The following is a 144179-nucleotide window of genomic DNA, read 5'->3' on the forward strand; positions in this document are numbered from 1 at the left end:
ACCTCAAACTATTGAAATGTAATAAAATAAAACATAATCTCACAAGACCACAATTGGAGACGATTAAACGTCTAGAGAAGAACAACGACCTGATAATTAAACCGGCCGACAAGGGTGGCGGAATAGTCATCATGGACAAGACGAAGTATGAGGATGAGTGTATGAGGATTTTAGGTGATGATAAAACATACCATAAACTCTGCAGTGACCCAGTAATAAGATTTAAGAGGGAGTTGGATGCCCTACTTGGAGAAGCAAAAACCCAAGGTGTACTAAGTGAGAAGGAATATGATTATATAAAAATAACACATCCAAGAACTCCGGTCTTTTACCAACTACCGAAAGTCCACAAATCCCTAGATAATCCGCCAGGTAGGCCGATTATATCTGGGATAGGGTCTCTAACATGTAATCTATCAGAATATGTTGATAAAATTTTACAGAAACATGTTATTGCACTACCATCATACCTGAGAGACTCGACCCAAATTCTGGCACTACTGAATGACATCACCTGGAAGAAGAACTACATAATGGCCACATGTGACGTGACGTCACTCTACACGAACATTCCACATGACTTGGGATTAAAGGCAGTCAATACATTTCTAATGAAAGATCAGGACATACCAGATGAACAAAGGAAATTTGTTTTGGACAGCATTGATTTTATATTGAACCATAACTACTTCTGCAACAACAACAAGTTTTACAAACAAAAGTGTGGAACAGCCATGGGGACCAGGTTCGCGCCAAGCTACGCGAACCTGTATATGGGACAATGGGAGAACATCTTTTGGGACTCATGCCCAGCTGGCGCGGACCTGGTTCTATACTCCAGATACATAGATGACATCTTTCTGATCTGGAGTGGAACATCGGAAGACTTGCTACACACTTTAAAAGTAATGAACCAAAACGAGATGAACCTGAAGTTTACATATCAATATAGCCAAGAAAGATTAGATTTCCTGGACCTAAGAATAGAAATAAAAGATGGACATCAACCTTCTTCAAGGAGGTTGATTGTAACAATTATGTCCATAATAAGAGCTGTCATCACCCCACCTGGAAGTCCAACATACCTAAAGGGCAATTCCTAAGGGTAAAGAAAAATTGCTCTACCACAGAGCAATGGACCAAGCAGTCACAAATACTGAAACAACGATTCCTCGAGAGAGGATACAACAAAGACACCCTATATGAAAAGATCAAGGAAGTTAGCAAGGTCGACAGGAAGAACCTTTTAGGTTATAAAACAAAACCAGGAATAATGTGGAACGATAATGTAATTGACGTACCGATGATAACCGAGTTTTGCGAGAATAGACATATTCTAGAAAATATCATCAGGAGACATTGGGAGATACTAAAAGAAGACGACATAATTGGGGAGAAGCTAGTTCCCAACCCCAAATTTATCTACAGAAAAACGAAAAATCTAAAATGTATGATAGCACCTAGTATCCCAAGAAAAGGGAACACCAACTCTACCACTGACCATTGTGGCAAAAACATCAGAGGATTCTTCCCATGCCTGAGCTGTAAGGCATGTAAAAATGGGCAAAAAACTGAGACGTTTTCTTCACATCACAGAAATGAGAAATATAAGATCAGAGACCTGATCAGATGCAGCGACAAGAACATCATATATCTAATCTCTTGCTCCTGTGGTCTCCAATACATAGGGCAAACATCAAGAGCCCTTAAGGACAGGATGAGGGAGCATATCCTCTGTATAGAAAAGGGAAAAGTAGATACCCCACTATACAAACATTTTGCGACCATCCACAAGGGGAATATGAAGGATTTTAGTTTCTTTGGAATACAGAAAGTCAGAAGAAATTGGCGGGGAGGGAACCATGAGCAGAGACTTTTATATAATGAATCCAGATGGATATTTATGCTGGATTGCCTTTTTCCCAAAGGTCTCAATCACAAGGAAGACCTTGTTCATCTTCTTACTCTGCACTAGCAAAGATCCTCAGGCAGATCCAAACAACAGAGAGTTCCCTTCTACAAAAGAAGAGAATCATAAAACTAACTGCCATTAATTTAGGCAGTAGGTCCATCTTCTATAATAAGGGTATCCCCTAAATCAGTTACTAAGAACCAAAAGCCAGATAGCCTTTCCATCTAGAGATTTAGTAGCGAAAGCCAGTGGGCCTCTGACTACACGATTGATAACAGATCCATACTTATAGCTCATAACCCGGAAAATAGGATTATGAAATAACAAGAAATAAACTAAAATAAAATAAAATAAAACCAATCATGACGATACATTTAGAGAATATATCCAAATTATTCCCCATAGATGGAAACCTTTTAGAGTTGATATGAACATGAAGACCCATTTGTTTACTTATGTACGTATAGGTCCACATAAGTTTTCACAAACACGTCCCAGTCATACAGTTCAAATATACTTAAAAGAATTATTCCGAACATCAGAATCATCTATCCTGAGCACAGTATCAGCCCTCTGTTAAGAACAAATTATAGAAGCTAACACACACACTTAAGGTTGGGACTATACCCGGATACATATTACGATCGTTAAGTGGGTTCAAGATCGTACTTATCACACACACCACGACTATCAAGTAATGTAACAATCAGGTATGTCATATAAAGAAAAAACCAAGGTACATGTCAATAAAGCCAATAGGGACTGTATCCACCACAAACGTAGCTGCCAATACTACCATTAGACTAATGTTGTATACAGAGACCCAAACTGGGCGTATCCTAGATTCAGACACAACCACATAGATATTTATTCTAAAAACACTATCCTCATAACCCTAAACTAGTGACATTAATGTAACTGAGTTAACAATGAGCTCACACATAGCTGAGGAACCACATGGGTACATCCTAATTATCAGAGAGACTATTTCACTTACGAGTTAACATACAAACATAAGAAGATACCCAATTATAAAATTACTGAATAAAAACGGAGAAACTAAGGGGGGCGGAGCCGGCACTGAATGAGGATGGCCGCACATTAGGTGAGCTCCGGTGTCTAAAGCCCACATTAGTGCCCTAAAGCCATCATAGACCTTGCATATCCCCTGGATTACACTGACCGGAGGTGTTTAATTAAGGTCTCAGCATAAAAATGAATTGATGAGCGGCCGCTGACCATTTTGCCACCATTAACAACCGCTGACTGGAATAGCGTGTGCAAACAGCCCAAAAAGTACTGAGCTAACAGAGGATCTACCCGACACATCACCGCATCGATCCGGTGGAGGATTATGAGGTAACGCTGCTAGGAGGGGAAATTTACCGCTGTCACAAACATTCTCAGAGTGAGTAACGAGCAGAGAGGAATAGAGAAAGATGGCGGTCGCCATTTTAAAAGCACATACGCACTTATAGCAAGCCTCCCTGAACCTGAACTTATGATACAATACACTAGATGGATAACCGGAACAGGGGAGAGACAGGATAAAGCACCCTTTTCTCCATAATTAGAAGTAGATCATCAAAAATAAAAAATACATACAAGTATATATTTGCTAATCAGCGGTCCTAAGCTAAACTTACGGTTCAGCATGTGAAACCCCTAAGACCTTCTAGAGCACGAATACACTGGTAATCAAACAAATTAGGGACAGCAGGCATACTGAAAGCTTCATTATACACAGAACAAGCACATGCGAAAGGAGATGCATGCTTGGTGAACTGTCTGATTATAACGTGCCTGGGCAATCTGAGTATTTTACACTACCACACATTTAGTGGTCATACCATGAAAGCTGATTATGAATAAGAGTGAATCTTGTTTTGGATATAAACACATCATTGTTAACTGTTAATACTCCATGATATCAGTGTCTATACTTCAGCACTAACTTCTTGCACGCCAGATAATTTGCTTTGTTGTGTCTTCCTCTCCTATGAGTTATATGTAAAGGCAGCTAAGACCAAGTGGAGTATATTTTATACATCATCACTCTCCAGAACAGCTCACTGCTCCAGGGTAAACACAGCCAAAATGTCTCCTAGAAAAAGCATATCAAAAGGAAAGCAAAACAAGGGAAGCGGACAAGCAAATCCTTCCATGGATGACTATTTCAAGTCCTCTACACCCCAGATATCAAAAGAAACCCCCTCAGCATCGCAAAAATCACATATTTCATCAGATACTTCAGACTTAGGCTCTGAGGAAGAAGAAAACATGATGTCTGTGCCACAGTCTGTGCTATCTTCTATACCCTCAAAGCAAGATTTCTCTGCATTGATCTCTCAAGTGAAGCAATGCATAAAGGACGAAATTTCAGAACTGAAAAGAGACATAAAAGAGATTGGTATCAGAGTCAATACTTTAGAAGATACTGCTCAAGAACATAATACCTGCCTCACAAATGTCCACAACCAGTTAGAACAACAAGACCAAACCATCAAACAGATGGAAGATAAAATCGAGGACATAGAGAACAGGTCCAGAAGACAAAATATTAGAATACGTGGTATTCCAGAAGAAATAGAGGCCTCAGCATTACGTGACTATTTACAAGCTCTGTTCTCACAACTACGAGACCCAGCAGACAACTCAATAATTGGTATAGACAGAGCGCACCGGGCCCTTAGGCCAAAGCCTCCAGAATCTGCACCTCCCAGAGATGTGATTATAAGAATCACAGAATACCAGCTAAAAGAACAGCTCATGAAAGCAGCGAGAGACAAACGTCCCATCCACAAAGACGGCAGCACCCTTCAGTTTTTTGCAGATCTATCATCCAGAACACTAGCCAGAAGAAAAGAACTTTCTCCATTGACGAAACACCTACAGGCTAGAAATATCCCTTACAGATGGGGTCATCCATTTCAGTTGCTCATCATCTGGAAGAACAGAAGGGCGAGCTGTTCCTCACCTGAGGAAATTGAAGAATGCTGCAGAAAGTTGGAAATACCTCCACCGGTAATTGACTCTGACACAAGACAAAGTATTGCCCCTGCAGGGGGCCCTCTTGCCCCTCCCTTAGCACAACGCAGGGAATGGCAAACAGTCCGCAACAAAAGACTGAAAACACCCATACCACCTTCAGACTCTAGAGCCCGCATGGGCTGAGTATGTATATAGGCATGTATCCTTTGCTAGATGTGGGTTGTATAACCAAATGTTATTAGCCGGAAAGAGATGATGACAGTATGAATATTACTAGCTGTTTCTTTTGTCTGTTCTAGGTTTCTAAAAATGTATAGTTCTGTCCAAACAATAACTAAGTCCTTGTTATAGTAAATGTAGGTCATAAGCAGTAATGAAACTGCACGCACTATGTGGGCTGAATGATTCCAAAAAGGGATCTTTCAGTCATTTCCCTCTTTAGATGTAAGGTTAAAGTTTTTAAAATGTTTGTTGTTTATGTTTTTAGTTTGATTTTAGGAGTTTACCTGCAGAGATGCTTCCTTAAACAGATGGATAAATCCACCAGATGACACAACCTATGTATGATAAAGGTAATAGAGTAACAGACGCCACTGTCCATTTTGCAACACAAAATGTAAAGGGTTTCAACTCTACATCCAAAAGATCAATGGCCTTTAGAGATATAGTACAAAAAGGGGGGGAGATAGTAGGCCTGCAAGAAACTCATTTTAAGAGAGGGTCTATACCCAAATATCTCCATAGCTGTTTCTCCCAACACTTCTATAGCGCACACAAGAACAAAAAAATAAATGGTGTCAGCATTCTAATACGTAATTCCATACCTTTCAAATTAATAGCCCAGAAGAAAGACACAGAGGGCAGATTCTTAGCCATTAATGGCATATTATACAATAAATTGGTAACTATTGTGAACATATACGCTCCAAACCACAAACAAGCATTATTTTTCAAGGCTATAGTCCCTCTACTCCAGGACATCCACAAAGGTCAGCTGATAGTTTTAGGAGATTTTAATTTACCGCTCAACCCCAAATTGGATAGCTCAAACCCGCACATACAAATTGCAAAACGCACACTTAAATCAACAGGGAATTTTTTAAGATCCTTCAGTCTACACGACCCTTGGAGAATTGCAAACCCTGAACGTAGAGATTACACATTCTTTTCTAATCCGAATAAAACATACTCAAGAATAGACTTTATTTTACTAGACCACATAATCCTGGCAAACGCTCAATCAACATCTATCACACACACAGCGTGGTCAGATCACTCTATGGTTAGATGTGTCATAGATTGGCCCTCAGCTCCCATAAAGGATTTTACATGGAGGTTAGATGAAACCTTATTACTAGACCCGATGATATGTCACACCTTAGAAGAGGAAATCAGGGAATATTTCACACAAAATGCTAAGGGGGACGTAGCACCTGCCATGGTGTGGGAGGCTCACAAGAGCTACATTAGGGGCACTCTAATTAAACTACGAGCTAACAAGCTTAAACAACAGAGAGAAGAATATACACATATCACTAAGGAGTTAGAGCATTTAGACTACCTTCATAAAATACACCCACAAGATGAAAAAGTCCTACAACAGCTAAAATTCTATAGATCTAAGCTGCAATCTCATTTACATATCAAAGCTCAGACAGCAGCATTTAAACTCAAGCAGAGATTCTATCATGATGCCAATAAACCGGGGCGTCAACTAGCCAGATCACTAAAATCCAAACAAACAAAAACTTATATTTATTCAATAAACAACCAAAAAGGGGAAAGAGTAGAAGATACCAAACGCATAGCTGAGATCTTTAAAAATTACTACCACACCCTATACAATCTCTATCCAAATAGATTAGTTTTTGATCATGAAACCAAATGTACAAATTACATGGACAAAATCAAGGTTCCAGAAATCTCTGAGTCAGATAGTGAGATGTTAAAGGCCCAGATAACTCACAAAGAGATCTTGGAGGCTATTGGGTCTTTGAGGCCTGAGAAGGCTCCGGGACTGGATGGATTCTCGGGCTCTTATTATAAATTATTCTCGCACCTATTGTCTCCTCATATGTTAGAAACTTTTCATCAGATTGACAATGGGGATACACTTCCAGACACCATGTTACAAGCAGTTATCACTGTACTCCCTAAACCAGGCAAGAAACCTGACACTCCAGCGAATTTCCGCCCCATATCGCTACTGAATATAGACCTAAAGGTCTATGCCAAAGTACTAGCAGCCCGACTAAATAAATTATTACCACATTTGATTTCACCAGATCAGGTGGGGTTTGTACCGCGAAGAGAGGCGAAAGACAATACGGTTAAACTACTAAACTTATTGGATTATATAAATACCAAGACCATACCATCAGTAATGCTTTCCACTGACGCTGAGAAAGCGTTCGATAGGTTAGATTGGACCTTTCTAGAATCTACTCTTCATAAGTTCAAGTTTCCCCCTCCATTTATAAACAGAGTCATGGCCCTTTACTCATTCCCCACAGCCCAAATCAGAATAAATGGTACATTATCGGAACAATTTGAAATACGTAACGGCACTCGCCAAGGTTGCCCACTCTCCCCACTATTGTTCATCCTATCATTAGAAATGATGGCGTGTAAAATAAGATCAAACAACAATATAACAGGAATAAATATCAATCATAAAGAATACAAATTATCTATGTTTGCAGATGATATTTTATTGACCTTGGTAAACCCTCTTGACTCTCTCTCCGCGGTACAATCAGAATTCTTAGATTATGGAGAGGTTTCAAACTTCTCAATAAACGCCAATAAATCAGAACTACTGCCCTTAAATTTACCTACCAATATTAAGAACTTAATTCAGATCCATAGTCCCTTCGCGTTACAACAGAAATCTATAAAATATCTAGGAGTACATTTGCTGAACAATATAGATTCCATTCGAACATTTAATTACTCCAAATTACTAAACACAATCACCAATCAGGCATCGACATGGCTGGCTAAGAATATATCTTGGATCGGGAGAATAAATTCTGTTAAGATGGTACTTTTACCAAAGATCTTATACATCTTGCAGACGCTGCCACTACCTAACACACAGACATACATTTTGAAGCTACAAAAAGTCATTCACAGTTTCATTTGGAAAAAAAGACCCCATCGAGTAAACATGTTATCCATGTATGCAAACAAAGATATGGGGGGCTTGGGTGTACCCAATATAACTCTATATAAACAGGCAATCTCGTTGCAAAGAATTATTGACTGGAGTAGGCACTCAGTAGAAGAACCTAAACACTGGATACATTTAGAACATGACATATCGGGAATATCACAACTAGGGGGGTTATGTTGGCTACCTAAATTGCTGTCCAAACCTCATACTAACTTTACTGCCACTATCTTAAGCACCCTCAGGGATTGGAAGTTTATTCGGGATAGATATAAAAGCATCTCTAGCGCTTACTCCCCGCTGACACCAATTCTAGCAAACCCCGAATTCATAGAGGGTCTAGAACATAGCCCAGGTCACAATATTAGTCTAAAAGGCTACGTTCCAGTATCATTAATGACCAATTTGGGGAAACTAACCCCAAGATCTGATCTTTTGGACATAGGCAATGGGTATTTCACTCAATGGATAAGATACCATCAGGCGAGCCATTACATTTACACGCATAGAGAAAGGGCCAATTTTCTGAGAAAATTGACAACGTTTGAACAGATGTGCTTTAATAACACTGCACAAAAAAAGATTATTTCAACCACATACAAACTACTGCTTGAGTCCACAGCCCCCAAGCCCCATAGATATATAAAAGGGTGGGAAAGAGACCTTACAGGGCCACAGGATTCTAAAACATGGAATAAGATCTTTTACAACATAGCTCATTCAGCTCACACGACTCATGCAATGGAAACTAACTATAAAATATTGTTTCGTTGGTATCTCACACCAAATAGACTGAAGTATTTATTCCCCTCGGCCACTGAGAAATGCTGGAGATGCAGACAGGCAGTAGGTAACATGGGTCACATTTGGTGGTCCTGTGAGTTAATCAAACCATTTTGGAAGAAAATAATAAAAGAAATAAATACAGTTTTATCTTGCAATATCCCACAGGATCCACTAATATGCATGTTTAATATGTTGAATGATGTTAAGTGCACCATTAAAAGAAACCTGGGACATACCATGCTGAATGTAGCCAAACAGCTCATAGCCTCCTCATGGAGATCTGATAAAATCCCAACAATAAGTAGATGGAGGGAGAAAGTAAAAGAAACACTGATGCTAGAGAGATATTCATATTTTAAGACAAACAGGTTAACAATGTACACCGACATGTTATTCTTCTGGGAATCATATGCTGGTCTTTAACTTAACTCAGTTTGAGATGTTTTACGCTTCTATGAGCATGTAAGGGGGCAATGAGTGGAGTCTGGAAATTACAACATTCTATGTAATTAGTGCATACAAACATATGAACTTGCCGCAAACTCGATAAGACCTGGGTAGTCATTCTCTGCAGGATGCAATTGTTGAAAATGTTTATGTTTAGTTAGTTTTATTCGCTATGTGTTAATTTTAGCGATTGGTTATAGAGGTCTTAGGAAGAATCTTGCATTATTTGTAGTCTTTGGATTATGATATTAAATGTATTCTCACTATGTATCATCTGTTGTACCTCTTCAAAGAAAAAATTCAATAAAGAAATAATATATAAAAAAAAAAAAAAAAACGGAGAAACTAAATATATAAATAAACAAATATTTTTAAATATTTTAAATGTTTTAAATATTTTAAATATTTTTGAGGTTTACATAGGAGAGAAAGCTCACACAGGAGAGTAGATTCACTCATTATTTACAACATTTGTGAGCTGCACACAGCAGTAACATCAATGGAGCAATGGGTAAAACCGGAAATCCACATTAGACTGCATATACCAGATAGCAACATGGGAGCCGTCACATCCGGTTCTGAAACCCCCCTTTTTTACAATAATGAACTATGTTATCGAAATCCAAGTAGCAGCCACTATATCCCCTCACACAAGAAAGTAGATTTAGTCAGAATTTATAACATCCGTAAGCTACACATAGTAGTAGCAGTAATAAAACAACAAACCGGAAGCCCATGATAGAATTACATACACCAGACAGCAACACGGGAGCCGTCACATCCGGTTCTGAAATATCAATTTTCTCCCAATAAAAACAAACTAAGCGATCAAAATCCAAATACTAGCACCCACACTCCTTATTCCGAAGAAAGGAATACACTGTAAGATGTAACATACTAGAGAAAGATTTATACTTTATAATACGGTAGAAGGTTAACTTAGAGCCCTAACGGCATTACGTATGTTATAGATCCGGGACACATTTTTAAAATAAAAAAATTTCTGTTAATTTGCACTATATCATATAACCAATACTGATATAAGAAGATAGAAAACTATGATGAAAATTAGACTAAGATAATATGTGTACATTCCCCAGAGATGCTTTGAGGCAAACAGGAAGGGGATTACCCTCTCAAAACTTTTTTTTCACAGAGAGTATACAACACAAAAAAATGGCTTTCATAATTCCACTTGTTTATAGATTTGGATTAGGCAAGTTTCCTTCCAATTTGTTTTGTTTTTTAAAATAGAAATAATAATAATAATAATAAAGCACTTAGTCAACAGATCAGCTTAGTCAACAGTTAATAATATACCATGATGCTATTACTATTCATAGATACCAATAAACCTGTTCTAGATCCCTAGGGGTAGATATATCAATGTGCGGGCAGACATGATCCGCTGCAATATATGCTGTCGGCATTTATAATTGCACAATCATTTTTAGTGAAATGTTTGTTCAATGCCACCCCCCCTGCACATTTGCGGCCAATCGGCTGCTAGCAGGGGGTGTCAATCAACCTGATCGTATCCAATCAAGCTGAGTGTTGTCCGCAGTTGTTTCCGGTGAACCTGAACTTACATGAGTTATCTTTGCTATGTGTGATTCATATTTCACATGGTTTTTGCTATGCATGTGCATTCGTAGGCTTCATATGCTTACGAAGGAGGAAGAAGGCGGCCACTCACGGCGTGTTCGGCTCTTTTGGGATACATATTTCTACTTGTCAAAGTGAGACACACCAAGATATGTGCAAATCCAGATCTTAGCGTGCTGCACTTCCTCAAGAAGAAATCCGTCTCTGAAAAGATCAATCGCCGCAGTATGCCGCCTTCTTCTGCATTGGCCAGTGAAACAATCTTGCACACACCTAGTTTTTGCTTTGTAGTTTTAGTTTTTTTTATAGATGTATTAGTGTCTAATTTCTCTGAAACATAAAAGAAGTTTGTCTAAAATATAAAGATTGTTTTTCTTTACTCTATGGAGTGAAAAACAAGGTACACAAATTTGTTCGGCTAAGGGATGTAATTACTGACACAATTGACTTTTCCAGCTTTTTTATTAAGTCCCTATGGATTTTTGGAAGTATGTATATTTCATGCACTATAGGGAAATCTACACTTAAGAAGTTAGCTAGTGTTTCATCAAACCCCTGTTGGTCAATACACTTTTGAATTTTGAATTTCCCAGAGATGCTTTGAGGCAAACAGGAAGGGGATTACCCTCTCAAAATTTGGCGCCAAAACCGCCCACAAACAATCCCACATCTAGGCTTTATAAGCTCCCAGTCCACACAAATTCAGTATAGTCTTGAGAAAGGCCAAATCGTGGCCGAAACGCGTTGACAGACATACTGGTGAGCTTGATTCTTATACCACTATTGTCCCTTATATACAGTGTTGCACTATTGTTTTTCTTTTTCTCTTTCAGGCTTTTTCATCTTTTTATATTTTTATATTTTTGTGATATTGACTTTATGAACAATATTTCTATATATACTATATTGACTTCCACCATAGACACTAACAATATCACTTACCAGTTGGTAACTACCACCTCCGGATCTGGCACCTAGGGTGCTGAAGCGGCTCTGTGTTTTGGAGCACCTATATAGAATTTCTGCCAATTAAGACTTTTGCCCATCAAGATTTATATCTGTTTTACGTAATTTTACACTTTTGGATTGCGGATATTTTTGTTTTATTTTTCAAAGGGATTATTCATTTATTTTCGAAGATACACATTATTTTCATCTGTCTCACATTTTTTCAGCTGTCCAAGTTTGATCTACATTGAACTATATATATATATTTCTATATTTTCTTTATTTTTTATATATATTTTTTATATATTTTTTTCTTTTTGAATTTTTTCACTAGCGCTAGTGTGGATTCACATTTCTCTGGGGTTAAACACCTACTTTTTGCATCAACGTCACGTTCTTTCACAGCCCCTCCTCCATTTGGTCCGGTAACGGATCTCACACGCCTTTAATTATTGTATTATTTTTTGAATTTTGTATTGAAGTTTGAACGAATGCTTTTATACCATCATGTGCTGAGATTTTAATGTTTATTTGAAAGTTGATATATTGTTTATTGTTACACATCACATTGATCTGATCTGAACTACAGTCCACACATTTTTCATCCACTGACAATAGAACCATATCCAGAACGCCTAAGTCAGGTAACCGACTTATTAATCTATCCCAAACACACATAAGAACTTTGGAGATAGCTACATTCAAGGTTTTGTATAACTAAAGTAGCCAGGTACAAAACTCCTGGAATATTTCATGGATCCATGAATAGAATTTTACTGTATTTCTATATGAACATTGTGTTTTAACATTTTATCTGTGATTTTAATTTGAATGTATATGGAATAAATTATTCGCCAGAATTTAGTTTCCAGCCTTTTAAGCTATTCAGCGCTTACTATCGCCCCCTATTCTGTTACCTACTATTTAGCCTGCTAGGAGGCTAATCTGTTAGTAAGCTTAAGGCCTTTTTATAAACTTTAGCGCTCAGTACACATACCTAAGTATTCACTTCTAATATTAAGTTGCACGCTAATGTTAGTGAGGTCCAGTGATTCTGCTTATCGCTACCTGAGCTATCATTAGCGCACCACTTGTAATTATCAGTGGAAAAGGGTGTGTGGTCACTATGAATGTACAATATTTGTGAATGTATAATTAGAAAGTTTGAAAATTGCTGGTGGTTGGTGGAACAGTGGAAAGGCAGCCTGTTTTATGCTTTTTCACATTTAAAGGGACATTGCAGTGCAGGAAAAAAAACATATTTTAGGGCATGTAACTTTAGCTCTAAAGAGCTTGCAGGTCTATGTGTTTAACCACTGCAAAAGGGGTTAAATAATTACATAGTTAAGGTACTGCTTGGAAGCTGCAGAGAACTGCTCATTCAGAGCAAACGTTGTTGTGCCAATTAGAAGTGGCAGTCCCATTGCTGCGTCATATCCCTTTAAATTGCTGGTTAACATTTATGCAACTAAGTGTACTGCAATTCTGCAAACAGATTATACGCTCTACAGACGTTTGCTCTTCGCATGTAATAACATATCCCTTTCTGATTTTATATATCACATACTAGCTACCAGTTAATGTGTCCTTTTCAGAATTATGACATCAAAATAATGTTTATCGCTTTCTCTCCAATTTGCAGTAAACCTGTCTATGAATTCATTCAAACAATCTACAGGAGAGATTTTGTGTTGCTTTGATCTAACCAAATAAAAAATAATCAATAAAACAAATAACTTTTTTTTCACAGAGAGTATACAACACAAAAAAATGGCTTTCATAATTCCACTTGTTTATAGATTTGGATTAGGCAAGTTTCCTTTCAATTTTTTTTTTTTTTTTAAAATAGAAATAATAATAATAATAATAAAGCACTTATTAGAAATATTTAATATTGTGATCAGCTTAGTCAACAGTTAATAATATACCATGATGCTATTACTATTCATAGATACCAATAAACCTGTTCTAGATCCCTAGGGGTAGATATATCAATGTGCGGGCAGACATGATCCGCTGCAATATATGCTGTCGGCATTTATAATTGCACAATCATTTTTAGTGAAATGTTTGTTCAATGCCACCCCCCCTGCACATTTGCGGCCAATCGGCTGCTAGCAGGGGGTGTCAATCAACCTGATCGTATCCGATCAAGCTGAGTGTTGTCCGCAGTTGCTTCTTAACTCCAGTTTCCGGTGAACCTGAACTTACATGAGTTATCTTTGCTATGTGTGATTCATATTTCACATGGTTTTTGCTATGCATGTGCATTCGTAGGCTTCATATGCTTACGAAGGAGGAAGAAGGCGGCCACTCACGGCGTGTTCGGCTCTTTTGGGATACATATTTCTACTTGTCAAAGTGAGACACACCAAGATATGTGAAAATCCAGATCTTAGCGTGCTGCACTTCCTCAAGAAGAAATCCGTCTCTGAAAAGATCAATCGCCGCAGTATGCCGCCTTCTTCTGCATTGGCCAGTGAAACAATCTTGCACACACCTAGTTTTTGCTTTGTAGTTTTAGTTTTTTTTATAGATGTATTAGTGTCTAATTTCTCTGAAACATAAAAGAAGTTTGTCTAAAATATAAAGATTGTTTTTCTTTACTCTATGGAGTGAAAAACAAGGTACACAAATTTGTTCGGCTAAGGGATGTAATTACTGACACAATTGACTTTTCCAGCTTTTTTATTAAGTCCCTATGGATTTTTGGAAGTATGTATATTTCATGCACTATAGGGAAATCTACACTTAAGAAGTTAGCTAGTGTTTCATCAAACCCCTGTTGGTCAATACACTTTTGAATTAGAATATGGAACCTTTGCTTGAGTGCCTTTGTATGGGGGTTAAAGGTTAACAAACAATTACAATTAGATTCTAATTGCCTATTGAACTCTGCTCTAGGATTTAAACAGTTTAGCAATATTATGCCTCTTTGACTCTCAGTTTAGAGAGCACAACTTTACCCTGATGTTCCAGTGTGACATAAACGTCTATATTGATATAATGATAACATTAAAGGGAAGCAAAAGTCATTCAAAATGTATAACAGTTATTGTCTTTTTTGTAAAACAGATCTTGCTGTACTAAAATAAAAATATAAAAAAAATGTTGTGCTTGTGAGGTTTGTCACTGTCCACCAATGAAATTGTATGCGTTTTGCTTACCAGCCAATGAGAAATTAGGCCTTAATGGGGCAGTAAACTTCTTGAGATCTTAATTATGATTAGTTATGAATAGAAAACCACCTTTTAATATAATTTAATTATTTATTTTGCTCCCTTTTCATGTACACAAACAATTATTGGATTTTCTACTTTCCAGAACTGGAAATACACTCTTCTGACTTCTCAAAGCTAACTCTGAAAATTGTCTGTCTATAATTGGATTTATCAGATAAAAACTGCACTCTATACTAACATAATGACCGTGGTTAGAGCAGACTTGGGGGCCGATTTATCAAATGTCGGGCGGACTTGAACTGCTGAGCGGATCATGTCCGACCGACATCGCTGAATACTGATAGCATACGCTGTCGGCATTTAGCATTGCACAAGCAGTTCTGGTGAACTGCTTGTGCAATGCTGCCCCCTGATTTGCGGCCAATCCGCCACTAGCAGGGGGTGGCAATCAACCCAATTGTATGAGATCGGGCTCATTGCTGTTCGCCGCCTCAGAGGCGGACCAGTTAAGGAGCAGCAGTCCTAAGACCGCTTCCTCTTAACTGCTGTTTCCGGCGAACCTGAAGGCTCGCGCAGAAACAGTTGCATGGGGGGGGGGGGGCGATTGACTGCTTTGTAAATCTGCCCCTTGGCGCTTCCTGAGGAAAGATTTTAGCTGGAGTTTGAATTTTGAAAAAAAAATTGCAGCAAACAAGTTGTTAATTAGTTTGCTATGCTATTCTATAGCAAAACAACAGAAATTGCTTGTAATTGCAAGGCGTTTAGTGTCTTTTATGTCCCCGTCCCTTTTTCTGGTACCTGCAAAACCAAAATAAGTGGCTTTAAAGGGACAGTAAACGCTTTAAGATGGTAATATAGAATATTTAATCATGTATAGTAAAACAACTTTGTAATATACTTTCATTAAGTATTTGTTCCGTTTCATGTAATTTAACTTTGAAATTGTCCAATTCTGGGGACTGTAGACTTTTCATAGCATAACATATAGAAAAACATGCAAGATTTTGTTAATAAAAAAAAATATGGTGGCAAACTTTGTTTACTCCAGTAACAATTCCTGATTGGCTCCTCTAAATAAGGCAAATAGTGGGTGGAGTTTGCCTACTGGAAAAAACAATTGCAGCAAGGTCTTAATTAGGTACTCACTTAGACCAACCAGGGCCCTGGGCAAAAATTAAGAAAGTGCCCCCAACTATTATACACCCACCCAAAGTTATTCAAATGTATGTTAATGAGCATGGCCACCTCCCTGCCCTAGAATGGCCCTAATTCTGGAGTATGGGCCTTGTTCCTGGTTGGGGAGTCCGTTGCTCTGGGGGATGTAGAGTGTGGGGGCCCTGGAGGTTGGATTATCTTGCTGTGGGGTTCATATAGTGTGGAGTCTGGCTGTGAAGGTCAACTCAGGACCCTGGGCAAAAATTAAGGAAGTGCCCCCAACTATCTTACATCCACCCAACATTATGCAAATGTATGTTAATGAGCATGGCCACTGCCCTGCCCTGTCCCTACTAGGCCCCTGACCTTCACAGCCAGACCCCACACTCTATGACTCCCATAGCAAGAGAACCCACCCTCCAGGGCCATACCTCAGAGTCTAGGTTCGCCAATGCAACAGACTCCACATCCAGGAACAGCACCCATACTCAGGAACATGGTTCATTCTAGGGCTAGGGCCTCCCTTACACTCACACTTAACTGTTTAGTTAGTGATAGCATAGCCATCAGCCCCAGCTAACAACCACTGTGCAAGCTTAGTTAACCTGCTGTGACTGTCAGCTTAGGCAGCACTCTAGGAGCCATTGATATACCACTAGTGGGCCCCCATACATGCCGGGGCCCTCTGTCCAGGTCTTATTTGACCGACTGCTCATTCCTCCCCTGGTGTTAATGCATTCACAATCACATAGTACGCATACCATCTTAATTTTCAAAACATTAGATCAGATATTGGAAAAATAACCCGTGCAATGAATGGACAGCATCTATTTTGACAATCACAATCCATCTGACCACAAGTTTTTCACCTAAACATCATCAACAATATAGACTCATCAAATTGAACAGCCATATTTATTACAAGAGTACAGGGGGTAATAATAACAAGGTGTTTACTACCCCTTTAACATTATTTTTCATGCAAATAATTAAAGGGAGATAAACCCAATTTTTTTCTTTCATGAGTCTGATAGAACATAGAATTTTTCCAATGAACTTTTATTATATAACTAGGCTGTAAGCTTGCCCAGAGGGAAGTCTATTTAAAAATACTTAAAATAATAAACACACCTTGACCTACAATAAACTACCAATAAGCCTTAAAGGGGCTTTTGTAGGGTATTGCCCTAAGTTAAACAGCTCTTTTACATTGAAAAATTACCAATAACCCCCTAACAGTAAAACCCCCACCCAACCAACCCCCCAAAATAAAAAACCTATGTTTAAAAAAATCTAAGCTACCCATTGACCCTAAAGGGGCATTTGTATAGGCATTGCCCTTAAAAGGGAGCAAACAGCTCATTTGCGCACATAAAAAAAAACCACCCCAAAACATTTAAAAAAACTAAGTCTAACCCCAAAATAAGTACTTATAGTTCCTAAAGTCCGGTGGTGAAGGTCTTCTTTTAGGCCAATAGGATTTCAGTAGCTCTCATCCTATTGGCTGATTTAGAAATTTCAGCCAATAGGAATGCAAGGCACCCCAATATAAATGGGGTACCTTGCATTAAATCTTCAGTGTGCAGCAGCGACCACATAAAGAGGTACCTCCACGCCAGTCCCGCTCCGCGCCGCCTTCACTCGGGATGAAGATATAAGATGTCCCTGCACCTTCACTGCCTGGAAGAAGACCTTCACCACTTGACTTCAGGAACTGTGAGTATCTATTTCGGGGTTAGACTTAGTTTTTTGTTTTTTTTGGGGGTGTTTTATTTATGGGTGCAAAAGCTGTTTGTAAAATAGATGATTGCCCTTTTAAGGGCAATGCCCATACAAATGCCCCTTTAGGGGCAATGGGTAGCTAAGGTTTTTTTAAACTTAGGTTTTTCCTTATGATGGACTGGTTGATTGGGTGGGGGGTTTTACTGTTGAAGGGTAAGTGGTAATTTTTTAAGGTAAAAGAGCTGTTCAACTTAGGGAAATGCCCTACAAAAGGCCCTTTTAAGGGATATTGCTAGTTTAGTTTGGATTAGGGCTTGTTTTTATTTGGGGGGTGTTTAATTTTTATAGGGGTATTAGATTAGGTTTAATTTTTATTTTTGATCATTTTGGTTTTTTTTCTGTAATTTTAGTATTTTTTTATTTTATGTTATTGAGGTTAATTTAGTTAGGGGGCTTAGTAATTAAATTATTGAGTTAATAGGTTAATTAGGTTTATTGCGATGTGGGGGGTTGGTTGTTTAGGGGTTAATAGGTTAATTAGGTTTATTACAATGTGGCGGTTTGGCAGTTTAGGAGTTAATTGGGTTTATTGCGATGTGGGGGGGTTGGCGGTTTAGGGGTTAATATTTTAATTTTGTTATTTGCGTTGTTTAATTTGCGGATTAGGGGTTAATTACTTTATTATTTTGCGATGTGGGGGTTGGCGCTTTAGGTGTTTGTTAATATTTCTTGCGGTCACTTAGATGTTTTTTGTTAATACTTTGTACGAGCGGTTATGTTTTTTTTTTGTTAATACTTTGTGCGGGTGGTTAGGCTTTTTTTGTTAATACTTTGTGCTGGCGGTTAGTTTTTTTTTGTCAATACTTCATGTGGGCGGTTTGTTTTTTTATTATTTTGTGCAGGCGGTTAGTTTTTTTGTTATTTAGTGTGGGTGGTTACATGTTTTTTTGTTAATATTTTGTGCGGGCGCTTAGGTGTTTATTTCTTCGTTTGGCTATGCTGCATCCAGGTGGATTCTTTTGACTGTGCGTGCAGCCAACATTCTCTTGGATGCGTGTGCAACTGATGACGGCGACAGACGAATTACAAGTGCGATTATAGTATAGATATACTTCCTTTTCTTAGTATACTCTGTTGAAATTTTTACCTAGATAGCCTCAGGAGCAGAAATACACTTCTGGGAGCTAGCTGCTGATTTGTTGCTGCTAAAATATGCCTAATGTCATTGGCTAACCGGATATGTTAAACTAGCTCCCAGTACCGCATTACTGCTCCATCAACAAAGGATACAAAGAGAATAAGGAAAATTGGATAATAGAGGTAAATTGGAAAGTTGTTTAAAAATGTATGCTCATTTGTACCATGAAAGAAAAAAATTGGGTTTCATGTCCCTTTAACAAATTAGCAAATTTACCCGTTTGCAGGCGCGCGATAAATAATCAGCCATTACAAGTGGCTGGTTATTGCTACCGCGATCTTGCGGTAGCAATTAGTGCACAGAAAATTAACCAGAGATTAGATCTCTGGTTAATTTTCTAAAAGTGCCCTAAATGCCCTCAACATAGAGGGCATTATAGTTTTTTATAAAAAAATAAATGTAGATTTTTTTTTAAGATTAAACAATAACTGCACATAGCAGTTTTGCGGCTTTAAAGTTGGCGGGTGTGGGGTGTAAGAAAAAAAAGGCACTGAAAAGTGCCTTTACATTGCGATCTATGGAAACTGTGTGTTCCCAGTAATATATATATGTATATGCTCACATACATATATATTTATGTGTTAATAGGTGTATATAAATGCTGCAATCGCTGCGCAACTTGCCCCCTTTGCTGTACTTAGGTTCTGTGCTGTCTATTACGGCATTAGAATGGGGCTCCCATGGGAGCCTATGGAAGGGCGCTCTCGTAAGCGTTCGCTGGTGTTAAAAATTAGAGCGCTAATATCGTTTTTGCGCAAGCAATATTTAGCGCCCCACTTGTAATCATGCCCTTAGTGTTTTCTCTCCCTTTAAATGTTGTATGCTAGGCTCAAAAAGAAAAAAGAAAAAAACTCAAAAGTTGAATTATTTGATGGTAGTTTCAATTTATTTTTTGTGTTAAACATCTCAGTGGGAGCTTTGAACAGCTGTGAACTGTCTTTGAAGAAACTTTTCCATTTTAACCACCTCAAAAAAATCCAAATCATTATCAGAAGCTGAAGGTTTCTGTAAATGGACAAAACAAACCAAAAGACCATGTCCACATTTTCACATTACAAAGGTTATAATTTCATAGGATAAAACTCTTTTTTTCACAGTGTTCAGCAGCAATGTTTTTTCTCTATTATCTCTGGGGGTTTTCTGAGGTTATGTGTAGTAATTCATGTAGCTCCGTGGTGACCCTAAAATCTCCTCCATATTGTACAATTTGCACTTCAGACAACGGAAATATAAAGAACGTTAATATTCTGCTTCCACTATAAGGTTAAATATAGAAATATTACTTTTACTCATTGCTTTTTTTGTTCCCTGACATTGGGCAAAATTCACTAACAGGTTTTAAAAACGTCTTCAACTTTTTTTTAGACCTCACCAGCCTATGAAGCCAATTCACTAAAGTTAACTTATCTCTCCATATTTCATACCTCCCCCAACATTTGTGGCTTGGTATGTGAGACACAGGAGGTTGAAGACAGCTGTCAGCATTTTGTGGGTGTGACCATGCCAGAAAAGATTGGGGTAACAATTGGATAGTGAGTGGAATTATGGGCATGAATAGTCAGTCAGTGGGTGTGTCTGGATGGTCTATAGGTGGGGATAAGGGACATTCTGCAAATTAGGAGATATGGCTGTCTCAAAGAGGAACAGGGGGACAGTGCTCAAAATTAGGGACAGTCCCTCTCAAATCGGGACAGTTAGGAAGTCTGGGGCACGATCCGATATACAGCGCAGGTTTGGGCGCAAGCGTGGAAACCTGTGCCGCCCGTAGTTTCAGCTCGCAACTCGAGCTATCACATATACGGCGCCGTCAGATGCTAAAGTGCACTTTAGAAACTGCCGCCGCATAAAAAACTGACTAAGTTATAAAATCACCCGTTACTGTCTAACACGCCTCCCAAACATAGCCCGACACGTATACCCCTCTATCCGCAATCCCCCCTCTCACTCCTAATAATAAATATATTAACCCCTAAACTGCCGCTCCCGGACCCCGCCGCCAGCTACATATGTCTTACCCCCTAATCTGACCCCCCTACACCGCCGCCAGCTACATAAAATTTTTTACCCCCTAATGTGAGCCCCCTACCCCACCGCCACCTACATTAACTATATTACCCCCTAATATGATCCCCCTACACCGCCGCCACCTATTTAAACTATATTACCCCCTAATTTAATCCCCCTACACCGCCGCCACCTATATTAAAATGATTAACCCCTAATCTAATCCCCTACACCGCCGCCACCTATATTAAAATGATTAACCCCTAATCTAATCCCCCTACACCGCCGCCACCTATATTAAAATGATTAACCCCTAATCTAATCCCCCTACACTGCGCGCACATATATTAAAATGATTAACCCCTAATCTAATCCCCCTACACCGCCGCCACCTATATTAAATGTCTTACCCCCTAAAATATTAAAGTGTCCCTACCCTAAACTAAATTACAAATAGCCCTGAAAAGGGCTTTTTGCGTGGCATTGCCCCAAAGTAACCAGCTCTATTACCAGCCCTTAAAAGGGCCTTTTGCGGGGCATTGTCACAAAGTAATAAGCTAACTCGATTGCCTGTAATCTAATCCCCCTACACCGCCGCCACCTATTTAAAATATGTTACCCCCTAATATGATCCCCTACACCGCCGCCACCTATTTAAACTATATTACCCCCTAATATGATCCCCCTACACTGCCGCCACCTATTTAAACTATATTACCCCCTAATATGATCCCCCTACACCTCTGCCACCTATTTAAACTATATTACCACCTAATATGATCCCCCTACACCGCCGCCACCTATTTAAACTAATTACCCCCTAATATGATCCCCCTACACCGACACCACCTATTTAAACTATATTAACCCCTAATGTGAGCCCCCTACACCGCCGCCACCTATATTATATGTACTACCCCCTAATCTGACCCCCTTACACCGCCGCCACCTATATTAAAATTATTAACCCCTAATCTAATCCCCCTATACCACCGCCACCTATATTAAATTTGTTAACCCCTAAAATACTAAAATTTCCCTACCACTAAACCTAAGTCTAACCCTATAAATAGCCCTGAAAAGGGCCTTTTGCGTGGCATTGCCCCAAAGTAACCAGCTCTTTTACCAGCCCTTAAAAGGGCCTTTTGCGGGGCATTGTCACAAAGTAATCAGCTCTTATACATATAATCTAATTCCCCTACACTGCCTCCACCTATAATAAATGTATTAACCCCTAATCTAATCCCCCTACACCGCCGCCACCTATATTAAATATATTAACCCCTAATCTGAACCCCCTACACCGCCGTCACCTATATTACCTATATTAACCCTAATTATATTAGGGTTAATATAGTTAATATAGTTATTATATTATATATATTAACTATATTAACCCTATCTATCTCTAACACCCCTAACTTAATTATTATTAAAATAAATCTAAATAATATTGACTAAATTATTCCTATTTAAAACTAAATGCTTACCTATAAAATAAACCCAAAGATAGCTACAATATAATTAATAATTACATTGTAGCTATTTTAGGGTTTATATTTATTTTACAGGTAACTAAGGCCTAGATTTAGAGTTCGGCGTTAGCCGTGAAAACCAGCGTTAGAGGCTCCTAACGCTGGTTTTAGGCTACCGCCGGTATTTGGAGTCACTCAAAATAGGGTCTAACGCTCACTTTTCAGCCGCGACTTTTCCATACCGCAGATCCCCTTACGTCAATTGCGTATCCTATCTTTTCAATGGGATCTTCCTAACGCCGGTATTTAGAGTCGTTTCTGAAGTGAGCGTTAGAGCTCTAACGACAAAACTCCAGCCGCAGAAAAAAAGCAGGAGTTAAGAGCTTTCTGGGCTAACGCCGGTTCATAAAGCTCTTAACTACTGTACACTAAAGTACACTAACACCCATAAACTACCTATGTACCCCTAAACTGAGGTCCCCCCACATCGCCGCAACTCAATTAAATTGTTTTAACCCCTAATCTGACGACCGCCACCTACGTTATACTTATGTACCCCTAATCTGCTGCCCCTAACCCCGCCGACCCCTGTATTATATTTATTAACCCCTAACCTGCCCCCCACAACGTCGCCGCCAGCTACTTACAATAATTAACCCCTAATCTGCCGACCGCAAAGCGCCGCCACCTACGTTATCCTTATGTACCCCTAATCTGCTGCCCCTAACACCGCCGACCCCTGTATTATATTTATTAACCCCTAATCTGCCCCCCTCAACGTCGCCGACACCTGCCTACACTTATTAACCCCTAATCTGCCGAGCGGACCTGAGCACTACTATAATAAAGTTATTAACCCCTAATCCGCCTCACTAACCCTATCATAAATAGTATTAACCCCTAATCTGCCCTCCCTAACATCGCCGACACCTAACTTCAATTATTAACCCCTAATCTGACGACCGGAGCTCACCGCTACTATAATAAATGGATTAACCCCTAAAGCTAAGTCTAACCCTAACACTAACACCCCCCTAACTTAAATAATTAAATAAATTATTCCTATTTAAAGCTAAATACTTACCTGTAAAATACATCCTAATATAGCTACAATATAAATTATAATTACATTGTAGCTATTTTAGGATTAATATTTATTTTACAGGCAACTTTGTAATTATTTTAACCAGGTACAATAGCTATTAAATAGTTAAGAACTATTTAATAGTTACCTAGTTAAAATAATAACAAAATTACCTGTAAAATAAGTCCTAACCTAAGTTATAATTAAACCTAACACTATACTATCATTAAATTAATTAAATAAAATACCTACAATTACCTACAATAAAACCTAACACTACACTATCAATAAATAAATTAAATACAATTTCTACAAATAACTACAATTACATAAACTAACTAAAGTACAAAAAATAAAAAAGAACTAAGTTACAAAAAATAAAAAAATATTTACAAACATAAGAAAAATATTACAACAATTTTAAACTAATTACACCTACTCTAAGCCCCCTAATAAAATAACAAAGACCCCCAAAATAAAAAAATGCCCTACCCTATTCTAAATTAATAAAGTTAAAAGCTCTTTTACCTTACCAGCCCTGAACAGGGCCCTTTGCGGGGCATGCCCCAAGAAAATCAGCTCTTTTGCCTGTAAAAAAAAACATACAATACCCCCCCCAACATTACAACCCACCACCCACATACCCCTAATCTAACCCAAACCCCCCTTAAATAAACCTAACACTAAGCCCCTGAAGATCTTCCTACCTTGTCTTCACCATCCAGGTTCACCGATCCGTCCTGGCATCCGGTGCTGAAGAGGTCCAGAAGAGGCTCCAAAGTCTTCCTCCTATCCGGCAAGAAGAGGACATCCGGACCGGCAAACATCTTCATCCAAGCGGCATCTTCGATCTTCTTCCATCCGGTGCGGAGCGGGTCCATGTTGAAGCAGCCGACGCGGATCCATCCTCTTCTTCCGGCGTCTCCCGACGAATGACGGTTCCTTTAAGGGACGTCATCCAAGATGGCGTCCCTCGAATTCCGATTGGCTGATAGGATTCTATCAGCCAATCGGAATTAAGGTAGGAATATTCTGATTGGCTGATGGAATCAGCCAATCAGAATCAAGTTCAATCCGATTGGCTGATCCAATGTTCCGATCAGCCAATAGAATGCGAGCTCAATCTGATTGGCTGATTGGATCAGAAAATCGGATTGAACTTGATTCTGATTGGCTGATTCCATCAGCCAATCAGAATATTCCTACCATAATTCCGATTGGCTGATAGAATCCTATCAGCCAATCGGAATTCGAGGGACGCCATCTTGGATGACGTCCCTTAAAGGAACCGTCATTCGTCGGGAGACGCCGGAAGAAGAGGATGGATCCGCATCGGCTGCTTCCACATGGACCCGCTCCGCACCGGATGGAAGAAGATCGAAGATGCCGCTTGGATGAAGATGTTTGCCGGTCCGGATGTCCTCTTCTTGCCGGATAGGAGGAAGACTTTGGAGCCTCTTCTGGACCTCTTCAGCACCGGATGCCAGGACGGATCGGTGAACCTGGATGGTGAAGACAAGGTAGGAAGATCTTCAGGGGCTTAGTGTTAGGTTTATTTAAGGGGGGTTTGGGTTAGATTAGGGGTATGTGGGTGGTGGGTTGTAATGTTGGGGGGGTATTGTATGTTTTTTTTTACAGGCAAAAGAGCTGATTTTTTTGGGGCATGCCCCGCAAAGGGCCCTGTTCAGGGCTGGTAAGGTAAAAGAGCTTTTAACTTTATTAATTTAGAATAGGGTAGGGCATTTTTTTATTTTGGGGGTCTTTGTTATTTTATTAGGGGGCTTAGAGTAGGTGTAATTAGTTTAAAATTGTTGTAATATTTTTCTTATGTTTGTAAATATTTTTTTATTTTTTGTAACTTAGTTCTTTTTTATTTTTTGTACTTTAGTTAGTTTATGTAATTGTAGTTATTTGTAGAAATTGTATTTAATTTATTTATTGATAGTGTAGTGTTAGGTTTTATTGTAGGTAATTGTAGGTATTTTATTTAATTAATTTAATGATAGTATAGTGTTAGGTTTAATTATAACTTAGGTTAGGACTTATTTTACAGGTAATTTTGTTATTATTTTAACTAGGTAACTATTAAATAGTTCTTAACTATTTAATAGCTATTGTACCTGGTTAAAATAATTACAAAGTTGCCTGTAAAATAAATATTAATCCTAAAATAGCTACAATGTAATTATAATTTATATTGTAGCTATATTAGGATGTATTTTACAGGTAAGTATTTAGCTTTAAATAGGAATAATTTATTTAATAAGAGTTAATTAATTTCGTTAGATGTAAATTATATTTAAGCTAGGGGGGTGTTAGTGTTAGGGTTAGACTTAGCTTTAGGGGTTAATCCATTTATTATAGTAGCGGTGAGCTCCGGTCGTCAGATTAGGGGTTAATAATTGAAGTTAGGTGTCGGCGATGTTAGGGAGGGCAGATTAGGGGTTAATACTATTTATGATAGGGTTAGTGAGGCGGATTAGGGGTTAATAACTTTATTATAGTAGCGCTCAGGTCCGCTCGGCAGATTAGGGGTTAATAAGTGTAGGCAGGTGTCGGCGACGTTGAGGGGGGCAGATTAGGGGTTAATAAATATAATATAGGGGTCGGCGGTGTTAAGGGCAGCAGATTAGGGGTACATAAGGATAACGTAGGTGGCGGCGCTTTGCGGTCGGCAGATTAGGGGTTAATTATTGTAAGTAGCTGGCGGCGACGTTGTGGGGGGCAGGTTAGGGGTTAATAAATATAATATAGGGGTCGGCGGTGTTAGGGGCAGCAGATTAGGGGTACATAGGGATAATGTAAGTTGCGGCGGTTTACGGAGCGGCAGATTAGGGGTTAATAATAATATGCAGGGGTCAGCGATAGCGGTTGCGGCAGATTAGGGGTTAATAAGTGTAAGGTTAGGGGTGTTTAGACTCGGGGTACATGTTAGGGTGTTAGGTGCAGACGTAGGAAGTGTTTCCCCATAGGAAACAATGGGGCTGCGTTAGGAGCTGAACGCTGCTTTTTTGCAGGTGTTAGGTTTTTTTTCAGCTCAAACAGCCCCATTGTTTCCTATGGGAGAATCGTGCACGAGCACGTTTTTGAGGCTGGCCGCGTCCATAAGCAACTCTGGTATCGAGAGTTGCATTTGCGGTAAAAATGCTCTACGCTCCTTTTTTGGAGCCTAACGCAGCATTTTTTTGGACTCTCGATACCAGAGTTAATTTTATGGTGCGGCCAGAAAAAAGCCCGCGTAGCGTTAACAGCCCATCTACCGCCAAACTCCAAATCTAGGCCTTAGTATTTATTTTAACTAGGTACAATAGCTATTAAATAGTTAATAACTATTTAATAGCTACCTAGTTAAAATAATTACCAAATTACCTGTAAAATAAATCCTAACCTAAGTTACAAATACACCTACACTATCAATAAATTACATAAACTACAAATATCTAAAATAAAATACAATTAAATACACTAAACTAAATTACAAACCCCCCCCCCCCCACTAAATTAAAAAAAAAAAAAAAAAAAAAAGATTACAAGAATTTTAAGCTAATTACACCTAATCTAAGCCCCCTAATAAAATAACAAAGCCCCCCAAAATAAAAAAAATTCCCTGCTCTAATCTAAATTACAAAAAGTAATTAGCTCTATTACCAACCCTATTACATTTATTAACTCCTAAAATACTAAAATTTCCCTACCACTAAACCTAAATCTAACCCTACAAATAGCCCTGAAAAGGGCCTTTTGCTTGGCATTGCCCCAAAGTAACCAGCTCTATTACCAGCCCTTAAAAGGTCCTTTTGTGGGGCATTGCCCCAAAGTAATCAGCTCTTTTACCTGTAAAAAAAAAGAACAACCCCCCATTACAACCCACCACCCACATACCCTTACTCTAACCCACCCAATCCCCCCTTAAAAAAACCTAAGTCTAACCCCCAAGTGCTCCTTACCTGTCCTGAAGACCGGCGGAGAAGGTCCTGTTCCAGGCGGAGAAGACTTCTTCCAGGCGGCGACCTCTTCTTCTTCCAGGATCCAGCCGGAACGGAGCGGAGGAGTTGAAGACTGATGACCGCGGAGCTGAAGACTGGCGATGCTGGAACTGAAGATCGGCGACGCTGGAACTGAAGACCGGAGCCGGAGCGTGGAGGATCCTCTTCATACGATCAATAGAATAAGAGCTACTGTAATTCTATTGGCTATTCTAATCAGCCAATAGAATTACAGTAGCTCTTATTCTATAGGCTATTCAAATCAGCCAATTGAATTAAAGTAGCTCGCATCCGATTGACTGATTTGAATTTGAAGGCTCAAATCAGCCAATAGGAATTCAAGGGACGCCATTTTTAATCGCGTACCTTGAATTCCTATTCAGAGTACGGCGGAGATCGTATGAACAGGATCCTCCACGCTCCGGCTCCGGTCTTCAGTTCCAGCATCGCCGGTCTTCAGTTCCAGCATCGCCGGTCTTCAGTTCCAGCATCGCCGATCTTCAGTTCCAGATGGACGGTCTTCAGCTCTGCGGTCATCGGTCTTCAACTCCTTCGCTCCGCACCGGCTGGATCCTGGAAGAAGAAGAGGTCGCAGCCTGGAAGAAGACTTCTCCGCCTGGAACAGGACCTTCTCCGCCGGTCTTCAGGACAGGTAAGGAGCACTTGGGGGTTAGACTCAGGTTTTTTTAAGGGGGGATAGGGTGGGTTAGAGTAGGGGTATGTGGGTGGTGGGTTGTAATGGGGGGGTTGTTCTTATTTTTTTTTTTTTAAATATTTTTATTTTTTGATCACCACCACAGGTTAAGAAACAAAAACAGTAAGGACAAATCAATCATGGTACATATGGAATTCTTTGTGAACAATGTATTGATAATGACAACCCTTAAAAAAAAAAAAAAAAAAAAGACTCATCTTATGTTCCTAGGCATTGACTCATACCTAAGGAAGCCCATGTTAGGACCTGTGGTAGACATCTCAATTTTAAATTTTAATACATATAAAATAAACAGACAAACTTACAATGAGCCGCTCTCCGCTCCGTGCCTCTCCTGCTGCCTCTCCCCGAGGTGTTGACCCTAAACATACAATTCCTTGCCTCTTAGCCTTGCATTAAAGACATAGTCAGTGTTTCTAAAGGGAGCAATGATGATACGTCTTGTGTCTCTGGGTATATGATGTAAGTAAGGCTCCCACTTAGCCAGAAAGGATTTGGCTCTATTTAAAGTGTCTCCTAATCCATCAGATTGTTCAATGAATAACTGCTTTAATAAAGCGTTTTTTAGCTGTGGAACAGTAGGTGGGTTTCGTTTCAACCAGTTCTGAAATATCAGATTTCGGGCTATGAGTATAATATTGTGAGCACAGGCTTTCTGAGATCTTGGAATATTTTTAATATCAAGCAGCACTATGTCCTGTAAGGTTAATGTCAAACCTGGGAAAGACATCTTGGTGCGCAGCCAATGCTCCAGCATTTTCCAAAACCTAACTACATGAGGGCAACTCCAGATCATGTGGACTATGTCTGCTTCTTGTGACCCACATTTAGGGCATTTATTTTCCCTTTCTTTCCTACAATGTTGGAATTTGTTTGGGGTTATGTAGATATTCTGTAAGAGTTTAAAGTGAGACTCTCTCAAAGCTGAGGATAGGGTAGCTGTTTTGATCCTGCCAATACTTTTAGTGAATATGTCCTCTGGTAACTCCCCACCTAGCATAGGCCCCCATATTGCCATTATTTTTTCTATGCATTTTACATTTTTTGGTGCCAGTAGTCTTTTATATATGGGTGAGATGGAGGTGATACCTTTTGCGGCCAGATCTATAATTTGCTGGATTTGTGTCTGTTCTGATTGCTCAGTGGTCTCTAAAAGGGAGTGCAGATAAAATCTAGCCTGTAGGTATGCATAATGGTGTGTTCTGGGCAGATCAAATATGTCTTGTAAAGCTTCAAATGTTAACATAGTTCTTCCATCTTCCATTAGTGTCTGACCTACCATGTGTAAGCCTTTTCCTCTACAAAGTCTGAATGTCTTGGAGGTAATTCCGGCAGGGAATTCCGGGTTTCCATGCCATGGTAGGAGGTGTATGATTCTATGTTTAGTACCTAACCACTTGCTCATGAGCCTCCAGGCCCTAGCAAGTTGACTCAGTATGTCCAGACCTCCCACCCATTTGCTCGCCTGTGTTTGTGTCTTATGGGGTATCATTTTAATTGACCAAAGCTGAATCAGAGTGCTTTCTAGTGTTGGGTCAGTGAACTTCTCCTGTCCTGTGAACCAGTCCACTACAAACTTCCCCTGAGCTGCCCAGCTATATAATTCAAAGTTTGGAAGTGCCAATCCACCCCTCTCCCTAGAGGCTGTGAGTTTTAAATAGCTAACTCTATGTTTTTTATTATTCCAGACAAACTCCAAAACCATCTGCGTTATGGCCTTTAAGTCTGATTTCTTAAGAATTCCGGGTACTGTCTGAAAAAGATATAAAAGCTTAGGAAAATAGACCATTTTTATGAGTCCTATTCTACCCGAAAGAGAGATCGGTAGCTGCCTCCAAGTGTTAACCATATTTTTTAGTTTCCTTCTATTATTCTAAAATCAAAACCCAGGATGTGTTTGTCTCCCCTAATGAGTAGCCAGATTAATTCTGTCTTATCTGTATTAATTGTATATCCGGATATGGTGCTAAATTCCTCTATTACCTCTATTAGGTGGAGTGTAGAGTCTCCTATTCTGAGGCCTTCTAATTGTTGCCTAATCCTCCATGCTAGGGGCTCTATGGCAATGTCAAATAAAAGTGGGGATATGGGGCACCCCTGATGCGTCCCTCTAAATAGTCTGAAAGGTCATGTTATTGTTCCATTAATTATTAAAGAAGCTTGTGGGGTTCGATATAAATTCGATATAAATTCTGGACTGCTCTGATGAATGCTCCCTGTATTCCCATCTTCCCAAGTGTGGTGAATAGATGTTCGCAGAGTACCTTATCAAAGGCCTTTTCCGCATCTATCATTAATAAGGCCGCCTCTCTGTGCTCCTTCCTTTTGGTGCTGTCTTGTGTAATTGTCCAATAATGTTGGATTACTGTCTGCACTTTTCTAATGTTAAGGACCGATGATCTGCCCTTGATGAAGCCTGTTTGATCTTTATGTATTATATTAGGGAGAATTACAGCTAACCTATTGGCTAAAAATTTTGTCAGTATTTTATAGTCCTGGTTTAGCAGAGAAATAGGACGATAAGAGTGTGGTAGTAGAGAGTCTCTCTCCTCCTTGTGGATAATACTTATGTTTGCCTCCGCTAGTCTCACCGAGGGATCAATTGTGTTTTCTAGGATGCCATTGTATAGTTTTTCTAGGGGCGGGCAAATCTCCAGTCCTAATATCTTGTAAAATTCCGCTGGGAGCCCGTCCGGTCCTGGGGTCTTATCAAGAGTTAATGTTTTGGTGGTGTCTAGGATTTCTCCTTGTTTTATTTTACTATTTAGAGTATCTAGTTGTTGTTGTTCTACCTTCGGTAGATCTATAGATTGCCAAAAATGTGATTGATTACCTGGGTCAATCTGCTGTGGGGCATAGAGATCTTTATAAAAGTCTATAAATGTTTCCTGAATCTCTCTCTCCTCAGTGTGGACTGCGCCATTCTTCTTAACTGCTAAGATTGTGGTCATTTTTTTTGTAAGCTTGGTGATATTGGCTAAGAGTTTGTCTGTTTTATTTCCAAATCTATAGAACTTAGCTTGTGTTTTGGAGTGTAGATTGTTTGCCAGTTGGAAGAGGAAGTTATTCCTAGTCGTTTTAATTTCTTTGTATCTCAACCTATTTTGGGTTGTTGGTTGTCTTAAGTACCTATTACTTGCATTAATTATTTGTCTCAGGAGAAGATCAGATTTCGCTTTAGATTTCATCTTTACACCTGCTGCTTATGCAGAAATGGCCCCTCTTAAAACTGCTTTCGCAGCTTCCCAAAACAGGAGGGGTTTGTCTATGTATGTTTCATTGTGAGTTTTATACTTCTGCCACTCTCCCAGAAGGTGTCTAAAAAAATTGGGATCTTTATATAGATACCTGGGGAACACCCATTTGTTAGCTTTTCTATGTGGCAATCCACATTGAATTTTCAAGACTATAGGTGCATGGTCAGAGACTGTTATGGGGTCTATTACAGCATCTAATACTCTAGGGCATATTCCAGTGGAGAGTCAGAAATAATCAAGTCTCAAAAGTGTATCGTTTGTCGTTGACATGCAGGTGTAATCTCTGTGTTCGGGGTGCCTGGCTCTCCAAATGTCTTGAATATTTAAACCTCTCATGAGAGTGCTGAGTATATTTGATTCTTTTTTAGAATTATGGGTAGTTTTGGGTCTCACTTTTGGTTTCTCAGGGTTGTGGAATCTATCCGCCGGGGTCTGGGGTGCTATATTGAAATCTCCCCCTATTACTAAAGGTTGTGAAGAGAACTGAATGACTTTTACTTGTAGGTCTCTCCAAAAGGTCTGTTTCTGCGTTTGAGGACCATATACACCTATCAGTGTGAATGAGAAGCCCATTACCTCTAACTGTATCATGAGATATCTTCCATTGGGGTCTATGAGTGTTTTGGAAATGGAGTATGTTAAATCCTTTCTGAAAAGTATTGCTATTCCTCTAGCTCTACTATGCTCGTATGTTGTGTAGATCACCTCTCCAACCCAACCCTGTTGTAGTTTTTGATGTTCTACTCTAGTGAGGTGTGTCTCTTCTAGAATGGCAATGTCTGCTTTTTTCAGCTTTAAATATCTAAGGATGGCCCTTCATTTCTGCGGTGATGTTATACCCCCTACGTTCCAACTTACTATATGTAAATCGGTAGTCATTGTCCTTTTTTTGTAAGGAGTGTGCGATTCTGTGGCTTACCGTCACCTGGGTTAGCAAGAGCTAAATTGGCTAGGGGTTGTTCTTTTTTTACAGGTAAAAGAGCTGATTACTTTGGGGCAATGCCCAACAAAAGGCCCTTTTAAGGGCTGGTAATAGAGCTGATTACTTTTTGTAATTTAGATTAGGGTAGGGAATTTTTTTTTATTTTGGGGGCTTTGTTATTTTATTAGGGGGCTTAGATTAGGTGTAATTAGCTTAAAATTCTTGTAATCTTTTTTTTTATTTTTTGTAATTTAGTGTTTGTTTGTTTTTGTAATTTAGTTTAGTGTATTTAATTGTATTTTAGTTTAGATATTTGTAGTTTATTTAATTTATTGATAGTGTAGGTGTATTTGTAACTTAGGTTAGGATTTATTTTACAGGTCATTTGGTAATTATTTTAACTAGGTAGCTATTAAATAGTAATGAACTATTTAATAGCTATTGTACCTAGTTAAAATAAATACCAAGTTACCTGTAAAATAAATATAAACCCTAAAATAGCTACAATGTAATTATCAATTATATTGTAGCTATCTTAGGCCTAGATTTAGAGTTGGGCGGTAGCCGTGAAAACCAGCGTTAGAGGCTCCTAACGCTGGTTTTTACCGCCCGCTGGTATTTGGAGTCAGTCAGGAAAGGGTCTAACGCAGATCCCCCTACGCCATTTGCGTATCCTATCTTTTCAATGGGATCTTCCTAACGCTGGTATTTAGAGTCGTGGCTGAAGTGAGTGTTAGAAATCTAACGACAAAACTCCAGCCGCAGAAAAAAGTCAGTAGTTAAGAGCTTTCTGGGCTAACGCCGGTTTATAAAGCTCTTAACTACTGTGCTCTAAAGTACACTAACACCCATAAACTTCCTATGTACCCCTAAAACGAGGCTCCCCCACACCGCCGCCACTCTATTAAATTTTTTTAACCCCTAATCTGCCGCTCCGTACACCGCCGCCACCTACATTATCCCTATGTACCCCTAATCTGCTGCCCCTAATACCGCCGACACCTACATAATATTTATTAACCCCTAATCTGCCCCCCCAACGTCGCCGCCACCTACCTACACTTATTAACCCCTAATCTGCAGACCGAACAGCACTGCTACTATAATAAATGTATTAACCCCTAATCCGCCTCACTCCCGCCTCAATAACCCTATAATAAATAGAATTAACCCCTAATCTGCCCTCCCTAACATCACCGACACCTAACTTCAAACATTAACCCCTAATCTGCCGACCGGAGCTCACCGCTATTCTAAGAAATTTTTTAACCCCTAAAGCTAAGTCTAACCCTAACACTAACACCCCCCTAAGTTAAATATAATTTTTATCTAACAAAATAAATTAACTCTTATTAAATGAATTAATCCTATTTAAAAATAAATACTTACCTGTAAAATAAACCCTAATATAGCTACAATATAAATTATAATTATATTGTAGCTATTTTAGGATTAATATTTATTTTACAGGCAACTTTGTATTTATGTTAACCAGGTACAATAGCTATTAAATAGTTAATAACTATTTAATAGTTACCTAGTTAAAATAATTACAAAATTACCTGTAAAATAAATCCTAACCTAAGTTACAATTAAACCTAACACTACACTATCAATAAATTAATTAAATAAAATACCTAAAATTATCTACAATTAAACCTAACACTACACTATCAATAAATTAATTAAATACAATACCTACAAATAACTACAATTAAATAAACTAACTAAAGTACAAAAAATAAAAAAGAACTAAGTTACAAAAAATAAAAAAATATTTACAAACATTAGAAAAATATTACAACAATTTTAAACTAATTACACCTACTCTAAGCCCCCTAATAAAATAACAAAGACCCCCAAAATAAAAAAATGCCCTACCCTATTCTAAATTTAAAAAGTTCAAAGCTCTTTTACCTTACTAGCCCTGAAAAGGGCCATTTGCGGGGCATGCCCCAAATAATTCAGCTCTTTTGCCTGTAAAAAAAAACATACAATACCCCCCCCCAACATTACAACCCACCACCCACATACCCCTAATCTAACCCAAACCCCCCTTAAATAAACCTAACACTAAGCCCCTGAAGATCTTCCTACCTTATCTTCACCATGCCAGGTTCACCGATCGCTCCAGGCTCCGAAATCTTCATCCAAGCCCAAGCGGGGGCTGGCGATCCATAATCCGGCTGAAATCTTCTATCAAGCGGCGGCTGAAGAGATCCAGAAGAGGCTCCAAAGTCTTCATCCTATCCGGGAAGAAGAGGAGATCCGGACCGGCAACCATCTTTATCCAAGCGGCATCTTCTATCTTCATCCGATGACGAACGGCTCCATCTTGAAGACCTCCAGCGCGGATCAATCTTTTTCTTCCGACATCCAACTGAAGAATGAAGGTTCCTTTAAGGGACGTCATCCAAGATGGCGTCCCTCGAATTCCGATTGGCTGATAGGATTCTATCAGCCAATCGGAATTAAGGTAGGAAAATTCTGATCAGAATCAAGTTCAATCCGATTGGCTGATCCAATCAGCTAATCAGATTGAGCTTGCATTCTATTGGCTGATCGGAACAGAAGATTGATAGAAGATTTCAGCCGGATTATAGATCGCCAGCACCCGCTTGGGCTTGGATGAAGATTTCGGAGCCTGGAGCGATCGGTGAACCTGGCATGGTGAAGATAAGGTAGGAAGATCTTCAGGGGCTTAGTGTTAGGTTTATTTAAGGGGGGTTTGGGTTAGATTAGGGGTATGTGGGTGGTGGGTTGTAATGTTGGGGGGGGTATTGTATGTTTTTTTTTACAGGCAAAAGAGCTGAATTATTTGGGGCATGCCCCGCAAATGGCCCTTTTCAGGGCTGGTAAAGTAAAAGAGCTTTGAACTTTTTTAATTTAGAATAGGGTAGGGCATTTTTTTATTTTGGGGGTCTTTGTTATTTTATTAGGGGGCTTAGAGTAGGTGTAATTAGTTTAAAATGGTTGTAATATTTTTCTAATGTTTTTAAATATTTTTTTATTTTTTGTAACTTAGTTCTTTTTTATTTTTTGTACTTTAGTTAGTTTATTTAATTGTAGTTATTTGTAGGTATTGTATTTAATTAATTTATTGATAGTGTAGAGTTAGGTTTAATTGTAGATAATTGTAGGTAGTTTATTTAATTAATTTATTGATAGTGTAGTGTTAGGTTTAATTGTAACTTAGGTTAGGATTTATTTTACAGGTAATTTTGTAATTATTTTAACTATTTTAGCTATTGTACCTGGTTAAAATAATTACAAAGTTGCCTGTAAAATAAATATTAATCCTAAAATAGCTACAATATAATTATAATTTATATTGTAGCTATATTAGGATTTATTTTACAGGTAAGTATTTAGCTTTAAATAGGATTAATTTATATAATAAGAGTTAATTTATTTTGTTAGATTTAAATTATATTTAATTTAGGGGGGTGTTAGTGTTAGGGTTAGACTTAGCTTTAGGGGTTAATCCATTTATTAGAGTAGCGGTGAGATCCGGTCGGCAGATTAGGGGTTAATTATTGTAGGTAGGTGGAGGCGATGTTGTGGGGGGCAGATTAGGGGTTAATAAATATAATATAGGGGTCGGCGGTGTTAGGGGCAGCAGATTAGGGGTACATAGGTATAATGTAGGTAGCGGCGGTGTACGGAGCGGCAGATTAGGGGTTAATAATAATATGCAGGGGTCAGCGATAGCAGGGGTGGCAGATTAGGGGTTAATACATATAATATAGGGGTCGGCGGTGTTAGGGGCAGCAGATTAGGGGTACATAGGTATAATGTAGGTAGCGGCGGTGTACGGAGCGGCAGATTAGGGGTTAAAAAAATATGCAGGTGTCAGCGATAGCGGGGGCGGCAGAATAGGGGTTAATAAGTGTAAGGTTAGGGGTGTTTAGACTCGGAGTACATGTTAGAGTGTTAGGTGCAGACGTAGGAAGTGTTTCCCCATAGAAAACAATGGGCTGCGTTAGGAGCAGATTAGGGGTTAATAATAATATGCAGGGGTCAGCTATAGCAGGGGTGGCAGATTAGGGGTTAATACATATAATATAGGGGTCGGCGGTGTTAGGGGCAGCAGATTAGGGGTACATAGGTATAATGTAGGTAGCGGCGGTGTACGGAGCGGCAGATTAGGGGTTAAAAAAATATGCAGGTGTCAGCGATAGCGGGGGGCGGCAGAATAGGGGTTAATAAGTGTAAGGTTAGGGGTGTTTAGACTCGGGGTACATGTTAGAGTGTTAGGTGCAGACGTAGGAAGTGTTTCCCCATAGAAAACAATGGGCTGCGTTAGGAGCTGAACGCTGCTTTTTTGCAAGTGTTAGGGTTTTTTTCAGTTCAAATGGCCCCATTGTTTTCTATGGGGGAATCGTGCACCGTAAGCATCGCTGGAATTTAGAGTTGCAGTGGCGGTAAATATGCTCTACGCTCCTTTTTTGGAGCCTAACGCAGCCATTCTATGAACTCTAAATACCAGCGGTATTTAAAAAGTGCGGGAGAAAAAAAGCCAGCGTAGCTAACGCACCCCTTTGGCCGCAGAACTCTAAATCTAGCCGTTAGGGTTTATTTTATAGGTAAGTATTTAGTTTTAAATAGGAATAATTTAGTTAATATTATTAATATTATTTAGATTTATTTTAATAATAATTAAGTTAGGGGTGTTAGAGTTAGATAGGGTTAATATAGTTATTATATATAATATAATAACTATATTAACTATATTAACCCTAATATAATTAGGGTTAATATAGTTAATATATATAATATAATAACTATATTAACTATATTAACCCTAATATAATTAGGGTTAATATAGTTAATATAGGTGGCGGCGGTGTAAGGGGCTCAGATTAAGGGTTAATATATTTAATATAGGTGGCGGCGGTATAGGGGGATTAGATTAGGGGGTAATACATTTATTATAGGTGGCGGCGGTGTAGGGGGATTAGATTACATGTAAAAAAGCTTATTACTTTGTGACAATGCCCCGCAAAAGGCCCTTTTAAGGGCTGGTAAAAGAGCTGATTACTTTGGGGCAATGCCCCGCAAAAGGCCCTTTTAAGGGCTGGTAATAGAGCTGGTTACTTTGGGGCAATGCCCTTTTCAGGGCTATTTTTAATTTAGTATAGGGTAGGGAAACTTTAGTATTTTAGGGGTTAATACATTTAATATAGGTGGCGGCGGTGTAGGGGGATTAGATTAGGGGTAATATAGTTAAAATAGGTGGCGGCGGTGTAGGGGGCTCACATTAGGCGGCAATAATTTTAATATAGATGGCAGCGGTGTAGGGGGATTACATTAGGGGTTAATAATTTTAATGTAGGTGGCGGTGGTGTAGGGGGATCACATTAGGGGGTTAGACATTTAATGTAGGTGGCGGCGGGGTCCGGGAGCGGCAGTTTAGGGGTTAAACACTTTATTAGGGATGCGGCAGGGGATCGCAGTTGACAGGTAGATAGACACTGAGCATGCGTTAGGTGTTAGGTTTTATTTTGCAGGTGGTTTAGGGAGTTATGGGGCTCCAATACTCAGCGTAAGGCTTACTACGCCTGCATTTTGTGGCAAGGTGAAAAATGGAGTAAGATTTCTCCATTTTCGCCACGTAATTCCTTACGCTGTATATTGGATACCAAACTGCGCTGGTTTGGTATACCTGTCTATGGGCCAAAAAACTATGACCGAAGGCAGAAATATACGAGCGTAACTTCTAGGTTATGCCGTATATAGGATACCAAACCAGTGCAATATTTGGCGTCGCCGGCTTTTGTGGGCGACAATTTATATCGGATCGAGGCCCAGATATCTTAGTGATTAGCTGGTAAAGCTGGAAAGGCTGGCGAGATTGGGGAAAATGTTGCAGCTGAAGACACCTCATAGTAAATTTTACACAATGAAAAACATGCTTGTTATTTATATATTATAAAAAACATGCCTTCATTATATATTTACTTTAATACCATTGTCTATGTTCCTAATCAAATGTTAAAAAGCATCAAAATTCTGTAATCAAATTCCCTGATCAAAAAATATATTGTATAAATATTACATTATTAGATTCTATGGGGTGAGGGAGATAGGTTTGTGAATGTCTATCGCCTAGATTTAGAGTTCTGCTTTAGCCGTCAAAACCAGCGTTAGGGGGTCCTAACGCTGGTTTTGTCCTACCGCTGGTATTTAGAGTCTTGTAGGTAAGGGTCTAACGCTCACTTTCCAGCCGCGACTTTTCCATACCGCAGATCCCCTTACGTCAATTGCGTATCCTATCTTTTCAATGGGATCTTTCTAACGCCGGTATTTAGAGTCTTGGCTGAAGTGAGCGTTAGAAAGCTAACGACAAGACTCCAGCCGCAGAGAAAAGCCAGGAGTTAAGAGCTTTCTGGGCTAACGCCGGTTCATAAAGCTCTTAACTACTGTGCTCTAAAGTACTCTAACACCCATAAACTACCTATGTACCCCTAAACTGAGGTCCCCCCATATCGCCGCCACTCTATTAAATTTTTTTAACCCCTAATCTGCCGACCACACACCGCCGCCACCTACATTATCCCTATGTACCCCTAATCTGCGGCCCCTAACACCGCCGACACCTACATAATATTTATTAACCCCTAATCTGCCCCCCCAACGTCGCCGCTACCTACCTACAATTATTAACCTACAATTATTAACCCCTAATCTGCCGCCTGGACCTCACTGCTACTATAATAAATGTATTAACCCCTAATTCTTATTAAATAAATTATTCCTATTTAAAGCTAAATACTTACCTGTAAAATAAACCCTAATATAGCTACAATATAAATAATAATTATATCGTAGCTATTTTAGGATTTATATTTATTTTACAGGCAACTTTGTATTTATTTTAACTAGGTACAATAGCTATTAAATAGTTAATAACTATTTAATAGCTACCTAGTTAAAATAAGTACAAAATTACCTGTAAAATAAATCCTAACCTAAGTTACAATTAAACCTAACACTACACTATCAATAAATTAATTAAATAAACTACCTACAATTATCTACAATTAAATCAACTAAACTAAATTATTAAAAAACAACACTAAATTACAAAAAAACAAATACTAAATTACAAAAAATAAAAAAAATTACAAGAATTTTAAACTAATACACCTACTCTAAGCCCCTAAAAAAATAACAAAGCCCCCCAAAATAAAAAAATGCCCTACCCTATTCTAAAATAAATATTTTACAGCTCTTTTACCTTACCAGCCCTTAAAAGGGCCTTTTGCGGGGCATGCCCCAAAGAATTCTGCTCTTTTGCCTGTAAAAAAAAACATACAATACCCCCCCAACATTACAACCCACCACACACATACCCCTAATCTAACCCAACCCCCCTAAAAATAAACCTAACACTAAGCCCCTGAAGATCTCCCTACCTTGTCTTCACCCCGCCGGGTATCACCGATCCATCCAGAAGAGGGTCCGAAGTCTTCATCCAATCCGGGCAATGTCTTCATCCAAGCGGGGGCTGAAGAGGTCCATCATCCGGCTGAAGTCTTCATCCAATCGGGGGCTGAAGAGGTCCATCATCCGGCTGAAGTCTTCTTTCAAGCAGCATCTTCAATCTTCTTTCTTCCGGATCCATCTTCATCCCGCCGACGCGGAACATCCTTCTTCCCCGACGGACTAACGACGAATGAAGGTTCCTTTAAGGGACGTCATCCAAGATGGCGACCCTTCAATTCTGATTGGCTGATAGGATTCTATCAGCCAATCGGAATTAAGGTAGGAATAATCTGATTGGCTGATGGAATCAGCCAATCAGATTGACGTTCAATCCGATTGGCTGATCCAATCAGCCAATCAGATTGAGCTCGCATTCTATTGGCTGTTCCGATCAGCAATTGGCTGTTGCGCGTGAATGTATTCCCCCATAGAGATCAATAGAGAAAAAAAGTGAAAAAAACCTGTTGAACAACATAGCATATTCGCATTAGCAAAAGTGAAATATTTACAGTAAATTCATAGTAAAAATCTTTATTAAATATGAATATTGCATAAATATGTTTTATCATGTTTTTATCTGCTTAATGGCAAAGGGATATAATGTATATATACATGTTTATTAATGTGTACATATATATTAATTTTTATATATGTGTATATATGACTAAATAAATACTGTATATACATATATAAATACATTAATATATGTACACATTAATAAACATATCAATATACATGCAAATACATCTTTAGACATGTATATGTATGTATCTCTATTAAAACACTTTTGGGACATATTTATCAAGCTCCGAATGGAGCTTGATGCCCCGTGTTTCATAACAGCAGTTTTGAAGCAGCGGTCACAAAGACCGCTGCTCCATAACCTGTCCTCCTGCCCTGAGCAGGCGGACAGACATCGCCGGAAATCAACCCGATCGAGTACGATCGAGTTGATTGACACCCCCTGCTGGCGGCCGATTGGCCGTGAGTCTGCAAGGGGCGGCGTTGCACTAGCAGCTCTTGTGAGCTGCTGGTGCAATGCTGAATACAGCGAGCATATTGCTCGCCGTATTCAGCGAGGTCTGGCAGACCTGATCCGCACTGTCGGATCAGGTCCCACAGACCTTGATAAATAGGGGCCTTTGTCTTTTTTTTCTAACACCCGAGATCTCATATCTTTAAGCCCTTATAACTTTTTTGTGCAATATTATTTTGAAGTAATTTTATTAGACAGCGTTATATGAGTGCACGTGTACATTGTGATGTATTTTTGAAGTGTTTTGTGCAACTTTTTTGTTTTGGAAACCAGTTCACCACAGCTCTGAGGATGCGGTAAGGATTGAACCATAAAAGGTGATTGCACTAGAGAAACGTGATTTCGCTACACTTGTAAAATCAGCTAAATGAAAATGGCTCGCAAAAACACGATTGCGCTAGTGCAAACTGTTTATGCCTCATTTGTGTAATGCTTGTGGGATATTTCTCTATCAGACCAAACTTGTCCAGTAGTCTTCTTATCCCGGCGTCAAGTGGAAAGATAGAAAATATCCCAAAGCAGGGTAAGTTAGTGAAATGAGGTAAGCAGTACTCACGGTAGACAGGGTAGTCCTTCAGAGCAATAAGAAGAAGGCAGAGAATGGTCAAGACAGGCTGAGTCTTGCAGCAGGAAAGCAATTCAGGGGTAAACCAATAGAATGGTCAGACAAGCAGAGTCCAATAATAGTATGGCAATCCAGCAGTTCAGGGGCTAAGCAAGCAGAGTGGTCAGACAGGCAGAGTTCAATAACAGTATGACAATCCAGCAGTTCAGGGGTTAAGCAAGCAGAGTGGCAAGACAGGCAGAGTTCAATAACAGTATTGCAATCCAGAAGTTCAGGGGTTAAGCAAGCAGAGTGGTCAGACAGGCAGAGTTCAATAACAGTATGGCAATCCAGCAGTTCAGGGGTAAGCAAGCAGAGTGGTCAGACAGGCAGAGTTCAATAACAGTATGACAATCCAGCATAAAGTAACACAACACCCAGGAGTACACGAAGCAGCACCTATACTTAGGCACAGGTGAATGTGATGTACTTACAAAGGTGCAGGAATCCGGACCCGCATCAGTAAGAGAGGCGTGCGGTGATGATGTCATTGACGCAACCCAAAGCTCACCGCAGCGTCCATCGCAATGGCCATGGCAACGGACAAAGCAGCGGCTGGGCGTGAGAGCATTAATTGTGTAGTGTTTGCGCATGCGTGTGTAGTGTGTGTGAGAGCATTATTTGTGTAGTGTTTGCGCATGCATGTGTAGAGTATGTGAGAGCATTATTTGTGCAGTGTTTGTGCATGCGTGTGCAGAGTGTGTGAGAGCATTATTTGTGTAGTGTTTGCACATGCGTGTGTAGTGTGTGTGAGAGCATTATTTGTATAGTGTTTGCGCATGCGTGTGTAGTGTATGTGAGAGCATTATTTATGTAGTGTTTGCGCATGCGTGTGTAGTGTGTGTGAGAGCATTAATTGTGTAGTGTTTGCGCATGCATGTGTAGTGTGTGTGAGAGCATTATTTGTGTATTGTTTGCATGTGCGTGTGTAGTGTGTGCGAGAGCATTATTTGTGTAATGTTTGCGCATGCGTGTGTAGTGTGTGTGAGAGCATTATTTGTGTAGTGTTTGCGCATGCGTGTGCAGTGTGTGTGAGAGCATTATTTATGTAGTGTTTGCATGTGCGTATGTAGTGTGTGTGAGAGCATTATTTGTGTAGTGTTTGCACATGCGTGTGCAGTGTGTGTGAGAGCATTATTTGTGTAGTGTTTGTGCATGCGTGTGTAGTGTGTGTGAGAGCATTATTTGTGTAGTGTTTGCGCATGCGTGTGTAGTGTGTGTGAGAGCATTATTTGTGTAGTGTTTGCGCATGCGTGTGCAGTGTGTGTGAGAGCATTATTTATGTAGTGTTTGCATGTGCGTATGTAGTGTGTGTGAGAGCATTATTTGTGTAGTGTTTGCACATGCGTGTGCAGTGTGTGTGAGAGCATTATTTGTGTAGTGTTTGTGCATGCGTGTGTAGTGTGTGTGAGAGCATTATTTGTGTAGTGTTTGCGCATGCGTGTGTAGTGTGTGTGAGAGCATTATTTGTGTAGTGTGCTTATTGTGCAGAATGTGTGGTCTGAAATCAACTATTAGAAAAATTTATCAGGATTGTAGGCGAGTGCATTCTCACCTAGAGAACCTTTCAGCCTGCAATCGGCACTCGAGTGGTAACATTTTGAGCAATGCCATCAATTACACAACAGCAATGCAGGTAAATCACCCTGAACAAGTGTGTGTCAGGGTAATTTATTTTACCTCTGCGCACCACAAAGCGTCAAAAGCTATGAATGCAGCTGAATAAATCGATGTGGCAGCTCTATAGTCCAAAAAGTAAAAAACTATTTAATGTTACAAATGCCCAGATAACTTTTATAGTATAGATGACCGTAAGGCTGTTAAATTTTAGAGCCATACACTCCCTCAAAAATAAAGAAAAGAATAATGCAAATATATATATATCTATACTTATTAATTAAAACATATAAAAACTAGGTCACAAAGGTACGATCTTGTTTGAAGGTCTCCTGGGAAGATAAAATGCTACAAGGCAGCAGGTTCTTGCTTTACAGTTTCAGTAATGTTAAAATCCAGAATAATTATACAAAGTGCAAAGTAGGAGCGCTGTCTTCATAAGAAGAGTGGCTAAAGTGCGGCGTAGAAATGTATTATATATGCAAGTGTAACTTTATATAGAACATGCATACACTACAGTACCTGGTAATATGTCTGACCATGTGCAGTTACAGGATGCACATATTATATAATAGAATATGAATATAATATAATTGAATATAACTGATATAATTTGAGCATCCTGTAACTGCACATGGTCAGATACCATGACCATGCCAGGTACTGTATGCATGTTCTATATAAAATTACACTTGCATATATAATACATTTCTACGCGGCACTTTAGCCACTCTTCTTATGAAGACAGCGCTCCTACTTTGCACTTTGTATAATTATATTAGGAACGATTGTGTTGGGCTATCGTTCACCTCCAGTAAGCCTGTGCGGTCTTGTCACGAAACGCAGAACACTATTGTGTTCTGTCTTTCGTGACTTTGTCTTGCTTTAAATCCAGAATAAGAAGATATTAGAAGACCTTTTAATAAAAATCTATAGTCGCCATCTTGTTTTAAGAACATACCATACCAAAATGGAAACAATCTTTTGTCAAACAATAGAAAGAAATATTGTAAAAAAAATATTTGTCAAAGTTTAAAAGGAACAATATATCGATAGAAAAACTATGCCCAGTCTGCTTAACATAGATGATATGCATTCAGATGGCCCATCAGGCCAATATATATATATATATATATATATATATATATATATATATATATATGGCATTCACATGGTTAATCAGTGTTGATGATGGATTTGGATTAGAACAAGGCAATGTCATACACGTAAATAATTATATCCCTTGCAGAGTGAACAAAGGGTTTACACGAGTAGACCTTCACTGTAACCTTAAGAGGTGTGAATGGGCTATTGTATCAGTCAGTTTCATGTGACTGCCCAGTTTCTATTTCGGAAAAAAAAAAAATTTGCGTTGTGATCATTGTGACCAACTCCGGTGGAAAGTCAAAAGCCGTTTCTGGAGCAAATCACCAATAGATTGTGATATTGCTATCAACCCATATGTGTTTAACCCCTACAACGGTTAAAAAGTTATGTTCCTGTGCCACTCCACTAAGTGATATAGCTAGTGAGTGAGCCAATTAGGAATAGGCCTACAAATATATGCTCCAATCACTAGTCTTATCATTTTAAGACCTTTCACTTAGGAAACACAACTATATTGCAAATCAATATACTTTTGTAACACATATTCCAGAAATTCATTTAATCACCAAATTCTCTACAGGCTTGTCAACTTTTTACTATATAAGAATGATAAGTATAAAAGTGTGAAGACAAATCAGTGGCTTCTGGTCCAACAAAACATTCTGAAGAGCAACATGTGACCCCTAAACTACCAGCTGAGTCATTTCATCTGTGTACTTCAAGGTTATACTTTGGGTTATAACTTTTGACATCATCCTTACATGCTGCCATTTTGTTATTCCGTGTGTTGCAGTCCTGTCTTTTTTTTTACATAATTTTTCTTCACATCACGGTTGTGCTTTTCCATGAAATTTGTGTGATTCGGGTGCAAATTTTGATGCCTATTTATTACAAGAATTTTCTTTCTTTAGTGTCTGCTCAGTCCCTGTAACCAGGTTGGTACAATATTCTATATTTGGATATTCTGGTTCTAAATATATTCTTGCTCTAAATCGTCAGCTATGTTTTTACTGTGCCCATGTGTTCCAACTGACTCCTGTTTTACCTCTGGCTAGATTAATGTAGCGTCTGTCCTTCTGTTCCAGTCTGAATACTGTTGGGAGAGTGACCCCATCTAAGGTTGCCACCTCAGCCATTTTTTACTGGACAATTATGAGTTATGCATGATGGAGGTTGTAAAGAGAGGAACATACCTTTTGAAGACCAGTGCTCTAGCCCAATCCTATTATGCCTGGTCCCTGTTCAAGCAATACTTTGAGGGCTTCCCAGTTTGTGACACTCCTATAAATTGTTGGTCAAAATGGGACATTGTAAAACTGTCCCACTGTTTTGGATTACAGACCTATTCTTTAATTTTATTGGTGATCCGCTAATAAAAGGAAGTAGATGTCCACAGTAGGGATGGGCAAATGTGTTTATATTCGAATTTGAATGTTAGAAAAAATGTTATTGTACAAATTCAATTTACATAATTGAATGTTGATAAGAACGAATATTCTTAAAAATTCTATAATCGAATGCTATTTACAGTTTTTGAATGTCGCTTTTGAATTTGAATCTTCATAATTAGATTGAATGTCCACATTCGAAATTTGAATGTAACATTCAATTAAACAAATACTATTCAGAAGTTTAGTAGTTAATGTGGTAGGGAATTTAGTAAATTGATGCATAATAGATACAAAAATATCAATTTGAATGTTTCTATTTCGAATATTGTATAATCTGAGTATTACATTTAAAGAGAGCATTAGAAATACTATTACAAATATATCAATTCTAATTTTTCGAATTCAAATATTGCTTTATTTAAATAAAATTATTAGAAAAATTCAAATTAAATATTACATGAAAGCATTAGAAATACTATTATATAAAACGAATGTTAGAATGTTGTACAAACATTATAAATTCGAAACAAACAAACTAATATGTTCAAATTTGTTTCATTATTTGAATCTTGCAAAACATTTGCCCATCCCTAGTCTACATTAACTCTACTTGGCCTAAAACTAATTCCGAACAGTGAGGCCTATTTATCATATGTCTGTCGGACGCTCTCCGTATTCAGCATTGCACGAGCAGCTCTTGTGAGCTGCTGGTGCAACGCCACCCCCTGCAGACTCGCGGCCGCCAGCAGGGGGTGTCAATCAACCCAATCGTATTCGATCGGGTTGAATTCCAGCGATGTCTGTCCGCCTCATCAGAGCAGACGGACAGGGTTGTGGAGCAGCGGTCTTTAGACTGCCGCTTCATAACTGGTGTTTCTGGCGAGCCTGCAGGCTCGCCAGAAACTCTGGGCATCGAGCTCCATTCGGAGCTTGATAGACAGGCCCCATTGAATAAGATTTATAGATACTTGTGAGGTTGATGAGGAGTCTTGTTGCAAAGGTGAGAACATTTTAGAAATTATGCATCACTTCTCCTTTATTTTCCAGTGGTTCATTAGTGCGCATTACTTTCATTAGAGGGACATTAAACCCAAAAATGTCATTATTCAGATAGAATGTAACATTTTACAATTTACTTCAATTATGATATTTACTTTGTTCTCCTGGTATCCTTTGTTGAAAGGTAGACAGGAAGGCGTAGGAGCAAGCATGTGACGGGAGCAATATATGGCAGCATTTTTGTAACTGTTATACATTTGCAAGAAAAGTAGGTGGCTGTAGTGTTTACTGTCATGTACTGTTCCAGAAATGTGCATGTTTACTATCCAGATATCTCTTCCACAAAGAATACAATGAATTAAATTTAAAGAGACAGCCAACTCCATTTTTTTTTTTTTTTTTTTTAAAAAGACAGATAGTCCCTTTATTACCCATTCCCCAGTTTTCCTATTCAACACTGTTATGTTAATATACTTTTTAACTCTACTGACAGTTCCCTTATCTCAGTGCTGTTTACAGGCTTGTATTTTAACTAATTAGTGCTGACTTATAAATAACTCCATGGGAGGGAGCACAATGTTATCTCTATGGCACACATAAACTAGCAGTGTCTTGCTGTGAAAAACTAAAAAAATGCACTTAGATAAGAGGTCGCCTGCAGGGGCTTGGAAACAGGCAGAAATGTAGAGGTTTAAAGGTTATAATGTATATTAATATAACAATGTTGGTTGTGCAATGATGGGCAACAGTTAGTAAAGGCGTTATCTATCTTTTAAAACAATAACAATTTTGCAGTAGATTGTCCCTTTAATAATATGAGTAGATTGATAACTTTTTAAAAATGTATGCTGTTTCTGAATCCCTAAAGAAACAAATTGGGTCTCTTAAACATCTAAAGTTGCATTAAAGGACCAGTCAATACTGTAGATTTGCATAATCAACAAATGCAAGATAACAAGACAATGCAATAGCACTTAGGGGTCAATTTATCAAAGCTGAGACGGACAGGGGCGCATATATCCGCCTCAGCTCACGTCTGGCGGGGCGAATTTCCCCAGAGGAAATTACCATTGCACACGAGCACTATTTTGCGCTCACGTGCAATCCCTCCCGCGCATACCCAATCACGCGCGGGCAGGAGCTGTCAATCTCCTCTGTCGGAGATTTTTTTTAAAAGCATTATAATCTCCTATTCCAAACAACTATACAGACAGAATTTTACTAAGTGATATAATTCCCAATAAGATTGGTGCCTACGCACAACCTTAAAGGGACATAATACTCATATGCTAAATCACTTGAAACTGACGCAGTATAACTGTAAAAAGCTGACAGGAAAATATCACCTGAGCATCTCTATGTAAAAAAGGAAGATATTTTACCTCACAATCTCCTCAGCTCAGCAGAGTAAGTTCTGTGTAAAAAGTTATACTTCACCTGCTCCCAGCTGCAGGTAAAAATAAAAAAAAAAATGAAGAAATGAACAACAGCCAATCAGCATCAGCAGTGTTTAGGTCATTAACTCTTACTGTGATCTCATGAGATTTGACTTAACTCTCATGAGATTTCATAGTAAGCTTCCTTTACCTGATTGGTGAAATAATATGAGAGTTTACGAGGCTCATCCTTTCAGCTGTCCCAGGACAGACACACTAAAATGTTGCTTAGAAATCCTTTACAATGGGAGGTGGCTACTGGGGAACTTTCGAGGTAAAATATCTTTTATTTTTACATAGAGATGTTCAGGTGATATTTTCTAGTCAGATTTTTACAGCTATGCTGCATTACTTTCAAGTGTTTAAACATTTGGGTATTATGGCCCTTTAAATATCTACAGGTATATGAATGATTAGATTATAATAGTGATGAATCATATTGTTATTAGTGATGAGATTATTAACCTGAAAATATATATATATAAAAAATGAAAGTATATAAATAATTTGATAATGAGAATATACTCATTTGACATATGTGTGATAAATGCATGAATCCACATATGTGTGCAAATAAGTGACTATATGTACTGATACCCTCTTACCTAGTGGTGGTTGTGTATATCATCAAATGATGTGAACAGGTAAAAACCTGTATATACTGTACTAGTGTAATATTACAAATCAATAATAAATAATCTTATGTGACAAGACTATCAAACTCTAACTAGTACATTTTAATGTGTAAATACAATCTATTAATTTAATATTGAATAAATTCATAACATAAATACAAATTAAATAATAAAAAGTCTCCAGTTTAAAATGCTGCAAGATCTATATTAAGATTAAGGCCTTTTGGAAACAGTGTGTCCAATTTATATATCCAAAAAGTTTCTCTTTGGCATAATCTTAGGAATCTATTGTATTTATAAGATTTTGGAATTGTTTCTATAGGGGTAGTCCTAAAACACTTTAGTTCTCCCTTATGTTTAAAATTACAGTGTCTAGAGACGCTATGATATTAATAATTGCTTTTCATGTTTCTGAAGTGTTCAGACCACCTATGGCTCAATCGTCTAATCGTGCGACCTACATAAAGGGCCCCACATGTACAAGTTAACAAATAGATAACATAAGTGGAGGCACATGATAAAGAGTCATTGATCATATATGACTGTTTGGATGTGTTTGACTCAAATGAGCCTCTGCCATGAGTGATGTGTTTACATATTTTACAATTCTATTTCCCACATTTAAATGACCCCCTTTTGTTGGCTCCTGTATATTTCAATTGTGCTGATTAAGTTATTTTATCAAATGGTTTTATTGCATGTTTAACAACTTTACTTGGCGCTAGATGATTTTTTAGAATAGGTGTTTTTTTGAACACCACTTTGGGTTGCTCACATAGATTCTCTTTTAAGATAGGATCTTTTTTAAGGATATTCCAATATTTTCCCAATGCTTTTTTAATTTCCTTGTAATGACTGTTATATTGTGTTATAAACATTATGTCACAGTCCTGTATTTTTTCATCTTTGGATTTTTTTAAAACTGATTTTAGAATTCTCTCATCAGATCTTGCTCTCAAGTAACTCTTTTCAATCAGACTAGGTGGGTATCCTTTTTCTATAAACCGTTCTTTTAAAGATAGGCTCTTTTAATCATACATTTGAATATTGCTAAAATTTCTCCTAATACGTTTAAACTGACTGTATGGTACATTAGTTTTCCATGGAATGTACAGATTGCTATCAAACCATAAGAAAGCTGTTGCAGTCTACAGTTTAAAAATGTGTTTTGGATTCTATTTTTCCCTGCTCATTGAAGGACAAACTTAGATCCAAAAACACTATAGACTCAGATTGTATACAACTAGTAAAGGTTAAACCCAAATTATTGGAATTTAGATGTGTAACGAAATCAGTAGCCTCTACAAGGCTTCCCTTCCAAATAAAAATAAGATCATCTATGAAACGACCATAGAAGACCAGACTCGCCACAAATCTGGAGTTATAGATGTAATTCTCCTCAAAGTATCCCATATAGAGATTTGCAAAACTGGGGGCGAATCTGGTCCCCATGGCCGTTCCCTTAGACTGTAGGTAAAACTCATCTTGGAACATAAAATAATTGTGCTCCAATATGAATGCTAATAATTGCAAAATAAATTCTCTTTGTAGAAATGGCAGATACCAATCTCTTTCCAAAAATTTGGAAATGGCCTTGATTCCTAAAGAATGTGGGATATTGGAATATAACGCCTGGACGTCACAAGTGATCCACATATGTGGTCCATCCAGATGAAAATTTTGTAATTTCTCCAATAGATCTACTGAGTCCCTAATATAAGAATCTAATCCTTGAACATATTTTTTTAAAAAGAAATCCACATGAGATGAAGCATTATCTGTAAGGCTACCTATTCCTGCTATGACCGGTCTTCCCGGAGTGGATGTTATGCTTTTATGGATCTTAGGAAGATGGTAATAAAAAGCCACATTTGGTGATTTTGGTATTAAATAATCTTTTTCAGATTTTAAAATTATCCCTTCAGCATAGGCAAAATTTACAATTCCAGACAATATACCCAAATATTTTTCAGTAGGATCTTCAGCCAGTTTTTTATAGTATATTTTATCGTGAAGTATATTTTTAGCCTCAAGCAAATAGTCATTAGAATTTTGAACCACAATTCCACCACCCTTATCCGCCTGGCGGATAACAATATCTTGATTACTTGATTACTTTTTTGTAATTTAAGGGCTCTTCTCTCCTCATAATTCCAATTTTCAGTTCCTTTTAGGAATTTTTTTCAAATTCTTCCAACACCAAATCTTTAAAGATATCAATATATTGGGAATTGGTACATTTCAGTGCAAAGTTTGATTTGTTCCTAAAACTAGTGTGAACAAAACCATTATTTAAGTGGTCCACTAGTTCATCTGGTTCACTAAAAATAATGTTATTCGATATACGACCCTCCATCTTATCAGTCAAAATAGGAATGCAGTTTTTTTTCTTTTAATTTTTTCTCTGCAAAATATTTCTGTAGTGTTAATTTCCTTGTAAATCTATTAAGATCTACATATTGATCGAATATATTTTGGGGATTCGTAGAGCTAAAGGATAAACCTTTGCCAAGTACTCTAATTTCATTATCAGTAAGTGTATGGGAGGATAGATTATACATACCCTTTTTTAATTTTTGTAATCTTTCTTCCTTGGCGGTTGTGCCACTTCCTCTGGATCCACGTTTGTATATTTTCTTTTTCCTGTTTTGTGTGGAGTATATGTTGATAGGGGTTCTAGATAACCTGCTATCTTTTTCTGTGACCAAGACTGGAGTCTTGGTCTGTGTTCTAAAAAAAACCCATTTTGGTGATTATTTGATCTACGTTCAGTATGTACTCCCCCACCACTATATTGTGAAGTTGTAGGTGTGTGAGTAGAGGTGGAAGGAGTAGATGGAAAGTGAATCTAATTTTCCTCATTTGCTAAACTCTCAAAACGATTGTGTGATTCATAATTATAGTTATGATGTGTTCTTGACCCATAGTTATTTCCCCTTTCCCTTTTCCTATCATCTTGTTTCCACTGTGAGTGGGATGGGCCAAAGTGAGTAGTGATGGATGTCTGGTAAGAATTTTTGGAGGTACTGTTTTTATTCTTATTGTAATTTTTTATTTTTGTTTTCTACCACAGTCCACTCATCATGGTTCTGCGGGGTATGATCATAATCTTGGGGTTTCACACTTTCTTTTTTTCTTTGCTTTATGTTGTTTATTATATGTGAAGATTTCTCCTTTTAAATAATATTCATCATCTCTTTTAATTTTTTGATTTTTAATCTGTATTCATTCTTTTTGAAAAGTGTCTGTTTTTTCAAGTACCATTTTATTTAGATTCTCGTATTCAGTAGAAGTTTTACATTTTTCCATAGTATTCTGTACTAGATTAATTTCTTAACTAGTTTTGTTAAACTGTGATGTGATATCAATATATTCATTAATTTGAAAGAACAGTCTTTTAAAGCATCCTCCCATTTTATCAATAACTCTGAATTATTTTTAAAGGAGCAATTTTTAAATACTCTTAAACCTCTTGGTATTTGATTTTTTTCCACATATTTTTTCAACATTTCCATATATAACCAGTGTCTACATTCAATGTTTATTTACTCCACTAATTTAGCAAAAAGGGAGTGTATGGATAGTTTATCTAAATAACTTTCCATGTCGACACTGGTGTGATCTGGATAGTTTATAGGGTTTGTGTTAGATACCATTAACAATCTCTTGTTTACCCTTTCATTGATAGATAACATGATGGCTACTCCCCTTGAAAAAACATATAACAATAAAAATAGCGTAAAGAGTAATGAGCTGATAACTCCAATACTAACTAAGGGGGCGCTCCTCTAAATAACAATATTTCTGTATTATGAAAATCTGTCAAAGATATGTCAATAGGTATATCAGATAAGTAAACCTAGCAAAGAATAGTAGACAGCTAGATACAAACAAATCCAAGTATGTAGAATTTGTAATATATACGGTAAAAACCAATCCCAAAAAATAGGTCCTAAAAGTTCATAGTATATACAGTAAATACCAATCCCAAACGATATAGGTGGTGATGTTCCGTCTCTTCAGATATCCCCAAAGAATCAAGGATAGTTTCCCAGAAAGTACTTAATGACTGCTCTCTGAAATAGCTCGTCAAAAGACATGGAAAATCCCCTGGAAGTGGGAACACAAAGCAGAGGCGCCTCTAAGTGCAGCAACAAACAACACAAATTGAAATCATCAGTAGAAATCTTATGTCGATGTACTCACATTTAGCAAAGCACACTATAGTGCAAATGAAGCGGACCGAGGCTTCTGAGCCGCTCGGCTGACTCTGTGACAATGGTTACACAGCAGGCTGTAGTCACAGGTGCTCTCCGTGATGTTCCACTCACTGAGCCGTCCCAACGATTGTGTATGTGCAAATTCCACAGCAACTCCTACTCACAGGAAATGAAAAGTCCTTGTATAGGTAAAAACATTTTCTTTATTGGTGGTGAATGCAGGATAAAACCATAGGGGAGCAAAGCTGCTCACATCAGCAGGAAAGAGTATCCGGTAGTGCAGGAAACAGCAGACATGTTTCGTGTGGGATCTCCACACTTGTTCACTGCTATGATCTGCACTTGCCCAGATGCCCTAATTTAAGGGATACACTTAAACAATTAAATTGAACACACATGTGATAATTAACACTTTCCTGCCTGTATAGTAAAGTTGATACACAATTCATTAGTAAGTAGTGGCTATACATTTACATTTGATTACATATGAATAATATATACTAAATATTCAAAAATTCTATAGTGATATGCAAGGGATATGTAGTGGGGGATTAAAACAGGACATTACAAATTCAGTTAAACAAAATGTTTATACTAAAGGTAATTAAATAAATAGATTGACATCTGACTCCATGTTTATTCCTAGAGGATGTCTGGTATTTAGTGTAAATATCCACTGTGCCTCTTTGTAACTAAGTTTGTACTCTCTATCTCCACCTCTCTTGTGTTTGGGGACATAATCAATTGCCTGAAAGGATGCCAATGATGAATCTGCATCGTGCATGTTTTTAAAATGTTTTGACACTGGTGTAAACACCTCGGGGTCATCAATGTCCCTAATATGCTCGAGTGCTCTATCCCTGAGCATCCTTTTGGTTTTTCCTACATATTGGATTTGGCACCCCCTACAGGTCAGAAGATATATTACGTGAGTAGAGTTACAATTTAAATTATATCTGATTTGATAGGTACTGTTAGAGACAGAGGATTTGAACAGTTCTCCTTCTGTGACATAGTTACAAGTCTTGCAAATTCTAGACTTGCATCTGTAAAAGCCTAGCCTTTTGGGTATCCATGTACGCACATTGCGTTCAGGTAATTGAGAAGGGGCCACCATATTTCCTATGGTCTTAGCTTTTCTAGCCACGAATTTACATCCATTATTTGCCACTTTGTCCAAACTGGGGTCAGTGGCAAGGATGGGTAAACATTCTTTTACGACATTGCAGATTTTGTGAAATTCCTGACTATATGGAGTGCTAAAAATTAGCTTATTCCCACTAGTCTTTGTTTTGGAATGACCCAAATCAACACGTTTGTACTCCAAAAGAGTATCACGTGGTATTAGAGTGACTTCTTCTCTAGTAGTTTTTAGTAAATGAGTTGGATAGCCACGCTCAGACAGTCTCTTGTCCAAAATATCAATTTGTTCCTTATATGTTGCATCACTGGAACAGAGTCTTTTAGTCCGTATGTATTGGCCTTTTGGTATGGCTTTCAGGACGTGTCCTGGGTGGCACGATTTGTAATTTAAAATTGTATTTCCACCCGTTGGTTTCCTATAAAGACAGGTGTCAATAGTGCATGTCAATATATTTGCCCTAAGTTCAATGTCTAAAAATATAATTTGTGATTTTTGTTGTTCAAAAGTGAATTTGAGATTTGCTTCATTGTCATGCAAATATTTGACAAAATTGACAACACTGTCTTCATCTCCATTCCAAACCAGCAGCAGATCATCTATATACCGGCCAAAGTAAACAATGTGATTCTTGAAGGGGTTGTCACCTCCATAGACATGGAACAGCTCCCACCATCCCATATAGAGATTGGCGTAAGAGGGGGCAAACTTGGCCCCCATAGCTGTTCCACGTCTCTGGAGGTAACAACACCCCTCAAACAAAAAGAAATTGTGCAAGGTAGATTGACTCTAGTAAGTCAACAGGACAACGGTAGTATATAAAGCAAGTGCTTTAATTAAAAATCTTAAAACATGTCAGACAGTGACGCGTTTCTCGGCGTGTAACGCCGTTTCCTCAGACTGTATTAGTTAAAAACTACCGCTAACCTTTTAAACCTATCTCAGCCAATCAGTGAGTTTCTCAGTGTTTACCACACCTCCTCCCTGACGTCACACGATTGTATCGAATACTCTATGTTGACATTAAACAGATACACAAAGTGTGTATATAAATTAATGAGATACACCAATGTTAGTATGTTTAAAGGCCGCAATTAGAGGCATCGTTTGTTCTAAAATATACTGACAAATGCATTCACGAACAGTTTTAGTATATTAACCCCCATTGCGCTACTGCAATCAATTTATCCTAAGCAATGTGCACAGCACGTCATATCCTGGACAAGACCTGATTTAAAGTTTATAATGAAATATATATAGAATGTGATAAATGAATGATAATGGATTATAGAAAAAGGATACCCACCTAGTCTGATTGAAAAGAGTTACTTTAGAGCAAGATCTGATGAGAGAATTCTAAAATCAGTTTTAAAAGAATCCAAAGATGAAAAAATACAGGACTGTGACATAATGTTTATAACACAATATAACAGTCATTATAAGGAAATTAAAAAAGCATTGGGAAAATATTGGAATATCCTTAAAAAAGATCCTATCTTAAAAGAGAATCTAGGTGAGCAACCAAAAGTGGTGTTCAAAAGAGCACCTACTCTAAAAAATCATCTAGCGCCAAGTAAAGTTGTTAAGCATGCAATAAAACCATTTGATAAAATAACTAAATCAGCACAATTGAAATATACAGGAGCCAACAAAAGGGGGTCATTTAAATGTGGGAAATAGAATTGTAAAATGTGTAAACACATCACTCATGGCAGAGCCTCATTTGAGTCAAACACATCCAAACAGTCATATATGATCAATGACTCTTTATCATGTGCCTCCAGTTATGTTATCTATTTGTTAACTTGTACATGTGGGGCCCTTTATGTAGGTCGCACGATTAGACGATTGAGCCATAGGTGGTCTGAACACTTCAGAAACATGAAAAGCAATTATCAATATCATAGCGTCTCTAGACACTGTAATTTTAAACATAAAGGAGAACTAAATTGTTTTAGGACTACCCCTATAGAAACAATTCCAAAATCTTATAAATACAATAGATTCCTAAGATTATGCCAAAGAGAAACTTTTTGGATATATAAATTGGACACAGTTTCCAAAAGGCCTTAATCTTAATATAGATCTTGCAGCATTTTAAACTGGAGACTTTTTATTATTTAATTTGTATTTATGTTATGAATTTATTTGATATTAAATTAATAGATTGTAATTACACATTAAAATGTACTAGTTAGAGTTTGATAGTCTTGTCACATAGGATTATGTATTATTGATTTGTAATATTACACTAGTACAGTGTATACAGGTTATTACCTGTTCACATCATTTGATGATATACACAACCACCACTAGGTAAGAGGGTATCAGCACATATTGGCCCCAATTTATCAAGGTCTGTCGGACCTGATCCGACAGTGCAGATCAGGTCCGACAGACCTTGCTGAATACGGTGAGCAATACGCTCGTCGTATTCAGCATTGCACCAGCAGCTCACAAGTGCTGCTGGTGCAACGCTGCCCCCTGCAGACTCGCGGCCAATAGACCACCAGCAGGGGGGTGTCAATCAACCCGATCGTACTCAATTGGGTTGATTTCTGGCGATGTCTGTCCGCCTGCTCAGAGCAGGCAGACAGGTTATGGAGCAGCGGTCTTTGTGACTGCTGCTTCATAACTGCTGTTTCTGGCGAGCCTGCAGGCTCGCCAGAAACACAGGGCATCAAGCCCCATTCGGGGCTTGATAAATATGCCCCATAGTCACTTATTTGCACACATATGTGGATTGATGCATTTATCACACATATGTCAAATGAGTATATTCTCATTATCATATTATTTATATACTTTCACTTTTTATATATATATATATATTTTTGAGGTTAATAATCTCATCACTAATAACAATTTGATTTATCACTATTATAATCTAATCATTCATATACCTGTAGATATTTAAGGTAGTGCATGTCACCGATCTTATTGGGAATTATATCACTTAGTAAAATTCTGTCTTAGCACAATGGGGGTTAATATATTAAAACTGTTCGTGAATGCATTTGTCAGTATATTTTAGAACAAACGATGCCTCTAATTGCAGCCTTTAAACATACTAACATTGGTGTATCACATTAATTTATATATACACTTTGTGTATCTGTTTAATGGCAACATAGAGTATTCAATACAATCGTGTGACGTCAGGGAGGAGGTGTGGTAAACACTGAGAAACTCACTGATTGGCTGATTTAAAAGTAACAAGGGGTGGAGGCGGCGCCAAAAGAGGCGATCTAGCACTTTGAAATAAATTTCTAAAAACCTGGGTAGGTATCGAATCTAAATAGTCTAATAACAACTATATATGTTATACATATCCCCAATAGATCAGAATGAAATACAATTGGACCTTATGATTTAAATAATTTAATATGTATTTCTCTAGACTAACCCAAACCAATTTTTTATCAGGTTTTGGACTTCTTAGGAAATTCTTAAAAAATTCTTAAAAAATGCAAGGTGCTGCAGGTTTCAATATCAAATAACAAATTTTTATTACACAAATTCCAGATAATTCTAGAAGAATTCAGAATGTTCAAATAAGTATAAAATCACTTAAATACTGTGACACCGGTGTCCATTAATCTAAAAAATAAAAAATAAATGAGAATTAAAATTACTAATGTCCTTAAAAGACTTACAAGCAAACTTTAAACAAATAATTGTAACGCTCTAATCAGACAAAGGTTCTAGAACAGTTTCCAACCACTATATATAGCTGTTAGCAAAAAAACAGTTTTTTGGAACTCTGTGCATTAATATTCAATGTTGACTGTGAATAAAAAAGCCTTAAATAAAGCTATTGTGTTGTTATAAAAACAACCAGACTGGTTAACAATTGCAGTAACTTCTTATGGCAGTAACACAGTTCTTTGTATATAAAAGCGCTATTGGGAGTCTGAAGCCTCAGTCCGCTTCATTTGCACTATAGTGTGCTTCGCTAAATGTGAGTACATCGACATAAGATTTCTACTGCTGATTTCAACTTGTGTTGTTTGTTGCTGCACTTAGAGACACCTCTGCTTTGTGTTCCCACTTCCAGGGGATTTTCCATGTCTTTTGACGAGCTATTTCAGACGGAACATCACCACCTATATCATTTGGGATTGGTATTTACCGTATATACTATGAACTTTTAGGACTTATTTTTTGGGATTGGTATTTACCGTATATATTACGAATTCTACATACTTATCAATTGTATTGCATCATATGTGGATTTGTTTGTATCTAGCTGTCTACTATTCTTTGCTAGGTTTACTTATCTGGTATACCTATTGACATATCTTTAACAAATTTTCATAATACAGAAATATTGTAATTTAGAGGAGCGCCCCCTTAGTTAGTATTGGAGTTATCAGCTCATTACTCTTTACTCTATTTTTATTGTCCTTTGATAATAATGGAGCTTATCTCATAGCTTGCTGTTGTGATGAGGAATGGGTACAAATCCTTATGAATTTCATAATTTGAGAGTTGCGATATTGCAAGTTTTTTCTGCAAGATTTTAGTTTCACTAATCTAGGCCACCGGCTGATTTAGGTCAGTATGTACTTCCTTGATCTTTTGTAGTTTCAGCTCAGTAATTATGCCCTCTTTTGTTTGCAAACACCAGCCATCCAATAACGCCTTATCCATTTCTGAGCAATCCTGCCAAGTTTAATTAAATCCTTCCTAATTGAATCTGTGTGAGAGGAGGAGAAATTAATGGCCTCATTATCTGCTGTTTGTTTTTTTCATTCTGAAGTGTCCTGGAAATAATCATTATAGAAATCTCCCAAAATCTTTCAGAGTTTGATATCTCTTCTCAAGAATAACTTCCTATAAAACCACCTAATTTTTTAATGGTAAATTAGCATATTCAGTTTAATTTAAGTTATACAGCATCACAACTTAGCTCAGGTGGGTTAGGGTAAAGGTTATCACACACGAAATCCTGCTGACCATAAAGAAAACAATTATTCTGAGAATCGGACTTCAAATTCATGGAGGCTCAAGCTAACCAAAACAACTGTACAAAAATCAAGGGCTTTTCTGGTGTAGCTTAATCTGGTACTAATGTTTTTTGTTTATTTTTTTGGTAACTCTAGTCTCTAGTTTTCCCAGGACAGTCCTTTTTTGGTCTCCTGTCCAGTGGTATAATTGTTCTAGGATTCTGTCCCATATTGTACAAATGTATGAGACAAGAGGTCCAGTGTCAGACTGGGAATAAAAAGCAGCCCTAGAAAAATTTGAAGGCCAATGCCAATTTTCTTAAGCAAATTGCTGGGATACTCCCCCTTGCAATATTTTTTAGTTGAATTAAATTATATTCGTTTGTAATAAAAAATACAAGAAGTTTGTTATATCTGCACCCTACAACCCATTATAATTTGACTTTCACGGTGTGAAAATTATTATTCATAATGTGGTCTGGAAAAGACTCTCAAAACAGCGCATTACAGTGACTTGACTAGACACTAGAAACCATTCAAGGGAGGTCACTAGATTTTCTCACAAAGATTCCCTTAGTCACCGATAGTGGCTGTTGATTAACACACAACATGGAAAAAATACAACAGACTCTCCTCTCTCTCTGCATCTTCTCAACTTCTCTCAAGTACCAGTGAGTGATTCCTTTTATAGAGGATTAATGGGGTTAATTTAGTACGTGTGTATGTTTTTTGCAAATGGATAGAATGGTGTTTATTTTTTAATAACATAAGTTTTTAATGAAATTTACTGATAGTACATAGGTATTTATATCTGTATCTACTTCACATCTATTGATATCTTTTGATCTATTGATGTTCATGTGTTCAGTACAGATTTTTATTTGTCACAATTCACTTGTAATAAAAAAATGTCTGTTGCGATTTTGCCACATGTAGAATCATCTTGTTTTTGTGTCTGACCATGAGCAGATTGGTGGCTGATTTGGTTATAGTTTATCAGATGTGTGTTATCAGCTTATATGAGAGTCTTGAGCATTTATCAAGTACCTTTGGCTGGTGAATTCAATGTGTCTATTTTGTGTTGTCAATATGTAATCAATAACTTTTGGTTGAATGGATTGTGATTACTGAAGTCTATGCTGTTCATGCATGGTATCTGTGAATTTTCCAATATGTGCTCGGCTCTCATATGTTTCCAATATAAAGATAGTTTTATTGTCTGTATTGTGATAGTTATAATGACAACAAATGCTAGTCTTGTACTGTAAAACAGCCCACAAACAAAATCAACAAGATTGGATTTGCTCTCTATGGCCTAGATTTGGAGTTTGGCGGTAGCCGTGAAAACCAGCGTTAGAGGCTCCTAACGCTGGTTTTAGGCTACCGCCGGTATTTGGAGTCACTCAAAAAAGGGTCTAACGCTCACTTTTCAGCTGCGACTTTTCCATACCGCAGATCCCCTTACGTAAATTGGGTATCCTATCTTTTCAATGGGATCTTTCTAACTCCGGTATTTAGAGTCGTGTCTGAAGTGAGCGTTAGAATTCTAACGACAAAACTCCAGCCGCAGAAAAAAGTCAGGAGTTAAGAGCTTTTTGGGCTAACGCCGGTTCATAAAGTTCTTAACTACTGTACTCTAAAGTACACTAACACCCATAAACTACCTATGTACCCCTAAACCGAGGTCCCCACACATCGCCGCCACTCGATTAAATTTTTTTAACCCCTAATCTGCCGACCGCCACCTACGTTATACTTATGCACCCCTAATCTGCTGCCCCTAACACTGCCGACCCCTATATTATATTTATTAACCCCTAATCTGTCGCCCACAACGTCGCCCCCACCTGCCTACACTTATTAACCCCTAATCTGCCGAGCGGACCGCACCGCTACTATAATAAAGTTATTAACCCCTAATCCGCCTCACTAACCCTATAATAAATAGTATTAACCCCTAATCTGCCCTCCCTAACATCGCCGACACCTAACTTCAATTATTAACCCCTAATCTGCCGACCGGAGCTCACCGCTATTCTAATAAATGTATTAACCCCTAAAGCTAAGTCTAACCCTAACACTAACACCCCCCTAAGTTAAATATAATTTTAATCTAACAAAATTAATTAACTCTTATTAAATAAATTATTCCTATTTAAAGCTAAATACTTACCTGTAAAATAAATCCTAATATAGCTACAATATAAATTATAATTACATTGTAGCTATTTTAGGATTAATATTTATTTTACAGGCAACATTGTAATTATTTTAACCAGGTACAATAGCTATTAAATAGATAAGAACTATTTAATAGTTACCTAGTTAAAATAATTACAAAATTACCTGTAAAATAAATCCTAACCTAAGTTACAATTAAACCTAACACTATACTATCATTAAATTAATTAAATAAAATACCTACAATTACCTACAATTAAACCTAACACTACACTATCAATACATTAATTAAATACAATATCTACAAATAACTACAATTAAATAAACTAACTAAAGTACAAAAAATAAAAAAGAACTGTTACAAAAAATAAAAAAATATTTACAAACATAAGAAAAATATTACAACAATTTTAAACTAATTACACCTACTCTAAGCCCCCTAATAAAATAACAAAGACCCCCAAAATAAAAAATGCCCTACCCTATTCTAAATTACTAAAGTTAAAAGCTCTTTTACCTTACCAGCCCTGAACAGGGCCCTTTGCAGGGCATGCCCCAAGAAGTTCAGCTCTTTTGCCTGTAAAAAAAAAAACATACAATACCCCCCCCAACATTACAACCCACCACCCACATACCCCTAATCTAACCCAAACCCCCCTTAAATAAACCTAACACTAAGCCCCTGAAGATCATCCTACCTTGTCTTCACCTCACCAGGTATCACCGATCCGTCCTGGCTCCAAAATCTTCATCCAACCCAAGCGGGGGCTGGCGATCCATCATCCGGTGGCTGAAGAGGTCCAGAAGAGGCTCCAAAGTCTTCATCCTATCCGGGAAGAAGAGGCGATCCGGACCGGCAACCATCTTGATCCAAGCGGCATCTTCTATCTTCATCCGATGACGACCGGCTCCATCCTGAAGACCTCCACCGCGGACCCATCTTCATCCGGCGACGTCCAACTGAAGAATGACGGTTCCTTTAAGGGACGTCATCCAAGATGGCGTCCCTCGAATTCCGATTGGCTGATAGGATTCTATCAGCCAATCGGAATTAAGGTAGGAATATTCTGATTGGCTGATGGAATCAGCCAATCAGAATCAAGTTCAATCCGATTGGCTGATTCGATCAGCCAATCAGATTGAGCTCGCATTCTATTGGCTGTTCCGATCAGCCAATAGAATGCGAGCTCAATCTGATTGGCTGATTGGATCAGCCAATCAGATTGATCTTAATTCTGATTGGCTGATTCCATCAGCCAATCAGAATATTCCTACCTTAATTCCGATTGGCTGATAGAATCCTATCAGCCAATCGGAATTCGAGGGACGCCATCTTGGATGACGTCCCTTAACCCTTTAAGGACACAGCTTTCAGTTTGCTCAATTGTTTTATGACGGAAAAATTCCGTCATATGTCCTTAAGAGGTTAAAGGAACCGTCATTCTTCAGTTGGACGTCGCCGGATGAAGATGGGTCCACGGTGGAGGTCTTCAGGATGGAGCCGGTCATCATCGGATGAAGATAGAAGATGCCGCTTGGATCAAGATGGTTGCCGGTCCGAATCGCCTCTTCTTCCCGGATAGGATGAAGACTTTGGAGCCTCTTCTGGACCTCTTCAGCCACCGGATGATGGATCGCCAGCCCCCGCTTCGGTTGGATGAAGATTTTGGAGCCAGGACGGATCGGTGATACCTGGTGAGGTGAAGACAAGGTAGGATGATCTTCAGGGGCATAGTGTTAGGTTTATTTAAGGGGGGTTTGGGCTAGATTAGGGGTATGTGGGTGGTGGGTTGTAAATGTTGGGGGGGGTATTGTATGTTTTTGTTTACAGGCAAAAGAGCTGAACTTCTTGGGGCATGCCCCGCAAAGGGCCCTGTTCAGGGCTGGTAAGGTAAAAGAGCTTTTAACTTTAGTAATTTAGAATAGGGTAGGGCATTTTTTATTTTGGGGGTCTTTGTTATTTTATTAGGGGGCTTAGAGTAGGTGTAATTAGTTTAAAATTGTTGTAATATTTTTCTTATGTTTGTAAATATTTTTTTATTTTTTGTAACTTAGTTCTTTTTTATTTTTTGTACTTTAGTTAGTTTATTTCATTGTAGTTATTTGTAGATATTGCATTTAATTAATGTATTGATAGTGTAGTGTTAGGTTTAATTGTAGGTAATTGTAGGTATTTTATTTAATTAATTTAATGATAGTATAGTGTTAGGTTTAATTGTAACTTAGGTTAGGATTTATTTTACAGGTAATTTTGTAATTATTTTAACTAGGTAACTATTAAATAGTTCTTATCTATTTAATAGCTATTGTACCTGGTTAAAATAATTACAAAGTTGCCTGTAAAATAAATATTAATCCTAAAATAGCTACAATGTAATTATAATTTATATTGTAGCTATATTAGGATTTATTTTACAGGTAAGTATTTAGCTTTAAATAGGAATAATTTATTTAATAAGAGTTAATTAATTTCGTTAGATTAAAATTATATTTAATTTAGGGGGGTGTTAGTGTTAGGGTTAGACTTAGCTTTAGGGGTTAATACATTTATTAGAATAGCGGTGAGCTCCGGTCGGCAGATTAGGGGTTAATAATTGAAGTTAGGTGTCGGCGATGTTAGGGAGGGCAGATTAGGGGTTAATACTATTTATTATAGGGTTAGTGAGGCAGATTAGGGGTTAATAACTTTATTATAGTAGCGGTGCGGTCCGCTCAGCAGATTAGGGGTTAATAAGTGTAGGCAGGTGGGGGCGACGTTGTGGGCTGCAGATTAGGGGTTAATAAATATAATTTAGGGGTCGGCGGTGTTAGGGGCAGCAGATTAGGGGTACATAAGGATAATGTAAGTAGCGGCGGTTTACGGAGCGGCAGATTAGGGGTTAAAAATAATATGCAGGGGTCAGCGATAGCGAGGGCGGCAGATTAGGGGTTAATATGTGTAAGATTAGGGGTGTTTAGACTCGGGGTACATGTTAGGGTGTTAGGTGCAGACGTAGGAAGTGTTTCCCCATAGCAAACAATGGGGCTGTGTTAGGAGCTGAACGCGGCTTTTTTGCAGGTGTTAGGTTTTTTTTCAGCTCAAACAGCCCTATTGTTTTCTATGGGGGAATCGTGCACGAGCACGTTTTTGAGGCTGGCCGCGTCCTTAAGCAATTCTGGTATCGAGAATTGCAGTTGCGTTAAAAATGCTCTACGCTCCTTTTTTGGAGCCTAACGCAGACATTCTGTGGACTCTCAATACCAGAGTTATTTTAAAGGTGCGGCCAGAAAAAAGCCAGCGTTAGATACGCGGGTCGTTACCGACAAAACTCTAAATCTAGCCGATAGAGAGGCTACTGTGTTTACTTGCTGCCCTCCCTAGTCTATGAGCCACGACTCATATGTGTTTAACCTTTTTTTAATTTCCCCGCCAAAAAATAATTCCAATCATTTTTCTAGTGTAATCTAATAGTATTTTTTATCAGGCGTGTGTGTATCCGACTTACAGAGATTACTGTTTTAAAAGCTGCCCTTCCAAGGCTATCAGCCACGACTCATATGTATGTGCTTAACCTTTTTCTTAAAATTTACAACAAAGTCTTTAAATCATTATGCTAGTGTAATCTAATTGTATTTTCTGTCAGGCCTGTGTCTAACTGTCTATCTGACTTACACAGCATACTGTTGTTATAATTGCTGCCCTACGTAGCAGCCAGCCAGTGCGACCACTCATAGAGTCATATGTGCATTGCACTTCTTAAAATAATTTTAATATTAAAATCTAAAATTTTAAAATATTTTGCTAGTGTATTCTAACTTAATTTTCTATCAGTCCTGTGTTTTTGTCACTTACACAGCATACTGTGTTAAATTGCTGCCCTACCTACCATCCACGACTCATATCTGCCAGCCTGTCTGCCAGGCCCAAGTAGCCAATTAGTGGCACCAATCACAATTCTTGTAACAGTAATTAAAAAAAATAAATCATATTTTTTTGGACTGCAAATATTCAGTCTCCTAGTGCCATTGAATTTCATTTACCTCCTGCCTGCCACTGCCAGCCTTTTGTGCCAGGCCGTCTAGCCAACTATTTACACCAATCATAATTGTTGTCACAGACAGTATAGTTAGTAATTTAAATAAAAAAATTTTTTAGTGTTGATCTTAATCCTCAGTTTGCTCGTGCCCTAGAATTGCACTTTTCTACTGCCTTCCAAGCCTGTTTGCCAGGCCTACTTGAAAAATATTTACATCAATCATAGTTGTTGTGACAGTATTCTTAATAATTAAAAATTAAAATTGTTGGTAATAGTTGTTGTGAATCCTCAGTTTGCTGGTGCCAGTGAATAGCACTTTCCTCCTGCCTTGCAGCCTGCTGTGTGCCCGGCCCACCTAGCCAATTATTGCCAGCAATCATATTTCTTTTAACAGTATTGCAAAAATTGTCAATCATCACTGTTTTGACTGTCAGTAATCAGTCTCCTAGTGTCCTTGAATTGCATTTACCTCCTGCCTGCTAGCCTTTTGTGCCAGGACGTCTTTCCAACTATTTACACCAATCATAATTGTTGTCACAGTATAGTTACTAATTAAAATTAAAAAATTCTTGATTGTTGATGATCTTAATCCTCAGTTTGCTCGTGCCCTAGAATTGCACTTTTTTACTTCCTTGCAAGACTGTGTGCCAGGCCTACTTGAAAAATATTTACACCAATCATATTTGTTGTGACAGTATTCTAATAATTAAAAATTAAAATTTTTGGTAATAGTTGGTGTGAATCCTCAGTTTGCTGGTGCCATTGAATAGCACTTTCCTCTTGCCTTGCAGCCTGCTGTGAGCCAGGCCCACCTAGCCAATTGTTGTCAGCAATCATATTTCTGTTAACAGTATTGCAAAAATAGTCAATCATCACTGTTTAGACTGTCAGTAATCAGTCTCCTAGTGTCCTTGAATTGCATCTGCCTCCTGCCTGCCATCCTTTTGTGTCAGGCCGTCTTGCCAACTATTTACAACAATCATAATTTTTGGTCACAGTATAGTTACTAATTTCAATTTAAAAATTCTTGATTGTTGATGATCTTAATCCTCAGTTTGCTCGTGCCCTAGTATTGCACTTTTCTACTGCCTTCCAAGCCTGTGTGCCAGGCCTACTTGAAAAATATTTACACCAATCATAGTTGTTGTGACAGTATTCTTAATAATTAAAAATCAAAATTGTTGGTAATAGTTGTTGAGAATCCTCTGTTTGCTGGTGCCATTGAATAGCACTTTCCTGCTGCCTTGCAGCCTGTTGTGAGCCAGGCCCACCTAGCCAATTGTTGCCAGCAATCATATTTCTTTTAACAGTATTGCAAAAATTGTCAATCATCAAAATTTTTGGTAATAGTTGTTGAGAATCCTCAGTTTGCTGGTGCCATTGAATAGCACTTTCCTGCTGCCTTGCAGCCTGTTGTGAGCCAGGCCCACCTAGCCAATTGTTGCCAGCAATCATATTTCTTTTAACAGTATTGCAAAAATTGTCAATCATCACTGTTTTGACTGTCAGTAATCAGTCTCCTAGTGTCCTTGAATTGCATCTACCTCCTGCCTGCCAGCCTTTTGTGCCAGGCCGTCTTGCCAACTATTTACACCAATCATAATTGTTGTCACAGTATAGTTACTAATTAAAATTAAAAAAATTTTGATTGTTGATCTTAATCCTCAGTTTGCTTGTGCCCTAGAATTGCACTTTTTTACTTCCTTGCCAGACTGTGTGCCAGGCCTACTTGAAAAATATTTACACCAATCATATTTGTTGTGACAGTATTCTAATAATTAAAAATTAAAATTTTTGGTAATAGTTGGTGTGAATCCTCAGTTTGCTGGTGCCATTGAATAGCACTTTCCTCCTGCCTTGCAGCCTGCTGTGAGCCAGGCCCACCTAGCCAATTGTTGTCAGCAATCATATTTCTGTTAACAGTATTGCAAAAATTGTCAATCATCACTGTTTAGACTGTCAGTAATCAGTCTCCTAGTGTCCTTGAATTGCATCTGCCTCCTGCCTGTCATCCTTTTGTGTCAGGCCGTCTTGCCAACTATTTACAACAATCATAATTTTTGGTCACAGTATAGTTACTAATTTCAATTTAAAAATTCTTGATTGTTGATGATCTTAATCCTCAGTTTGCTCGTGCCCTAGTATTGCACTTTTCTACTGCCTTCCAAGCCTGTGTGCCAGGCCTACTTGAAAAATATTTACACCAATCATAGTTGTTGTGACAGTATTCTTAATAATTAAAAATCAAAATTGTTGGTAATAGTTGTTGATAATCCTCTGTTTGCTGGTGCCATTGAATAGCACTTTCCTGCTGCCTTGCAGCCTGTTGTGAGCCAGGCCCACCTAGCCAATTGTTGCCAGCAATCATATTTCTTTTAACAGTATTGCAAAAATTGTCAATCATCAAAATTTTTGGTAATAGTTGTTGAGAATCCTCAGTTTGCTGGTGCCATTGAATAGCACTTTCCTGCTGCCTTGCAGCCTGTTGTGAGCCAGGCCCACCTAGCCAATTGTTGCCAGCAATCATATTTCTTTTAACAGTATTGCAAAAATTGTCAATCATCACTGTTTTGACTGTCAGTAATCAGTCTCCTAGTGTCCTTGAATTGCATCTACCTCCTGCCTGCCAGCCTTTTGTGCCAGGCCGTCTTGCCAACTATTTACACCAATCATAATTGTTGTCACAGTATAGTTACTAATTAAAATTAAAAAAATTTTGATTGTTGATCTTAATCCTCAGTTTGCTTGTGCCCTAGAATTGCACTTTTTTACTTCCTTGCCAGACTGTGTGCCAGGCCTACTTGAAAAATATTTACACCAATCATATTTGTTGTGACAGTATTCTAATAATTAAAAATTAAAATTTTTGGTAATAGTTGGTGTGAATCCTCAGTTTGCTGGTGCCATTGAATAGCACTTTCCTCCTGCCTTGCAGCCTGCTGTGAGCCAGGCCCACCTAGCCAATTGTTGTCAGCAATCATATTTCTGTTAACAGTATTGCAAAAATTGTCAATCATCACTGTTTAGACTGTCAGTAATCAGTCTCCTAGTGTCCTTGAATTGCATCTGCCTCCTGCCTGTCATCCTTTTGTGTCAGGCCGTCTTGCCAACTATTTACAACAATCATAATTTTTGGTCACAGTATAGTTACTAATTTCAATTTAAAAATTCTTGATTGTTGATAATCTTAATCCTCAGTTTGCTCGTGCCCTAGAATTGCACTTTTCTACTGCCTTCCAAGCCTGTGTGCCAGGCCTACTTGAAAAATATTTACACCAATCATAGTTGTTGTGACAGTATTCTTAATAATTAAAAATCAAAATTTTTGGTAATAGTTGTTGAGAATCCTCAGTTTGCTGGTGCCATTGAATAGCACTTTCCTGCTGCCTTGCAGGCTGTTGTGAGCCAGGCCCACCTAGCCAATTGTTGCCAGCAATCATATTTCTTTTAACAGTATTGCAAAAATTGTCAATCATCACTGTTTTGACTGTCAGTAATCAGTCTCCTAGTGTCCTTGAATTGCATCTACCTCCTGCCTGCCAGCCTTTTGTGCCAGGCCGTCTTGCCAACTATTTACACCAATCATAATTGTTGTCACAGTATAGTTACTAATTAAAATTTAAAAAAATTTGATTGTTGATCTTAATCCTCAGTTTGCTTGTGCCATTGAATTGCACTTTTCTACTGCCTGCCAGCCTGTGTGCCAGGCCCAACTATCCAATTAGTGCCAGCAATTATATTTCTTTTAACAGCAGTATTTTGACTGTCAATCTGCAGTCTACTAGTGCCCTTGAATTGCATTTTCCTCCTGCCTGTGTGCCAGTCCCAACTAGCCAATTAGTGCCACCACTCATATTTATTGTAACAGGATTGGAATTTTTGTTAATCATAACTGTTTTGACTGTGATTCTGCAGTCTCCTAGTGCCATTGAATTGCAGTTTCCTTTCTCCCAGTGTGTGTGCCAGACAGGCCCATTTGCCAAATAGTGCCAAACAATCATATTTGTTGCCACCGTACTTGTAAGTTGTAATATTTTAAAAAATTAACAATTTGTGATTTTTAAGACATCTGTCTTTTTTGTTGTTGTCAGTCTCACAGCGTATACTGTGCCCACTTTCACAGTGCCACCACTCAATTGGTGTAATAGTATTGTTAGTGTCCATTTAAAAAAAATGACAGGCAGAGGCAGGCCACCCCGCAGGTTCCGTGGTCGTGGTGCTGTGATTCCTTTAGACCCTACAAATATGCACATTGTTCAGACGCCGGGTGCCAGGGGGGACGCAAAAACTTCTGAGGAGGACCTAGTTGGATGGCTAACACAGGACACCCAATCTTCTTCAGCTTCCGCTGCTAGTCCTCCTAACCTTGACGCACCATCTAAGTCCAGCTGTGCTTTGGGCAGGTCTCAAGTGACCAGTGCCACTCCTCCACCTGTCGCCACCACCAACACTAGCACCACAGCCGCTTCACTTGATCTGTCACAGGAGTTATTGACACATCATTTGGAAGAAATGAGTGATGCGCAACCATCATTGACAGAGGATGTAGATAATAGTGATCAGTCTCAGTCAGGCAGCATTACCGACATGGAGGTACGGTGTGATGATGATGATGATGATGTTGTACCCGCTGCTGCTTCCTTTCTTGATGTTTCAGATACAAGTGAAGCGGTTGATGATGATGTGTCGGTGGATGTCACGTGGGTGCCTGCTAGAAGAGAAGAAGAAGATGGGGAAAGTTCAGATGGGGAGACAGAGAGGAGGAGGAGGAGGAGACTATTTGGAAGCACGGGAGGTCGTCTCAAGGAGCTAGTAGCACAGGTGGCTGTTGGACTTCCCATGAATCAGTTTCTTTTGGCACAGGTTGCAAATGGCATCGCTGTTGTCAGAGGCAGACACACACAAAAAATGCCACACTGCTGAGCTCTGCGATGACGGCATTCTGGTGGTGGCAACAGCATGCGTTGATGGGCGTCGGCGTGCTGTCTGGCTGACCCCTGGTGACGACGCATCTATGGCACCCCCCCAGCTCCCCAGGTACTATGCTACATCCCGGGTACGGCAGTGTCACGCCGTCTTGGGGTTGACTTGCCTGAAAGTGGAGAGTCACACCGCACCAGCACTCCTGACCGCCCTGAACGCACAGGTGGATCAGTGGCTGACTCCGCACCAACTGGAGATTGGCAAGGTTGTTTCTGACAATGGAAGTAATTTGGTGGCGGCATTGAAATTGGGCAAGTTGACACATGTGCCGTGCATGGCACATGTGTGTAATTTAATTGTACAACGATTTGTCCATAAGTACCCAGGCCAGGAAGGTGTGTGGCCATTTCAGGCGTTCCTACACGGCCATGGCGCACTTGTCCGATATCCAGCGTCGAAACAACCTGCCAGTGAGGCGCTTGATTTGCGACAGCCCGACACGGTGGATTTCAACACTCCTAATGTTTGACCGCCTGCTCCAACAAGAAAAAGCTGTTAATGAGTATTTGTATGACCGGGGTGCTAGGCCAGCCTCTGGGGAGCTGGGGATATTTTTTCCAAATTACTGGACGCTCATGCGCAATGCCTGTAGGCTCAGGCGTCCTTTTGAGGAGGTGACAAACCTTGTCAGTCGCACCGAAGGCACCATCAGCGACATCATACCATTTGTTTTCTTCCTGGAGTGTGCCCTACGAAGAGTGCTGGATCAGGCAGTAGATGAGCGTGAAGAGGAAGCGGGAGAGTTGTGGTGTCCATCACCCCCGCAAACAGCCGAATCAGCATTGCTTGCTGGACCTGCGGCAACGCAGGAAGAGGATTGTGAGGAAGAGGAGTCAGAGGAGGAATGTGGCTTTGAGGAGGATGAGGAGGAGGAAGACCGAGCACAACAGTCATCCCAGGGTGCTTGTTGTTGTCACCTCTCTGGTACCCGTGGTGTTGTACGTGGCTGGGGGGAAGAAGATACCATCAGTGAGATCAGTGAGGAGGAGGAACGCGACATGATTAGCTCAGCATCCAACCTTGTTCAAATGGGTTCTTTCATGCTGTCGTGCCTGTTGAGGGACCCTCGTATAAAAAAGCTGAAGGAGAACGACCTGTACTGGGTGTCCACGCTCCTCGACCCCCGGTATAAGCATAAAGTGCCTGAAATGTTACCAAATTCCCGCAAGTCGGAAAGGATGGAGCATTTTAAGAATAAATTAAAAACTATGTTTTACACAGCGTATAAGGGTGATGTCACAGCACCACGGGAATGTAACAGGGGAAGAGATGAAATTAATCCTCCTCCTCCTCCTCCCACGACCACGGAGGCAAGGACCGGGCACTTTCCTGACGTCTTGTTGATGGAGGACATGCGTACCTTTTAAACTCCCATGCACCATCAGAGCCTTTCGGGATCCAGCCTTAGAGAAAAACTCAACCGACAGGTAGCAGACTACCTAGCTTTAACTGCAGATCTCGACACTCTCAGGAGCGATGGACCCCTTGACTACTGGGTGTGCAGGCTGGACTTGTGGCCTGAGCTATCCCAATTTGCAATGGAACTTCTGGCCTGCCCCGCTTCAAGTGTCCTGTCCGAAAGGACTTTTAGTGCAGCAGGAGGTTTTATCACTGAGAAGAGAAGTCGCCTAGGTCAAAAAAGCCTTGACTATCTCACTTTTATAAAAATTAATGAGGGCTGGATCCCGAAGGGACTGACATTGGGCGATACATTTGAATAAAAAAGTCCTGATGATGAGATGAGCTGGCTTGGGCTACAACTGGTACACAGGCTGGCCTTTTTTTTTTTGTTATAAAGCCGGAGGACTTGCTTGACTTATCCGCCAACAACTAGTGTTCAAGCCACAAGCTTTTAGGGCACTTTATAAATGTTTTACAAACATCGATTTTTCTGGCCGCTGCTACAGCAGTTGCTACAACAATACCCCAATTTTTCAGTCATTTGTACATTCCGAATTTTTCTGGCCTCTGCTGCAGCTCTGTGGGTACAAAACTCAAATAAAAAAAATAAGGCACATAACACTAGTGATTAAACTGTTACGAATTGTACAACTTAACACACCACTCATATCTGGTGGACCATTAAATTGAACGCAAAATGCCACAAATTTGAAAGTGTAGGACCGACCAAGCATCTTTATCCGTCTCTTGGTTGCTCTAAATTATCTCTGTGTTCCATCTATGCCATACCTGTACTCTATTGTGCAAAAGGGTGGCATATGTAGTGTTTCATGCTGTGGGTGCCCCATCCAGTTTTTAGAAAAATGTTCCTGGTTCCTCTCAATTATCTCTGGGTTTCTAAAATGGATTCCATACCTGTACTCGCTTGTGCAAAAAGATGGCAAATGTGGTGGTGTTTCCTGCAGTTGTTTCTGTTGAGGGTGCTGGACCCTCTTATAAAAAAGCTGAAGGAGAACGACCTGGAGTGGGAGTCCAAGCATGGTTTTTGGGGCTATTTCACTTTTACAAACAATAATCTGTGGGTTTCACAAATCAATGCCGTACCAGTACTCTATTGTTCCAAAGTATGCCATATGTTCTCTTTCCTGCTGGTATTTTGTTTGAGGGTCCTGGACCCTCTTATAAAAATGCCTAAGGAGAAAGAGGTGTACTGGGTGTCCACTCATTTTTTTTTTCTATTTAACAATTGACCAAAATGATCTCTGGTTTTGTAAAATCAATGCTGTACCTGTACTCTATTGTTCAAAAGGATGCCATACGTCCTCTTTCCTGCTGGTGTTTTTTTTTTGAGTATCCAGGACCCTCTTATAAAAAGGCCTAAGGAGAAAGAGGTGTACTGGGTGTCCACTCATTTTTTTTTTTTTCTATTTAACAATTGACCAAAATGATCTCTGGTTTTGTAAAATCAATGCTGTACCTGTACTCTATTGTTCAAAAGGATGCCTTACGTCCTCTTTCCTGCTGGTGTTTTTTTTTGAGGGTCCAGGACCCTCTTATAAAAAGGCCTAAGGAGAAAGAGGTGTACTGGGTGTCCACTCATTTTTTTTTTCTATTTAATAATTGACCAAAATGATCTCTGGTTTTGTAAAATCAATGCTGTACCTGTACTCTATTGTTCAAAAGGATGCCATATGTCCTCTTTCCTGCTGGTATTTTTTTTTTGAGGGTCAAGGACCCTCTTATAAAAAGGCCTAAGTAAGGAGAAAGAAGTGCACTGGGTGTCAATCGAATCATTTTTTTGATTCAAATTTCCATTTGCAAAAAATTATCTCTGGGATTCTAAAATCAATGCCTTTCCTGTACTCTATTGTTCAAAAGGGTGCCATATGTCCTCTTTCCTGCTGGTGTTTTGTTTGAGGGTCCTGGACCCTCTTATAAAAAGGCCTAAGGAGAAAGAATTGTACTGGGTGTCCATCCAATCATTTTTTTTATTCAAATTCACGGTTGCAACAAATTGTCCCCGGGTTTCTAAAATCAATGCCTTTCCTATAATCTTTTTTTCACAAAGGATGCCATATGTCCTCTTTCCTACTGCTGGTTTTGTTGAGTGTCCTGGAGCCTCTGCTAAAAAGGCCTAAGGATAAATAAGTGTACTGGGTGTCTATTTAATGTTTTTTTTTAGATTTTCCGGTTGTAACAAATTTTCTCTGTGTTTCTAAAATCAATGCCTTTCCTGTAATCTATTTTTCAAAAGGATGCCATATGTCCTCTTTCATGCTGTGGTTTCTGTTGAGGCTCCGGGACCCTCTTATAAAAAAGCCTAAGGATAAAGAAGTGTACTGGGTGTCCAATCAATGTTTTTTTCTATTTCCCGGGTCATATAACTGATCTCTGTGTTTCTAAAATCAATACGTTTCCTGTAATCTAATTTACAAAAGTATGCCATATGTCCTCTTTCCTGCTGCTGGTTTTGTTGAGGGTCCTGGAGCCTCTGCTAAAAAGGCCTAAGGATAAAGAAGTGTACTGGGTGTCTATCTAATCAATTTTTTTACATTTCACGGTTGCAAAAAATTATCCACGGGTTTCTAAAATCAATGCCTTTCCTGTAATCTATTATTCACAAGGATGCCATATGTACTTTTTGATGCTGTTGTTTCTGTTGAGGCTCCGGGAGCCTCTTATTAAAAAGGCCTAAGGAAAAATAAGTGTACTGGGTGTCTAATCAATGTTTTTTTCTATTTACCGGTTGCAACTAATGATCTCTGTGTTTCTGAAATCAATGCCTTTCCTATAATCATTTTTTCAAAAGGATGCCATATGTCCTCTTTCCTGCTGCTGGTTTTGTCGAGGGTCCTGGAGCCTCTGCTGAGCATAAAAACATAAAAAATAAAATAATTTAACTTGACTTAATAACTGAAGCAAGACTTCAGGAGTCAGGTGTGGTCGTAGGTAGTGGTTGTTGTTATCAGATTATTTTTATTGCAAATTGCAATTGCCACAGCATGCATAAAATGTGCATCACTAGTCAAAATCTGACCTTTTTTTTTTCATTCAGGGGTGTCCGGCGCCATATTGGAAAGGCAAAAAACAGGTCTCCGTACCCGTTGATATAAGGGGTGACTATAGTGCTTTTACCAGGCTCCTCTTGGATAGCCCAAGAAAGTGTGACTATGAATCCCAAAAAGAAAATTAAATTAAGGTTGAAAAATAACTCCAAAGTAACTTGTAAGACCTGGAGCTCCTCAAACACACGTCCTACCGCAACAGCTATAGGCTCCGCCACACACAAATCTTAACTTTTTAATGCCAATTGATATTGCCACAGCTGGAACAACAGTAAATAACATGTGCGTCACCACAGTCTCCGAAGCTGTTGTCGGATGTATACAAAAACACTGATAAAGTATTCCTTTAGGAGCGCAAAGAGATGGCTACCGGAACACTCCAGGAACTTCACAAGAGTGGCTGTATTGTGTTTCTGGTGATGTTTGAGACATCTGGGTAGTGTACAGGGAGGGCAAAAATCCTCTCCATCTCTGTGCACCACAGGACAGGACGTCCTTGTCATCCATAAGCACATGAAATTGCTGGCATTTTCGTTGCTTCAAGAAGTTCATTTTTTGTGGTGATAGTACAGAATTAAATAAACTTTGGTTTCCTACCATACTCAAGACAATCTTGTATTTCAAGCTTCGTACTTGCTGTGGGAAACAGTGGCCTGTCCATACCAGGAAGATGATTTAGACAGAAGTAACGAGCTCTGCTTGCAGGTGACACATGTTTATCGTCAATCATCAAAGGGGTTGCATGCAGAATATGGCTGATGGCCTCTTATTCACATGTTTGTCCAGAGCCACAACATTTGCAAACAGCCAGAAGAAAGGTCGGTTCTCACCAGCCTTAAGTTGAGCTTCATTTACCAAATGATGTCAAATATGTGTGATGTACAATCACTAGAGGGCGCTAAAGTGCAATTAGAAGGAATATCTCTAGTCAAAGAAACCCATATGAATATGGGCTTCACACGAAAAAAATATATAAAAAACCCTTTACAGACAAATGATAATTAACAGTCTGATATATATAATAAAACTACAGCTGCACCTCTCAACACATATACTATGAAAGTAAAGTGAATCAGACTCCTATAACAAGTGCATGTAACACCAGAGGGCGCTAATATGATTAAAAATTGTGTATACCCAATTTAAAAAGATTTTTTAAAAACAAATGAACAATGGTATATAGTAATGGATAATGGTACCTCATTAAATAAAATGTCCCAGTTTAAAAGTCCACTAGAAAATGTATAGTCTTATAATTGGACACATAAGTTCAAAATTTTTTCTTGACTGTCGGCAGTGGACTCTCCCTGATTCAGAATCAGGATCCTTCTTTTTCCAAAACGAAGCCAATCTGTGTAGGATTTAGATATTCAAAAAAATAGACAAACAGTGGCTTAAATAACACATTTGCGATATGGATTCACCAGAGCAAGGTCATTGCAAGTACTAAGTTCCCACGATAACAAAATTAAAATGCCACAACTACGCAATCTTCACCTTCAGATTATTATTGTCACACTCCATTGTACTCCTATGCCCAGCTCCCTGCTCTTGTTTTTGTTGAGGGTCCTGGAGCCTCTGCTGAAAAGGCCTATGGATAATGAAGTGTACTGGGTGTCTGTTCAATGTTTTTTTTGATTTCCCGGTTGCAACTAATTACCTCAGTGTTTCTAAAATCAATGCCTTTCCTGTAATCTATTATTCAAAAGGATGACATATGTCCTCTTTCATGCTGTTGTTTCGGTTGAGGCCCCGGGACCCTCGTATTAAAAAGGCCTGAGGATAAATAAGTGTAACGGGTGTCTAATCAATGTTTTTTTTCTATTTCCCGGGTCATATAAATGATCTCTGGGATTCTAAAATTAATGCCTTTCCTGTAATCTATTATTCAAAAGGATGACATATCTCCTCTTTCATGCTGTTGTTTCGGTTGAGGCTCCGGGACCCTCTTATTAAAAAGGCCTGAGGATAAATAAGTGTAACGGGTGTCTAATCAATGTTTTTTTCTATTTCCCGGGTCATATAAATGATCTCTGGGATTGTAAAATCAATCCAAAAATGATAGAACAGGTCCGGGGTCAGATTTAAAAAATCAAAAACTTTATTGTAACAATTTAAAATCCAAACATGGGGACAGAACACAGAAAGTCCAAAACACCTAGAACTGTGGCTTACGCGTTTCGGCCGTAGCCTTACTCATAGCCAATATCACATTGCTAATCAATTCAGTTTAAAAAAGGCCCCCCTGGGCTGTGATTGGTTCAAAAACAATAGGCGTGTTTGAACTTTGATTAGTTTCCTGTGAAACTTAACAAGTGTCAACTACAAGTCAAACCAGCATAATAAAGCAATGATTATAAGGCATTTCACAGACAAATATATATAAAAGAATAGAACTGCAAACACTGTATATCGGCTTTCTCTAATGTAAAACCTAACCTTTAGAGTTAGGTTTTACATTAGAGAAAGCCGATATACAGTGTTTGCAGTTCTATTCTTTTATATATATTTGTCTGTGAAATGCCTTATAATCATTGCTTTATTATGCTGGTTTGACTTGTAGTTGACACTTGTTAAGTTTCACAGGAAACTAATCAAAGTTCAAACACGACTATTGTTTTTGAACCAATCACAGCCCAGGGGGGCCTTTTTTAAACTGAATTGATTAGCAATGTGATATTGGCTATGAGTAAGGCTACGGCCGAAACGCGTAAGCCACAGTTCTAGGTGTTTTGGACTTTCTGTGTTCTGTCCCCATGTTTGGATTTTAAATTGTTACAATAAAGTTTTTGATTTTTTAAATCTGACCCCGGACCTGTTCTATCATTTTTGGATTCATTTTGCCGTTTCACCGAGGATCGGATTAAAGGAGTGAGTGCTGGTACTTATTGTCCTATGGGAGGAAGGAAGGTGTGCAACGGTTAACCAATCAGGATTGTTAACGTCAGCAGTGAGTCACGCCAAGGCCTGTGTGTGTTTGGATCTACCTGTTGGAGAGGAGTTTGTTTGGCGAGCGGTGTTAGGCATATCCGCAAGTAAACCCAGAGGAAGGAACCGCGAGACAGCCCAGGATCACCGGAGTCGCCAGTCTCCCTCAGAATTGACTGTGAGTACACGGATAACACTGTGGCAGGGCGGTGATTGCTATATATTGCTGTATAATTGGCTAAGTAATTCACTACACAATATTAAGCTCTGTTACCCAGTGTCTTACACGGATTGTACCGTATGAAGCGGTGTATGCATCAACTCACTATTCAACAACTATATTGCTCTAAACACACAGGCTGAACTGTATCAAGGAATTAATTGACAACAACTTTGTTGTGTATCACATACGTGTTTTATCACATGTGCCATTACACTCCCTAAGTACCAGCACCTTTTCCCAACATAGTATACATAATTTTGGGGACTGTATGAATAGGTGATCTTGTCAGCCAAATTGTTTTTTCTTGGATATTGTAAAATCAATGCCTTTCCTGTAATCTATTATTCAAAAGGATGACATATGTCCTCTTTCATACTGTTGTTTCGGTTGATGCTCCTGGACCCTCGTATTAAAAAGGCCTGAGGATAAATAAGTGTAACGGGTGTCTAATCAATGTTTTTTACTATTTCACGGTTGCAAATAATTATCTGTGGGTTTCTAAAATCAATACCTTTCCTGTAATCTATTATTCAAAAGGATGACATATCTCCTCTTTCATGCTGTTGTTTCGGTTGAGGCTCCGGGACCCTCGTATTAAAAAGGCCTGAGGATAAATAAGTGTAACGGGTGTCTAATCAATGTTTTTTTCTATTTCCCGGGTCATATAAATGATCTCTGGGATTCTAAAATCAATGCCTTTCCTGTAATCTATTATTCAAAAGGATGACACATCTCCTCTTTCATGCTGTTGTTTTGGTTGAGGCTCCAGGACCCTCTTATTAAAAAGGCCTGAGGATAAATAAGTGTAACGGGTGTCTAATCAATGTTTTTTTCTATTTCCCGGGTCATATAAATGATCTCTGGGATTGTAAAATCAATGCCTTTCCTGTAATCTATTATTCAAAAGGATGACATATGTCCTCTTTCATACTGTTGTTTCGGTTGAGGCTCCGGGACCCTCGTATTAAAAAGGCCTGAGCATAAATAAGTGTCACGGCTGTCTAATCAATGTTTTTTTCTATTGCACGGTTGCAAATAATGATCTGTGGGTTTCTAAAATCAATGCCTTTCTTGTAATCTATTATTCAAAAGGATGACATATGTCCTCTTCCATGCTGTTGTTTCGGTTGAGGCTCCGGGACCCTCGTATTAAAAAGGCCTGAGGATAAATAAGTGTAACGGGTGTCTAATCAATGTTTTTTACTATTTCACGGTTGCAAATAATGATCTGTGGGTTTCGAAAATCAATGCCTTTACTGTAATCTTTTATTCAAAAGGATGACATATCTCCTCTTTCATGCTGTTGTTTCGGTTGAGGCTCCAGGACCCTCGTATTAAAAAGGCCTGAGCATAAATAAGTGTAACGGGTGTCTAATCAATGTTTTTTTCTATTTCACGTTTGCAAATAATGATCTGTGGGTTTCTAAAATCAATTCCTTTCCTGTAATCTATTATTCAAAAGGATGACATATCTCCTCTTTCATGCTGTTGTTTCGGTTGAGGCTCCGGGACCCTCGTATTAAAAAGGCCTGAGGATAATTAAGTGTAACGGGTGTCTAATCAATGTTTTTTTCTATTTCCTGGGTCATATAAATGATCTCTGGGATTCTAAAATCAATGCCTTTCCTGTAATCTATTATTCAAAAGGATGACATATGTCCTCTTTCATGCTGTTGTTTTGGTTGAGGATCCGGGACCCTCTTATTAAAAAGGCCTGAGGAAAAATAAGTGTAACGGGTGTCTAATCAATGTTTTTTTCTATTTCCCGGGTCATATAAATGATCTCTGGGATTCTAAAATCAATGCCTTTCCTGTAATCTATTATTCAAAAGGATGACATATGTCCTCTTTCATGCTGTTTTTTTGGTTGAGGATCCGGGACCCTCTTATTAAAAAGGCCTGAGGATAAATAAGTGTAACGGGTGTCTAATCAATGTTTTTTTCTATTTCCCCGGTCATATAAATGATCTCTGGGATTGTAAAATCAATGCCTTTCCTGTAATCTATTATTCAAAAGGATGACATATTTCCTCTTTCATGCTGTTGTTTCGGTTGAGGCTCCGGGACCCTTGTATTAAAAAGGCCTGAGCATAAATAAGTGTAACAGGTGTCTAATCAATGTTTTTTTCTATTTCACGGTTGCAAATAATGATCTGTGGGTTTCTAAAATCAATGCCTTTCCTGTAATCTATTATTCAAAAGGATGACATATCTCCTCTTTCATGCTGTTGTTTCGGTTGAGGCTCCGGGACCCTGGTATTAAAAAGGCCTGAGGATAAATAAGTGTAACGGGTGTCTAATCAATGTTTTTTTCTATTTCACGGGTCATATAAATGATCTCTGGGATTCTAAAATCAATGCCTTTCCTGTAATCTATTATTCAAAAGGATGACATATCTCCTCTTTCATGCTGTTGTTTTGGTTGAGGATCCGGGACCCTCTTATTAAAAAGGCCTGAGGATAAATAAGTGTAACGGGTGTCTAATCAATGTTTTTTTCTATTTCCCGGGTCATATAAATGATCTCTGGGATTGTAAAATCAATGCCTTTCCTGTAATCTATTATTCAAAAGGATGACATATGTCCTCTTTCATACTGTTGTTTCGGTTGCGGCTCCGGGACCCTCTTATTAAAAAGGCCTGAGGATAAATAAGTGTAACAGGTGTCTAATCAATGTTTTTTTCTATTGCACGGTTGCAAATAATGATCTGTGGGTTTCTAAAATCAATGCCTTTCTTGTAATCTATTATTCAAAAGGATGACATATGTCCTCTTTCATGCTGTTGTTTCGGTTGAGGCTCCGGGACCCTCGTATTAAAAAGGCCTGAGGATAAATAAGTGTAATGGGTGTCTAATCAATGTTTTTTACTATTTCACGGTTGCAAATAATGATCTGTGGGTTTCTAAAATCAATGCCTTTACTGTAATCTTTTATTCAAAAGGATGACATATCTCCTCTTTCATGCTGTTGTTTCGGTTGAGGCTCCGGGACCCTCGTATTAAAAAGGCCTGAGGATAAATAAGTGTAACGGGTATCTAATCAATGTTTTTTTCTATTTCACGGGTCATATAAATGATCTCTGGGATTGTGAAATCAATGCCTTTCCTGTAATCTATTATTCAAAAGGATGACATATGTCCTCTTTCATACTGTTGTTTCGGTTGATGCTCCTGGACCCTCGTATTAAAAAGGCCTGAGGATAAATAAGTGTAACGGGTGTCTAATCAATGTTTTTTACTATTTCACGGTTGCAAATAATGATCTGTGGGTTTCTAAAATCAATGCCTTTCCTGTAATCTATTATTCAAAAGGATGACATATCTCCTCTTTCATGCTGTTGTTTTGGTTGAGGATCCGGGACCCTCTTATTAAAAATGCCTGAGGATAAATAAGTGTAACGGGTGTCTAATCAATGTTTTTTTCTATTTCCCGGGTCATATAAATGATCTCTGGGATTGTAAAATCAATGCCTTTCCTGTAATCTATTATTCAAAAGGATGACATATGTCCTCTTTCATACTGTTGTTTCGGTTGCGGCTCCGGGACCCTCTTATTAAAAAGGCCTGAGGATAAATAAATGTAACGGGTGTCTAATCAATGTTTTTTTCTATTGCACGGTTGCAAATAATGATCTGTGGGTTTCTAAAATCAATGCCTTTCTTGTAATCTATTATTCAAAAGGATGACATATGTCCTCTTTCATGCTGTTGTTTCGGTTGAGGCTCCGGGACCCTCGTATTAAAAAGGCCTGAGGATAAATAAGTGTAACGGGTGTCTAATCAATGTTTTTTACTATTTCACGGTTGCAAATAATGATCTGTGGGTTTCTAAAATCAATGCCTTTACTGTAATCTTTTATTCAAAAGGATGACATATCTCCTCTTTCATGCTGTTGTTTCGGTTGAGGCTCCGGGACCCTCGTATTAAAAAGGCCTGAGCATAAATAAGTGTAACGGGTGTCTAATCAATGTTTTTTTCTATTTCACGGTTGCAAATAATGATCTGTGGGTTTCTAAAATCAATGCCTTTACTGTAATCTATTATTCAAAAGGATGACATATCTCCTCTTTCATGCTGTTGTTTCGGTTGAGGCTCTGGGACCCTCGTATTAAAAAGGCCTGAGGTCAAATAAGTGTAACGGGTGTCTAATCAATGTTTTTTTCTATTTCCCGGGTCATATAAATGATCTCTGGGATTGTAAAATCAATGCCTTTCCTGTAATCTATTATTCAAAAGGATGACATATGTCCTCTTTCATGCTGTTGTTTTGGTTGAGGATCCGGGACCCTCTTATTAAAAAGGCCTGAGGATAAATAAGTGTAACGGGTGTCTAATCAATGTTTTTTTCTATTTCCCGGGTCATATAAATGATCTCTGGGATTGTAAAATCAATGCCTTTCCTGTAATCTATTATTCAAAAGGATGACATATTTCCTCTTTCATGCAGTTGTTTCGGTTGAGGCTCCGGGACCCTCGTATTAAAAAGGCCTGAGCATAAATAAGTGTAACAGGTGTCTAATCAATGTTTTTTTCTATTTCACGGTTGCAAATAATGATCTGTGGGTTTCTAAAATCAATGCCTTTCCTGTAATCTATTATTCAAAAGGATGACATATCTCCTCTTTCATGCTGTTGTTTCGGTTGAGGCTCCGGGACCCTGGTATTAAAAAGGCCTGAGGATAAATAAGTGTAACGGGTGTCTAATCAATGTTTTTTTCTATTTCACGGGTCATATAAATGATCTCTGGGATTCTAAAATCAATGCCTTTCCTGTAATCTATTATTCAAAAGTATGACATATCTCCTCTTTCATGCTGTTGTTTTGGTTGAGGATCCGGGACCCTCTTATTAAAAAGGCCTGAGGATAAATAAGTGTAACGGGTGTCTAATCAATGTTTTTTTCTATTTCCCGGGTCATATAAATGATCTCTGGGATTGTAAAATCAATGCCTTTCCTGTAATCTATTATTCAAAAGGATGACATATGTCCTCTTTCATACTGTTGTTTCGGTTGCGGCTCCGGGACCCTCTTATTAAAAAGGCCTGAGGATAAATAAGTGTAACGGGTGTCTAATCAATGTTTTTTTCTATTGCACGGTTGCAAATAATGATCTGTGGGTTTCTAAAATCAATGCCTTTCTTGTAATCTATTATTCAAAAGGATGACATATGTCCTCTTTCATGCTGTTGTTTCGGTTGAGGCTCCGGGACCCTCGTATTAAAAAGGCCTGAGGATAAATAAGTGTAATGGGTGTCTAATCAATGTTTTTTTACTATTTCACGGTTGCAAATAATGATCTGTGGGTTTCTAAAATCAATGCCTTTACTGTAATCTTTTATTCAAAAGGATGACATATCTCCTCTTTCATGCTGTTGTTTCGTTTGAGGCTCCGGGACCCTCGTATTAAAAAGGCCTGAGGATAAATAAGTGTAACGGGTATCTAATCAATGTTTTTTTCTATTTCACGGGTCATATAAATGATCTCTGGGATTGTGAAATCAATGCCTTTCCTGTAATCTATTATTCAAAAGGATGACATATGTCCTCTTTCATACTGTTGTTTCGGTTGATGCTCCTGGACCCTCGTATTAAAAAGGCCTGAGGATAAATAAGTGTAACGGGTGTCTAATCAATGTTTTTTCTATTTCACGGTTGCAAATAATGATCTGTGGGTTTCTAAAATCAATGCCTTTCCTGTAATCTATTATTCAAAAGGATGACATATCTCCTCTTTCATGCTGTTGTTTTGGTTGAGGATCCGGGACCCTCTTATTAAAAATGCCTGAGGATAAATAAGTGTAACGGGTGTCTAATCAATGTTTTTTTCTATTTCCCGGGTCATATAAATGATCTCTGGGATTGTAAAATCAATGCCTTTCCTGTAATCTATTATTCAAAAGGATGACATATGTCCTCTTTCATACTGTTGTTTCGGTTGCGGCTCCGGGACCCTCTTATTAAAAAGGCCTGAGGATAAATAAGTGTAACGGGTGTCTAATCAATGTTTTTTTCTATTGCACGGTTGCAAATAATGATCTGTGGGTTTCTAAAATCAATGCCTTTCTTGTAATCTATTATTCAAAAGGATGACATATGTCCTCTTTCATGCTGTTGTTTCGGTTGAGGCTCCGGGACCCTCGTATTAAAAAGGCCTGAGGATAAATAAGTGTAACGGGTGTCTAATCAATGTTTTTTACTATTTCACGGTTGCAAATAATGATCTGTGGGTTTCTAAAATCAATGCCTTTACTGTAATCTTTTATTCAAAAGGATGACATATCTCCTCTTTCATGCTGTTGTTTCGGTTGAGGCTCCGGGACCCTCGTATTAAAAAGGCCTGAGCATAAATAAGTGTAACGGGTGTCTAATCAATGTTTTTTTCTATTTCACGGTTGCAAATAATGATCTGTGGGTTTCTAAAATCAATGCCTTTACTGTAATCTATTATTCAAAAGGATGACATATCTCCTCTTTCATGCTGTTGTTTCGGTTGAGGCTCCGGGACCCTCGTATTAAAAAGGCCTGAGGTCAAATAAGTGTAACGGGTGTCTAATCAATGTTTTTTTCTATTTCCCGGGTCATATAAATGATCTCTGGGATTGTAAAATCAATGCCTTTCCTGTAATCTATTATTCAAAAGGATGACATATGTCCTCTTTCATGCTGTTGTTTCGGTTGAGGCTCCGGGACCCTCTTATTAAAAATGCCTGAGGATAAATAAGTGTAACGGGTGTCTAATGAATGTTTTTTTCTATTTCAAGGGTCATATAAATGATCTCTGGGATTCTAAAATCAATGCCTTTCCTGTAATCTATTATTCAAAAGGATGACATATCTCCTCTTTCATGCTGTTGTTTTTGTTGGGGGTCCTGAACACTATTCTAAAAAGGCAGAAGGAGAATGACCTGTACTGTACTGGGTGTCCAATTATGTTTTTGTTTTCTATTTCACGGTTCATAATAAATATCGCCGTGTAACTAAAATCAATGCCATACCTGTACTCGGTTGTTCAAAAGGATGGCATATGTGGTGTTTCATTCTGTTGTGGTTGTTGAGGGTCGTGGCCGTGGGACAGCGTATAATACGGCTGAAGGAGAACAACCTGTACAGCCTTGCTCCTCTTTTTAGGCAGGCCAGCTCTATGCATACATGCCCACAGACTCTGTAACGCATGCCTCTTTTAGGGAGAGGTGCAGCCATAATGCAGGGTCAGAACCTCTGCCTGCAACTGTTATACTCGATTTTGCGAAAGGAAGTAAGCTTACCATGGTTCCCTGCACGCACGTATTGTTGTTATATTTTGGTGAGGCTAATCATGATGGCCATGTAGACCACCACCGAGAGTCCTTGAAGTAACAGGGATGAGATGAAAGAGCTAAGAATAGTAGAACTTGAAACAACAGAGTTATCCATGGGTGTTAGTGCAAAACCGCTTGGCTTTTTTTTGGCTTTGGGTGCGGCTATTCATGCAGGCCATATAGAGCTGCCACCATTCAGTGTCGTATCAGTTATTAAACTAATAAGAACAGTACTACCAAAATACACCCAATGAAGGGCCTTAGGAAGACTGAGCCAAGGTTGGATTGTAGTATTTGGTTAGGCTAATCATGATGGCCATGTAGACCACCACCGAGAGTCCTGGAAGTAACAGGGATGAGATGAAAGAGCTAAGAATAGTACTACTTGAAACAACAGAGTTAGCCATGGGTGGTAATCCAAGACCGCTTGGATTTATTTTTGTATTGGGTGCGGCTAATCACGCAGGCCATATAGAGCTGACAACATTCGGTGTTGTATCAGCTATAAAAATAATAAGAACTGTACTATCAAAATACAGACAATGAAGGGCCTATGAAGACTGAGCAAAGGTTGGATTGTAGTATTTTGTTCGGCTAATCATGATGGCCATGTAGACCACCCGTAACAGGGATGAAAGTGCTAAGAATAGTACTAATTGAAACAACCGAGTTAGCCATGGGTGTTAGTTTAAGACCACTCAGCTTTTTTTTGGGTTTGGGTGCAGCTAATCATGAAGGCCAGATAGACCTGCCACCATTTGGTGTTGCAACAGGTATTAAACTGCAAAGAACAGTACTACTTAACACAACCTACTTACCATGGGTCCCAGAGCATATGTTTGGTTATTATATTGTGTAAGGGTAATCATGCAGGCCATATAAACCTCCACCGATAGGGTGAGTATGAGTAACAGCTATTAAAATGCGAAGGACATTACTAATTAACACAACATAGTTACCATGGGTCGCAGACCAAGAGCAGATGTCTTATTATTATATTTTGTATGGGTAATCATCCAGGCCGTATAGACCTCACCAAAGTTACAGAGATTAAAGTGCTAAGAATGGTAGTACTTAAAACACAACCTAGTTAAAATTGGTACCAGACCGCATGTCTTATTATTATATTTTTTCAGGGTAAACAGGCAGGCCATATAGAACACCCCCGATAGGGGGGGGGGGGACAGGGATTAAAGTGCTAAGAAAATTACTAATTAACACAAGCTAGTTGGGTCCAAGAACGCATGTTTAATTATTAGATTTTATTAGGGTAATTATATATCTAACAAATCTATCTATTTCTATTCTATCGATTCTATCTAACTATCAATCTATGTATATCTATCTATCCTATCTATCAATCTATCTTCTGTCCGGGATGTTTTGAGACAGCCACTTTGGGAATGTTAGTTGATTTAGACCCATTATGGCTTAAAAGCAGACTCTGCATAAACTATGTAATTTTCCATGGGAGTTTTGCCAGGGATCCCCCTACAGCATGCGACAGTCCAGGTGTTAGTACCCTTGAAACAACTTTTCCATCACTATTGTGGCCAGAAAGAGTCCTTGTAGGTTTTAAAGTTCGCCTGCCTATTGAATTCAATGGCGGTTCGCGGGTTTGCGAACAGTACCAGAAGCCCGAGTCCGCTGTTCGCGAACCGAAAATTTTAGGTTTGCGACATCACTATTCATCACCTGTGGGAAACTATCAATCAAACCTTGTCTTTCTGGAATATCCAAACACACACAAACGCTGTCTGTTGGAATTGCAGCACTCAATCTCTGTTGTAGCTGTTGCCTTTAGTAACCCACCAATCCCAAGATTTGGATTGTGAGCTGACTCAGCTGTCATTCTTTCCTCCTACGACCCACTCGGGAGTGAATTACATGATCTACGTTCTCCACCTAACCCACCAAAATCAACACTTTTTTAGCCTTGTTCTTTCATTAGTGATTGTTGAAAGATATAACTGCTCATCCTAACCTGCAAAATCATCAAAACAAACACTTGTTTAGCCTTGTTCTTTCATAAGCGATTGTTGAAAGATATAACTGCTCATCCTAACCTGCAAAATCATCAACATCAACACTTTTTTAGCCTTGTTCTTTCATTAGCGATTTTTGAAAGATACAACTGCTCATCCTTACCTGCAAAATCATCAAAATCAACACTTTTGTAGCCTTGTTCTTTCATTAGCGGTTGTTGAAAGATACAACTGCTCATCCTTGCAAAAAGATTGTTTGGGCTCCTGGTTTATTAAGGTACTGTTTACAGGTTATTTAACCACCGTTCTAAGAGACATTGGCATCTATTTATCAAGCCGTCAACCGCAAATACGCTGGAATTCCGCAGCGTAATTGTGGCAAGCTTGATTCCCCTTAGTTATCAAAGCCTACAGACCGGCAAATGTAGAATTTTGTGACGTAACATACGATCCGCCGGTCAAAGTCCGACACAGATCGATGCTTACGTCATTACAGATGTTCCGAATGCAAATTCTGCACTATCTGACTACTTTTGAAAGTTAACAAATTTCTACCAGGTACGCTCGGCACTATTCCGGCACAGCGTACCTGGTTTTCAATCCGCCGCCTCCAGGGAATCAATGGGAGTCTGAAAGCAGCGAAAGCTTATGTTTGCTGCTGCCCGATATCCCATTGATTCCTATGGGAGAATAAAGTTACGTTTACACCTAACACCCTAACATATACCCCGAGTCTAAACACCCCTAATCTGCTGCCCCAGACACCGCCGCCACCTACATTATACTTATTAACCCCTAATCTTTCCCCCCTACACCGCTGCCACCTACATTATGTTATTAACCCCTAATCTGTCCCCCTACACCGCCGCCACCTACATAACACTTATTAACCCCTAATCTGCCGTCCCCAATGTCGCCGCCACTATATTAAATTTATTAACCCCTAAGTCTAACCCTAACACCCCCTAACTTAAATCTAATTTAAATAAATATAAATAAAATTACTATCATTAACTACATTATTCCTATTTAAAACTAAATACTTACCTATAAAATAAACCCTAAGATAGCTACAATATAACTAATAGTTACATTGTAGCTAGCTTAGGGTTTATTTTTATTTTACAGGCAAGTTTGCATTTATTTTAACTAGGTAGAATAGTTACTAAATAGTTATTAACTTTTTAATAACTACCTAGCTAAAATAAATACAAAAGTACCTGTAAAATAAAACCTAACCTAAGTTACAATAACACCTAACACTACACTACAATTAAATACCATTAACTAAATTACATACAATTAACTAAATTATATACAATAACATAGATTAAATTAAATTATCTAAAGTACAAAAAACCCCCATTAAATTACAGAAAATAAACAAATTACAGAAATTTAAACTAATTACACCTAATCTAATAGCCCTATCAAAATAAAAAAGCCCCCCAAAATAAAAAAAACCCTAGCCTAAACTATCAATAGCCCTTAAAAGGGCCTTTTGTGGGGCATTGCCCCAAAGTAATCAGCTCTTTTACCTGTAAAAAAAATAGAAACAACCCCCCCAACAGTAAAACCCACCACCCACACAACCAACCCCCCAAAAAAATACTAGCTAAAAAAAACTAAGCTCCCCATTGCCCTGAAAAGGGCATTTGGATGGGCATTGCCCTTAAAAGGGCAGTTAGCTCTTTTGCAGCCCAAAGCCCTAACCTAAAAATAAAACCCACCCAATACACCCTTAAAAAATCCTAACACTAACCCCCTGAAGATCGACTTACCGGGAGACGTCTTCATCCAAGCCAGGAAGAAGTGGTCCTCCAGACGGGCAGAAGTCTTCATCCAAGCCGGGCAGAAGTGGTCCTCCAGACAGCAGAAGTCTTCATCCAGAGGGCATCTTCTATCTTCATCCATCCGACACGGAGTGGGTCCATCTTCAAGACATCCGATGCGGAGCATCCTCTTTGGATGACGACTACCCGACGAATGAAGGTTCCTTTAAGTGACGTCATCCAAGATGGCGTCCCTTAGATTCCGATTGACTGATAGAATTCTATCAGCCAATCGGAATTAAGGTAGAAAAAATCCTATTGAACTTCAATCCTATTGGCTGATTGGAACAGCCAATAGGATTGAAGTTCAACAACCCGCTAACTTTACATTAAATATAAACTCATCCCTATCTTATAATAAATTTAAATTTACCTTTAGAATTAAAATAAACTATATTAAACTATTAATTAACCTACCCTAACTATTATCCTACAATAACATTAAACTATATTAAACTACTAATTAACCTACCCTAAAATTACATTAAACTAACAATTAAATTAACTATATTACATATTTAAAAACCTAACCCTACTCAAATTATTTAAATCTACAATAAGTATTACTAAGTTAAAAAAAAAAAAACAACTGTTACCCAAAATAAAAAAAAACACTAATATACAAAAAATAAAAAACACTAAGTTACACAAAATAAAAAATAAATTATCAAATATTTAAACTAATTACACCTAATCTAATAACCCCATAAAATAACCCCCCCCCCCAAAATAACCCCCCCTAGCCTACAATAAACTACCAATGGCCCTTAAAAGGTCTTTTGAGGGGCATTGCCCCAAAGAAATCAGCTCTTTTACCTGTAAAATAAAATACAAACACCCCCCCAATAGTAAAACTCACCACCCACACAAACAAACCCCTCAAATAAAAACCTATCTAAAAAAACCAAAGCTCCCCATTGCCCTGGAAAGGGCATTTGGATGGGCATTGCCCTTAAAAGGGCATTTAGCTCTTTTTCCGGCCAAAGTCCCTAACCTAAAATTAAAACCCACCCAATAAACCCTTAAAAGAAAACTAACACTAACCCCCGAAGATCCACTTATAGTTTTCGAAGACCCGACATCCATCTTCATCCAAGCGGCAGAAGTCCTCAGCGAAGCCGGCAGAAGTCTTCGTCCAAGCTGGCCGAAGTCCTCATCCAACCGGGCAGAAGTCTACATCCAGACGGGATCTTCTATCTTCATCCATCTGGCGCGGAGCAGCTCCATCTTCAAGACATCCGGCGCGGAGCATCCTCTCCTTACGATCGCCACTAAAGAATGAAGTTTCCTATAATTATTATTATTATTATTGGTTATTTGTAGAGCGCCAACAGATTCCGCAGCGCTATAAACAAAGGGGGAGTACAACAAAACAATTATAGGGTAGAGGGCCCTGCCAAGAGTTGCACTGTTGTAGTCAGCTCTTAAGAAGGTGAACTACAAACAGCTGGACTTTTAGGCTTACATGCTAAGAGGGTTCAGGGGATTGCAGGGGAGGAGAGGAACTGGTATTAGGAAAGGTTAGCGTAGGTTGTATGCGTCCCTGAACAGTAGAGTCTTTAGGGAGCACTTGAAGCTTTTAAAACTAGAGGAGAGTCTTGTGGAGCGAGGCAGAGAGTTCCATAAGATGGGAGCCAGTCTGGAGAAGTCCTGTAAACGGGAGTGTGATGAGGTGACAAGAGAGGAGGAGAGTAGGAGGTCATGAGCAGAGCGAAGGGGACGGGAGGGAGAGTATCTTGAGCAGTGGGGGGAGCAGTGCAGTTGAGGGCTTTGTATGTCAGAGTGAGAGTTTTGTGTTTGATCCTAGAGGCAAGAGGAAGCCAGTGAAGGGATTGGCAGAGAGGTGCAGCAGATGAAGAGCGACGTGTAAGGAAGATGAGTCTGGCAGAGGCATTTATTATGGATTGTAAAGGAGCTAGGCGGCAGGTGGGGAGACCAGAGAGGACAGAGTTGCAGTAATCAAGGCGGGAAAGAATGAGAGTGGATTAAAATCTTAGTTGTGTCTTGTGTAAGGAAGTGTCTAATTTTAGAGATGTTTTTAAGGTGGAAGCGGCAGGCTGTAGCCAAGGACTGAATGTGAGGAGTGAAGGAAAGATCTGAGTCAAGTGTGACCCCGAGACATCGGGCATGCGGGGTAGGGGTAATGATGGAGTTGTCGACAGTTATAGAGATATTGGGGGTGGAGATTTTGGAAGAAGGGGGGAAAATGAGGAGCTCAGTTTTGGAGAGATTTAGCTTGAGGTAGTGAGAGGACATCCAGGAAGAGATGTGAGAAAGACAGTTAGTGACACGGGTTAGCAAGGAAGGAGATAGTTCTGGTGCAGAGAAGTAGATTTGGGTGTCATCAGCATACAAATGATATTGGAAACCTTGGGACTTAATAAGGGAACCTAGTGATGACGTATAGATTGAGAAGAGAAGGGGACCGAGGACAGGGCCTTGCGGTACTCCGACAGAAAGGGGTGACGGGGCAGAGGAGGCCCCAGAGAAGGCTACACTGAAAGTACGGTTTGACAGGTAGGAAGAGAGCCATGAAAGGGCTGTGTCACAGATGCCGAAGGATTGGAGGGTTTTGAGCAAAAGAGGGTGGTCGACAGTGTCAAAGGCTGCGGACAGATCAAGGAGGATAAGCAGAGAGAAGTGGCCTTTTGATTTAGCTGTAAGTAGGTCGTTGGTGACCTTAACAATAGCTGTCTCTGTGGAGTGATAGGGACGAAATCCAGATTGCAGCAGGTCAAGAAGGGAGTTTAACGTAAGGAAATGGGATAGGCGTGCATATACTAGTTTTTCGAGAAGCTTTGAAGCAAGAGGGAGGAGGGAAATTGGGCGGTAGTTGGATGGGGAGGTAGGATCAAGGGAAGGTTTTTTGAGGATAGGTGTGACCAGTGCATGTTTCAATGATGAGGGAAATGTACCAGTGCTGAGGGAGAGGTTGAAAATGTGTGTTAGTATAGGGGTAAGGGTAGCAGAGAGAGAGGGGAGCAGCTGTGAGGGGATAGGGTCAAGGGGACAGGTAGTGAGGTGAGAGCGCAGTGTAAGTGCTGAAACTTCTTCTTCAGTAACAGGGGAGAATGAACTAAGTTTCAGGTTATGAGGGTTGTGGTTGAGTGAGAGTATTTGAGGGGGGGAGAGAATGGAATTGTGCTGAGAGCTGATTTCATGTCTGATGGAATCAATTTTGTTAATGAAGTGACTGGCAAAGTCTTGAGCTGACAGAGAAGTTGTATTTGGAAGTGGGGGAGGGCGGAGGAGAGTAATGAAAGTGGAGAACAGACGTTTTGGGTTTGAAGAAAGATTAGAGATAAGAGTAGAGAAGTAATGTTGCTTGTGGAGATTAAGGGCAGAGTAGTAGGAGTTCAAGATGAATTTGTAATGAAGAAAATCAGCTGAACTCCGTGATTTTCTCCAATGCCGTTCAGCAGTACGGGAACATCTGCGTAGGTACCGTGTCAGAGGAGTATGCCAGGGCTGGGGATGAGTGTGTGATTTCCTAGCAGTGGTAAGAGGGGCGAGATTGTCAAGGACGGATATAAGGGTGGAATTATAGTGGCAGATAGATTGTTCAGGGCAGGAAAAGGAGGAGAAGGATGAGAGGAGCGGTTGAAGAGAATTAGCAAGTTGTTGCTGATCTAGAGACCTAATGCTTCTGTGAAGTTTGGTGTGAGGAGTAGAAGGTGGGAGAGTTGTAGGAAGGGATGATATGTTGCAGGTAAGGAGATGGTGGTCAGAAAGAGGAAAAGGGGAGTTTGAGATGTTTGAGAGAGTGCATCGATAGCTAAAGATCAGGTCAAGGGAGTGACCGTCTTTGTGAGTGGGAGAATCAGTCCATTGTGACAGACCGAAAGAGGAAGTGAGTTGCAGAAGTTGTTTAGCAGATGAGGCAGTGGGATTGTTAAGGGGGATGTTGAAGTCGCCAAGAATGAGGGCAGGGGTGTCTGAGGAAAGGAAATAAGGAAGCCAGGCAGCAAAGTGATCTAAAAATTGAGTTGGGGAGCCAGGGGGGCGGTATATGACTGCAACACGTATAGAGAGGGGAGAGAATAACCGAACCATGTGTGCTTCAAATGAAGAAAATGTGAGTGAAGAGAAGGGCTGTATTTGTTGGAAGGTGCAACGAGAGGAAAGTAAAATACCGACACCACCTCCTTGTCTATTGCCAGACCTAGGAGTGTGGCTGAAATGGAGACCCCCATGTGACAGTGCAGCAGTGGATGCTGTGTCTGAAGTAGAGAGCCAGGTTTCTGTAAGAGCCAGAAGGTTAAGAGAGTGGGAGATAAAGAGATCATGGATAGAAGTTAACTTGTTGCAGACAGAGCGAGAGTTCCAGAGTGCACAAGTGAAGGGGGAGGGGTTGTTAGATGTAAGAGGAATGAGATTAAGGTTACCAGAGTTTAGTTTATGAAGTCTATTGAAAGGCACACAAGCATTTAAATGACGTCATCCAAGATGGCATCTTTTAGATTCCGATTGGCTGATAGAATTCTATCAGCAAATAGGAATTAAGGTGGAAAAAATCATATTGGCTGTTGCAATCAGCCAATAGGATTGAGCTTTCATCCTATTGGCTGATCCAATCAGCCAATAGGATTGAGCTCACATTCTATTGCTATATTAGTATAATAGTTAGGGTAGGTTAATTAATAGTTTAATATAGTTTATTTTAATTAATTTTAAACGTAAGTTTAAATTTATTATAAGATAGGGATGAGTTAATATTTAATGTAAAGTTAGCGGGTTGTTAGGTTTAGGGGTTAATAACTGAATTTAGTTTATGGCGATGTGGGGGGCTGGCGGTTTAGGGGTTAATAGGTTTAGTAAGTGGTAGTGATGCGGGAGGCCAGGGGTTTAGGGGTTAATACATTTATTTAGTTTTGGTGGGCTCCGGGAGCGGAGGGATAGGGCTTAATACATTTATTTAGTTGCGGTGGGCTCTGGGAGCAGCGGGATAGGGGTTAATACATTTATTTATTTGCGGCAGGATCCAGGAGCGGCGGGATAGGGGTTAATACATTTATTTAGTTGCGGCAGTATCGGGGAGCGGCGGGATTGGGGTTAATACATTTATTTAGTTGCGGTGGGCTCGGGGAGCGGCGGGATAGGGGTTAATAACTTTATTTCGGTTGCAGCGTGGTTGGGGAGCGGCAGGATAGGGGTTAATAACATTATGTAGGTGGCGGCGATGTCAGAGAGGCAGATTAGGGGTGTTTAGACTCGGGCCTTATGTTAGGGTGTTAGGTGTAAACGTAATTTTTTTTCTACCATAGAAATCAATGGGATATCTGGCAGCATCGAACATAAGCTTTCACTGCTTTCAGACTCCCATTGATTCCTATGGAATCTGCGGCCTCCAGGGTGGCGGATTGAAAACCATATATATACAAAGGTATCATGCTGTATATGATAAGTGCATATAAGGAGCCTCAAGAGATCGATAGGAGTGTAGACAACAGAGATATCAATACATCACCAACTGGTATACTGACTCGGCGGTCACTAATAAACACCAGATATATTGACTCGGCGGTCACGTCTAGGGCTTCACCCGTACTTACACAAATTTTCTCATCCCTTCTCCGGGTTCCCTTGTCAACAGAAGCTGAAGACTTCTGCTTCCTCCCAGGTGGGCAAACCTCAACGTAGACAGAAGGATGGCCACACTGTCAGACGCGACCGTCAGACTCTCGTCTCCCTTGGTTTGATCGTTTTGTGAGTTCGGGAATAATTGCTCCAATATCAATGTTAAATTTGTGAGTTTCGTGTTGAGGGTCACAAAGTTCCTACTAACCCACAATTCAGATTTGAGGGTAGGTTCTATCTCCAGATATGTGGGACAGCTATGGGGGCTAAATTTGCCCCCTCGTATGCTGTTGTATGATCTGTTGTTCATTTGGCAGGGGCCCATGTCTAAACTGGAAGACTTTATTCAGACCCTCAATGACAACAGAATCAATTTGAAATTAGCCTTTGAGACTCATAAGATATCCATCAACTGTTTAGCTATCACTTTGACAGGCAACTATAATGGCCGTACCATTGTAGATCTCTATAGGAAGCCTATCACTAAAAACACCCTCCTACATGCTAAAAGGTGCCATAAACAGCATGTACCCTTTGCAGTTGCAAAGGGACAACTTATTTGAGTTAAGAAAAATTGTACAGAGAGAACAGCGTATGTTAAACAATGTAAAGGAATGAGGGAGAGACTACAGGTAAGAGGCTACTCTAGACATGTGATTAGTAGGGCACAGTCACAGGTGGATAAGATAGAGATAGATAGAACTACACTTCTAGGAAGCTCCAAACCAGTTACAATACAACATGAGCACGCACAGGGTAAGGTTACTCAGTTTAGACACACATGAATTGGTTCACATATGACCAATCAGTTCCTAGTATTGCTTTTAAATATGTTACACACGTGTTCTGGTTTAGTTATGATTACGGCACACTAGGCGAAACATGTCAACCTCCAGTACTCTTGTGTTGTTTTACTGAGACTCACTGATACCCTCCTGGAATGTTTGATCAATTGGAATAAATAAAACCTTTACATTTTTATTTCACTGAACTTCGCCTCTGGGAAACATTTTCAATTCGAAGTTACATACTGTCCAGGTACCCCGATGTAAAGAGAGCTCGCCGACACTTCCTAAGCATTTGGATTTTGTAGCAGCTGAGGACATTGTCTTTCTGGATCAGTGATTGGCTACACAAGAACCATGTGATGGACACACACCCACCCTGGAACACGGAACATCGCAGAGTGCGGCAGAGACAGCCTTTTGGAAGCTGGGGATCTTGCGAATTGAGCAGTCTGATTGAATAGCGGTAAGTGGGCACAGTTTTTATACTGTTAGAGCACAGGCTGCTCGTTTACAGGTCCACTACCGCTAATATTATTATCCATATACAAAGGGATGTGTTTTCCACTAATACAGTGTCCATTTACATCCACTTGCCAAGGAGCTTGAGCTGATACAGCTGATTGGGTGTTTTGTATTACACTGTGGGACTTGTGAATGTTCTATTTAACGTTTGGTCACTCATATCTATGAACATTGACCCTTTTGCAGCTGCTTATGGAAGTGTGATTCTGCATAGCGTTGTACACATATTTTCAATATATATATATATATATATATATATATATATTACATGTTTATATGTGTTTATATGTGTATATATGTAGGAAAATACATATAGAATTACATCAATACATATGTAACCCAACACATGGTAAATTATATTTTGCTCGGACGCAATTACTTTCAACTTAAATTCAACTATATTGCACTGCGCTAACCTTAATGCACCACTTGTAATCTAGCCCAGAATCAGTAATGCATTAGCAGGCCCCTTTAATATATACACATGAATATATAAAGGGAAGCCTCACAAACAGAGCTATTCCTAAAAGACTATTACACAGACAAAGTAAATAACACTTTACAACGTGAACAAGAATTGAAGGTGTAACAAGAGGTGTATTGTGTGTATATTGTGCATTGGGATGTTAGTGGGATCTAATACTAAACAACTTCTTGCTTTATTTTCCCCAAGATGATTTAGTCATTAAAAAAAAAAATCAGTTCACTGCAGAGAAAAAAAATAGACAGCATAATATTAGTGATTCGGCTCAGCACAGCCTGGCATCTAACGTTCAGTCACTGCTTTTGGAATAGTTGATGGATGAGTCCGCAGGAAGCAGAGCCGTGGGACACCCAGAGCGAGAGCGTGTAAGCAGCTCATAACGAGAATGGAGAATTCCCATGTACCTTGTTCATCATCAATTACAGCATAAGTTACCTTCATTTGCAGTAACTGGGTTAGGATTTTCCCTCCCTTCTGCGTACTTGTTCAAGTATGAACCAAGTGCCAGATAATTAAGAAACATCACACAAACATATGTCGTTATCTATTTGCTAATGAAAATATCACACTCATTGGTTTTGTAAATCTATCCATTGTATTTTTGCTGATTCACCTATCCAAGTAACTCTTACAGCCAGGCAGCTGACCGTGTATCTCCCATGATGCTCTCCAAGTCTACCTGTGCACTACACTGTACTTTTATCCTGGCTTGCTGCTCCCTCTGCTGTTTCATTACTGTCCAGTTCCCTGTATCCCTTAACCCCTTGACCTATAGTTCAGCTCCTTAAGCTCCTACTTAAAATGAAATTGCAACATTTCACTGTGCAGTGAAGCTAAGGAATATGATTTTTAGGCCTCTTGTCACACAGAATACTCAATGGTAACTAACAATAATAGTACAAGGTCAAGTATTGATTGATATCTCCATAAATGTTCATTTATTTATTCATTAATATAGTGATATTTGACAACCTTTGCAAGTAATGGAGACCTCAATCATAATTCTAATGATTCTTTTAGGTCCGCTACATATACAAGCACAATCTCAAAATACATTCAGATCCCAAATACCTCTTTATGCCATCAATAAAGCCAAGTGAGACCTTAGATCATACACATGGTCCTACCGCATAATAAAAGCTACATGTCAACATTATACCTCAGATCATATTTAAAGGGACACTGAACCCGAATTTGTTCTTTTGTGATTCAGATAGAGCATGGAATTTTGAGCAACTTTCTAATTTACTCCTATTATCAATTTTTCTTCGTTCTCTTGCTATCTTTATTTGAAAAAGAAAGTCCAAAACCTGGGACAGCACTTTATTATTGGTGGATGTTCACCAAAATGGGTTGGCATTTAAACTTACATTCTTGCTTTTCAAATAAAGATACCAAGAGAATGAATAACATTTGCTAATAGGAGTAAACTAGAAAGTTGCTTAAAATTGCATGTTCTAACTGAATCACAAAAGAAAAAAATTGGGTTCAGTGTCCCTTTAAAGCCCCTGGAACCCCCTCATGACAACTTAAACTTCAGATCATATGCATGACCCCTGCAGGCCCTTACCATCAGGAGAGACACCCATTTACAGTACCTGTAGGGGGTGGTAGGCCCTTCTGTTTCCTGTCTGGATGGCACTGTTGTGTAATTTATCACAGGATGATGAGTAACAGGTGAGGGTATATAAAGGCATTTACCTGTGTATGTCCAATTATACATGACTAAGAGCCTGTTCAGGCTTGAAACGTTGTATGTTTGCTGAGGACCCTATGTGGAAATAAAGGTTCTTTTAAAGAAATTTGGTGGCTGGAATATACTTTGTTCTTGGATTATTTAGGATTTGGCAAATCCTTTATTCCGTGCCCCTTTGAAGAAGAAATAGACAAACAAAGGTGTGCTGTTTTCCCAACTCCCTGGCTGTAGACAGGCTCCTTGTTTTTGAGTTAATCCTATAGGTAGCCTCAGGGACGGAACTACCATTGATGAAGCAGCTGAAGAAGCACCAGGGCTGGGGGGGGGGGGCATAGCAGCGAGTCTTTACATTGGCGTGCGCAGAATGTGTATAATCCTAATGCATGGAACAAGCCTTTTATTAGTGCAGGTTGCAGGTCTGTCAGTGTCAGACCATTCATCCATCTGCCAAATCATTATACAGAACAGCACATATATTATTGCTATAACTTACTAATGAGTTACCTTTGGACTTTGCACTGGGCCCTCTTCTGAGTAGGTCAGCTATTGGGTAGCCGCACCTGTTGTTGTCATGGACCTGTATCATCTACTGTTCTGCCTCCTTGGCACTGCTCACACTTTTATACCTGTACCCAGGCAAATGTCACAATGCAGCAGCACTATTTGACAATCCATGTAATTTACATATCTTTTAATGTATATTGTCCTAGAGGTGCCTAGTTAGAAAGTTCAGTGATCATATGGCACATTATGTTTAAAGAAAAACCCTTTTTCCTATGCTTATACAGTAGGGTGGTTATATAGCATGCTGGTTATGCAGTACTATGTTATACAGCAAGATGGTTATGCAATCCCCTGTTGATGCAGCTCCCATGTTACATACCACCTAGTCATGTACCACTCTAGTTACAACCCCTCCTGGTCATTCATCACCCTAGTTACAACCCCAGTCATGCAACACCCTTGTTACATACCCCCAGGTCATGCAGTGCTCTACTTACAACCCCTCCAGGTCATGCATCACCCTGGTTACAAACCCTCCTGAATATGCATCACCCTGGTTACAAACCCTTCTGGTCATGCATCACCCTGATTACACCCCAAGTCATACAGCACTCTTTTTTACAGACCCTCCAAGGTCATTCAGTGCTTTACTCAATCTTCTGTTTATGTAGAACTCTGGTTACATCCCCCTGTCATTAAGAACTCTGATTATTAGCACCACCCATTTATCAGATACTCTGTTTATACACATCCCCAGTTATGCAGCCCTCTTGTTAGCGCCTGAAAATGCAGCACTCTGGTTACACCCCCAGTCATGTAGCACTCTTGTTAGCCCCCGATAATGCAACACTCTGGTTACACCCCCAGTCATGTAGCACTCTTGTTAGCCCCTGATAATGCAACACTCTGGTTACACCCCCAGTCATGTAGCACTCTTGTTAGATCCTGATAATGCAGCACTCTGGTTACACCTCCAGTTATGCAGCACTCTTGTTAGCCCCTAATAATGCAGTACTCTGGTTACACCCCCAGTAATGCAGCCCTCTTGTTAGCCCCTGATAATGCAGCACTCTGGTTACACCCCCAGTCATGCAGCCCTCTTGTTAGCCCCTGATAATGCAGCACCCTGGTTACACCCCCAGTAATGCAGCACTCTTGTTAGCTCCTGATAATGCACCACTGTGGTTACACCCCCAGTAATGCAGCACTCTTGTTAGCTCCTGATAATGCACCACTGTGGTTACACCCCCAGTAATGCAGCACTCTTGTTAGCCCCTGATAAAGCAGCACTCTGGTTACAACCCCAGTCATGCAGCCTTCTTGTTAGCCCCTGATAATTAAGCACTCTGGTTACACCCCCAGTCATGAAGTCCTCTTGTTAGCCCCTGATAAAGCAGAACTCTGGTAACACCCCCAGTCATGTAGCACTCTTGTTAGCCCCTGATAATGCAGAACTCTGGTTACACCCCCAGTCATGCAGCACTCTTGTTAGCCCCTGATAATGCAGAACTCTGGTTATACCCCCAGTCATGCAGCACTCTTTTTAGCCCCTGATAAAGCAGAACTCTGGTTACATCCCCAGTAATGCAGCCCTGTTGTTAGCCCTTAATAATGTAGCACTCTGGTTACACCCTCAGTTATGCAGCCCTCTAGTTAAACCCTGATGATAAAGCACTCTAGTTACAACCCCAGTCATGAAGTCCTCTTGTTAGCCCCTGATAAAGCAGAACTCTGGTAACACCCCCAGTCATGTAGCACTCTTGTTAGCCCCTGATAATGCAGAACTCTGGTTATAACCCCAGTCATGCAGCACTCTTTTTAGCCCCTGATAAAGCAGAACTCTGGTTACATCCCCAGTAATGCAGCCCTCTTGTTAGCCCTTAATAATGTAGCACTCTGGTTACACCCTCAGTTATGCAGCCCTCTAGTTAAACCCTGATGATAAAGCACTCTGGTTACAACCCCAGTCATGCAGCACTCTTGTTAGCCCCTACTAATGTAGTACTCTGGTTAAACCCCCAATAATGCAGCCCTCTTGTTTGCCCCTGATAATGCAGCACTCTGGTTACACCCCCAGTCATGCAGCCCTCTTGTTAGCCCCTGATAATGCAGCACCCTGGTTACACCCCCAGTAATGCAGCACTCTTGTTAGCTCCTGATAATGCACCACTGTGGTTACACCCCCAGTAATGCAGCACTCTTGTTAGCCCCTGATAAAGCAGCACTCTGGTTACACCCCCAGTAATGCAGTCCTCTTGTTAGCCCCTAATAATGCAGCACTCTGGTTACACCCCCAGTAATGCAGCACTCTTGTTAGACCCTGATAAAGCAGAACTCTGGTTACATCCCCAGTAATGCAGCACTCTTGGTAGCCCCTAATAATGCAGCACTCTGGTTACACCCTCAGTCATGCTGCCCTCTAGTTAGCCCCTGATAATGAAGCACTCTGGTTATTCCCCAGTCATGCAGCACTCTTGTTAGCCCCTAATAATGTAGTACTCTGGTTACAACTCCAGTCATGCAGCCCTCTTGTTACCCCCTGATAATGCAGCACCCTGGTTACAACCCCAGTAATGCAGCACTCTTGTTAGCTCCTGATAATGCACCACTCTGGTTTCACCCCCAGTAATGCAGCACTCTTGTTAGCCTCTGATAAAGCAGCACTCAGGTTACAACCGCAGTCATGCAGCACTCTTGTAAGCTCCTGATAATGCAGCACTCTGGTTTCACCCCCAGTAATGCAGCCCTTTTGTTAGCCCCTGATAAAGCAGCACTCTGGTTACAACCCCAGTCATGTAGCACTCTTGTTAGACCCTGATAATGCAGCACTCTGGTTACACCCGCAGTAATGCAGCCCTCTTGATAGCCCCTGATAATGCAGTACTCTTGTTACACCCTCAGTTATGCAGCCCTCTTGTTAGCCCCTGATAATGCAGCACTCTGATTACACCCCCACTCATGCAGCACTCTTGTTAGCCCCTAATAAAGCAGCACTCTGGTTACACCCCCAGTAATGCAGCACTCTTGCTAGCTCCTGACAATGCCGCACTCTGGTTTCACCTCCAGTCATGTAGCACTCTTGTTAGACCCTGATAATGCAGCACTCTGGTTAAACCCCCAGTCATGCAGCACTCTTGTTAGACCCTGATAATGCAGCACTCTGGTTAAACCCCCAGTCATGCAGCCCTCTTGTTAGACCCTGATAATGCAGCACTCTGGTTACACCCCAGTCATGTAGCACTCTTGTTAGCCTCTGATAAAGCAGCACTCTTGTTACAACCCCAGTCATGCAGCACTCTTGTAAGCTCCTGATAATGCAGCACTCTGGTTACACCCCCAGTAATGCAGCACTCTTGTAAGCCCCTGATAAAGCAGCACTCTGGTTATAACCCCAGTAATGCAGCCCTCTTGTTAGCCCCTGATAATGCAGCACTCTGGTTACACCCCCAGTAATGCAGCCCTCTTGTTAGCCCCTGATAATGAAGCATTCTGGTTACACCCCCAGTTATGCAGCCCTCTTGTTAGCCCCTGATAATGCAGCACTCTGGTTACACCCCCAGTCATGTAGCATTCTTGTTAGACCCTGATAATGCAGCACTCTGGTTACACCCCAATCATGCAGCCTCTTGTTAGCCCCTGATAATGCAGCACTCTGGTTACACCCTCAACCATGTAGCACTCTTGTTAGACCCTGATAATGCAGCACTCTGGTTAAACCCCCAGTCATGCAGCCTTCTTGTTAGACCCAGATAATGCAGCACTCTGGTTACACCCCAATCATGCAGCCTCTTGTTAGCCCCTGATAATGCAGCTCTCTGGTTACACCCTCAATCATGTAGCACTCTTGTTAGAACCTGATAATGCAGCACTCTGGTTAAACCCCCAGTCATGCACCCTTCTTGTTAGACCCAGATAATGCAGCACTCTGGTTACACCCCCAGTCATGCAGCACTCTTGTTAACTCCTGATAATGCAGCACTCTTGTTACTCCCCCAGTAATGCAGCACTCTTGTTAGCTCCTGATAATGCAGCACTCTGGTTACACCCCAGGTATGCAGCACTCTTCACTCTTATTTATGCAGCACTGGATATCTCACAATCATGCAGCACTCTGATTACATCCACCAGTACCACCTGCTAAGCAAGCACAATAGTTATATTTACCCTGGTATTCCAGCATCCTGGTCACTAAAGTAGAATTGCCAGGTATCATAGCAACCAAAGAGTACACCACCAGTAATGCAGCACTCTTGTTAGCCACTGATAATACAGCACTCTGGTTACACCCCCAGTCTTGAAGTCCTCTTGTTAGCCCCTGATAATTCAGCACTCTGGTCACACCCCCAGTCATGTAGCACTCTTGTTAGCCCCTGATAATGCAGCACTCTGGTTACACCCCCAATAATGCAGCACTCTTGCTAGCTCCTGATAATGCAGCACTCTGGTTACACCCCAGTCATGTAGCACTCTTGTTAGCTCCTGATAATGCAGCACTCTGGTTTCACCCCCAGTAATGCAGCACTCTTGTTAACTCCTGATAATGTAGCACTCTTGTTAGCTCCTGATAATGCAGCACTCTGGTTTCACTGCAGTCATGCATCCTCTTGTTAGCCCCTGATAATGCAGCACTCTGGTTACACCCTCAGTCATGTAGCACTCTTGTTAACTCCTGATAATACAGCACTCTTATAACACCCCCAGTAATGCAGCACTCTTGTTAGCTCCTGATAATGCAGCACTCTGGTTACATCCTCAGTCATGTAGCACTCTTATTAACTCCTGATAATGAAGCACTCTTGTTACACCCCCAGTAATGCAGCACTCTTGTTAGCTCCTGATAATACAGCACTCTGGTTACACCCCAAGTCATGAAGCACTCTTCACTCTTGGTTATGCAGCTCTGGATATCTCACGGTCATGCAGCACTCTGATTGCATCCACCAGTACCAACTGCTAAGCAAGCACAATAGTTATATTTACCCTGGTCATCCAGCATCCTGGTCATTAAAGTAGAATTGCCAGGTATCATAGCAACCAAAGAGTACACCCCCAGCAATGCAGAACTCTTGTTAGCCACTGATAATGCAGCAATCTGGTTACACCCCAGTCATGCAGTCCTCTTGTTAGCTTCTGATAAAGCAGCACTCTGGTTACACCCCCAGTCTTGAAGTCCTCTTGTTAGCCCCTGATAATGCAGCACTCTGGTTACAACCCCAGTCATGCAGCCCTCTTGTTAGCCCCTGAGAATTCAGCACTCTTGTTATACCCCCAGTAATGCAGCACTCTTGTTAGACCCTGATAATGCAGCACTCTGGTTACACCCCCATGCATGCAGCATTCTTGTTACATCCCCATGCATGCAGCACTCTTGTTAGCTCCTGATAATGTAGCACTCTTGTTAAACCCCCATGCATGAAGCACTCTTGGTTTTGCAGCTCTGGATATCTCAGGCTCATGCAGCACTCTGATTACATCCACCAGTACCACCTGCTAAGCGAGCACTCTAGTTATATTTAACCTGTTCATCCAGCATCCTGGTCATTAAAGAAGAATTGCCAGTTATCATAGCAACCAAAGAGTACCCTCATCATTAACTATCCTGGCCAGTTAGTATCCTAGATAGATGACAAACTGTAGCCATAAAGCACACTGGTCAGGCAGTGATTAGCTTTTACAAATGCATGACATGCAGTACACTGATCATAAGCACCCAGGCTGTACACCATTCTGCTCATAAAGTACCCTGGTGGTAATACAGTATCAGGACCATGGCATGCAGCATTTGGATCACACAACAACTGGGGTTTATATTACACTAACCATACACCACATGGGTTATACAGCTGCCAGATTATACAGCAGTCCCACAGGACCATTTTTTTTTTTTTTTAAAAACCTTGGTCACCTTTGGCGTTATGTCACTGATTTTTATGTTGCCAACTGCATTGGATGAATCTGCAGCTCTGAGCTAGATTGAATGATTCTCAAAAGCTGTTCTGCCTTTTTATCAGTTCAAGCAGAGCTCACAGAGAGAGTGGTTTTTTTTTTTTTTTTTTATTTGACCCAATTTAAAATCTTGTTAAATGACTTTGGAAGTTCTCTCCAGGTTATTACTTAAGCTCACATACCGTAACATACCGTAACCTTAACTCCTTTTTAATAATCCTTTTCTGCCACTGCTAATCAGTACTTTGGTTAACATTTCATATTCCAAAAAGGCTCCTTCTATTTCTGCTTTTTAAAGTTGTAGGAATAGTAAGAATCTAACTACTAAAAAAGTCTAAAACAATCTTGAACAAATGGGAGAATGAACTCAATATAATATCCACTATATAAAATGATTCAGATAGAATCGAATTTATGTTCACATTTTCTCAGTTCTCTTGGTATCTTTTTTTGAAAAGCAGGGACGCATGCTTAGGAGCTGGCCCATTTCTGGAGCACTATATAGCAGCAGTTTTGCAAGAATGTTATCCATATGCAAGAACCCTAGATGGCAGCACAATTTCCAGCCATATAGTGTTCCAGATGCCTATCTAGGTATCTCTTAAAGAAAACCATGGAAACAAAGCAAATTTGATAAAAGAAACTTTTTTAAAAATGGTATCTTCTGTCTGTATCACAAAAGAAAATTGTTGTATTTCATATCCCTTTAATAAAGCATATTTATTATGGTTGATTTTCCTGTAATTTATCACTAAACTTAAATGTGGTGAAGATGAAGATTACTTGCTGCTGCTGCTGCTGCCCAGATCTCTTGTAGCTGATCTTAGTTAAAGGGGCGTTTGTATCATCTAAAAGAAAGACTTCCGAAATGTATATATATTTATATTTTTAACTCCTGTCCTTGTTGTGAATAAACTAGTTTTTGTTATCACACTTGCAAAGGTGTCCCCCTCTCCCCCAGTAAAACAGAAGCAGTTGTCGCTATTAACCAGTGAGGACTAGAAAGGAGTAGAAAACAATACTGCATTATTAGTTTAGATTTCATTTTAAATATAAATGCACCCATGCATGATAAAGAATTTGTTAGTACAATGTCCCTTTAAGTGTTTTTTGGGTTTATTTCTTTTTTTAAATTTAATTTTGGAGGATTTTAAAAATAACTTAAATCATCCTTAACCGATACGATCGTGATGTTGGAAAACCCCTGCTAGCGGCTGATTGGCCGTGAATGTGCAGGGGGCAGCATTGCTGTCTGCATTTAGCGATGCCGGGCGGACATGATTCGCTACAGTGAATCGTGTCCTCCCGGCCTTTAATAAATTGGCCCCTAAGTCTGGAAGTTACGAGGCAGAGTTGCTGCAAATTTGGGGTAGAATCATGTCACCTCAGGGGAGGAGTTAGGCAGAGAGTAGGCAGAGACTGGCGGAGAGTGGGCAGGTTAGGGGAGTGTCTAAGCAAACTGGGCTCTTCTCAAGGTCCTGGCAAGATGCAGGAGGGACAGCAAGCAGAGCTCTCAAACTGAGACAATCCCACAAAATACTAATTGGTTGTGAGCAGTTCGGATGGTCATGGTTGTGGAAGATTAACTGCTTTGATGTGCCATTCTCCTTATGCACATTTGGGCCTGTGTGTGCATGACAATCATGCATGGGGATTGCTGAGCAGAAGATGTTTTTGGTGATCACCTACATTACAGACTGGAGATCATTGGTGGTTTAATGGGCGGCACTCCGAAGCCTTCAATGGGAGTGCCAGTGACATTGTAAAGGGGAGGGGTTAGTTTAGCTGAAAGGGAACTGGATGGAGAAGGTGGTTCAAACCTCTCAATCTCACCTGACTATTTTCAATCACCTAGATTATGAGTTTTGCGCTAAACAGGGTGCGAAACAAACACAACAAAAGTTGCATTATTTCACCCTCCATAGCGCTGCCATTATGAGTTACTTAAAAGCCTCCTTGTGCGTGTGATATGGTTGAGTTAAGTTCCATACCGCACAAAAGCCAAGGGCTGCTATGACATGCTCCTGCACGCTTTCCCCGTAGACATCAATAGGGGGAAAGTGTTAGAAAAAAAACTAACATCTGCAGGGCGGAATGGCGATCGCCATATCTTAACCCCATTGATGTCTATGAGGAAAAGAAAGTTACATTTAAAACTAACACCCTAACATAAACCCCAAGAGGCATATTTATCAAACTCCGTATGGAGCTTGAAGCCCCATGTTTCTGGCGAGCCTTCAGGCTCGCCAGAAACACAAGTTTCGAAGCAGCAGTCTATAGACCGCTGCTCCATAACCTGTCCGCCTGCTCTGAGGCGGCGGACAGACATCGCCAGCAATCAACCGGATCGAATACGATCGGGTTGATTGACACCCCCTGCTAGGAAGCGGTATAGCACCAGCAGTTCACCGGAGGTGCAATGATAAATGCAGAGAGCGTATTCTGTCAGCATTTATCAATGTGCAGTGGACATGATCCGCAATATCGGATCATGTCCGCTTGCACAATGATATTTCGGCCCTCAAGTCTAAACACCCCTAATCTGCTGCCCCCGACATCGCCGACACCTAAATAAAGTTATCAACCCCTAATCTTCCGCCCTCAACATCGCAGACACTAATAAAAGTTATTAACCTCTATTCCGCTGCTCCCGACATCGTCAACACTAAAATAAAGTTTTTAACCCCTATTTCGCCGCTCCCCGATATCACGGCCACTATAATAAAGTTATTAACCCCTAAACTGCTGTCCCTGACATCGCCGCCACTAATAAAAGCTATTATCCCCTATTCTGCCGCTCCCCGACATCGCCGCCACAAAATAAAGTTATTAACCCCTAAACCTCCTGCCTCTCACATTTCTGCCACTAAATAAGCCTATTAAACCCTAAACCGCCGGCCCCCCACATTGCAAAACACTAAATAAACTATTAACCCCTAAACCTAACACCCCGCTAACTTTAAATTAAAATTACAATATAACTCTTTTTAAATAAATAAAAACTTACCTGTGAAATAAATATAAACCTAACATTAAACTATAAATTAACCTAACATAACTAATCTAATAAAATAAAAAAACTACCAATTAAAATATCTAAATTAAAAAATTAAAAAAACCTAACACTACGAAAAATATTAAATTAAATTACAACTAAAAAAAAAAAAATCCTACGAAAAATTTAAATAATCTAAGTTTTCCAGAAATAATTAACACTAAAATCAATAAAAACTAAAAACACTAAGATTACAAAAAAAATAAAGAATAGGATGAGAGCTACTGAAATCCTATTGGTTGTTCAAATCAGCCAATAGGATTTCAGTAGCTCTCATCCTATTGGCTGTTCTGAACTGCCAATAGGATTTCAGAAACTCTTATCCTATTGGCTGATTTGAATTTGAAGAATCAAATCAGCCAATAGGAATACAAGGTACGCCATTTTGAAACGGCTACCTTGATTTTACTTCAGTGTATGTCGGTGACCTTATGAAGAGGATGCTCCGCGCAGGATGGCATCGGCTTCTAGGATGGCTCCGCTCCACGCCACCCGGAATGAAGATAGAAGACGTCCCCGGGATGGATGAAGACCTCGCCGCCTGGATGGAGATGGATGTCCGGACTTCAGAAACCATGAGTAGATCTTCTGGGGTTAGTGTTAGTTTTGTTTTAATTTTTTTGGGGTGGGTTTTGTTTAAGATTAGGATTTGGGCTTTTAAAAAGATCTGACAGGTAAAAGAGCTGATTTCTTTAGGGCAATGTCCTACAAAAGTCCCTTTTAAGGGCTATTTGTAGTTTATTGTAGGCTAGGGGGTGTTTTTATTTTTATAGGGTTATTAGATTAGGTGTAATTGTTTTTTTTTTGATAATGTCGTTTTTTTTTGTAATCTTAGTGTTTTTTATTTTTTATGATTTTTGTGTTAATCGTAGGTTTTGTTTTTTTTAGTTGTAATTTAGATTTATTTATTTTTTTTGTAGTGTTAATAGTTTAATTTATTGTTTTGTGATGTGGGGGGCCGGCGGTTTAGGGGTTAATAGGTTTATTTAGTTGCAGAGATGTGGGAGGCCAGAGGTTTATGGGTTAATAACTTTATTTAGTGGCGGCGATGTTGGGGAGTGGCGGAATAGGGGTTAATTACTTTATTATAGTGTTAGCGATGTCAGGGTACGGGGGAATAGGGTTTAATATATTTAAATAGTGTTGGTGATGTGGATGGGCGGCAGATTTGGGGTTAAAAACCTCAATTGAATAGTTGCGATGTGGATGGGCGGCAGATTAGGGGTTAATAGGTTTAATTTAGTGTTTGCTATGCGGGAGGGTGGCGGTTTAGGGGTAGTTTATGGGTGTTAGTGTACTTTGTAACACTTTAGTTATGAGTTTTGTGAAACATTTTTGTTACACAAAACCCATAACTACTGCTCTCAGATGGCGGTATGGATTGTGTCGGTATAGGCTGTAATGCAAGCATTTTAGCCTGAGCGCACAACCTGTAATACCAGCGCTATGAAAATCCCAGACAAAAATAAAAAAAATTTGAGTTCGGGATTGACGTTGCGTTAAAAGCGGCAACGGAAAACTCATAATCTAGGTGACTGTTATTTACTAAAATCTTAAAGGGACAGTCTACTCCAAAATTGTTTTTCTTTAAAAAGATAGATAATCCCTTTATTACCCATCCCCTAGTTTTGCATAACCAACACTGTTATATTAACAGACTTGTATCTAAGCCTCTACAGACTGCCCCCTTATTTTAGTGCTATTAACAGACATGCATTTGAGCTAATTAGTGCTGACTCATGAATAACTCCTCGGGAGTGAGCACAATGCTATCTATATGGAACACATGAACTAGCAGTGTCTTGCTGTGAAAAGCTGTAAAAATGTACTGAGACCAAGGCGGCCTGCAGGAGCTTAGAAACATGCTGAAATTGAGGTTTAAAGGTTAAAACATATATAAATATAACAATTTTGTTTGAAGAAAGCTGGGGAATGGGTAGTAAAGTTGTTTTCGATGTTCTTAAACAATAACATTTTTTAGAGTAGACTGTCTCTTTAACAAAAATATTCTTTCTTTTAATTTTGTGTCAGCCATCTCACATGCAATGAGATATAAATATAATAATGGTATAGTCTGAATCTGCTGGGCCTGCTGAAAAAAATTATATAATTTGTGTTGATTCCTAAGTGAAAAAGGTCAAGTGTTAAAATAAAAGCATCAAAAAATGCTTAAAATTGGCTTAGCAAGGAGATGTGTAAAAGGCTTAGCAAAAAAAAAGGTTAAAGGGACACTGAACCCATTTTTTTTTCTTTTGTGATTCAGATAGAGCATACAATTTTAAGCAACTTTCTCATTTACACCTATTATCAATTTTTCTTCGTTCTCTTGCTATCGTTATTTGAAAAAGAAGGCATCTAAGCTTTTTTTTTGGTTTAGACTCTGGGCAGCACTTTTTTTTTATTAGTGGATTAATTTATCCACCAATCAGCAAGAACAACCCAGGTTGTTCACCAAAAATGGGCCGGCATCTAAACTTACATTCTTGCATTTCAAATAAAGATACCAAGACAATTAAAAAAAAATAGATAAAAGGAGTAAATTAGAAAGTTGCTTAAAATTGCATGCTCTATCTGAATCACAAAAGAAAAATTTTGGGTTCAGTGTCCCTTTAAAGGGACAATAAACACTAAATAAATGCTAGATAGAATGATGCATTCAAAGAAAAGATTAGTCCATATTAGTCCATATATTTATTAAAGTTTCATTGGTTGTTTAAAAAGTGACAAAATAAGTGTAAAGTTTTAGTGTCTATAAAACACTGGGAGCTGCCATGTTGTAACTTGTGTTACCTTCTCTGCTGTGGCCAATTAGGGTCAGATATAAATAGCAAAACAGAATGAGAAGCAGTCTGCCAGGAACGAAGAGCAGCATCAATAGCTTGTTCTATGGCCCGGTTGCCACCTGGTAGTAGCTTCTTTCTGCCCAATTGTGCTTTTCACAGAGGAAAACTTTCCTGTAGTATATCAGTCTGATCCCGCCGACATGGTCAGTCCAGCCCTGAAATACCAGGCAATTCTCCTCTGAACAAGGAACATGACAACCCCAGACGATCGTTTCGGCCTCCTTTGGGCCTCGTCAGTGAGGTGCAGCCATATCCCTCTAAGCACATTGGGCAAGGAGTCCACGTCTGGTTTCCCCCATCACCCTTAGGGAGATTATCCCCAGGGTCATATTTACATATGCAAAACAGAATGAGAAGCAGTCTGCCAGGAACGAACAGCAGCATCAATAGCTTGTTCTATGGCCCGGTTGCCACCTGGTAGTAGCTTCTTTCTGCCCAATTGTGCTTTTCACAGAGGAAAACTTTCCTGTAGTATATCAGTCTGATCCTGCCAACATGGTCAGTCCAGCCCCGAAATACCAGGCAATTCTCCTCTGAACAAGGAACATGACAACCCCAGACGATCGTTTCGGCCTCCTTTGGGCCTCGTCAGTGAGGTGCAGCCATATCCCTCTAAGCACATTGGGCAAGGAGTCCACGTCTGGTTTCCCCCATCACCCTTAGGGAGACTATCCCCAGGGTCATATTTACATATGCAAAATAGAATGAGAAGCAGTCTGCCAGGAACGAACAGCAGCATCAATAGCTTGTTCTATGGCCCAGTTGCCACCTGGTAGTAGCTTCTTTCTGCCCAATTTTGCTTTTCACAGAGGAAAACTTTCCTGTAGTATATCAGTCTGATCCCGCCAACATGGTCAGTCCAGCCCCGAAATACCAGGCAATTCTCCTCTGAACAAGGAACATGACAACCCCAGACGATCGTTTCGGCCTCCTTTGGGCCTCGTCAGTGAGGTGCAGCCATATCCCTCTAAGCACATTGGGCAAGGATCCACGTCTGGTTTCCCCCATCACCCTTAGGGAGACTATCCCCAGGGTCATATTTACATATGCAAAACAGAATGAGCAGCAGTCTGCCAGGAACGAACAGCAGCATCAATAGCTTGTTCTATGACCCGGTTGCCAACTGGTAGTAGCTTCTTTCTGCCCAATTGTGCTTTTCACAGAGGAAAACTTTCCTGTAGTATATCAGTCTGATCCCGCCAACATGGTCAGTCCAGCCCCGAAATACCAGGCAATTCTCCTCTGAACAAGGAACATGACAACCCCAGACGATCGTTTCGGCCTCCTTTGGGCCTCGTCAGTGAGGTGCAGCCATATCCCTCTAAGCACATTGGGCAAGGAGTCCACGTCTGGTTTCCCCCATCACCCTTAGGGAGACTGTCCCCAGGGTCATATTTACATATGCAAAACAGAATGAGAAGCAGTCTACCAGGAACGAACAGCAGCATCAATAGCTTGTTCTATGGCCCGGTTGCCACCTGGTAGTAGCTTCTTTCTGCCCAATTGTGCTTTTCAAAGAGGAAAAATTTCCTGTAGTATATCAGTCTGATCCCGCCAACATGGTCAGTCCAGCCCCGAAATACCAGGCAATTCTCCTCTGAACAAGGAACATGACAACCCCAGACGATCGTTTCGGCCTCCTTTGGGCCTCGTCAGTGAGGTGCAGCCATATCCCTCTAAGCACATTGGGCAAGGAGTCCACGTCTGGTTTCCCCCATCACCCTTAGGGAGACAATCCCCAGGGTCATATTTACATATGCAAAACAGAATGAGAAGCAGTCTGCCAGGAATGAACAGCAGCATCAATAGCTTGTTCTATGGCCCAGTTGCCACCTGGTAGTAGCTTCTTTCTGCCCAATTGTGCTTTTCACAGAGGAAAACTTTCCTGTAGTATATCAGTCTGATCCCGCCAACATGGTCAGTCCAGCCCCGAAATACCAGGCAATTCTCCTCTGAACAAGGAACATGACAACCCCAGACGATCGTTTTGGCCTCCTTTGGGCCTCGTCAGTGAGGTGCAGCCATATCCCTCTAAGCACATTGGGCAAGGAGTCCACGTCTGGTTTCCCCCATCACCCTTAGGGAGACTATCCCCAGGGTCATATTTACATATGCAAAACAGAATGATAAGCAGTCTGCCAGGAACGAACAGCAGCATCAATAGCTTGTTCTATGGCCCGGTTGCCACCTGGTAGTAGCTTCTTTCTGCCCAATTGTGCTTTTCACAGAGGAAAACTTTCCTGTAGTATATCAGTCTGATCCTGCCAACATGGTCAGTCCAGCCCCGAAATACCAGGCAATTCTCCTCTGAACAAGGAACATGACAACCCCAGACGATCTTTTCGGCCTCCTTTGGGCCACGTCAGTGAGGGCCGAAACGATTGTCTGGGGTTGTCATGTTCCTTGTTCAGAGGAGAATTGCCTGGTATTTCGGGGCTGGACTGACCATGTCGGCGGGATCAGACTGATATACTACAGGAAAGTTTTCCTCTGTGAAAAGCACAATTGGGCAGAAAGAAGCTACTACCAGGTGGCAACCAGGCCATAGAACTAGCTATTGATGCTGCTGTTCGTTCCTGGCAGACTGTTTCTCATTCTGTTTTGCAGATGTAAATATGACCCTGGGGATTGTCTCCCTAAGGGTGATGGGGGAAACCAGACGTGGACTCCTTGCCCAATGTGCTTAGAGGGATATGGCTGCACCTCACTGACGAGGCTCAAAGGAGGCCGAAACGATCGTCTGGGGTTGTCATGTTCCTTGTTCAGAGGAGAATTGCCTGGTATTTCGGGGCTGGACTGACCATGTCGGCGGGATCAGACTGATATACTACAGGAAAGTTTTCCTCTGTGAAAAGCACAATTGGGCAGAAAGAAGCTACTACCAGGTGGCAACCAGGCCATAGAACAAGCTATTGATGCTGCTGTTCGTTCCTGGCAGACTGTTTCTCATTCTGTTTTGCATATGTAAATATGACCCTGGGGATTGTCTCCCTAAGGGTGATGGGGGAAACCAGACGTGGACTCCTTGCCCAATGTGCTTAGAGGGATATGGCTGCACCTCACTGATGAGGCCCAAAGGAGGCCGAAACGATCGTCTGGGGTTGTCATGTTCCTTGTTCAGAGGAGAATTGCCTGGTATTTCGGGGCTGGACTGACCATGTCGGCGGGATCAGACTGATATACTACAGGAAAGTTTTCCTCTGTGAAAAGCACAATTGGGCAGAAAGAAGCTACTACCAGGTGGCAACCAGGCCATAGAACAAGCTATTGATGCTGCTGTTCGTTCCTGGCAGACTGTTTCTCATTCTGTTTTGCATATGTAAATATGACCCTGGGGATTGTCTCCCTAAGGGTGATGGGGGAAACCAGACGTGGACTCCTTGCCCAATGTGCTTAGAGGGATATGGCTGCACCTCACTGACGAAGCTCAAAGGAGGCCGAAACGATCGTCTGGGGTTGTCATGTTCCTTGTTCAGAGGAGAATTGCCTGGTATTTCAGGGCTGGACTGACCATGTCGGCGGGATCAGACTGATATACTACAGGAAAGTTTTCCTCTGTGAAAAGCACAATTGGGCAGAAAGAAGCTACTACCAGGTGGCAACCAGGCCATAGAACAAGCTATTGATGCTGCTGTTCGTTCCTGGAAGACTGTTTCTCATTCTGTTTTGCTCAGATATAAATAGGTCACTAGAGTGTGCAGCCAATGATTGTGCTGGATTTAACAGTGTTCTGCAGTTCCATTTCTAACAGGAACTGAAAAGCTCACAATTTCATAATGGAATTACAGGCAAAGAGGACAAAATAAATAATGAAAGTATATTGCAGAGTTGTTTTATTATATACAATTTATCATTTTATATTACCATCTCAAAGTGTTTAATGTCCCTTTAAGTCAGTGTGGAGGATTATTTGTTTGATAGTCTGCATTCAATTTTGTGTGTCTGTGTGCTATTGGGTGTCTATACATTATTGTATGCTTGTGTCAAGGTATTTTGGCAATTAAAGGGATACTAAACCCATATGTTTTCTTTCATGATTCAGATAGAGCATGCAATTTCAATCAATTTTTCTTCAATCTCTAAGTATCTTTATTTGAAAAAGCTGGAATGAAAGCATAGGAGCCAGGACGTTTTACGTTCAGCACCTGGGTAGTGCTTGTTGATTGGTGGCTAAATGCAAGTGCTATCCAGGGTCTAAACCAAAAATGGCTGGCATCTAAACTTTCATTCCTGTTTTTTGAAATAAAGATAGCAAGAGAACGAAGAGAAATTGATAATAGGAGTAAAATAGAAAGTTGCTTCAAATTGCATGCTCTGGGGTCAATTTATCAAGCTCCGTACGGAGCTTGATGCCCCGTGTTTCCGGCGAGCCTTCAGGCTGGCCGGAAACAGAAGTTATAAAGCAGCGGTATAGACCGCTGCTCCATAACCTGTCCGTCTACTCAAAAGGCGGCAGACAGAAATCAAACCGATGAAATACAATTGGGTTGATTGATACCCCCTGCTAGCAGTCGATTGGCCGCAAATCTGCAGGGGGCGGCATTACACCAGCAGTTCACAAAAACTGCTCTTGCAGTGATAAATGCCGACAGCGTATGCTGTCAGCATTTATCGATGTGCGGCGGACATGATACGCTACATTATATCATGTCCGTCCGCACAATAATAAATAGACCCCATAATCTGAATCATGAAAGAAACAAAATTGGGTTTGGTATCCCTTTAAGTTTGTGTGTGTTACATTGACTTGGATTAAATATTTTGTGTGCCGCTGTTATTGTTTGCACGTGCATCTGGGTCTGTAGAATGTGTGCTGTTTGCTATACGTGTACTTCTCCATACATTCGTTTTTCTATTATGTTCTTATTTGTGTATGTCTGATGGCAAAATGCTATACATGATAGTTTGTCTCTGTTTTAGTTTGTGTTATAAATGTGTGTCTCTATCCTAGGATTAGATATGTGCATGATCGAAAAATTTGTTTCGGTTCGGTTCGGATTGATTCAGAGTTTTTTTAATTTCGTTTCGGATCGATTCGAATTCGGAAAACGTCGAATGAATTTGTTTCAGATTCGTTTCAGATTCATTCAGATTCGAAAAAATTCGGCTGGATTCAGTTTGGTTCGGTTCGGAAATTTGGAATTTCGGTATGTGTGCTGTGTATTAGACTAGTATTATGTACTGTATATTAGGTGTAACCCATAGCAGAGTGATATAACCTAATATACTGTACAATACTAGTGTAATCCATGGCCATCCGAATTGACCTAATAAATCCGAACTAATTCGATCCGAATCTCCGAATTTGCAGAATTTCCGAATCGATCTGAAATGAATTGCACATATCTACCTAGGATGGGTCATTCTTACTTTGTGTGTGAACATATATCATAGTTATATTTCATATAGGTTTCTGCTTGTGTATTAGTGTGTGTCTATGTTCTATTTAGTGTTTGTATGATTGCATGTTCTTTGGTAAATCTTATGGTTTTGTATGTCTGGTTAAATGTTTTGCAAAACTAAAAATTTGCAAAAAACGCATCAAAAATACATTACAAAGTACACTTACATTTATATTAACACTGTCTAATAAAAATTCTTAAAAATAAATATTGCACAAAAAAAGTGATACAGGCTCAATGTTATGTGTTAGAAAAGAAAAAGGCAGGGAAAGACATTTAACATAGACATACATACATATACATGTCTAAAGATGGATTATATATGTGTGTGTGTGTGTGTGTTAATATAAATATATATATATATATATATATATATACATATATATATATATATATATGTATTTCTATGTGTATAAATGTATTTACAGACATGTGTAAACATATAGACACATATAAACACATAAATACATATACAGTTTATATATATACATTTATATATATATATATGTATATATATATATATATATATATATATATACAGTATATATATATATATATATATATATATATATATATATATATATATATATATATATATATATATATATATATATATATATACCAATCCAATTCCAGATGCACTCTCTAAGACCATGCAAGCAACTGCCAGGGTGCTGCGTAAAATATATAAGCCAAGTTCCTTTATCCTTACAAAATAAAAACACTGCACTCACCGGTCTTGATAATGTTGTAGTTTATTAATATCAAATGATCATAGCACAATTGGGGGTAATTGTGCTATGATGAATTGAGATGAATAAACTACAACATTATCAAGACCGGTGTGTGCAGCGTTTTTATTCTGTAAGGATAAAGGAACTTGGCTTATATATATATATATACACATTGGAGCTATTTACAGTTAAGTAGATGAAAACATGAAAAACATATTTATGCAATATTAATTTTTTTTAATAAAGTGTTATAATAGTGTGTATTTGCTGTAAATATTTCACATTCTAATGTTCTGAATCAGAATATGTTCTAAGTGTTTATAAATAGATATTCATATATATATATACTAGTACTAAAGCCCGTGTACACGGGCCATTTTTTTCAGAACAGCGGTCCCACCCCTTGCTCTCTCCCCCCTTTCTTTTGCTCTCTCTTCCCCCCTCTCTTTTGCTTTCTTTCCCCCCTCTCTTTTGCTTTCTCTCCCCCCTCTCCTTTGTTCTCTCTCTCCCCTCTTTTGCTCTCTCTCTCCCCTCTTTTGCTCTCTCTCTCCCCTCTTTGGCTCTCTCCATCCTTTCTTTTGCTCTCTCTCCCCCCTCTTTGGCTCTCCCCCCTCCTTTGGCTCTCCCCCCCTCTTTGGCTCCCCCCCCTCTTTGGCTCTCCCCCCCCCTCTTTGGCTCTCTCCCCTCTTTTGCTCTCTCTCCTCTTTGGCTCTCTCTCTCCCCTCTTTGGCTCCCCCCCCTTTGGCTCTCTCTCCCCCCTCTTTGGCTCTCTCTCCCCCCTCTTTGGCTCTCTCTCCCCCCTCTTTGGCTCTCTCTCCTCTTTGACTCTCTCTCTCTCCCCCCTCTTTGGCTCTCCCCTCCCCTTTGGCTCCCCCCTCCCCTTTGGCTCCCCCCCTCTTTGGCTCTCCCCCCCTCTTTTGCTCTCCCCTCCCCTCTTTGGCTCTCTCCCCCCCTCTTTTGTTCTCTCCCCCCTCTTTGGCGCTCTCCCCCCCTCTTTGGCTCTCTCCCCCCCTCTTTGGCTCCCCCCCCCTCTTTGGCTCTGCCCCCCCCCCTCTTTGGCTCTCTCTCCCCCCTCTTTGTCTCTCTCCCCTCTTTTGCTCTCCTCTTTGGCTCTCTTTCCTCTTTGGCTCTCTCTCTCCCCCCTCTTTGGCTCTCCCCCCCTTTAGCTCTCTCCCCCCCCTTTGGCTCTCTCTCCCCCCTCTTTGGCTCTCTCTCCCCCCTCTTTGGCTCTCTCTCCTTTTTGGCTCTTTTTCCTCTTTGGCTCTCTCTCTCCCCCCTCTTTGGCTCTCCCCCCCTTCTCTTTGGCTCTCCCCCCCTTCTCTTTGGCTCTCTTCCCCCCCTTCTCTTTGGCTCTCTCTCCCCCCCCCCCTTCTCTTTGGCTCTCTCTCCGCCACCCCTTCTCTTTGGCTCTCTGCCCCCCCCCCTTCTCTTTGGCTCTCTGCCCCCCCTTCTCTTTGGCTCTCTGCCCCCCCTTCTCTTTGGCTCTCTGCCCCCCCCTTCTCTTTGGCTCTCTCCCCCCCCTTCTCTTTGGCTCTCTGCCCCCCCCTTCTCTTTGGCTCTCTGCCCCCCTTCTCTTTGGCTCTCTGCCCCCCCTTCTCTTTGGCTCTCTGCCCCCCCCCCTTCTCTTTGGCTCTCTGCCCCCCCCCTTCTCTTTGGCTCTCTGCCCCCCCCGCCTTCTCTTTGGCTCTCTGCCCCCCCGCCTTCTCTTTGGCTCTCTACCCCCCCTTCTCTTTGGCTCTCTGCCCCCCCCCCTTCTCTTTGGCTCTCTGCCCCCCCCCTTCTCTTTGGCTCTCTGCCCCCCCCCTTCTCTTTGGCTCTCTGCCCCCCCCTTCTCTTTGGCTCTCTGCCCCCCCCTTCTCTTTGGCTCTCTGCCCCCCCCTTCTCTTTGGCTCTCTGCCCCCCCTTCTCTTTGGCTCTCTGCCCCCCCTTCTCTTTGGCTCTCTGCCCCCCCTTCTCTTTGGCTCTCTGCCCCCCCCCTTCTCTTTGGCTCTCTGCCCCCCCTCTCTTTGGCTCTCTGCCCCCCCCCTTCTCTTTGGCTCTCTGCCCCCCCTTCTCTTTGGCTCTCTGCCCCCCCCTTCTCTTTGGCTCTCTGCCCCCCCTTCTCTTTGGCTCTCTGCCCCCCCCTTCTCTTTGGCTCTCTGCCCCCCCCTTCTCTTTGGCTCTCTGCCCCCCCCTTCTCTTTGGCTCTCTGCCCCCCCCCTTCTCTTTGGCTCTCTGCCCCCCCTTCTCTTTGGCTCTCTGCCCCCCCTTCTCTTTGGCCCTCTGCCCCCCCCCTTCTCTTTGGCTCTCTGCCCCCCCCCCTTCTCTTTGGCTCTCTGCCCCCCCCCTTCTCTTTGGCTCTCTGCCCCCCCCCCTTCTCTTTGGCTCTCTGCCCCCCCCCTTCTCTTTTGCTCTCTGCCCCCCCCCTTCTCTTTGGCTCTCTGCCCCCCCCTTCTCTTTGGCTCTCTGCCCCCCCCCCTTCTCTTTGGCTCTCTGCCCCCCCCTTCTCTTTGGCTCTCTGCCCCCCCCCTTCTCTTTGGCTCTCTGCCCCCCCCTTCTCTTTGGCTCTCTGCCCCCCCTTCTGTTTGGCTCTCTGCCCCCCCTTCTCTTTGGCTCTCTGCCCCCCCTTCTCTTTGGCTCTCTGCCCCCCCCCCCCCCTCCTGCTCCCTCTCTGGCTCTGTCTTAGCGGGACCCCGCCCGGCCATGCCCCATTGCGGCAACACCCGCCCGGCCACGCCCCTCGTGACGCCCGGCCACGCCCCTCGTGACGCCCGGCCACGCCCCTCGCGACGCTGCTGTCGGCCACAAACAGCTGTGAGGTCTGGGGAGCGCGTTGCGCTTCTCACGCAGCAGACCTCACAGCTGTTGAGTAGCTCGCGCTCCCTATCTCACAGCTGCTTGTATGCTGTGTACCTCGCGCTCCCAATCTGTCAGCTGTCAGCTATGCCGAGGTGCGCGAGAATAGAATCTAAGGCCAAGTGTTTGTCTGTACTGCGCATGACGGCTTCAGACAAACACTTGTCTTTTATAATATAGGATATATATATATATATATATATATATATATATATATATATATATGTATATATCTGCACCTATATGTAATCATCTATATATACTGTGTATAGGTGCAGATATATAATGTACAAAAAAACACAAATCAGATATATGTAGAAATATTTATTTATGAAAAATAGAACATATTCTGTTATGGGAAGAACATTAAAATGTGAAATATTCACATTTTCATGTTGGATTAGCGCACATGAGAATATGCCATCGGCTTTGTGCGAGAGTGGGGCGTTAGTTTTTTTCCCCCACTTTTATTTTCCTATTGACTTCTACAGGGGAATATGTGAAAATGTACGTGATATTCCACATCCGGATTTTTCTGCTTGTCGGGTTAGCACTTGATCGAAAACAGTTTACTTTCGTAATTCAAATATGAGTGCAAGATGACGAGCACAAAAAGCTTACTTCTAGCACAATTAACGCTCGAGTGGGAGCATTAATTAGCGCTCCACTTGTAATCTGGCCTTAGGGGCTGATTTATCAAGCTCCGTAGGGATCTTGATGCCCCTGATTCCGTGCGAGCCTTCAGGCTCGCCGGAAACAGAAGTTATGAAGCAGCAGTCTAAAGACCGCTGCTCCATAACTTTCCTGTCTGCTCTGAGGCCGCGGACAGAAATCAACCCGATCGAATACGATCGGGTTGATTGACACCCCCTGCTAGCGGCCGACTGCTTGTGTAATAAGAAAATGCCGACAGTGTATGCTGTCGGCATTTATCGATGTGCGGGGGACATGATATGCTACATTGTATCATGTCCGCTCTCACTATGATAAATTGGCCCCTTAATGCGTTACTGTGTAATAATGTTGGAATATTCATATATTCATGTGTCTGAATTTAATTTTGGTCTTTCTGTTAATGTATGCTTATGGATTTGTATGTCAGGATCTATTTCTGTGATTATGCAACTTTTTGTGAATTTACATGTCCGTATGTATTTTTTATATATTATTATTATTATTTTATTATTATTATCAGGTATTTGTGGAGCGCCAACAGATTCCGCAGCGCTGTAAACATAGTCAATATACAGGACAGCTTTTGCAGGGATCAAGTGGGTAGAGGGCCCTGCCGAGGGTTTCACTGTTGTAGTCGGCTCTTATGAAGGTGATCTGCAAACAGCTGGGCTCATAGGCTTACAATCTAAGGGGTTCAAGGGGAAGGCAATGGAGTTAGGAAGGGTTAGTGTTGGTTGTAAGCATCCCTGAATAGTAGAGTTTTTAGGGAGCGCTTGAAGCTGTTAAAACTAGGGGAGAGTCTTGTGGAGCGAGGTAGGGAGTTCCACAAGATGGGGGCCAGTCTGGAGAAGTCCTTTAAACAGGAGTGTGAGGAAGCAACAAGAGAGGAGGAGATCCTGAGCTGATCCTGATATATACTGATCTGCTTCTGAATATCAGTGCTTGAGTGTATTTATATATGATTATTTACATCTGCGAGTTTTATCTGTGTGTTTGTATCTGTCTGCCTAATAGTGTGTGCACGTGCTAGTGTTAGGATCTCTCTGTATTTGTTAGTATGTTATGCATTTCTGTGTTAGCTTGGTGTATGTTAGTTTGTATGTTAGCATGCATTTCTGCGCTAGCTTCTGTGTGTTAGATTGTATGTTAACCTGCATTTCTATGCTAGCTTGTGTGTTAGCTTGTATGTTAGCATGCATTTCGGCGCTAGCTTGTGTGTTAGTTTGCACGATAGCATGCATTTCGGCGCTAGCTTGTGTGTGTTAGTTTGTATGATAGCATGCATTTCTTCTCTAGCTTGTGTGTGTTAGCTTGTATGGTAGCATGCATTTCTGCGCTAGCTTGTGTGTTAGTTTGCACGATAGCATGCATTTCTATGCTAGCTTGTGTGTTAGTTTGTATGTTAGCATGCATTTCTACGCTAACTTGTGTGTTAGTTTGCACGATAGAATGCATTTTTGCGCTAGCTTGTGTGTGTTAGTTTGTATGATAGCATGCATTTCTGCTCTAGCTTGTGTGTGTTAGTTTGCACAATAGCATGCATTTCTGCACTTGTATGTGTTAGCTTGTATGATAGCATGGATTTCTAGGCTAGCTTGTGTGTTTTAGCTTGTATGATAGCATGCATTTCTATGCTAGCTTGTGTGTGTTAGCTTGTATGATAGCATGAATTTCTATGCTAGCTTGTGTGTGTTAGATTGTATGTTAACCTGCATTTCTATGCTAGCTTGTGTGTTAGCTTGTATGTTAGCATGCATTTCTGCGCTAGCTTGTGTGTGTTAGATTGTATGTTAACCTGCATTTCTATGCTAGCTTGTGTGTTAGCTTGTATGTTAGCATGCATTTCTAAGCTAGCTTGTGTGTTAGTTTGCACGATAGCATGCATTTCGGAGCTAGCTTGTGTGTGTTAGTTTGTATGATAGCATGCATTTCTTCTCTAGCTTGTGTGTGTTAGCTTGTATGGTAGCATGCATTTCTGCGCTAGCTTGTGTGTTAGTTTGCACGATAGAATGCATTTCTATGCTAGCTTGTGTGTTAGTTTGTATGTTAGCATGTATTTCTACGCTAACTTGTGTGTTAGTTTGCACGATAGAATGCATTTCTGCGCTAGCTTGTGTGTGTTAGTTTGTATGATAGCATGCATTTCTGCTCTAGCTTGTGTGTGTTAGTTTGCACAATAGCATGCATTTCTGCACTTGCATGTGTTAGCTTGTATGATAGCATGGATTTCTAGGCTAGCTTGTGTGTGTTAGCTTGTATGATAGCATGCATTTATATGCTAGCTTGTGTGTGTTAGCTTGTATGATAGCATGAATTTCTATGCTAGCTTGTGTGTGTTAGCTTGTATGATAGCATGCATTTTCAATGCTAGCTTGCATGTGTGTTAGCTTGTATGATAGCATGCATTTCTGCACTAGCTTGTGTGTGTTAGTTTGTGTGTTAGCATGCATTTCAGCGCTAACTTGTGTGTTTTTAGATTGTGTTAGGATGCATTGTACGCTAGCTTGCGTGGATATTAGTTTGTGTGTTAGCATGCATTTCTTTTGCTAGCTTGTGTGTTTTTAGATTGTGTGTTAACATGCATCTGCACTAGCTTGTATCTGTCTGTTAGATTGTGTGTTAGCATGCATTTATACACTTACTTGTGAGAATGTTAGATTGTATGTTAGCGTGCATTTCTATGCTAGCTTGTGTGTGTTAGCTTGTATGATAGCATGAATTTCTATGCTAGCTTGTGTGTGTTAGATTGTATGTTAACCTGCATTTCTATGCTAGCTTGTGTGTTAGCTTGTATGTTAGCATGCATTTCTGCGCTAGCTTGTGTGTGTTAGATTGTATGTTAACCTGCATTTCTATGCTAGCTTGTGTGTTAGCTTGTATGTTAGCATGCATTTCTAAGCTAGCTTGTGTGTTAGTTTGCACGATAGCATGCATTTCGGCGCTAGCTTGTGTGTGTTAGTTTGTATGATAGCATGCATTTCTTCTCTAGCTTGTGTGTGTTAGCTTGTATGGTAGCATGCATTTCTGCGCTAGCTTGTGTGTTAGTTTGCACGATAGCATGCATTTCTATGCTAGCTTGTGTGTTAGTTTGTATGTTAGCATGTATTTCTACGCTAACTTGTGTGTTAGTTTGCACGATAGAATGCATTTCTGCGCTAGCTTGTGTGTGTTAGTTTGTATGATAGCATGCATTTCTGCTCTAGCTTGTGTGTGTTAGTTTGCACAATAGCATGCATTTCTGCACTTGCATGTGTTAGCTTGTATGATAGCATGGATTTCTAGGCTAGCTTGTGTGTGTTAGCTTGTATGATAGCATGCATTTATATGCTAGCTTGTGTGTGTTAGCTTGTATGATAGCATGAATTTCTATGCTAGCTTGTGTGTGTTAGCTTGTATGATAGCATGCATTTTCAATGCTAGCTTGCATGTGTGTTAGCTTGTATGATAGCATGCATTTCTGCACTAGCTTGTGTGTGTTAGTTTGTGTGTTAGCATGCATTTCAGCGCTAACTTGTGTGTTTTTAGATTGTGTTAGGATGCATTGTACGCTAGCTTGCGTGGATATTAGTTTGTGTGTTAGCATGCATTTCTTTTGCTAGCTTGTGTGTTTTTAGATTGTGTGTTAACATGCATCTGCACTAGCTTGTATCTGTCTGTTAGATTGTGTGTTAGCATGCATTTATACATTTACTTGTGAGAATGTTAGATTGTATGTTAGCGTGCATTTCTATGCTAGCTTGTGTATGTTAGCTTGTATGATAGCATGAATTTCTATGCTAGCTTGTGTGTGTTAGATTGTATGTTAACCTGCATTTCTATGCTAGCTTGTGTGTTAGCTTGTATGTTAGCATGCATTTCTGCGCTAGCTTGTGTGTGTTAGATTGTATGTTAACCTGCATTTCTATGCTAGCTTGTGTGTTAGCTTGTATGTTAGCATGCATTTCTAAGCTAGCTTGTGTGTTAGTTTGCACGATAGCATGCATTTCGGCGCTAGCTTGTGTGTGTTAGTTTGTATGATAGCATGCATTTCTTCTCTAGCTTGTGTGTGTTAGCTTGTATGGTAGCATGCATTTCTGCGCTAGCTTGTGTGTTAGTTTGCACGATAGCATGCATTTCTATGCTAGCTTGTGTGTTAGTTTGTATGTTAGCATGTATTTCTACGCTAACTTGTGTGTTAGTTTGCACGATAGAATGCATTTCTGCGCTAGCTTGTGTGTGTTAGTTTGTATGATAGCATGCATTTCTGCTCTAGCTTGTGTGTGTTAGTTTGCACAATAGCATGCATTTCTGCACTTGCATGTGTTAGCTTGTATGATAGCATGGATTTCTAGGCTAGCTTGTGTGTGTTAGCTTGTATGATAGCATGCATTTATATGCTAGCTTGTGTGTGTTAGCTTGTATGATAGCATGAATTTCTATGCTAGCTTGTGTGTGTTAGCTTGTATGATAGCATGCATTTTCAATGCTAGCTTGCATGTGTGTTAGCTTGTATGATAGCATGCATTTCTGCACTAGCTTGTGTGTGTTAGTTTGTGTGTTAGCATGCATTTCAGCGCTAACTTGTGTGTTTTTAGATTGTGTTAGGATGCATTGTACGCTAGCTTGCGTGGATATTAGTTTGTGTGTTAGCATGCATTTCTTTTGCTAGCTTGTGTGTTTTTAGATTGTGTGTTAACATGCATCTGCACTAGCTTGTATCTGTCTGTTAGATTGTGTGTTAGCATGCATTTATACACTTACTTGTGAGAATGTTAGATTGTATGTTAGCGTGCATTTCTACGCTAGCTTGTGTGAATGTTAGTTTGTATGATAGCATGTATTTTTGTGCTAGCTTGTGTGTGTTAGTTTGCACGATAGCATGCATTTCTGCGCTAGCTTGTGAGTATTAGCTTGTATGATTGCCTGAATTTCTATGCAAGCTTGTGTGTGTTAGCTTGTATGATTGGAACAGCCAATAGAATGCAAGCTCAATCCTATTGCCTGATTGGATCAGCCAATAGGATTGAACTTCAATCCTATTGGCTGATTGCATCAGCCAATAGTATTTTTTCTACCTTAATTCCGATTGGCTGATAGAATTCTAACAGCCAATCAGAATCTAAGGGATGCCACCTTGGATGACGTCACTTAAACGTACCTTCATTCAGTTAGAAGACTCCGGATGAAGAGGATACTCCGCATCGGATGTCTTGAAGATGGACCCGCTCCGCGTCGGATGGATGAAGATAGAAGATGCTGTCTGGATGAAGACTTCTGCCCGTCTGAAGGACCACTTCGCCCGGCTTGGATGAAGACTTCTCCCGGCTTCTTTGAGAACTTCGGCCAGCTTGGATGAAGACTTCTGCCGCTTCCTTGAGGATGGATGTCCGGTCTTCAGAACTGTAAGTCGATCTTCAGGGGGTTAGTGTTAGGTTTTTTAAGGGTGTATTGGGTGGGTTTTATTTTTAGGTTAGGGTTTGGGCCTGCAATAGAGCTAACTGCCCTTTTAAGGGCAATGCCCATCCAAATGCCCTTTTCAGGGCAATGAGGAGCTTAGGTTTCTTTAGATTGTATTTTATTTGGGGGGTTGGTAGTGTGGGTGGTGGGTTTTACTGTTGGGGGGGGGGGTGTTTGTATTTTTTTTTACAGGTAAAAGAGCTGATTTCTTTGGGGCAATGCCCCGCAAAAGGCCCTTTTAAGGGCTATTGATAGTTTAGTTTAGGCTAGGGTTTTTTTTTATTTTGGGGGGGACATTTTTTTATTTTGATAGGGCTATTAGATTAGGTGTAATTAGTTTAAATATCTTGTAATTTGTTTATTATTTTCTGTAATTTAGTGTTTGTTTTTTGTACTTTAGCTAATTTAATTTATTTAATTGTTTTTAATTTAGTTAATTTATTTAATTGTAGTGTAGTGTTAGGTGTTATTGTAACTTAGGTTAGGTTTTATTTTACAGGTACTTTTGTATTTATTTTAGCTAGGTAGTTATTAAATAGTTAATAACTATTTAGTAACTATTCTACCTAGTTAAAATAAATACAAACGTGCCTGTAAAATAAAAATAAACCCTAAGATAGCTACAATGTAACTATTAGTTATATTGTAGCTAGCTTAGGGTTTATTTTATAGGTAAGTATTTAGTTTTAAATAGGAATTATTTAGGTAATAATATACATTTTTATTAAGATTTATTGTAATTATATTTAAGTTAGGGGGTGTTAGGGTTAGACTTAGGTTTAGGGGTTAGTACATTTAGTATAGTGGCAGCAACGTTGGGGGCGGCAGAGTAGGGGTTAATAAATGTAGGTAGGTGGCGGCGATGTTAAGGATGGCAGATTAGGGGTTAATAATATTTAACTAATGTTTGCGAGGTGGGAGTGCGGCGCATTAGGGGTTAATATGTTTATTATAGTGGCAGCGACGATGGGGCGGCAGATTACGGGTTAATAAGTGTAAGATTAGGGGTGTTTAGACTCGGGGTTCATGTTAGAGTGTTAGGTGTAAACATAAAATGTGTTTCCCCATAGGAATCAATGGGGCTGCGTTACTGAGTTTTACGCTGCTTTTTTGCAGGTGTTTGACTTTTTTCAGCCAGCTCTCCCTGTTGATTCCTATGGGGAAAATCGTGCACGAGCATGTACGACCAGCTCACCGCTGCCTTAAGCAGCGCTGGTATTGGAGTGCGGTAAGGAGCTAAATTTTGCTCAACGCTCACTTCTTGCCTGTTAACGCCGGGTTTGTAAAAACCCGTAATACCAGTGCTGCAGGTAAGTGAGCATCTATAGTTTGTGTGTTAGCATCCATTCCTCTAGCTTGCATCTATAGTTTGTGTGTTAGCATGCATTCCTCTAGCTTGCATCTATAGTTTGTGTGTTAGCATGCATTCCTACTGTAGCTTGTATCTATAGTTTGTGTGTTAGTATGTATTCCTACTGTAGCTTGTATCTATAGTTTGTGTGTTAGCATGCATTCCTGCTGTAGCTTGCATCTATAGTTTGTGTGTTAGCATGCATTCCTGCTCTAGCTTGCATCTATAGTTTGTGTGTTAGCATGCATTCCTGCTCTAGCTTGCATCTATAGTTTGTGTGTTAGCATGCATTCCTGCTCTAGCTTGCATCTATAGTTTGTGTGTTAGCATGCATTCCTGCTCTAGCTTGCATCTATAGTTTGTGTGTTAGCATGCATTCCTGCTGTAGCTTGCATCTATAGTTTGTGTGTTAGCATGCATTCCTGCTCTAGCTTGCATTTATAGTTTGTGTGTTAGCATGCATTCCTGCTCTAGCTTGCATCTATAGTTTGTGTGTTAGCATGCATTCCTGCTCTAGCTTGCATCTATAGTTTGTGTGTTAACATGCATTCCTGCTGTAGCTTGCATCTATAGTTTGTGTGTTAGCATGCATTCCTGCTCTAGCTTGCATCTATAGTTTGTGTGTTAGCATGCATTCCTACTCTAGCTTGCATCTATAGTTTGTGTGTTAGCATGCATTCCTGCTCTAGCTTGCAGCTATAGTTTGTGTATTAGCATGCATTCCTGCTCTAGCTTGTATCTATAGTTTGTGTGTTAGCATGCATTCCTGCTCTAGCTTGTATCTATAGTTTGTGTGTTAGCATGCATTCCTACTGTAGCTTGTATCTATAGTTTGTGTGTTAGCATGCATTCCTGCTCTAGCTTGTATCTATAGTTTGTGTGTTAGCATGCATTCCTGCTCTAGCTTGTATCTATAGTTTGTGTGTTAGCATGCATTTCTGCTCTAGCTTGCATCTATAGTTTGTGTGTTAGCATGCATTCCTGCTCTAGCTTGCATCTATAGTTTGTGTGTTAGCATACATTCCTCTAGCTTGCATCTATAGTTTGTGTGTTAGCATGCATTCCTGCTCTAGCTTGCATCTATAGTTTGAGTGTTAGCATGCATTTCTGCTCTAGCTTGCATCTATATTTTGTGTGTTAGCATCCATTCCTCTAGCTTGCAACTATAGTTTGTGTGTTAGCATGCATTCCTGCTCTAGCTTGCATCTATAGTTTGTGTGTTAGCATGCATTCCTCTAGCTTGCATCTATAGTTTGTGTGTTAGCATGCATTCCTGCTCTAGCTTGCATCTATAGTTTGAGTGTTAGCATGCATTTCTGCTCTAGCTTGCATCTATAGTTTGTGTGTTAGCATACATTCCTCTAGCTTGCATCTATAGTTTGTGTGTTAGCATACATTCCTCTAGCTTGCATCTATAGTTTGTGTGTTAGCATGCATTTCTACTCTAGCTTGCATCTATAGTTTGTGTGTTAGTATGCATTCCTGCTCTAGCTTGCATCTATAGTTTGTGTGTTAGCATGCATTCCTGCTCTTGCTTGCATCTATAGTTTGTGTGTTAGCATGCATTCCTGCTCTAGCTTGCATCTATAGTTTGTGTGTTAGCATGCATTCCTGCTCTAGCTTGCATCTATAGTTTGTGTGTTAGCATGCATTCCTGCTCTAGCTTGCATCTATAGTTTGTGTGTTAGTATGCATTCCTGCTCTAGCTTGCATCCATAGTTTGTGTGTTAGCATCCATTCCTCTAGCTTGCATCTATAGTTTGTGTGTTAGCATGCATTCCTCTAGCTTGCATCTATAGTTTGTGTGTTAGCATGCATTCCTCTAGCTTGCATCTATAGTTTGTGTGTTAGCATCCATTCCTCTATCTTGCATCTATAGTTTGTGCGTTAGCATGCATTCCTGCTCTAGCTTGCATCTATAGTTTCAGTGTTAGCATGCATTCCTCTAGCTTGCATCTATAGTTTGTGTGTTAGCATACATTCCTCTAGCTTGCATCTATAGTTTGTGTGTTAGCATGCATTTCTGCTCTAGCTTGCATCTATAGTTTGTGTGTTAGTATGCATTCCTGCTCTAGCTTGCATCTATACAGGGAGTGCAGAATTATTAGGCAAATTAGTATTTTGACCACATCATCCTCTTTATGTATGTTGTCTTACTCCAAGCTGTATAGGCTCGAAAGCCTACTACCAATTAAGCATATTAGGTGATGTGCATCTCTGTAATGAGAAGGGGTGTGGTCTAATGACATCAAAACCCTATATCAGGTGTGCATAATTATTAGGCAACTTCCTTTCCTTTGGCAAAATGGGTCAAAAGAAGGAATTGACAGGCTCAGAAAAGTAAAAAATAGTGAGATATCTTGCAGAGGGATGCAGCACTCTTAAAATTGCAAAGCTTCTGAAGCGTGATCATCGAACAATCAAGCGTTTCATTCAAAATAGTCAACAGGGTCGCAAGAAGCGTGTGGAAAAACCAAGGCGCAAAATAACTGCCCATGAACTGAGAAAAGTCAAGCGTGCAGCTGCCAAGATGCCACTTGCCACCAGTTTGGCCATATTTCACAGCTGCAACATCACTGGAGTGCCCAAAAGCACAAGGTGTGCAATACTCAGAGACATGGCCAAGGTAAGAAAGGCTGAAAGACGACCACCACTGAACAAGACACACAAGCTGAAACGTCAAGACTGGGCCAAGAAATATCTCAAGATTGATTTTTCTAAGGTTTTATGGACTGATGAAATGAGAGTGAGTCTTGATGGGCTAGATGGATGGGCCCGTGGCTGGATTGGTAAAGGGCAGAGAGCTCCAGTCCGACTCAGACGCCAGCAAGGTGGAGGTGGAGTACTGGTTTGGGCTGGTATCATCAAAGATGAGCTTGTGGGGCCTTTTCGGGTTGAGGATGGAGTCAAGCTCAACTCCCAGTCCTACTGCCAGTTTCTGGAAGACACCTTCTTCAAGCAGTGGTACAGGAAGAAGTCTGCATCCTTCAAGAAAAACATGATTTTCATGCAGGACAATGCTCCATCACACGCGTCCAAGTACTCCACAGCGTGGCTGGCAAGAAAGGGTATAAAAGAAGAAAATCTAATGACATGGCCTCCTTGTTCACCTGATCTGAACCCCATTGAGAACCTGTGGTCCATCATCAAATGTGAGATTTACAAGGAGGGAAAACAGTACACCTCTCTGAACAGTGTCTGGGAGGCTGTGGTTGCTGCTGCACGCAATGTTGATGGTGAACAGATCAAAACACTGACAGAATCCATGGATGGCAGGCTTTTGAGTGTCCTTGCAAAGAAAGGTGGCTATATTGGTCACTGATTTGTTTTTGCTTTGTTTTTGAATGTCAGAAATGTATATTTGTGAATGTTGAGATGTTATATTGGTTTCACTGGTAAAAATAAATAATTGAAATGGGTATATATTTGTTTTTTGTTAAGTTGCCTAATAATTATGCACAGTAATAGTCACCTGCACACACAGATATCCCCCTAAAATAGCTATAACTAAAAACAAACTAAAAACTACTTCCAAAACTATTCAGCTTTGATATTAATGAGATTTTTGGGTTCATTGAGAACATGGTTGTTGTTCAATAATAAAATTAATCCTCAAAAATACAACTTGCCTAATAATTCTGCACTCCCTGTAGTTTGTGTGTTAGCATGCATTCCTGCTCTAGCTTGCATCTATAGTTTGTGTGTTAGCATGCATTTCTGCTCTAGCTTGCATCTATAGTTTGTGTGTTAGCATGCATTCCTGCTCTAGCTTGCATCTATAGTTTGTGTGTTAGTATGCATTCCTGCTCTAGCTTGCATCCATAGTTTGTGTGTTAGCATCCATTCCTCTAGCTTGCATCTATAGTTTGTGTGTTAGCATGAATTCCTCTAGCTTGCATCTATAGTTTGTGTGTTAGTATCCATTCCACTAGCTTGCATCTATAGTTTGTGTGTTAGCATGCATTCCTGCTCTAGCTTGCATCTATAGTTTGAGTGTTAGCATGCATTTCTGCTCTAGCTTGCATCTATAGTTTGTGTGTTAGCATTCATTCCTCTAGCTTGCATCTATAGTTTGAGTGTTAGCATTCATTCCTCTAGCTTGCATCTATAGTTTGAGTGTTAGCATGCATTCCTGCTTTAGCTTGCATCTATAGTTTGTGTGTTAGCATGCATTCCTCTAGCTTGCATCTATAGTTTGTGTGTTAGCATGCATTCCTACTGTAGCTTGTATCTATAGTTTGTGTGTTAGCATGCATTCCTGCTCTAGCTTGCATCTATAGTTTGTGTGTTAGCATCAATTCCTCTAGCTTGCATCTATAGTTTGTGTGTTAGTATGCATTCCTGCTCTAGCTTACATCCATAGTTTGTGTGTTAGCATACATTCCTCTAGGTTGCATCTATAGTTTGAGTGTTAGCATGCATTCCTGCTTTAGCTTGCATCTATAGTTTGTGTGTTAGCATGCATTCCTCTAGCTTGCATCTATAGTTTGTGTGTTAGCATTCATTCCTCTAGCTTGCATCTATAGTTTGAGTGTTAGCATGCATTCCTGCTTTAGCTTGCATCTATAGTTTGTGTGTTAGCATGCATTCCTCTAGCTTGCATCTATAGTTTGTGTGTTAGCATGCATTCCTACTGTAGCTTGTATCTATAGTTTGTGTGTTAGCATGCATTCCTGCTCTAGCTTGCATCTATAGTTTGTGTGTTAGCATCAATTCCTCTAGCTTGCATCTATAGTTTGTGTGTTAGTATGCATTCCTGCTCTAGCTTACATCCATAGTTTGTGTGTTAGCATACATTCCTCTAGGTTGCATCTATAGTTTGTGTGTTAGCATGCATTCCTCTAGCTTGTATCTATAGTTTGTGTGTTAGCATGCATTCCTGCTCTAGCTTGCATCTATAGTTTGAGTGTTAGCATGCATTTCTGCTATAGCTTGCATCTATAGTTTGTGTGTTAGCATGCATTCCTGCTCTAGCTTGCATCTATAGTTTGTGTGTTAGCATGCATTCCTCTAGCTTGCATCTATAGTTTGTGTGTTAGCATGCATTCCTCTAGCTTGCATCTATAGTTTGTGTGTTAGCATCCATTCCGCTAGCTTGCATCTATAGTTTGTGTGTTAGCATGCATTCCTGCTCTAGCTTGCATCTATAGTTTGAGTGTTAGCATGCATTCCTGCTCTAGCTTGCATCTATAGTTTGTGCGTTAGCATGCATTTCTGCTCTAGCTTGCATCTATAGTTTGTGTGTTAGCATGCATTCCTCTAGCTTGCATCTATAGTTTGTGTGTTAGCATGCATTTCTGCTCTAGCTTGCATCTATAGTTTGTGTGTTAGCATGCATTACTATAGCTTGCATCTATAGTTTGTGTGTTAGCATGCATTCCTGCTCTAGCTTGCATCTATAGTTTGTGTGTTAGCATGCATTCCTCTAGCTTGCATCTATAGTTTGTGTGTTAGCATGCATTCCACTAGCTTGCATCTATAGTTTGCGTGTTAGCATGCATTTCTGCTCTAGCTTGCATCTATAGTTTGTGTGCTAGCATCCATTCCTCTAGCTTGCATCTATAGTTTGTGTGTTAGCATGCATTACTGCTCTAGCGTGCATCTATAGTTTGAGTGTTAGCATGCATTCCTGCTTTAGCTTGCATCTATAGTTTGTGTGTTAGCATGCATTCCTCTAGCTTGCATCTATAGTTTGTGTGTTAGCATGCATTCCTACTGTAGCTTGTATCTATAGTTTGTGTGTTAGCATGCATTCCTGCTCTAGCTTGCATCTATAGTTTGTGTGTTAGCATCAATTCCTCTAGCTTGCATCTATAGTTTGTGTGTTAGCATGCATTCCTCTAGCTGGCATCTATAGTTTGTGTGTTAGCATGCATTCCTACTGTAGCTTGTATCTATAGTTTGTGTGTTAGCATGCATTCCTGCTCTAGCTTGCATCTATAGTTTGTGTGTTAGCATCAATTCCTCTAGCTTGCATATATAGTTTCTGTGTTAGTATGCATTCCTGCTCTAGCTTACATCTATAGTTTGTGTGTTAGCATACATTCCTCTAGCTTGCATCTATAGTTTGTGTGTTAGCATCCATTCCTCTAGCTTGCATCTATAGTTTGTGTGTTAGCATGCATTCCTGCTCTAGCTTGCATCTATAGTTTGAGTGTTAGAATGCATTTCTGCTATAGCTTGCATCTATAGTTTGTGTGTTAGCATGCATTCCTGCTCTAGCTTGCATCTATAGTTTGTGTGTTAGCATGCATTCCTCTAGCTTGCATCTATAGTTTGTGTGTTAGCATGCATTCCTCTAGCTTGCATCTATAGTTTGTGTGTTAGCATCCATTCCTCTAGCTTGCATCTATAGTTTGTGTGTTAGCATGCATTCCTGCTCTAGCTTGCATCCATAGTTTGAGTGTTAGCATGTATTTCTGCTCTAGCTTGCATCTATAGTTTGTGTGTTAGCATCCATTCCTCTAGCTTGCATCTATAGTTTGAGTGTTAGCATGCATTCCTGCTTTAGCTTGCATCTATAGTTTGTGTGTTAGCATGCATTCCTCTAGCTTGCATCTATAGTTTGTGTGTTAGCATGCATTCCTACTGTAGCTTGTATCTATAGTTTGTGTGTTAGCATGCATTCCTGCTCTAGCTTGCATCTATAGTTTGTGTGTTAGCATCAATTCCTCTAGCTTGCATCTATAGTTTGTGTGTTAGTATAAATTCCTGCTCTAGCTTACATCCATAGTTTGTGTGTTAGCATACATTCCTCTAGCTTGCATCTATAGTTTGTGTGTTAGCATACATTCCTCTAGCTTGCATCTATAGTTTGTGTGTTAGCATGCATTCCTGCTCTAGCTTGCATCTATAGTTTGAGTGTTAGCATGCATTTCTGCTATAGCTTGCATCTATAGTTTGTGTGTTAGCATGCATTCCTGCTCTAGCTTGCATCTATAGTTTGTGCGTTAGCATGCATTCCTCAAGCTTGCATCTATAGTTTGTGTGTTAGCATGCATTCCTGCTCTAGCTTGCATCTATAGTTTGTGTGTTAGCATGCATTCCTGCTCTAGCTTGCATCTATAGTTTGAGTGTTAGCATGCATTTCTGCTCTAGCTTGCATCTATAGTTTGTGTGTTAGCATACATTCCTCTAGCTTGCATCTATAGTTTGTGTGTTAGCATGCATTCCTGCTCTAGCTTGCATCTATAGTTTGTGTGTTAGCATGCATTCCTGCTCTAGCTTGCATCTATAGTTTGTGTGTTAGTATTCATTCCTGCTCTAGCTTGCATCCATAGTTTGTGTGTTAGCATACATTCCTCTAGCTTGCATCTATAGTTTGTGTGTTAGCATACATTCCTCTAGCTTGCATCTATAGTTTGTGTGTTAGCATGCATTCCTGCTCTAGCTTGCTTCTATAGTTTGAGTGTTAGCATGCATTTCTGCTCTAGCTTGCATCTATAGTTTGTGTGTTAGCATCCATTCCTCTAGCTTGCATCTATGGTTTGTGTGTTAGCATGCATTCCTGCTCTAGCTTGCATCTATAGTTTGTGTGTTAGCATGCATTCCTGCTCTAGCTTGTTTCTATAGTTTGTGTGTTAGCATGCATTCCTGCTCTAGCTTGCATCTATAGTTTGTGTGTTAGCATGCATTCCTGCTCTAGCTTGCATCTATAGTTTGTGTGTTAGCATGCATTCCTGCTCTAGCTTGCATCTATAGTTTGTGTGTTATCATGCATTCCTCACCTTGCATCTATCGTTTGTGTGTTAGCATGCATTCCTGCTCTAGCTTGCATCTATAGTTTGTGTGTTAGCATGCATTTCTGCTCTAGCTTGCATCTATAGTTTGTGTGTTAGCATGCATTCCTGCTCTAGCTTGCATCTATAGTTTGTGTTAGCATGCATTCCTGCTCTAGCTTGCATCTATAGTTTGCGTGTTAGCATGCATTTCTCTAGCTTGCATCTATAGTTTGTGTGTTAGCATGCATTCCTCTAGCTTGCATGTATAGTTTGTGTGTTAGCATGCATTTCTCTAGCTTGCATCTATAGTTTGTGTGTTAGCATGCATTCCTCTAGCTTGCATCTATAGTTTGTGTGTTAGTATGCATTCCTACTGTAGCTTTTATCTATAGTTTGTGTGTTAGCATGCATTCATTTAGCTTGCATCTATAGTTTGTGTGTTAGCATGCATTCCTACTGTAGCTTGTATCTATAGTTTGTGTGTTAGCATGCATTCCTACTGTAGCTTGCATCTATAGTTTGTGTGTTAGCATGCATTCCTCTAGCTTGCATCTATAGTTTGTGTGTTAGCATGCATTCCTACTGTAGCTTGCATCTATAGTTTGTGTGTTAGCATGCATTCCTCTAGATTGCATCTATAGTTTGTGTGTTAGCATGCATTTCTCTAGCTTGCATCTATAGTTTGTGTGTTAGCATGCATTCCTACTGTAGCTTGTATCTATAGTTTGTGTGTTAGCATGCATTCATTTAGCTTGCATCTACAGTTTGTGTGTTAGCATGCATTCCTGCTCTAGCTTGCATCTATAGTTTGTGTGTTAGCATGCATTCCTTTAGCTTGCATCTATAGTTTGTGTGTTAGCATGCATTCCTCTAGCTTGCATCTATAGTTTGTGTGTTAGCATGCATTCCTTTAGCTTGCGTCTATAGTTTGTGTATTAGCATGCATTCCTCTAGCTTGCATCTATAGTTTGTGTGTTAGCATGCATTCCTACTGTAGCTTGTATCTATAGTTTGTGTGTTAGCATGCATTCCTTTAGCTTGCATCTATAGTCTGTGTGTTAGCATGCATTCCTTTAGCTTGCGTCTATAGTTTGTGTGTTAGCATGCATTCCTCTAGCTTGCATCTATAGTTTGTGTTAGTATGCATGTGTATGCTAGTAGTGTGTGTCATCATTCATTCCCTTGCTTGCTTTTGTCTGTGTATTAGTGTGTCTGTGTGCCAGGGTCTGTCTTTATCTTAGAGTATCTCAGTTCAAATATAATTAGATTTTTGGAGTGTCTCCTCAACAAATGTATGTTGTGAGACCTAGCACTATTGTTAGATTTTCTCCACAGTGTTTGACATTGGATTAAATGGTTTAAAGATTTTTTTTGCCTGTAAAAGCCTGGCCGAGGGGAGGGGGCCAAGCTAACAACAACTTAGATTCTTATTGGCCATCTGCCACCCACTGAGTGCTCGTCAATAACGATCTGTCATGCAATTAACTGCTAATAAATAGCCATAACACGGCGGGCTGGCTGGCAGGATCAGGTCAGGGAGGGTGAAAGTGTATCGCTGCCTGCCCCACAGCAGACTTGGTAAGCAAAGAAATAACATATCACCCTTTAGGGGACAGGGAAAATCTCTGGTCTTTGAGTGCCACTAAAAGGTCAGGATTTTGTTTTTTATCTGAGAACAGGTGGATTAATCAAAATGACTGTCCTGGTGATTAATTACCTGTGTTCAGAGAGAGATATCATTAAAATTTGTTAAAAGGATATTTTATTTACAGATAGTATTTAGCTATTTAATGGCAATGAAATGTTGCACTACAAAACATCTGTGTAAAGAACATAAGATTACAAGGGGCTGGTTTATAACATGCTGCAGCAGTTTCTGCGCAAGCCATTAGGCTACAGCGGATCATGTCCGCCCGAATCTTAATAAAGTCTCATAATATAGTCTTTAGATGATTATATTGTAAGCAAAGCAGGGTAATTCCAAGGGGGGTAGGAGGTACCATGTGCCCCCCATTGGTGGGTTCCTCTCACCACTCTGCCCAGACACTGCAGCAGCTCTATCTGGTCCAGCCCCACCAGCGGCATGCCCAATTCTGCCCATGGCACACCTGTCTCACCCACACCCCACCTAGTCTTGTCCTCCCACAAGACCCCACCCATATATCACCAGTGGGCCTCCAGAAAGGGCCGCACTTTATAATATGTATATACACATATTAACACATAAATGTATATGTATAAAAGCATATACATATATATTTAATGAGAACACACAGTTCCCATTGACCACAATGTAAAGGCACTTTTCAGTGCCGTTTTTTGTCTAACACCCCACTCCCACCAACTTTAACCCCAAACTTCTGCCTAGTGCAGTACTTTTATTAAAAAAATAAAGATGATGCCATCTTTATTTTTTAATAAACTACACTAGACTGTATTTTGGGGGCATTTAAGTCAGATTTATAAAATTAACCAGAGATCTGATCTCTGGTTAATTTTAGTAGCGCTAATTGCAACCGCTAGCTTGCGGGAGTGCAATAAGTTAGTGCTTTACTTGAATCTAGCCCATTATCTTTCTGCTGTATGAATTGCCTGAAAGCTGACTTTTTTTTTTCAGGAAATTAATTACCAAGGAACTGAGACTGGGGCCTCTATTTAACAAGGTCTGGCGGACCTGATCCGACAGTGCGGATCAGGTCCGCCAGACCTCGCTGAATGCGGACAGCAATATGCTCTCCGTATTCAGCATTGCACCAGCAGCTCACAAGAGCTGCTGGTGCAACACCGCCCCCTGCAGACTCGCGGCTAATGGGCCGCCAGCAGAGGGGTGTCAATCACCCCGCTCGTACTCGATCGGGTTGATTTCCGGCGATGTCTGTCCGCCTGCTCAGAGCAGACGGACAGGGTTATGGTGCAGCGGTCTTTGTGACCGCTGCTTCATAACTGCTGTTTCTGGCGAGTCTGAAGACTCGCCAGAAACATGGGCCGTTAAGCTCCTTTCTGAGCTTGATAGATAGGCCCCTGGATCTTTCACCTAACAAATTAAAGTATCTAATTTTGTTTTGTTTAAATATTTAGGGCTAGATAAATAAACAGCCAATACAAATAGGCACCCGATAAATAACCAACCATTACAAGTGTCTGGTTATTGCTACCGCAAGCTTGCGGTAGCAATTAGTGCTGAGAAAATTAACCAGAGATCAGATCTCTGGTTCATTTTTTAAATGTGTCCCCAAATGCTCCCAAAATACAGTGCTGTGTATTTTATAAAAAAAAATTAAAATTGTAGCATTTTTATTGTTTTACAAAATAACTGCACCAGGCTGTTTTTGGGGCTAAAGTTGGCGGGTGTGGGGTAAAAAGTGCCCTTACATAGCGGTCTATGGGAACTGTGTGTTCCCAGTAAATATATATGCTTATAAACATATATATTTATGTGTTTATATGTGTTATATACACATTTAAATACACATATATATGTGTATATAGGCATATACATATATATTTACATTTGTTGCCCATCTTTAAACAACTTAGCCCCTTCGCTGCGCTAGGTTCTCATGGCATGAGAAGTAGGTTCCCATTGGAGCCTATGGAAGCATGTTTTCATGAGTGCAATGCCTCCGTTAAATCCAAACGTGAGGTCGCGTTGGCCTTGCACCTAATACGCAATACCAGCGCACATTTGTTTGCGCTATTATTACTCAGTTGAGTGCAAATATTGCTTTTGCGTAAGAGATATTTAGCACTCAACTCCTAATCTGGCCCTTAGTTGCATATTCTAAAACAAAAATGAGATGGTTTTTTTTTGGGCAGGACACGCTAATCCAACCTGAGTCCAGGGCAACACTAATAGGAGAATTAGGCCCTGTGAAGAAGAGTCGGATTAGAATGCACTAAAGGAGAAGGTACTTTAGGCTCTGGGATACGTCACACTAATATTCCTATTAGCAAGGCTGGGAAGTCTATGAATAAGAAGAGGATTAGCGTTGCTCACCGGCGCACTATAGGAAAGTATCTTACAGGTGACACTGTTCCACCAGCAGCAAAATAACATATACATTTGTTTTGATGCAAACACAATGTTAACAAATATTCAGTATTAGTTTTAAACAAACCAAATACTGAATAGTGCCGCACAAGAATATTCTGAAAATCGATTCGTCCAAAATGTTTTATTCAGTGCTGCACATTCTAAAACAGGGTTTCTCAACAGCCGGGCCATGGCCTAGTACCAGGACTTGGTGGTTCTTCAACATATATTTTTGCTGCCCTTTGCTGTGAACTGATCACCATCCAGAATTTCATATGTATCAAAGTGTGGGCCTATCAGAGTGCCGCAGTGCATGCACGCTATGTGCATGTAACAGCCATTTGGTGGGATGACAGCACGGGGCAAGGAACAGACAAGTCCAGTCATGGACACCACAGGTAAGCACCTTTTAGTGCTACCAGCCTCCCACTGATATATCCACTGACATATTAAATATATATTATATATATTCAACTTCTCCCCCCTCCCCGAAGACTACCGGGCCCTTGACACATTTAGCAAAAATGTACTGGGCCTTGAAGTCACTGGAGTTGAGAACCACTGTTCTAGAAAACAATCAGTTAAAACAGCCCACTATAAAAAAAAAGTAAAAAGAAAAAAAAATAATAAAAATCCAAAACACCTTGTCACTTTTAAAATACAGAAACATAACTGAGATGAGGGGAAAAATCCCTACCACACGGTCAGCCTCTTGTTGGTGCTTGTGAGGCCTACAAAGCCTATCCAGCGAGATTACATCTCCATAACAAAATTCATATATTTTACTTTTTTAAAATGTACACCTAGATTACAAGTATTGAGCTATAGAGGGTGTGAAACGAATGCAACAAAAGTTGCGTTATTACTCCCTCCATATCGCTGCCATTACAAGTTTCTAAAATGCCTCCTTGTGAGTGCGATATGGTGGCGATAAGCTCCATACCGCACAAAATCCAAGAACTGAGAATACGTGCTTGTGCACGCTTTGCCCATAAACATGAATGGGGAGAAGGTGTTAGAAAAAAACTAACACCAGAAGCGCGGAATGAAAAGCTCTGTAACGCAAACCCATTGGTATATATGGGGGAAAAAAGATACGTTTAAACCTAACATCTCAACATAAACCTAAGTCTAAGTCTAAACACACCTAATCTGCCGCTTCCGACATTGCCGACACCTAAATAAAGTTATTGACCCCTAATCCGTCGCCCCCGACATTGCCGCCACTAATAAAAGTTATTAACCCCTATTCCACCGCTCCCTGACATTGCCGCCACTATAATAAAGTTATTAACCCCTATTCCCCCGCACCCCAACATCGCCGACACTATAATAAACACATATAATAAACACACTATAATAAAGATATTAACCCCTATTCCGCCGCTCCACAACATCACCACCACAAAATAGTTATTAACCCCTAAACCTCTGGCCTCCCGCATCACCGCCACTAAATAAACCTATTAACCCCTAAACCACCAACTCCCCATATCGCAAAAAACTAAATTAAACTATTAACCCCTAAACCTAACTACCCCCTAACTTTAAATTAAAACTACAATATCCCTATCTTAAAATAAATAAAAACCTACCTGTGAAATTAAAAAAAAATAAGTTTAAGTGAACAATTAGATGCATCAAAAAGAAAAAACGATCCACTCCCAGATGTTAAAGTTAAAACATCCAAACTTTTTTTCGTAGCATTAAAAATTAACGATGCTGGGAAGCACCTTACAAAGCAGTGTCAGAGCAGGTGCAGCACTGGACTTAAGCGTTTCGGCCGTAATCATAGCTATGATAGCTGCAGGTGAAGTCGAGGGAGGTAGGGAGCAAGTCTCTCTTTGCACCGCAGGAGTAGCGGAGGTCCTCCTACCACATCAAAAAGTGAGAGTCTACGTAAAGGGGACAATATATTTATTCTGCCAATTATCTCTGATGTTTGCATTGCTGGAGGGGTATTTGGCTGGTTAAAGAACTGTTGGTCAATATTGACTGCGTATATACATTAAAGGGAAACTGAACCCATTTTTTTTCTTTTGTGGTTCAGATAGAGCATGCAATTTTAAACAACTTTCTAATTTACTCCTATTATCAAATTTTCTTTGTTCTCTTGCTATCTTTATTTGAAAAAGAAGGAATCTAAGCTATTTGTTTGGTTCAGTACCATGGAAAGGACTTATTCATTGGTGGATAAATGTATCCACCAATCAGCAAGAACAACCCAAGTTGTTCACCAAAAATGGGCCGGCATCTAAACATACATTTTTGCATTTCAAATAAAGATACCAAGAGAATGAAGAATGAAGAAAATTTGATAATAGGAGTAAATTAGAAAGTTGCTTAAAATTGCATGCTCTATCTGAATCACGAAAGAAAAAATTTGGGTTCAGTGTCCCTTTAATGAAAAAATGCACACAAACCCCCAGTCTAAACTAACAATAAACCTAACATAACTATTATACTAAAATTAAAATAAATACCGATTAAATAAACTAAATTACACATTAAAAAAAACTAACACTACTAAAAAAATCTAATTCTAAAATTACAAAAAATAAATAATACTAAATTACAAAAAATAACAAACACTAAATTACAAAAAATAACAAACAATTAAGAAAAATAACAAACATATTATCCAAAATAAAAACAATTACACCTAATCTAAGAGCCCTATAAAAATAAAAAAGCCCCCCCAAATAAAAAAAAAACCCTAGCCTACAATAAACTACTAATAGCCCTTAAAAGGGCCTTTTGTAGGGCATTGCCCTAAATAAATCAGCTTATTTACCTGTAAAAAAATACAAAGACCCTGCAACAGATAAACCCACCACCCAACCAAACCCCCAAAATAAAAAACCTAACTCTAACAAAAACCTAAGCTACCCATTGCCCTGAAAAGGGCACTTGTATGGGCATTGCCCTTAAAAGGGCATTTAGCTCTTTTGCATTGCCCTTAAAAGGGCATTTAGCTCTTTTAAAAAAGCCGAAACCCTAATCTAAAAAAAAAAAAACACCAAAAAAAAGTAAAAAAAAAACCTAACACTAACCCCAGACAATCCATTTACAGTTTCTGAAGTCTGGACATCCAGGCGGCGAGAAGTCTTCTATCTTCATCCAGGTGGCGTGGAGAGGGTCCATCCTTGAAGGCATCCAGCACGGTCACCGCCGTACACTGAATCTTCAATGCAAGGGAGCCTTTTCAAAATGGCGTCCCTTGCATTCCTATTGGCTGATTTGATTTTTGAAATTCAAATCAGCCAATAGGATGAGAGCTACTGAAATTCTTTTGGCTATTCAAATAGTTTAATTTAGTTTTTTTTTTTTGTGATGTGGGGGGGGGGGGGCTGGCAGTTTAGGGGTTAGTAGGTTTATTTAGTGGGGGTGATGTGGGAGGCCAGAGGTTTAGGGGTTAATAACTTTATTATAGTGGTGGCGATGTCGGGGAGCAGCGGAATAGGAGTTAATAACTTTTATTAGTGGCGGCAATGTCGGGAGCGGCAGATTAGGAGTTAATACGTTTTAAATAGTGTTTGCTATGCAGGAGGGTGGCTGAATAGGGGTTAATAGGTAGTTTATGGGTGTTAGTGTACTTTGTAACATTATAGTTATGAGTTTTGTGTAACAGTTTTGTTGCACAAAACTCATAACTACTGCTCTCAGATAGCGGAACGAATCGTGTCAGTATAGGCTGGAACGCAATCATTTTAGCCTCACCACACAACTTGTAATGCCGGCACTATGGAAATCCATCGCACAAAAACATATTTTTTTTAGTGCAGTATTGACATTGCGTTACAGGCTAAAATGCTTGCAGTATAACTATACCAACAAGACACGCAATGGCTGCGTTACTGTTTTTACGATGAAATTGCCATTTTTTCAGAGTTAAAACCGTAACGCAAAACTCGTAACCTAGGTGATAGATATTTACTCATTTACTGTATTTCATGTTAGTTTCCAGAATTGTTACATTTATGGTGCAATTACAAACAATTACAAATGCAACTTGAGTTGCCACCTTGGCCTTGTTAATCCGGACGGTTATGTTACACATGCTGCAGGGTGTGCCAGTAGGAACATGTATTGTGCCTTTGGAAAGCAAATAAATAGTGCGGCTGGACAGCACTAGTCATGTTCCTCCCTGCAATGTGTGTAAATCATAACATGGCTGAGGTGGCATGTGTAATTGTTTGTAATCCTTTTAACAATTTAGCAATAGATTTTAGATATTGGACACTTAATGCAACAATAGATGATAATGTCAGGAACTGCCACTAATAAATCTGTAGAAATAATAGTTGAAACATTGCTCTGAGCATTTTGAGAATAATATCACCATCGCAACAAGGCCCTTTGAGTTCACGTGCGTCTTGAAATCTAGTCCAGTGTATTATGTATCTAGCATTACTAGCTTAAAGGAACAATGTACTGTAAAATTGGTTTCCCCTTAATGTGTTTCCAATGACTTGTTATAGCAGCTGCAGAGATTAATATGTATGGGAATGGTTCCTTTGGGTATATTTTTGTATATGAAATTGTTTTTGCTAAATGAAACTAGAACACAATGAAATGAGATGAGCTTCAATTGAGAAAAGACCTAATTAGCTTATCTGTCTAATTATTTACACCATGAGGCCGAATTATCGAGCCGTCAACTGTGCTGCATTTGCCGGGACCAATATGCTCGCCTAACATCGCCTATCATCGCGACCGCGGACCTGAATACAATCTCCATATTTATTAAAAAAGCCGGCAAAAAGCCGTGCACCAAGTACGGGGCGATGAGCAGTGGACTGTTAACTAAACACCGCCACTATACTGAAATGTTTAACCCCTATCAAGCCGCTAACTTTACATTATAATTACCTCATCCCTATATTATAATACATTTAAACTTACCTTTAGAATTAAGATAAACTATATTAAACTATTAATTAACCTACCCTAACTATTATACTAAAATGACATAAAACTATATTAAACTATTAATTAACCTACCCTAACTAGTATACTAAAATTACATTGAACTATATTAAACTATTAATTTATATTATATATTTAAAAACCTAACCATACTCAAATTATTTAAATCTACTATTAAAAATTACTAAATTACAAAAAAATAACAAATAAGTTACAAAAAATAAAAAACACTAAGTTACAAAAAATAAAAAAACACAGTATCAAAAATAAAAAAGAATTACACCTAATCTAAGAGCCCTATCAAAATAAAATGTTTGTATTTTTTTTACAGGTAAAAGGAATGATTTATTTGGGCCATTGGTAGTTTAGTGTAGGCTATGTGTTTTTTTTTAATTTTGGGGCGTCTTTTTTATTTTGATAGGGCTCTTAGATTAGGTGTAATTCTTTTTTATTTTTGATACTGTGGTTTTTTATTTTTTGTAATTTAGTGTTTTTTATTTTTTGTAAATTAGTTGTTATTTTTTTGTAATTTAGTCATTTGTAATAGTAG

This window comes from Bombina bombina, chromosome 7, assembly GCF_027579735.1.
Source record: "Bombina bombina isolate aBomBom1 chromosome 7, aBomBom1.pri, whole genome shotgun sequence".
Lineage (NCBI taxonomy): Eukaryota > Metazoa > Chordata > Amphibia > Anura > Bombinatoridae > Bombina > Bombina bombina.